The sequence below is a fragment of the Hibiscus syriacus genome, unplaced genomic scaffold, assembly GCF_006381635.1.
Source record: "Hibiscus syriacus cultivar Baekdansim isolate YM2019G1 unplaced genomic scaffold, ASM638163v2 tig00111402_pilon, whole genome shotgun sequence".
Lineage (NCBI taxonomy): Eukaryota > Viridiplantae > Streptophyta > Magnoliopsida > Malvales > Malvaceae > Hibiscus > Hibiscus syriacus.
The window spans coordinates 3,561,402-3,704,867 of record NW_024063082.1 but is presented as its reverse complement, the minus strand read 5'-3'; the positions used below and the strand labels follow the sequence as shown (position 1 = coordinate 3,704,867).

Sequence of the window (143,466 nt, the reverse complement as noted above, 5' to 3'; positions counted from 1 at the left end):
AAAAAAATTAATTCCTTAAACATTTTCCCCCTAAATAAAAATATCAATAAATTAAACTTAAATTATTCACTTTTTACTATTGATATATTACTGTATGTAAAAATTTTATATTAAATCCATAATTAAATTTTACACTCTCTTAACAATATTAGCTTTCAATCATTCCAAAATTAAATTATTAGTTCTTCATGTCAAGATTCAACTTTGTAGATATCAAAGTTAGGACCATTTTAGAGATTTTAATGGTCTTAGGACAAACATAAAATTAGATACCCAAAAAAATATTATAAATAAAATTGAATTATAGAATAAAAATAAAATAATTTACTTATAAATGAACTTTTACTATATTTAAAAAATATACAATAACTTCAAAATTCGAATAGAAAATATCAAAAAATTTATTGAACACTCAACTACTCACACAAAATAAGCATGATCCTATTTTAAGAGGTTATGGTTTGATTTCAATCACCTCAAATTTGTAAAAAGTAATAAAAAATTTTTGTTTAAATTGAATAAATAATTTAACAATACTACGTTAGTATTGTCGTTATTTTTTTAAGACATGTAATCAAAACATAAACAAAACCTAACATTATGTATAATTTTAAAAAATAATAATTCTATAAGTAAAACATAAATAAAGTAATGAATGAGTGTCTAAATAATCAATTTGCCATTTTAATTATATATGAACCTTCAAATTTTTGGACCTGTGTAAATGCTCTCCGATTCAAGTTGTTACTATTAATATATAATGTGATTTTAATAGTTAAAAAAGATTATTTTACTTTTTAGAGATAGTAAATTCAAATAATTATATTTATAGAACATATATATATATTATTAATAATTAAAATAAATCTAAATAAATAATATTTTATAATTGTCCCAAAATATTAAAAAAAGTTGTTACCGTTGATACATAATATGTCATGATCATTTAATAATAATTGTAATAGTACGTCGCAAACGACAAACTCAAAACACGTTCGATACGTCAAAAGGGTATTAAAGTAGTTTGATATGTGGACGCTGATAATCTTGAATAATGAAGAGATAATTAAAAGATTCTAGCGCCACTGACAAAGTGAACACTGAACTCATTGGCACTTATTTTGCCTACAAGTAGAAGCCAAACTCTTTCTCAAATTCAGAACAATCAAAGAATCGAAGGAGAAAAAGAAGAAGAAACAAGACCCAAAAATGTCGGGAATCATGCACAAGATCGGTGAAGCCCTTCACGTGGGAGGTGATCACAAGAAAGAGGAGGAGAAGCACAAGGGCGAGCACAAGGGCGAGCACAAGGGAGAGGCCGATCACGGCCACGACATGGGCGAGCACAAGGAAGGCATTGTTGATAAGATTAAGGACAAGATCCATGGCGATGGAAGTAAGGAACACGGTCACGATGGCGAGAAGAAGAAGAAGAAGGAGAAGGAGAAGAAGAAGCATGAAGATGGCCATGAAAGCAGCAGCAGCAGTGATAGTGATTAGATCTCCCACCATTATCGTCTCGGTATTCCCCTCCCTTATTTTTCCCTTTGAAAACGGATATATTTGATGTGTTGAAATCTTAATGGCCTTTGTATAAAATTAAATTTTAAATTACATGGTTGGATTTATTAAATTATGAGATTTTAATCATTTTATTTCAGTCAATTTATGTGGTACATTTTTAAGATCTAAAAAACCGATATAAATTTATTTATTGTGTGTTGCAGTTGCATGGGATGAAAGTGAAGGCTTGTCAAGATATTTGTATTTGCTATGCATTTGACTTTGTGAGGAAAAAAAAAGGAGAAAAATAAGTCTTATTTTATGCTTTATATTAAATTGGTATTGTGTGATGTATTTTGGCAGCCTGTGAATGAAATATGATATGAGAATGAAGTCCCTTTCTCTAAAGCTCCAAAAATTGTAAGCATGGTTTGGGCTTCACATGACGGCCCCGTTCATTTCTCATTTGACTTTCTATTATTGTCCATTTCCAGAAGGAGTTGGCCCAGCAACCTACTAAGGGAGTGAAGATGTGGTCCGACTCTAAGCCCAAAGCGTAATATGATATATGAACTTTTTTAGCTTATTAATAACGTATCATTCGAATTCAATTTTTTTAAAAAAATATTTTTTATCATTGAGGTTATTAAAGAGGTTAAAGTATAATTATAATTATAATTATAATAAGTACAATGATAAGATAATTAAAATTAAAATAATTTTTTAAAGCATGCTCAAATTGATAATCAATTTGTTGGGTGCAAAAATTATAATTTTGCTATAGAGATTGGAATAAAAGTAAAATTTTAAGGGGACCAGATGAACAATCTCTCTTTTTAAAAAGGATCTAAATAATAATAGACTCCAAATACATTTACTTAACAATTTTTAATATGAATGATTAACAATGACTTATTCGTATATGATAATTGTCAAATTTTATTTCATGAACCATTTTACCTAAAAAGTAACGTAATATACATTTGTATATATGAGATATTTAACGTATTGTTAAGGACATTTTGGAAGATCTATGAAATTAAGCAATGATGCTCAATAGTTCATTTTAATAGCTATATACGTGTTCCCCAGGAGAATATTATATATATACATATATATATATATTTGTAGTTTGTACTCTTATCAGCCTCGTAACGATTCCCTCTTTGTGATTTAATTGGAATTGATGCTCGCACACAATTTTGATTATAAAAGTAATTGAACGTTCATTATTAAATAAGTAAAAGTATTTAAAATAAATATTATTGTAATTACTTTTAGTTTACTTAAAAAATAATTTAACATTTAGCCCTTTGTTTTTATTCAAGATTAAAGGCATGATTAATAAAATTTTCAAATTTTTATTTAGAGAATATATATATTAAAAACTCCTCACATTCATTTCCTCTCGTTTACCCTAATTTGAGATAATTGAGAAATTAGAAAGAAATAAAGGGGATTAAGAACCTTTCCTTTATTTTATTTTTTTTGTAATTAATTTAAACCAAAATAAAAAAAAAAATTCAGGGATCTACACACGTAAGAATTCTATTGCCTATAAACATCGTGTAATCAAAATTAAATTTTTATTAATAGTATGAGGTTATTTGGGGAAATATTAGTTCAAAAAAACTTTTAGTCTATTAACAATGTGCACACATCTACAAACACAGTCGATTAAATTCAAATTTTGGAGAGAATAACATTGCTTTACACTGGAGTAACTCAATAAATTTAAAGTTAAATTTTGTAATTAATATATGTATTGTACGTAATTTAAGAATTTAGTGCCTATATTATATTTTGGAAATTTATATTCTTTATATATCTATATACTTAAAATTTTAATTTAAACTCAAATTGTATATGAAAATATGTACATTTTAATGGTTTATAATAGTAGAATAAAGAATTCAACAAAATCTATAATCTATAATTTATATATAATATATAAATATTAATAAAATTTGATTTAACAAAATTAATGAATATTATTTATGTCGATACCAAACTTTTAAAATTAAAATTATTTGAAAAATATATAAAAAATATATATGGATAAGGGACGGATACAGTTTAGGTACATACCGAGGAAGTCTCATGTTTAAGGGGTACAACTAAAATTAATTGTACACATAAGAGACTTTTGAGGACGTATCAAAGATTATATTTATGCGCGTACCAAGAGTTATTTTTAATATTTAAATAATAAAAAAAAAAAATATAGATGAATTAAAATATGATTTTATTTTTAAATTATGAAGTATTCTTCGTATCCGAAAATCTAATATACTAAATTTAGTGCCAAAACTCCATTGCTCTAATTTTGTTTTTAAAGTGCGTGTACAACCTATTTCGTCGTCGTGCATAGAAAGAAATTATAACACTTATTTCTTTATCCACTCATTTAGAAAAAATAAATTAAATTCAATTCATACTAAATATTTGGTTTACATCCACTATAATCTTCATCTCTTATGAAAGAATTCTAATCACCATAAATTTTTAATGAATATTTTTAATTTTTTATATATTTCAAAATTTATTTTATAACCATCATATACCTATCGCACATGCACTAAAATTTTAAAAAAGTGTCGTTTCTCGTCCGTATCCGTCTTAGTACCGTCACGGTAACATAGGATACACCCCCATAAAATATAGGGGAAGTAAAAGTGATACGCAGAAACGACAGTGAAATTTAACATTCTCCAACTGTGACTTGGGAGTTATACAACCAGAAGTGCCGAACAGAACCAAGTCTTCCATTGTTTTTAACACCCACCATTTGTCATTCTCTTATTAAAGCCGGCCATTCACGACCTTCCCTTTAAGTTCTTCGTTTCCTTTCTTAATGCTTCTTTCAGAGTTTTTCTCCATCCTCCTTCAAAACCCACCAACAAAACATCTTAACTTTTAATTTTAAGCATACAAGAAAGATCAAACAACCAAAATTGTTCATAAAAAAACATGGACAGGCTCATTAGTTTGGAACCTTCAAACCTTGTTGCAGTTCGTATTGAGCAAGGCCAGAAATGTTACGGCGAGCTTACTTTACGCAACGTTATGTACACCATGCCGGTGGCTTTCCGGTTACAGCCGGTGAACAAGGCCCGGTATACCGTCAAGCCTCAGTCGGGAATCATAGCGCCTCTTGGGACGTTAACACTGGAAATTGTTTATCACGTTCCTCCAGGTTCGTTTCTCCCGGATTCCTTCCCTTTCACCGACGATTCGTTCCTCCTCCACAGCGTGGTGGTTCCCGGTGCGGCGATCAAAGACTCTACGTCGGGTTCCGATACGGTTCCGAATGACTGGTTTACCACGAGGAAGAAGCAGGTGTTCATCGACAGTGGTATTAAGATCATGTTAGTTGGGTCCCCGGTTTTGGTTCAACTTGTGATGGATGGTTCCATGGATGAGCTTCGTGAGGTTTTTGAACGTAGCGACCCAACATGGAAGCCAGCTGATTCAGTTGACTCCCATGGTCAAAGCTTGCTTCATATTGCCATTGCTCAGAGTAGACCAGATATTGTTCAATTATTACTTGAGTTCGAGCCCGATATCGAGTTTCAAAGCCGGTCTGGTTCGACCCCACTTGAGGCTGCTTCGGGTTGCGGTGAAGAACTAATTGTTGAGCTTCTTTTGGCTCATAAGGCTAACCCGGACCGATCCGAGTCGTCGAGTCGGGGTCCGATTCATTTAGCCACCACTGGTGGATACTTTGAGGTTCTGAGGCTTCTTTTGCTCAAGGGGGCTAACGTTGATGCCCTCACAAAAGATGGTAACACCGCGTTGCACCTCGCGCTCAATAATAGAAGAAGAGATTGCACTCGTTTGCTATTGGCTAATGGTGCTGACACTGGTATTCGGAACACCCGAGACGGCGATACGGCGTTACACATCGCGGCCAGATTGGGGGACGAGCAGATGGTGAAGTTGTTACTTCAAAAGGGAGTGAACAAAGACATCCGGAACAAGACAGGGAAAACTGCGTACGATGTTGCTGCGGCACATGGTCACGTGAGACTGTTCGATGCACTTAAACTTGGTGACAACTTTTGTTTAGCTGCTCGAAAAGGTGAAGTGAGGGCCATCCAGAGGCTGATCGAGAACGGGGGCGGCGATTGACGGGAGAGATCAACATGGATGGACTGCGTTACATCGAGCATCGTTCAAAGGACGAACAGACGCCGTAAAGATACTAATCGAGAAAGGGATCGATATCGATTCGAGAGACGAAGATGGATACACGGCTTTGCATTGTGCGGTGGAATCAGGCCATGCTGAAGTGGTTGAATTGTTGGTAAAGAAAGGCGCGGATGTGGAATCAAGGACCAACAAAGGTGTTAAACCCCTGCAAATTGCGGATTCGTTACATTATGCAGGCATCAGCAGGATACTGATCCATGGCGGTGCAACGACAACCAGCAGCAAGCCACGAGTCGCCTCTATGCAGGTTTCGGCTCTGTTTGAAAATAGGAAAATCAGGAAAGAGATCGACAGTAAGTTGGCGCCGATGAAGCGGAGGCTATCAAAGGCGAGAGCCGTTCGCGGTAGCTTCGATAGATCATTGCCATTGGCAGTCATATAGGTAGTAGGGAGCTTAAATTGATTCATTTTGATGAAGAATTAAGTTTCAGAACTCATTACTCAGAAATATTCATTCCATAACCTGAATTTATACATAAAATCAATTTGAGTTTCCAAATGGAAATCGAGTGAAATTGTTGAGAATTTGCTTGTAAAATGCTCAGCAGTGGCATCTGAAATCTGTGTGCTGATCGAAAAAGGATTTCCTGATGTAAATTCAAGCAATAAAGTTGTATTTTTTTAAAGACCACAAAGGATTAAGGAATCAATGAAAGATTTATCTTTTATAAATCTCTCGCCAATGTGCACAAATATTGAAATTCTACGGGATATCTATTAGCTAATAGTATAATTATATATTTAAAAATATTTACTCAAAATCATATTATAATTATGATCGTATTTATATTCATGTATTTAAATTGTATTCATATTTTGTTGTATATAATATTCTATTTTAATTTTTGAAATTTCATATTCATCTTATGTAATTGTGTGATGCATAAATATTTATATATTTCTAGTGTTGACTGTGTTGTATTTAACAAACTTTCTTCAACTTATGTGATTGTTGATGCTCTTAGCTATAATCGCTAAAAATAACAAAAGGTACTGACAATTGGGTTAGTAAGATAGATTCGAAAACTTTCAACATCGACAATTTTTTTTCCAAATAAAATAATAATAGATTAATATAAAACATCTCGAAATTTATATAAAAATATACTATCATAATATAATGTACAAAATACAAATATAATAATTATTATGAAGTAACAGAACTATTGATAATTACCCATAAAGTTGTGCAACATGTGGAGTATCTTTTTTGTTTTTCCTTATAATGTTAAGTCGTTGTTGCTTGTGTAGGATCAACAAAGGATCCGAAGAGACGCCAAGCCTATTTGGAACTTGGATTTCTTTGGTTTTTTTGGTCAATTTGGATCTGTAGAAATGATATGTTATTTAGAAATTGTGGTGTTAGTGTGGATCGAATTTTTGACTATGCCATGCTCAGAACAGGTTCTTGGGTCAGGTTTAAATGGCCTCTGCTGTTTTCATCTGTCAATGATTTATTGAGATGTCCTAATCTTTTTGGTGGTGTTTTGATGAGGTAATAGTTGGATAGGGCTGGTTGGGTCGATCTTTAAGGCTGGGCGCTATTTTGCTTCATTTCCGTGTGCTAGCTTGCTGTTTAGGCGGCCTTCGGTGGTTGTGTTTGGGCTGCCTAGCTCCTGGAACCTGCTGCGTGCTTCTCTGATGTCTTTTGCCTGGTTTCTGTATGGTTTTCTGGAATTTAGTTGCTATTGAGCGCATTTGTTGTTGGAACTGGTGGGCTGGCTAGTCGGGTGTTGTATACCAGCTAATTTGTAATAGTATTATGTGGAATTCATTAACATGGTATAGAGAAGTTTTTTAATGAGGTCTATAGAATCTTATAAATATGTACAAAACTTCATTTAAAAAAAACAATTACCCATATTCCTAACCACAAGTTGAATGTTTTTCAATCTAAAGAAAGTAAAATTTAGGATAAACTACATGTTTAGTTTTTCAACCATCAATTCTATTTTATTTTGGTCATTTAATTATTTTTTAAATCATATTTAACGATACGTTTTGATTTTATTTTGGCTATCCACTGTTTAGAAAGTAATAAAACTTCCGAGTGACATTTTTTTGAAAATTTTCAAATGATGATGTAATATTATCTTATGAGATACATCACCATCACCGGTAATTTTTTAACGATGGGTGACTAACATAATATCAAAACTTAACATTTGATATGATTTTGAAACAAAAAAATACTTAGGAGACTAAAATAGAATAAAAGTGATAGTTGAGATACTACATGTATAATTTACCCTGAAATTAATGGGTAGGTGTTGGCAATTTACTTATACTCTAAACAAAAGAGAAATCAAAATCTGTTTTGTTGACATAATAACTATTGATTTTTAAAGTTTTAGAAATTATTATAAACAAAATTGGTTTTTAAAGTTTTAGAAATTATAAACAACTTAAATAATTATTAAATTTAATTATTAATTATTTTTATATGTTAAGATATATATTTTAATTTGATTATTTTATAAATTTATATTTTTACTAAAACAGTGATATTCCTCACTACAGTTGTAAAAAACATTGATACATGTATAACAAAAAAATATAAAAAGTATTTATAGAAATTTATCTTTTACTAAACAAATTGACATGAAATGTGATATTTAATTGTATTCAACAACTATTCTTTGTTTGATTTAGTCAATGACTTACCAACTAATACTGTTTTGGGTTATCATGCTATTTAGTTTGAAAAATTAATGTTGCGTATGAAAGTAGAGATGAAAAACAGTAGGTAGAATGATCTTTTCAGTCCCTTAATTTTTTTCAAGTCATTTTTGCCTTTAAATTTTTCTTTATTGTTTCGGTCTTCTAACTTTTATTTTTTATATCAAATTAACACAAATATAATGAAATAATAATTTTACTTTATTTTTATTAAAATTTTGACTATAATTATTTTTTTATTTTTATCACGCTACTAAAATATTATAAAAGGACAAAATATAAAAAAGAAGTTAATTTCAACATTTCAATAAAGATAAATTTACTATTTTTATAAATCTTTTAATGACATGATAAAAAAATGATAAAATTAACTTAAACGCATTACATAATGCTTCGTGATACAAAGTATCAAAATAAATATTAATGTTTTATTTTTTATAAAAAAAATGTATGCGATACTGTAATATAATTATATATATATATATATATAATTATATTTGATATTTTTAAAGATATTAACGGAAGAGATGGATTGAGCGAATGTTAGTATGTGGTCGCGCTTCTTGAAAATTTTAAATTCTTATGTAGTTTATATATATATATATATTATTGATGGTCTAATTTCATACTCATTGAAATTTGTAACTCTACATTCTCTAAATTTCTAATATAACTTCTTAAATTTATATCTTCTGACATAAATTCTTGCATTTGTCTTTGATTGACGGCAAATACCACTTTAGTATATAAGTAAAACTTTAGGTGACAAAATTGATATTTTTAAAGTTAAGTATCTCGTTAAAATTTTGTTATAACTCAAGGCCAAACCGCCAGATTATGTTATGAAATCTGTTAACGTAACAGTTGGAGGTTGGTGGTGACAGCATGACAGACGCCTAGGACTCCAACTATTTTGGTTGGGATTGTCTTATTAAGGCGACTAATATACGACTAATATATAACATTATCAGATACATTAAAAGATATTTAATAAATTTAGTTTATCGTTACCTATTATGTTGAATGACTAATAATGTTTTAGGTAGAAAACATGAAAAACTATTAAAAAAATTGGTAATCGATAACCTTTGATTATCGGTAAGTATCGATACATATATATAAGTGTACATACTTATTTCACTGTGGAAAATATTAATTTAATGTTATCTTTTGAGTGAGATTTAAGATATTAATTTAGTAATTATACGCGTCTAATGATTTATTTTTTATGTTACGGTTGTAGACACATAATTTCGTCTCCACACTTTTATAATATTTACATATTATATATATATATATATATATATTAGTATTAATTTTATTTATTGTTTGCATATTGCAGGACCAAAATCAGATTACAAGACCACTGCTGGCCCAACAGGGACCAAGCCCGGCAACAGTGACCCACGACCCATTGCAAACTAGTGTCTGTTTGGAAACCCTAGATACACACCTCGTTCCAGCGCCACTCCACACCAACCGTCGGATCAAGGGAGGATCCAAGGGCCCAGATTAACCCTAGTTGTTGCTTCCCTATCTCATCCAGCGCCGCTTGGTCAACTGCACGCCGCTTTTCACGGCCGTTCCTCGCACATTCAACAAACATAAAGGACGTGTGTTAGTAGGATTCCATCACGAACAAATCAGGTAGTGTTTTAGTCTATATAGGACTCAAGGATGTAATCTAAAAAGGGGTTTTTTTCAGTATAAATAGGTAATCGAATTCATTGTGAGGGAGGGATTTTTTACTACGAACACACACATAAAGTTACCATAGCAAGCACAGAGAAAGTCGGAACACTTGTACAACATTTCGAAACAAGAAATAAAAGCAAGGTATATTGTTGTTTACCTTTTCGTTCGCTTGATCCTTTGCATGTCAAGTTTATCGTCCATCGTGTTGTTTTGAGTCGAAAGTAAGCAAATAGAGAAGATTTTTGCCGATGAAAAGGCGTTTTCGTTCAAGATTATTTTTGTAGATCTACGAAAACCCGAGGCCTTTTTTGAAAAACCAACTTGATTTTCAAAACGAGGAGGAGAAAAGCTCCTGGAAAATAAAAAAATTTCGTGATTTTGTCGCCGATGAACGGCGGCCGTCGCCGTTCAACGACGGCGACGAGGCGGCTTGCGGCGGCTGATGGCCGGTTTCTGGAAACTCACGGCCTCTGTTCTTGGAGACCCAAGAACTTTACAGAGAAAATGGGAAAAGGAGATGGCTCTGGTTTTTTGAAATGAATCAAATGAAGTTTTTTTTAATTTTTTTAGCATATGTATCAGACCCGCGTGTTTTTAATAAAATAGGGTAAACTACCCTTTTGGTCCCTCGTAGCTTTTAAAGATTTATTTTGACCCCTGAATTGAATTTACGCCTTAATATTTCTTTGAATTTCGAACTCCAGTTTATGGTTCTTTTAATTTAGTCCCTGCACAGTTTAATTAATTCATTTTAATATTTTTTTCCTCACTTTTATATTATATTTTACTATATATACATATTTTTTATGTACATGTTAATATTTTTTTTTCCTTTTTTTTTTTTATTTATTACTACTTTTTTAATATTTTATTCTATTATCTCTATATATATATATTTCGTTCCTCGCTATTTTATATATATATATATTCATAATACTTAATGCTTCATCATTTTATGTACATATTTATTTATATATATCACTTTTTTATATCATCATTTCATATATATATATTATTTACTATTAGTTTCTCATACTTTATTTATTTATTTCATTTTTTGTTTTTTTTATATTTTTTATATTTTATTTACTTATTTTCTTTATTACGCTTTATTCATTGTTATTCTGTTTATTTTATTGTTTCTTTACCTTTTTATTTCATTTGTTTCTATTTTACTTCTTTCTATTACATTTTTGTATCTAATACGTTTCTCGGCTATTTAAAGACATTTTCAATTTTCTCAAAGGTAAGCAGTTCGGATCGTTGTTTTACCTTTTAATTTAACTTTCAATTTTCTTAATTTAAAGACAACTGGAAATTACACAGTACCGAAAGGGCAATTCAAGGGTACTAACCCTTCCTTGGTTGTAACCGACTCCCGAATCCGACACATCTTTGGTAAGACGCAGATCAGGTAAGAAATAAGGTATCCGATCAACCCATTTTTTTTAAAATAAATGGTCGGTGGCGACTCCCAATCCACATTTTTCAAGTCGAAGCCCGATTCCGGGGCCCAACCGAAAGATGGTTGCGACAGCTTGGCGACTCCGCTGGGGACACAGGTAAGCGAGTCAGGCTAAGGTAATTTCCAGTTGTCTTTTTTAACGAAAAGGGTAAGTTTGAATTTTAAGGCAACATTGCGATCCTTATTACTTACTTTTGGTTATATTTTTTTCGAGTAAATAGTTGGACTGACCGTTTTCTAATGATTTCAGCTTTCCAAACTTTTTCATCCAAAGGCTCTATACCCGAGCTCCGAACCCTTTAAGGGGGGTGAAAGCGACGCATTCGTGTGAATTTATTCACCGTATATGCCTAGCAAGTAGCCTTTGGGATTCATATACCTTATGTCTTCGTGTGAATTTATTCTCCGCATAGACATAAGGGAATGTGTCCCCTCGAATTTAACTTAGTCCACACAAGCCTGTGACGGGTTTAGGACTAAGGGTCTGGTAAGCCCAAGGGGGCACCGACAAGGAGGACTCGAGTACCGTTTTTAGAACCTAAACCGGGAGACTTTTGAAGAAATAGAGCCTACCCCAAAACCACATTCCAAAACCTAGGACATTGTTTACCTAACCATGTTTTTGTCCCTATGTTTTTTTCCCTTGCCATTTTTTTCTCTTTTTTCATTTATTTATTTATTTCTACTTTTACTAACTTTTTACCTTTGTGTTTGTTTTTTAGCATTTGCATCATAACAAGAGGCCATTGATCCCTAAAAAGACGTTCATTACACACAAAATAATCTGAATTAATGGATAAAGGTATTGTAATACAAGAGATTAAAAACCCCGAGGTACGACTATGGTCCGAGAAGACTCAGAAGGAAAAGGGAGACAGTCTTCAAGACAGCTATGTGTCAGAGTTGGTTAGCTACGCCTCGATCAGCCTAAAGCAAAATGACGTACAAGAGCTCCGGGACATCTGGGACAGTTGGAAGAATGAGGTGAAACAGAAGTTCAGCCAACGGTACGGTGATGTTGCACTTTTGCTTCATGTTAAGATTGATGAGCCCCTAATTAGAGCCTTGGTTCAATTCTGGAACCCGGGATACAGTTGCTTCACCTTTAACCGGGAAGACATGGTGCCCACCATAGAAGAGTACACTACATTGCTGCATTGTGAAAACATCAAACTCGAGCGGGCCTACCTTAAGCACATTAAAAGTCAACCTTTCAAAAATGCACTAGCTAAGGTTACCGGAGTTGATGAAAAATGGGTAACTGACCGAGCTCGATGTAAGGGTAGTGGAGAAGGAATCGCTTGGCTTCATATCAAACAACTAATGAAGCACCATCCCGATGAGTGGAAGACAATAGACCTGTTTGCATTAGGTTTGTATGGTCTAATTATATTCCCAAAGACCTTGGGATACATCGATGCCACCGTAGTGGAGCTATTCGAACAACTCTCAAGAAGAGTCAATCCAGCACCAGCCATCTTGGCTGAGACCTTTCGATCTCTCAATCATTGCCGAAGAACTGGCGGAGGAAGATTCACCGGGTGTATTCAGCTCCTTCAGGTCTGGATTCACAACCACTTCTGGAAGACTAACGGGGTAGCCTACCGCCGTTTCAGCACCACCTATTCACCCCTAGGTGAATTCATCACCTTGAAATGGCATGAAGGCGCTTCGAAGGAAAAATGGATGAAGGTCTTTACACATCTTCAGGACCGAGATATTGTCTGGAGAGCCCCTTGGTTATTCCTTAGTGATGTTCTTTTTCGATGTGGTGACTCCGACACTATGACCTTACTTGGACTTTGGGGAGCAGTCGGGTATACTCCGTTATTAGCACTTAGACAATATGGGGCACGTCAGTTTGTCCCAGCGACATATGGACTAGCTAGGTCAGAGTTTGAGTATCACGGTGACAGCTATAAGAAGATGATCAAGGAAGTAGCCGATTCATGGAGGAAAGTATTCCGGATGGATGTTGTAGCTGCCAGAAGTATGCTTACTCCTGATTATGTGGAGTGGCGAAGGTTAAGGAAAAATGACAATATTCTGGTACCAGACTATGAAGACACCCGTACCATGGAGGAACATTTCATGCATGTCCCTTCAGAACTCGAGATAGCCAAGACCGAGTTTGAAGCTGTGAATAATGAGCTAAAGCAGAGGATAAGAGAACTTGAAGCTGAACGTTATCAGTGGAAGCTTGATGCTGACTCTCAGAAAGATCGAGCAGATAAACTGGAAAGAGAACAGAAAAGGGCCCGCTTTGAGCTCGAAGACCTGAGAAAGGGGTATCAAGATAAGGTCAAGGATAACTCCAAGTTGAAGGTAACCTCTGAATACTGGAAAGACGAAGCTCATAGCCTGAAAAGGAAGTTCGAGGGGCCTGATGAGAGAGCTTGGAAAGAACAAACGAAGACTGCCCAAAGACGCTTGGCAGATAGTCAATATCAGAACCAGTGCTTGAGAGTTCGGGTAGCTGACTTAGAGAAACAGCATGAGAAAAATGGCAAGATGATAGCTGAGTTGGAAGCTGTTGTAGATGGGTTCAAGAGGCAAGCAAACGAGCTTCAGATAGTGCCTTTCGATGGAGGATTACAATGACGTTTCCGTTGGGAGCAAGCACAGCGAAGGGTGAGGGCCCAAGATGTAACCATCCGAGATTTCCTGGATCAAGTGCAAAAAGCAGCCCATCATCTTCACGGCCTAGCAAGGGAAGCTGGAGTGGTTCGGCAAGGCATTCAACCAGTAACAGATGAAGGCAGAAGACTCGTCAACCTACTAGAAGTCGTTCGGGGTCTAGAGGATTTAGTCCGAATGTACCTTTAATTTGTTTTTATGTCTCTAAAAAGATAAAACATTTTTGTCTGAATAATGATTATTTATAATAATGAACACTTTTATGGATCAATGTCTCCAATTGCATATATCATACATTGCATTTCTTGCATTTTATATTTGTTCATTTTATATTTTCCATGTTTTTACATTCGTATTAACTAACAGAACATGTCTCAGACACCGAGCTTACCACCGCAAGCATCAGATACACATCACCCGCACAATACTCGAGCAAAAAAGAGACAAATGGAAGCCAGAATGGAGAAGATCGAAGAGAACATGGCAAGACTTCAAAAGGAATTAGAAGATAAGATGGTTCAGAACAGTGAAAGTACTCTGGAGTCCATAAAGAAAAATCAGGAATCCTTGGTCGACCAAATCGTAGCCAAGTTGTCGGGTCTACAACAAGCTAGTGCAGCATGGGGCATTTCTTCTGAGGGGGTGGCCATACCACCAACCCCGCAAGTGGTTATCTCACCCGAAATATTACCCGGGGACGCATCTACTACTAAAGGGAAAGCAGCACTACCCGGGGACTCATTCGTTACCAAAGCAAAAGTTGCACTTGCTGTGAAGATACAAACTTCTACGATCATCCCTGACGATCATCCGGATGATTATCATGTCCCAGACTTTGATGAGGAAGATAAAGCCAAAAAGATGGAAGAAAAGATAAAAATATTAGAAGATCAAATAAAGATGGTCCAGGGAGACCATGATTATTATGGAGTGGACGCAATGGAGCTGAGCCTAGTTCCAGACTTGGTGCTTCCACCAAAGTTTAAAGTTCCTGAGTTTGAGAAGTTCGACGGGAACAATTGCCCTTCAGCCCATATCACTATGTTCTGTCGAAAGATGACAGGATATGGCGGGAATGACCAACTCCTGATCCATTGTTTTCAGTAGAGCATATCCGGTTCAGCTATTCGGTGGTACAATCAGCTTAGCCGAACTCATATCAAGACGTGGAAAGACTTAGCCAAGTCTTTCTTGGAGCAGTATAAACATATCAACGATATGAGACCAGACCGGGTCATGTTACAAAGCCTAGAGAAGAAACACAATGAGAGTTTCCGACAGTACGCACAGAGATGGAGGGATTTATCTGTGCAAGTTCATCCACCCTTGGATGAAAAGGAAACAAGAAAGCTGTTTGTACAGACCTTGAAGGCACCTTACTTCGGGCACTTGGTAGCAATCACGTCGGGAAGTTTCTCAGATTTAGTCATGGCCGGTGAAATGATCGAGTTGGTCATTAAACAAGGAAAGATTGAGGGAGGAGACTCCACTAAAAAACCTCCCATGAAGAACAAAGAGCGAGAGATCAACAATGTAAACACCTACAGCGTCAGCAAGGGGGTTACGATCTCAAGCTCAAATTCCACAGCAGCTGTACCATCCGGTACTTCTAGACAGAACCAGAGAGAACCAAGAAGAGAAAGGGAAAGGGAGCAGTTTGACCCCATTCCCATGACGTATAAAGAATTATACCAACAGCTCTTCGACACTCATGCAGTGTCGCCTTATCCTATGAATCCAATAAATCCCCCTTACCCGAAATAGTATGACGAGAGCGCTCACTGCGAATACCATGGCGGTGTACAGGGGCATTCGATTGAAAGTTGTCTCGCATTCAAGAGACTTGTGCAATGAATGCGAAAAAATAATTGGATCACTTTCAACTCCGGAGCACCAAACGTCGCCCAGAATCCCTTGCCCAATCATCAGGAGACAGGAATCAATGCCATTACTACTGAAGGGGGAAGGAGAATTAAATCAAGTGTTTCGGAAATTAAATCTCCTTTGGCTTGGGTATGGAGCCAAATGGTAAAGGCAGGATTTCTTGCACCATATCCAGATACGACAGAAAATGAAGATGGTAACCATTGTTGTTACCACAACAAAGAAGGGCATAAAGTGCAAGATTGCCCAGAGTTCAGATTGTTAGTCCAGCTCATGATGGATCGGAAGGAGCTGGAGTTTTACGAAGAAATGCAAGAGTCCTTGGAAGCAGATGTTTGTGCCACTGGAGAATCATCAGACAGAAGATTTGGTAGGGGTAGTCCTTTGATAATTACCCCTAAGGCAAGCATGACAGTAACAACACCAGCCAAGGTGGTAATCTCAGCACCTCGGCCTTTTCAATATAAGGACAATCGACAAGTGCCATGGAAGTACGAATGTCAGGTGAGTACTTCCGGAGGATGTAATAGCAAAGTGGGGCAAAGGCCACTTGAGCCGTTCAAAGAAGATGTGCTAGTTGTCAATGAACCTATAAAGGAGGAAGAAGCTAAAGAGTTCCTCAAGATCTTGAAGCACAGCGAGTACAACATTGTAGAACAGCTCCACAACTTACCTACACGTACTTCAATGCTAGCACTATTTTTAAGCTCGGAAGCACACCGAGAAGCACTGTTGAATGTCCTTAATCAAACGTTCGTGCCACAAGACATATCAGTCAGCAAGATAGATCGACTGGTGAACAATATTCAAGCTGATAATCTCATCTCGTTTTCAGATGATGAGATTCCATCCAGAGGAAGAGGCCGAACAAAGGCATTACACATTACTACCTACTGTAAGGGGCATGCTTTACCAAGTGTTTTAATTGATAATGGTTCGGCCCTGAACGTGATGCCTTCGATTACATTGAAGAGGCTACCAATAGATACCTCTCATATGAGAGCTTGTCAGAATGTGGTCCGAGCATTTGATGGGACCAAAAGAGAGGTAATCGGAAAGATCGAGGTACCATTGACCATCGGACCAGCCACCTATGATGTTGAGTTCCTTGTGATGGATATCATGTCGTCCTATAGCTGTCTTTTGGGAAGGCCGTGGATTCATCAAGCAGGTGCAGTACCCTCCACGTTGCACCAAAAAGTTAAATTTGTTATTGACGGGGCCTTAGTAATTATCAACGCTGAGGAAGATATCGTGGCAAGCGTGACCACGGAGGCTCCATACATCGAAGTAGACGAGGAAGCGGTAGAATGTTCGTTCCGCTCCTTGGAGTTTGTGAATGCCACATTCTTGGCGGAAGGAAAGAAGATTCCAAGACCCCGACTCTCCAAATGCACAAAGATGGAGATCAAGCAAACCTTGGGCCGAGGCGCCAGGACTGGAAGAGGTTTTGGGAAATATTTGCAAGGAATGATTAATCATGTCCTTCCGATTTCAAAATTAGACCAGTTTGGGCTCGGTTTCTAGCCCAGTTATCATGAAAAGAGAAAGGAGATCTAAAAGAACTGGGAGAGAAGATTAGCCAGATTGACTGGAAATGAACTCCAATGGAAGCCTATGACATTCCCGCCGCTTTTCAGAACATTCAAGTCAGGTGGTTATGTGTTTGAGACCACTATATCCGAGTTAGAAACAGCTCTGGAAGATCTGAACATTAATGCCGTGACCACAGAAGATGTTGACAACGGAGATAGATCCGGGATATGTCCTCTGCCACATGGGTTCGTGCCTAGCAGTTGGTCGGTGGAAGAACTATATGTGGTTTACAAGAATCTTTCAGAGTAATATTCGAACTATCCCTATTTGCCTATACCCGGGGCAATAGGTGATCTTTTGTAAGGGTAAATAAACATTTTGTTTAAGTTTAATAAAAGATGCATTTTTCTTTTCCATGGCAAACAAATTTTTCTTTTATTTTTGAATTCATTAGCTATCTCCTTCATTCCAGTACTTCATTTCCAGTTACTCTCAAAGTTAGTTCTTGACCATTCCGTGTGGGATATTATCCTCTCACACATGCACATCTTCCTCCTTTCAGGTTCCCAGATAACGATAATGTGGGCACTGATGATCCTGATTCGGAGGTGGATTTTGAATCAACCATTTGTCTTGGGGAATTTGATGAATGCGATAATGAAGAGGAGTACAACTTGCCTACCGAATTGTTGAGAATGATAGAAAGAGAAGAAAAACAAATACTGCCACATGAGGAGGCGATCGAAATCTTAAATTTGGGCACTGAGGAAGATCGAAAGGAGGTTAAAATCGGCACAACTCTTTCGACTGAAGCAAGAAAAAACCTGATAGTCGTACTTCAGGAGTACGGAGATGTGTTCGCTTGGTCGTATCAAGACATGCCGGGACTAGACACAGATATGGTAGTTCACGAACTGCCAATCAAACCAGAATTCAAACCTGTACAGCAAAAACTGAGAAGAATGCGACCAGAAATGCTCCTTAAGATCAAGGAAGAAGTCAAGAAACAATTTGATGCCGGTTTTCTCGAAGTAGCCAAATACCCGGAGTGGGTGGCCAACATAGTGCCTGTGCCGAAGAAGGACGGGAAAGTACGCATGTGTGTCGATTATCGGGACCTTAACAAGGCAAGTCCCAAGGACAACTTTCCCCTGCCACACATAGACACCCTGGTGGACAACACGGCCGGGAACACCTACTTTTCATTCATGGATGGATTTTCGGGGTACAATCAGATCAAAATGCATCCCGAAGACATGGAGAATACCACTTTCGTCACAATGTGGGGAACTTTCTGTTACAAAGTGATGCCTTTCAGATTAAAGAATGCTGGGGCAACATATCAAAGAGCTATGGTGACCTTGTTCCACGACATGATGCACCAAGAGATCGAGGTTTATGTCGACGACATGATTGTCAAGGCACAGACAGAGAATGAACATGTCGAGAATCTAAGAAAGCTCTTCCAGAGATTGAGGAAATTCCGGTTACGACTGAACCCTAGTAAGTGTACCTTCGGGCTGACATCCGGGAAACTATTAGGCTTTATAGTCAGCAGAAAAGGCATCGAGGTTGATCCTGATAAGGTTAAGACTATCCAGAGTCTACCTCCTCCACGAACACAAAAGGAGGTCCGAGGTTTTTTAGGAAGATTGAATTACATAGCCTGGTTTATATCTCAGTTAACTGACAAGTGTGATCCAATCTTTCGCCTTCTGAGAAAAAATAACCCTGGAACATGGGATGAAAACTGTCAGATTGCATTTGAGAAGGTAAAAGAGTACCTGTCCCACGCTCCTATCCTGATGTCCCCTATCCCAGGAAAACCTCTGTTCTTGTATCTCTCCATATTCGAGAGCTCCATGGGGTGTGTTCTGGGTCAACATGACGAGTCCGGGAAGAAGGAAAGAGCCATCTACTACTTAAGCAAGAAGTTCACCGATTGCGAGGTCCGATATCCTCCTATGGAGAAGGTTTGTTGTGCCCTGGTCTGGGCTACAAAAAGACTTCGACAATACATGTTGTATCACACCACTTGGCTGATTTCCAAGTTAGACCCACTAAAATACATGATGGGTGTACCTGCTCTATCCGGAAGGTTAGCCCGATGGCAGATGCTTTTGTCTGAATTTGACATCGAATACGTGAGCCAAAAAGCGGTAAAAGGCAGTGCCATATCCGATTTTTTGGCAAGCAGAACTGATGAGAGCTATGAGCCGCTGGACTTTGATTTCCCAGATGAAAACTTGATGGCCATATCTTTAGAAGAAACAGATACTTCAACAGACAGCTCCTGGAGAATGCATTTCGATGGAGCATCAAATGTCTTAGGACATGGCATCGGGGCAATCCTGATCTCTCCGGAAGGGAGTCATTACCCATTTACCAGCAGACTAAACTTTGATTGCACCAATAACATGGCTGAATATGAAGCATGCGTCTTGGGAATTCGGGCTGCATTGGGGCAAAATATAAAGACTTTGCGGGTGTATGGTGACTCAGCTTTAGTAATCTATCAGCTCCGAGGAGAATGGGAAACTAAGGATATAAAACTGTTAGAATACCGGAGACTAGTGCTGGATCTACTCGAAGAGTTCGACGAAGTCACCTTCCACTACGTGCCTAGAGAAGAAAATCAGATGGCTGACGCTTTAGCTACATTGGCAGCCGCATTCAGGGCTGGTGGGGAGTCTGAAATGATGCCAATTAACATGCAGTCGTATGAGTACCCAGCTCATTGTTACCAAATTGAAGAAGTGAAAGACACTAAGCCTTGGTACGACGACATTCTGCAGTCGTATGAGTACCTTTCTATTTTTTTATTTATTACTACTTTTTTTAATATTTTATTCTATTATCTATATATATATATATTTCGTTCCTCGCTATTTTATATATATATATATTCATAATACTTAATGCTTCATCATTTTTATGTACATATTTATTTATATATATCACTTTTTTATATCATCATTTCATATATATATATATTATTTACTATTAGTTTCTCATACTTTATTTATTTATTTCATTTTTCTTGTTTTTTTATATTTTATTTATTTTATTTACATATTTTCTTTATTACGCTTTATTCATTGTTATTCTGTTTATTTTATTGTTTCTTTACCTTTTTATTTCATTTGTTTCTATTTTACTTCTTTCTATTACATTTTTGTATCTAATACGTTTCTCGGCTATTTAAAGACATTTTCAATTTTCTCAAAGGTAAGCAGTTCGGATCGTTGTTTTACCTTTTAATTTAACTTTCAATTTTCTTAATTTAAAGACAACTGGAAATTACACAGTACCGAAAGGGCAATTCAAGGGTATTAACCCTTCCTTGGTTGTAACCGACTCCCGAATCCGACACATCTTTGGTAAGACGCAGATCAGGTAAGAAATAAGGTATCCGATCAACCCATTTTTTTTAAAAATAAATGGTCGGTGGCGACTCCCAATCCACATTTTTCAAGTCGAAGCCCGATTCCGGGGCCCAACCGAAAGACGGTTGCGACAACGGTATATATTATTATTAAATTTAAAACAAAAAACATAGATATTACATATTTATTATTATCTTTGGTTAAAATTGTTAAATTTAAATTCTAAATAATATTTTATAAAATATCAAAACAATCAAATTATTTTTTTGTTAAAATGAAATTATTAAATTAATATTGTAGGTGGAAAACATGAAATACTATTAAAAGTTTTTGAAACATAAATTACATAACTTTAAAAAAGTATCGATCTTTTTTTATAAAAAATATCTATACTTTCAACATATCAGGTAAAATTTACCGGTTTTGTCATAATGAAACTGGTTTTGTCATAATTTTACCTATTATATTGTAAAGTATCTATCTTTTTTATAAAATGATTTATACTTTCAACATATTAGGTAAATTTTACCGGTTTTGTCATAATGAAACTGGTTTTGTCATATTTTTACCTGTTATATTGTAAAATATCGATACATTTTTATAAAGTATCAATACTTTATAGGCGCTATTACTGCTTTTCTTTTAAATTCCAAAAATGTTGATGCTTATTTAAATGGAATCGATACTTTCAACATATCCGATAGGTAGTTTAATGTAATAGATATATATTTCACTGTGAAAAACATTAATTTAAGGTTATCTTTTGAGTGAGATTTAAGATATTAATTTAATAATTATACGCGTCTAATGATTTATTTTTTATATTACGGTATATATTATTATTAAATTAAAAACAATAAACATATATATTACATATTTATTATTATCTTTGGTTAAAATTGTTAAATTTAAATTCTAAATAATATTTTATAAAATATCAAAACAATCAAATAATTTTTTGTGTAAATAAAATTATTAAATTAATATTGTATGTGGAAAACATGAAACACTATTAAAATTTTTTGAAACATAAATTACATAACTTTCAAAAAAGTATCGATCATTTTTATAAAAAGTATCTATACTTTCAACATATTAGGTAAATTTTATCGATTTTGTCATAATGAAACTTATTTTGTCATATTTTTACATGTTATATTGTAAAGTATCTATCCTTTTTATAAAAGGATTTATACTTTCAACATATTAGGTAAATTTTATCGGTTTTGTCATAATGAAACTGGTTTTGTCATATTTTTTGCCTGTTATATTGTAAAGTATCTATCATTTTTATAAAAGGATCTATATTTTTTTTAAAGTTATGTAATTTATGTTTCAAAATTTTTTAATAGTTTTCATATTTTTCACCTACTATATTAATTTAATAATTTCATTTACACACAAAATTATTTGATTGTTTTGATATTTTATAAAATATTATTTAGAATTTAAATTTAACAATTTTAACAAAAGATAATAATTAATATGTAATATCTAGGTTTATTATTTTTAATTTAATAATAATATATACCGTAACATAAATGTTAATAAAATTTAAAATACCTATTATATTAAAATACCTACCGTTTTTTTTAAGGTTGTTAATAATATAAACGGTAAAAAAATAGGCGCTACCTATTACATTAAACTACCTACCGGATATGTTGAAAGTATCGATTCCATTTAAATAAGTATTGACACTTTTGAAATTTAAAAGAAAAACAATAATAGCGCCTATAAAGTATCGATACTTTATAAAAATGTATCGATACTTTATAAAAATGTAACGATATTTTACAAACGCTACCTAATATGTTATTGTGCTTGATAATGTTTCCAGTAATTAACCTATTTTATTATATAAGCGCTACCTATTACATTATATAAGCGCTACCTATTACGTTATATAAGCAGTACCTAATATGTTATTGTGATTGATAATGTTTCTAGTAATTAACCTATTTTATTATATAAGCGCTACCTATTACATTATATAAGCGATACCTAATATATTATTGTGCTTTATAATGTTTCCGGTTAAATAATATAACATAACCGATCTAAATTTTAACGGTCACACCATTTTTTAGCCTTTTTTAAACGCCGCACTGCAGAACTTCCCATTTTGGTTGGTTGTTATAGGTGAGATTATATTTATACAAGGATTATTATTTAATATATGAACTGTATTTATCAAAAAAAAATATGAATTGTATGAAATTATTTTATATATTTTATGTTTATTTTATTTTTAAATTTAAAATTTTAGAATATGATTTTAAAATTCATAATATTAGATTAAAATAAATAGATGGTGTAATATCAATAATATACACATATACATGTAATGTTTTTAATTTTTTATCTAAGTTGTGTAAATATTATTATACAGTGTGGGGTTTTTTATACTTTTATATAATATTTAAATTATTTTAATTTTTATAATTTTAAATAAAAGAACATTATGCATTTTAACATATTTAAATATATAATCTTTAGAGCTCGTTTCGGTGGTAAAATAGAATATTATTATCTCTAGAGATCTTGCATTTAAGCAGTTGCGTCTGCAAGATGTGTAAGTTATTAATGACTAAGAAATATCTTAAAGAAATATGATGTGATCACCTCATACTAATACCATGCTATTAGTATAATGTCAAAAATACATTTAACGTTTCGTAAAATAATTAGTTTAACTCCTATTATTTTGGGTAAAATACATATTAACATCAATGTTTCATTTTGGGTTAAAAGAATTCCTCAAATCGTTAGTAAATAAACTATCAATGTTCGAAAATTGATCCAACATAAACAATGGCCGCAGGATGTATGAGTAATCAATGACTAAGAAATATCTTAAAGAAATATGATGTGATCACCTCATACTAATACCATGCTATTAGTATAACGTCAAAAATACATTTAACGTTTCGTAAAATAATTAGTTTAACTCCTATTATTTTGGGTAAAAATACATATTAACATCATTGTTTCATTTTGGGTTAAAAGAATTCCTCAAATCGTTAGTAAATAAACTATCAATGTTCGAAAATTGATCCAACATAAACAATGGACAAAATTGCATACATGACATAAAATTATTAAAATAAATATATTTAATTAAGTTAATCAAAACCAAATAGTATGAAATAAAATGAAAATGCTTCTGAACAGGCTCAAACTTGTGCCTCTAAGCAAAATGATTGAGCAACAAGCCACTAGGCCAAACAATAAACTTAATAAATTTTTTAGAGTTAATTATATCATCTCTTAAAAGTATTATTTTACAATAAAAAATAATTATCTTAAACTCTAATTACCATAAACACTATATTCTTAGCTCATTATACAATTTCAAACATGCTTTTAATCACATTAGCACCATCAAAATACTTTACATCGATAAAAACCTGAAAAAACTGTAATTATTTCTTACAAGCAACATCGATGGAAATATCTCTCATCAACCTAAATTCTAAACCCTTTAAATATTATATTAATTTTAGGATAAATTACATCATTTCTCACTGAACTATACTCTCTCTCCTATTTTACTCATTGCACTTTTATTTTTTTCAATTTACTCATTATACTTTCGATTTGCTTTTGTTTTGATCACTCTGAATTATTTTATTATTATTTCTATATGACATGATATTTTTATTATTATTCAATTTAACATAATTGAAAATATAAAATAAAAACAGAAGGTGGTCGGACGCCACTGCCGACCACCGTTGACCGTCGTAGATGGTGGTCGTTCGGTCTCAAATTTCATGGGTCTTGTTCATCCTCGATATCCTGAGTCCGAATCTACCCTTAATTTTGTCGGAACTTACTTTGAAGTCCACGAATTGGAGATCGAAAGTGAGGAAGCCGAAACGTTTAAGTCGAGATCTATGAGTTTTGGGACATTTTCTAGCGAAACAATCATCAGAATCGAACTTTGGGGGTCGGACGAACAAGACCCATAAAATTTAAGACTGAACGGTGGCATCCGACCACCTTCTGTTTTTATTATATATTTTCAATTATTGTAAATTAAATAATAATAAAAAGGCACATCATACATAAATAATAATAAAATAATTCAGAGTGATCAAAACATGAATAATTCGAAAGTTCAGTGAATAAATTAAAAAAAATTGAAAGTACAATGAATAAAATAAGAGAAAAAGTATAATTTAATGACGAATATTATATTTTACCCTAATTTTTAATTTCGTAACAATCTTAGTAAGTCTTTAGAATCATGGTAATTTTATCAAAAGAGTTGTTAAAGCTTAAAGAAAACGAAGACGAATTCACAATTGAGAGTCAAATACTGTTTTTTCTTATTCCAAATATTAAGGGGCCGTGGAATCTCTAGTCCCTATTGCTGTCCCAACCGTTAGGGCAGAGAAATAGTGAGGAGGGAGTGGTGCACACGAGCGATTCGAAAAGCATGGGAATTGTGTGGTTTTGCCAGTTGTACGTTGAGAATTGAGATCCGTGGTACCACCGACACCCGTTAAATAACGAGCCACACACACATTATCCAGCGCACTTTCGCATTCAGGTAGTTCCAATTTTCAACCAAGTAATTTATGTACAATTCCTAAATAGTAGTAAATCATTTTATACATATGATTTGCAATGGGACTATTTGTTTGATTTGTTTACATATGATTTATCTGATATAAAGTTTAATTTTTGATTTACAAAGATTTAAGCTTGATTGTATGATTTATGTTCTCTGGTTACTGATTTTACTGAATTGATATATGTTTGAACTCTGATTTCCTGTTATCACTGGTAACTTTCTGAAAAATGTTTTCTTCGAGGTACTATGGGATCTAGTATGAAGTCTTTGCAGGTTCAACTTTGGTCAAACTGGTAATTCCTTATATAGGTTCAGATTGATCAAACTGATAATTCCTTATAGACTTAAGGTGACCCTCGGGTGGGCTCCTGGGCCCAATGGGCCTAGTGATAAGACCTTATGGACCCTAAGGTACTCCCTTAGGGTGGTACCTCTACTATGTGCATTGAGTAAGTCCTTATGGGCCTGAGGGCGCACCCTTCAGGTGGACACCTACGCTTCGACTATGGTAAGACCTTATGGACTCAAGGTGCTCCCTTAGGTTAGCACCTACGCCCTTTGGTCCTAGAGTAAGTCCTTATGGATGCAGTTATGAGGAATTGCATATTGTGTTCGATTGGAGGGCGATTATATATTTTAAGTTAAAAACACTATTGACGTTTTCATAACTTGGAACTAAAATGTTTTGGAAACCTATATGTATGTTTAATTTTTGCACTATTGGAACACACTGAGCTCCCTATCTCACTCCCCCAAACTTTTCTCTTTCAGATACTTTTGATAGGCGTCCCGAACTTGACACTTGGAGGATCGACACATTTGTACAATACCTTTTGTTGTAATGTATTTATCTTCGGAGTTGTATTTACTTTGGGTGACATGTGCCTATATTTTGGAAGTATTTGTTTTAAGACTTATACTGCATTTGATACTGATGATAGATTGGTTTCGAAACTGATTTCGGAATATTTTATTTTAATTAGTCTTTATGACGACTTTTAAAACTAGAATTGAACTTTAATATTATCAATTATATTCTTAAAGGATGTTTATTCGAAATATGAAGTTATTGAAAAATGTTTTGGAAAATTTTTATTGTAATTCACTAGATCTGGTCGTAACACATAGGCCGGGTCCAGGGGGTTACAATTGGTTGTTACTTACAACATGTTCTTTGTTTGTTAATTTTTGGATTATATCAATGAAATAATTGCCAGTGAACTTGTTGAGGAAAGAGGTAGACTAAAATTTCAATGGAGAAAAGAAAATTAGCAAAAACCAAAGAGTGATTGTTTAAGTGATTAAAGTGTATGAATGATTTCTCTAACTCACAGAGGTGTGTTAGAATCATTGTGCAAGTTTCCTGCTCGGGTGGGGCTGTTGTTGGCTTGTATTAGGACATAGCACATTTCTCCTTTGTTGTTCATGAAACGCCTTTTTTGTCATTTTGTGTTGTGTTTTGCGTGTGCAATGTTTATTCTTTATATATTCTTGAAGGATATGTGCCAACCATCAAACTCCTACTGCAAATTTTTGATCTCCACTATCGGTGTGTTAGATGACATATATTGGTTTTGTTTGTCGGCAAAAGTTGAAACCAAAGGGAGCTTGAAAGTTTTTGAAGAATTGATTAATGACTTTCAATGTGTGGTCTCTGGCATTTATTTAGTTTATTCCAACTTGGAAAATCCTTTGTTGATTGAATTTCGTATGACCTTCAGCAAATTTTATGGTTCAACCCTTGCCAGTATTCCCCTGAAAATGCGAGAAACCTGATAGTCGCCATCATTGTGTACCACTTGTTTATTATATTTCCATATTTTCTGAAGCGGTTATCGGAGTTTTTTAAAGCTTGTTAACTGTTGCATTGTGCTTTAGGGAATCTGTTCCAGAAGTTCTTCCTGGATTGCCGGATGATTTGGCTTTGAGATGTCTAGCCAGGTTTTCACATGGTTACCATGGAGTGCTTGAATCTGTGTCAAACAGGTGGAAAGATTTGGTTCGCAGTTCCAAGTATGCGAATTATAAAGCTAATCAAGGATGGTGTGGGGATTGGTTATTTGTTGTTACCGAACGTTCCAATAATCAGTGGATTGCCTATGATCGTGAAGCTAATAGATAGTGTTGACACTTGATATTTTCGTCCCGTTATTATTAAGTTATTATTATTATTATTTAAGATTACTAACATAATGTTTTTATTTACAGATTCAACCCAAATACCCCAAACCCAAATTACAGTCCAACAAACCTAAGGATGAAAACTCAATACCAACTAGGGTTTCATCATGTAGCTTCAGCCGCCACTTCATCTCAGCCGCACGATCAAGTTGGAGATGGACGGTCTAGATCAACCCTCAGTTAAGATTTCCCCCTTGGATGCTATCATCGCCTTGCAAGAGCCGTCCGATCTGGACCCATCCAATGGTCTAGATCAAGCCCAGGCCACCGAATCTGACACCATCACAGTCTTCTCCACCAATTGACAATCGGATTCACAAGTCAAACATCAAGACCAAGACAAACCCGTGATTTTAATCTATTTTTTGCTTCACTCATGATGTTTCAGAAAAAATAAGAAAAAAGAAAGTAAAAACCTATTGTAGAATCGGTTATATAACCTGAACGAAAAAATGTAAAGAGGGGGACTCCCATATTCGAAAAGCAATAAAAATAACAGAGTTATTTTCAAGGTATATTTTAGTTTCGAAAACATAGAAATGAACTCTTTGCATACAATATATATATATATATGCGAGTCTAAAAGAGGGTCGATCAGTAGCTTACTTGAGTCGAAGGGAGCCTTCACGGTGGTCGGAGTTTAAGGAAACGAATAGTTGGGGGTTAGATTTGTGGTTGTTTCGGTTTATTTATGGAGTTTTTAGGTTTAGTTTGGTGCATAGGGTAGTAGATCTAGGCGTTGGGTGAATTTTGGGGCTCCGGCCACCACACAAGGTGGCCGTAATGACGGCCGAACGACAAGTTGGGTTGGCCGGGGAGTGTCCGGCCAAAGATTGAGAGAACTTCTCTCATTTTTTTTAAAACCAAGTGAAAATGAAACAAAAAAAAAGATAAAATGGTGGTATATATAGGCTAATTTAATGGTATAATTGCATCTTAAATGACTCTAATTTTAGCGTGTTTTACAAAATAGTCACTAGTAGGGACCAATTTCATTATTTTTCCATTTTTCTCTATGTTTTATAATTTTTGATTTAATCATAGTTTAATCCCCTACATTCACCTCGTATTTGCACTTTGGTCATCGATTTTGTAGTTTTTATATTTAAGTTTCGGAATTGTTGTCCTGATTGTGTAATTTTTATTTTTATTTCATTAATATTGGTTGAGATAAATAATTGGTAAAATTTTATCTTTAATATTCAGCATCGGATCCCTTTAACTTTAGTGATAGAATTGCTTTTTAGATAGTATTGATCATTGTTCCCTATGATTAAAGTAATATTCTTTTAATTATGTGATATGTTTGTTTATTAACTCACATTGGTGGTGTCTTATATATATTTTATGTATGATTACTTTACATTTATATTATATATTAAAAGTTGGTAATTCTCATAATATATTTTATGCCATTTACTTTGTAGTTTGTAAACATATACGGTATATAACATATTTTTGTAAGCATATATATATATATATATTATATTATTTAAGTGTATTATATATATATAAATATAAATATAAATATATTATAGTATGTAGAATGTATATTTATTTTATTATCCATATTATGTAATATATATATTATAGCATATATAACATGCGTAACACTTATATGTATATATTATAATTATTTTTATTAATTTACATAAATATATATATATATATATATATATATAATTTATGCATATTATTTTTATTAAACATCAATCTATGAATATATATGTATATATATATATATATTTTAGTTGGTTGATAATTTAGTATTGGTACAAAATCACCACTTTTGTTTGTTTAAGATATAGTAGTTTATTTTTTTATTATAATATATATATAATTATTATAATATTTTTTCCTCACTTATTTCCTTAATTTAAGCTATAGTGGTTTAGTTTTTTATTGATTATAATAATATATGGAATCACTGTAATGTTTGTTTCTTCACTCTACTAATGTAAGCTACGTATGATGTTTAATTTCTTAATAATATATATGTAATCATTATACTATTTGTTTCCCACTAGTTTCCCTAATTTAAGCTTTGATTTGTTTGATTTAATATACTTTCTTATCATGATATTTTCTTTATTATAATTTATTGTCTATAATTTGTTTTAATTTAAGGGTCACATTTCTTTCATTTGTTTTTTTATGTTCACATGATGATTCCTTATTATGTTTTGATGCATGTGTCTTATTTTTATTTATCTTTAATTAAATATTTTTGATGTATTTTCATTTTCATTTAAATACATTTATGTGTACATATGTTTTGCTTGACATCTTAATTAATTTTACATGATAGCCTCATAAGCATCCCTTGACTCTAATCGAAATAAATTAACTAAGGGTGATATTCGATCATTTTAAAATTATCGAAAGAAATTTTCTAATATGTGGATATTTAATCCATTTTTAATGTATAGCATTAAACTTTAATACTAGAACTTACATTTTAAGATTTGAGCCCATAAGTTCCTTAATTTTCATAATTTGACACTTTAAGTTAGAATAAGCCTTAATTTACTTTTAGTTTAATTAGGACAAATAAAATTTTGTTTGATTGCATTGTTTTTTACAAATCTAAGGCACTATTCACTTATTAAGGAATTAATAGTATATCTCCCGCGATCGTGCTCAGGGGGTGACTACTGGTAATTCCTTGAATAAGTCGACATCCTTTTCAAAATCATATCATGTTTTCTAAAAATGAGGTAATATGCGGTTATTAGGCATAATAGTTGATCTCCCGCATTTATGCTCGGGGGTGAATGCTATCGGTCTCGATAAACGAATACCCTTTTCAACTTTGCATCCTTAATGATTTTTAAATTAAATAAAGATCGAACTCCAAATTTCTAATTTTAAATATAGGGTAATCAACTAGGTACCAATTTTTGGGCGCTTGTGGGGGTGTTAATCATTCCCCACGCGTAACCGACTCCCGAACCTAATTTTTGGATTTTCGCAGACCTCAAAACTCGGTATTTCGATAAAAACAAAATGTTTTATTAAAATCATCCAATTTTTATGGTGTTCCAATCGCACCTCAAATGATTGGTGGCGACTCCTCACCTTTCGAAATGATTTTCAAAGAGAAAACCCCAGTCGATATCGATTTTTCCCCGCCCGGGCGAAAAACGGTTACGACAGCTTGGTGACTCCGCTGGGGACCTTTGTTTTTCTTAAACAAGTTGAGAGTCTAGCCACAAGTTGGGTACCCTATATTTATGATTTTGAAAATTTTGAGTTCGATCTTATTTAATATATGGTTCATTATGGTCTTAAAAAAAGATTTTCTCTCCGGTTAATGCTTACACTTCTGTGAAATATTTAGGAGTGTTGCATATCATAAGCTCTAACCCGACCCTGATTTACCTAAGTAGAGAAAAACGTCACACCTCACGAGGAGCATTGGGCTTTCTTGTGTGGGTCTGACAAAGTATCTCTGGAAAGCACTCTAAGTTGCCTATCCGGATACCAGATCTGAGGTACGCTTTTAGTGGTGTAATCCCCTGAGCTGAACTCGATTCACAAATCTGTAATGGGTCAAAATCGGGGGGCAACCTTAGCATGTTGTAAAGATGGCTTGGGAACCATTTTCTAGAACCCAACCTCATATAAAGAATTTAGTAAGCCTACCTCGTTAAAGCCATGCGGGTAACTTAGAAGAACTAGATCACATGATGTTAGGATTTCTAAATTTCTTTGATTATTTCGCATTTGATACTTTAAATTTTTATTACTTTTTCTTTGATTTTTTGAATTATTCTAATATCACTAACTTATTGTTTTGTTTCCTGATTGCATGTATCATTATCATATCACATCATTTCATAAACGGTATTGATTCCTATATCACCTAGTTATTATAAAAAAAGCTTAAGGCATCAATGTCTTCCGACGGGACTGAGAATGCAACCAGTGTTCAGACCTGGTCTGAATATGGACAAACACGATTCGAGGACAACCTTGTCACTACCGAAGATTCAATTTTACCATAAAAGGTAACTATCCGAGTCAGACAGGCACACTGGGTTGAGTTATCAAGAATTTGGTCTACCTGGGATGATAATGAGAAGACACTATTCAGAGGGATATACGACGACATTATAGAGCTACTGAGAGTACCAATAGATTCGGTGGTGGTTCGAGCCCTTACCGAGTATTGGAATCCAGCTTAGAGGTGTTTCACTTTTGGTAAAGTAGACATGACCCCGACCTTGGAGAAGTATACAACTTTGCTGAACATCCCGAATGTTAGAAGATATTTCATTTACACCAAGGCAATTCGACCTAAGGGGTTCATAACCAAGATGATCACGCTGACAGGAAAGACCAAGGAGTGGGTCGAAGAGTACATTTGTGATGAGGGGATCTCTTAGGCTCAGCTGAAAAGTTTAATTTACGAGAAAACTCCATCGAAAAGAAGAAGAGATCACTTATATGGTTTGGTAATTTTTCCCAGAAATGAGGATCACTTCGACATCGCCTTAATCGATTTCGTCGAAGCTATTTCTAGAAAGAATCCTGCACCAGCCATCCTTGCGGAAATATTCTTGTCACTGAACCAGTGTAGACGATTGGGGGGGAGGTCAGTTAACCGGATGTGCCTTACTATTATTAGTTTGGTGGTGGAGCCACTCCTAGATAGTCGAGAAAGGTTGGGCTCGGAGACATCAATCAAATTTTTCGCCTCTAGTGGATTTCCTCAACAAATGCCAAATCCCCGAGCATCGTAAGAGGAAAGACTGGGTTGAAGCTCTCCGTAACATGAAAGATACTGAGATAGTATGGAAGGCTTACTGGTTACCCAAAGAGGACATACTTTTTAGGTGCGGTAACGATAGTTTTGTAATGCTGCATGGATTATGGGGAGCGATCGGGTATACTCCGCTAATTGTACTCAGACAGTTCAGTACCCGGCAGTTCGTACCAGCTACCCACAACCTGAAAGAGGTAGAGTTTTCTTTCTCTACTCCGGGTTACCGAGAGCGGATTTCAAAGATCTATGCGGCTTGACAGAAGCCTCAATGCATGAGCTTCAAGATGATAGAACATGTATTCACGTCGGCCTATGAGGTTTGGAGGTCGCAGAGAATTAACAACAACACACCTAAGCCAAATTTAGAGGACAAGTTGACTATGGAGGAGCGATTGAGGAGGCTCCTGACAGAAGCTGAGTTGTTAAAAGAGGAAATGCGTATGATGAATCTAGAGAGAGAAAAAGAACAGAGAAGCTTATCGAAAGAAAAGACAATATGGGAACTCGAAATGATTAAGAAGGATGGAGTGATAAAACAATTGGTCAAAGAGAAAGAGAAGGTCCAGGAGAATTTTGATACGCTAAACCAAGATTTTCGGGCCTTAGAGAAGAATATGAGAGCCCATGGTCTACATCATACTGCCAAAACCCTAAAGATAAAACTAGATAGGATAGAAAGAAGCGTTATAAAAGGCCAAGAAGAAAAGAAGCGAGCCATACAACATGCTCGAAAACTAAGAGAGCAAAGAGATGAGGCCAACCAGGAATTAGCACAAAGGCGAGCACAGATTGAATAGCTTGAGGCACAACTGCTTAGTATCGATGAGACTTTTTGGAACCCTTACAACAGTCTTCAAAAAGAAAATGAGATGTTAAAGAAGAAGATAACGGAGCTAGAAGGAGCAAGGTTGATCCACTCATCCGCACAAGAGGTAACCATGCAAGAAAACGAGGCCTTAAAAGCGAAGATTACTGAATTAGAAGTCATAGTGCATAGATGCCATCAACGAATCTAACAGCTAGAAGAGAGCCGACCATTAACTAATTCAAAGCTTGGAATTGCTCTACGACAGACTCAGGATATCATTCAAAGGCAACATGAAGCAATGGAGAGAGCAATGGATCTGGCTCGCAATGTAGCTCGCCAAGTCTACGAGTTATCTGATGAAGTGAAAACTTAAGAATTTTTGTGATTCCAAAAACAGAGGAAGAACGGCGCATCATGGGATTGATGATAGAGCTTGAAAGATTAGGAAATATGGCAAGATTCTACGTTTAGTATTTATGTCGATATAATCTCTTTGCCTAAGTGCTTAGATGTTGTGTGTTGTTGAGTACTTTTTATATAAACTAAGTTATTTTGGAATCAATATTGGGTTACATTTTCATTTGCATTTTCATATGTTTTTTTCTCTAAATTTTTAAAATCTTAATGATTACATTATAACAAGTCATTCATTAAAATTCACAAAATAATAAAATACAATTTTCAATCATTTGTAGTTATCCTATCATACACCTCACACCCATACGGTACTCGTCAGTCAACAAAGAAAATGGAAAACAAGATCGTCCAAATCGAAAAAACTCAGCTTGACATACAAGAGAGCTTTAAGAAAGTTCATGAGGAGATACATGAACAAATGATAACATCTCAGAATGATTTGATGGAGAAACTTGTGAGCATGTTACGAGGAAGAAATATTGAAAGATAAGATACCCCAGCTGTCAGTGCTACTATCGAAGAACCTTTGTATCCCCCAGGTTTTGTACCACAAGTGGATCGTGGAAAAGCTTCAAATATTGGTGTTACAACTCCAACTATTGGTATTACCTATGAAGAACCCCTATACCCCCATGCTTTACACCACCTCATGTTAAAGCACAACAAAGATCAACTACACAATCAGAAAGAATACAAGTAAACCTACCTGGCTCTTCTTTAAACCCACAACCAATTGAAGATGTCCCTGATTTGGATGAGGAAGACAAAAAAGAACATGATAAGGAGCTCAAGAAAGAATGGGAACAAATGAAACATGAATTTCGAGCTATGAAAGAAGATGTTAGCTTATATGGAATCGACGCCAGAGAGCTAAGCTTGGTCCCTGATTTAGTACTACCACCAAAGTTCAAAGTTCCAGATTTCGAGAAATTTGATGGCACCAGTTGTCCTTCTGCACATATTACCATGTTTTGCAGAAAAATGACAGGCTATGTGAGAGATGATCAGCTATTAATTCATTGTTTTCAAGAAAGCCTGACAGGCTCAGCAATCCGTTTGTACAATCAGCTAAGTCGGACTCAGATTAAATCATGGAAGGATTTGGCTAAGGCTTTTCTAGAGCAATATAAACACGTAAAAGATGTGAGGCCAAACCGAATTTTGTTACAGAGTATGGAAAAAAGATCTAACGAGAGCTTCAGGCAGTATGTCCAAAGGTAGAGAGATATAGATGTGCAAGTTCATCCACCATTAGAGGAGGAAGAAACTAATATGTTTTTTGTAAATACTCTGAGGGCCCCGTTCTTTGGAAATCTTATTGGAAATTCATCCAAGAATTTTGCTGATATAGTCAACGCAGGAGAAATGATTGAGATGACGATCAAAAGTGGGAAGCTAGACGGGGGAGAATCTAGTCGAAAACCTCCAGCAAGAAGGAATGATAATAAGGTTAATAATATGAAGAAATATGATTCTAATAACATTACAATATCCTGACCTCAAGCCACCACATCGTCTGCACTAAATCCTGTTAAACAAGGGGTGAAAGAACCAAGATAAGAAAGGGAAATGGTTCAATTTGACCCTATCCCTATGACCTATAAAGAACTATTCCAGATCCTGTACGACAAACATGTGGTGTCACCTTACCACACTTCTCCAATACAGTCTCCTTACCCAAAATGTTTTGACATCAATGCTCAATGTGAGTATCATGTGGGGGCATCAGAGCATTCAATTGAAAACTGTCTAGCCTTTAAAAAGTTAGTGCAAAGATTAAGGCAAAGAAATGTCATCAACTTCGGTGATAACGAGCAGTCTAATGTGGCTCAGAATTCACTACCGAACCATGTAGGGGCAGGGGTTAATGCTGTTATTGAAGAAAAAGGGAATGGAGTTATAACCAGAGTCAATGAAGTGAAGTCACCCATGCATTGGGTATGGGGGCAAATGGTCAAAGTAGGCTGGTTGACCTTTAATGATGTGGGGAATAAGCATGCTTGCCTCTACCACCGTTGCGAGGATCATGTTATTCAATATTGTGATGAGTTCAAGGCCTTGGTTCAAAGGCTGATGGATAGTAAAGACATGGAATTTTACAATGAAGCTAAGAAAGAGAAAGATGTAGAGATTTGCACTTCTGAAGGCACATCCAAGGGACTTTACAATACTAACTGCCCTTTAGTCATCACACCGAAAGCCCAGACTATGGAAAGGTTAATCCCTAAAGTGGTGATCACACTTCCATTGTCATTTCCTTATAAGGACAACAAGCAGGTCTCTTGGAGGTATGGATGCCAATTAGAGAATATTGAAAGTTCCGAGGCTGCTAAGGAAGAGGTGGATAAGGTAGGCCACTTTACCAAAAGTGGGAGATGTTATTCTCCCAACCAGACCAGAGAGCTTGAGAAAAGAGCGGCTGTTGATAAAGGGAAAAGGGTTGAGATATTGCTGAAAGATGATGAGCTAACAATTAAGGAACCAGTAACCGAGAACGAGGCTGTGGAGTTTTTAAAATTTTTGAAGCATAATGAGTACAACATCGTCGAACAACTACACAAGTTGCCAGCTCGTATCTCGATCCTGGCTCTACTATTAAGTTCTGAGGCACATCGAAATGCCTTGCTGAAAGTCTTGAATCAGACTTTCGTACCAAAAGATGTGCCAGTAGAAAAGATAGATCGACTTGTTACAAATATTCAGGCGTATAACTTCATCTCTTTCTCTGATGACGAGATCCCATCCGGAATGATGGGCAACCCCAAAGCCCTACATATTACCATCAGGTGCAAGGGACATGTGTTATCATGAGTATTGATCGACAACGGCTCTGCCCTAAATGTGATGCCATTAATAACCTTGAAGAAACTCCTGGTCGATAGTACACACATGAGAAATTGCCAAAGCATTGTTCGAGCTTCCGACGGAACAAAGAAGGAGGTACTGGGGAAGATCGATATTCCTTTAACCATAGGACCATCAACCTACGAGGTCAAATTTCTTGTAATGGATATAATACCCTCCTATAACTGCTTGTTAGGAAGGCCTTGGATCCACCAGGTAGGAGCCGTGCCATCCACTCTGCATCATAAACTCAAATTTATAATTGAGGGGAGACTGGTATGCCTTAATGCCGAGGAAGATATCATTGCTTCCATATCTACTACCGCCCCATATGTCGAAGTAAATGAAGATACAGTCGAGTGCTCTTTCAGAGCCTTGGAATTCGTTAATGCCACCTTTGTTGCTGAAAGAAAGAAAATTCCAAAGCTAAGGTTGTCCAACTGTACCAAAATGGAACTGAAAATGACTCTGGGAAGAGGAGCCAAGGTTGGGAGAGGGCTTGGAAGTCGCTTACAGGGAAATATTAGTCCAGTTTTTCCCAATATTAAGCGAGATCGTTTTGGTCTGGGATATCATCTGACCTTAAAAGAAAAGTTGAAAATGTTCAAAAGAGCCATGAAAGGAGAAAAACCAGGTTATCCGGGGAGGATATTAAGTGGGAGCCCATGATTTTCTCACCGCTGTGTAACACCTTCATATCTGGAGGCCACGTGTTTCAGGGGGCCCGATCATCTAAAGAGCCTGTTATTGAAAATGTCCTGAGGGATTTGGGTATAAATGTGATATCGGAGGAAGGAATCGAAGATGGAATGGCTATGGGCATCTACCCTACACCACCAAGCTTTGTGCTAAACAATTAGACTGCAGAAGAATTACCTGTAGTTTACAAAACTGTTTCAGAGTAATGCACAAAAACTTTCCCTATTGTCTAAACCCCGGGACAATAAGTGATCTTCTGTAAGGGGTTAATCTATCTGTTTTTATTTTAATAAATGATGCATTCCTGTTAATTCACGAAATGGCAAACATCATCCCTTGCATTTTTCTCGTTATTTATTTATTTATTATATATTATTATTTCATTATATTTTGATATGGATAGATCATCCTGTATTTGTATATATATATATATATCCTTTCGTTCGTTATTCTTTCAAGACCTTCGATATCAATAGTATGAATGCTGATGACTCTGACCTGAAGATAAATTTCGAGCTACCCATATGTCAAGGGGAAATTGAAGGTTATGATAGTGATGAGGTAAGCGACTTACCTTCTGAACTACTAAAAATGGTAGAGAGAGAAGATAAACAAATTATACCTCATGAAGAGCCCATTGAGATCTTGAATCTAGAATCAGAGGAAGATAAAAAGGAGATAAAAATTAGCACCATCATATCTGCTGAGGGACGACAAAGTCTGATTGAGCTACTTCGAGAGTACAGAGATGTGTTTGCTTGGTCGTATGAGGACATGCCAGGTTAAGATACTGAGTTAGTGGTACATAAGTTGCCAATAAAGCCCTTATGTAAACCGGCACAACAAAACCTCAGAAGAATGCGACCTGAAATGCTACTTAAAATTAAATAAGAAGTAAAGAAGCAATTTGATGCCGGGTTCCTGAAAGTAGCCAAGTATCCGGAATGGGTAGCAAACGTCATTCCAATACCAAAGAAAGATGGGAAAGTCCACATGTGCATCGACTACAGAGATCTTAATCGGGCCAGTCCGAAAGATAATTTTCCTCTGCCACACATAGATACCCTGGTGGATAATACGGCTGGAAACTTTCTATTTTCGTTTATGGATGGGTTTTTAGGTTACAATCAAATAAAGATGCATCCAGATGATATGGAAAAAACTATATTTGTCACTATGTGGGGCACGTTCTGTTACAAGGTGATGCCGTTTGGGCTTAAGAATACAAGAGCAACTTATCAAAGGGCCATGGTAATACTATTCCATAACATGATGCATAAGGAAATAGAGGTCTATGTCAATGATATGATTGTTAAAGCTAAAATGGAGGAAGAACACATCGAGAATCTGAGGAAACTCTTCCAAAGATTAAGGAAATGCCAGTTAAAACTCAATCCAAGCAAGTGTACCTTCGGGGTAACATCGGGAAAACTTTTGGGGTTTGTAGTAAGCAAAAAAGGGATTGAAGTAGATCCTGGCAAGGTCAAAGCTATACAGGATTTACCAACCCCACAAACACAAAAAGAAGTTCGAGGATTCCTGGGAAGATTAAACTATATTTCCCGATTTATTTCGTAATTAACTGAGAAGTGCGATCCCATTTTTCGCCTTCTCCGTAAAAATAACCCAGGGATGTGGAAAGATGATTGCCAAGGAGCTTTTGAAGCAATAAAAGAATATTTGTCGAATGTTCCAGTCTTAATGCCACCAATATCAGGCAAACCATTAATCCTCTACTTGTCAATCTTTGAGAATTCAATGGGGTACGTATTAGGGCAGCATGACCAAACTGAGAAAAGAGAAAGAGCAATCTACTACCTCAGTAAAAAGTTCACTGATTGCGAGACGAGGTACTCACCAATAAAAAAGTTGTGTTGTGCTTTAGATTGGACTACCCGAAGGCTCAGCCAGTATATGTTGTATCACACTACTTGGCTGATATCTAAACTTGATCCTCTGAAATATCTAATGGGTGTACTTGCTTTATCTGGAAGATTGGCTCGTTGACAAATCTAATTGTCTAAATTTGACATCCAATATGTAAGCCAAAAAGCAATTAAAGGAAGTGTTGTGTCCGATTTCATTGAAAGTAGGGCTTCTGAAGAGTATGAACCACTGAACTTCGATTTTTCGGACGAAGATTTAATGGTTATTTCAACTGAAGAGGAAGTTTCCTCTACTAATGAACAGTGGAAGATGAATATCGATGGTGCCTCAAATGCCTTGGGGCACGGAATTGGGGTAATTTTGGTCTCACCTGGTGGAAAACATTATCCTTTTACTAGCCGATTGAACTTTAATTGCACGAATAACATGGCTAAGTATGAAGCATGCATCTTGGGTCTTAGAGCTTCCATTGAGCGTAAAGTGAAAAAACTTAAAGCATACGGGGATTCAGCCTTGGTAATTTATCAACTCAGAGGTGAATGGGAAACAAAGGATGCGAAGTTAGTGGAATACCGTAAGTTGGTCATAGAGCTCATTAAACAATTTGAGAAAGTGACATTTCTTTATCTCCCCAGAGAAGATAATCAAATGGCGGATGCCCTACCCACTTTGGCAGCAGACTTTAAAGTCAATGAACATTCAAGCAGGATGCCTATTACGATGCAAGCTTATGGGTATCCAGCCCATTGCTATGGCATAGAAGAGGAAGATGATGGAAATCCTTGGTATTACGACATCTTACAATACATTAGAAATCAAAGTTATCCCGAGCAGGCCACTGAAAATGATAAAAGAATTATTCGAAGAATGGTCGTAGGATATGTGCTTGATGGCGAGATCCTGTATAAGAAAAGTCATGATCATGTCTTGCTACGATGTGTGGATGCCAAAGAAGCTAGAACGATCATTGAAGAAGCGCATGAAGGAGTATGTGGTACCCATGCTAATGGGCATGCAATGGCTAAACAAATAATGAGATTTGGGTATTATTGGTCAACCCTGGAAACTGATTGTATCAATTTCGCCAGAAAATGTCATAAATGCCAGATTTATGGAGATAAGCTCCATACCCCTCCTCATTCATTGCATGTAATGACTGCTTCATGGCCATTCTCTATGTGGGGCATGGATGTTATTGGGTAAATTTTACCCAAAGCTTCTAATGGCCATCGTTTCATATTCGTGGTAATAGACTACTTTACTAAATGGGTAGAAGCATCTTCCTATGAAAATGTTACTCATTCAACAGTTTGCAAGTTCTTGAAGAGAGAAATTATTTGTCGATATGGGCTACCAGAAAGGATCATCACTGACAATGCCTTGAATTTAAACAACAAGATGATGAAGTCAGCATGTAAACAGTTCTAGATTAAACATCATAATTCTACCACCTATCGCCCAAAGATGAATGAAGCGATAGAGGCAGCCAATAAGAACATCAAGAGGCTCATACAGAAAATGATTGAGACTTATAGAGACTGGCATGAGAAGCTACCATTCGCTTTGTTTTCCTATCGAACTTCAGTGAGGATGTCAACTAGGGCAACTCCGTTTTCTTTAGTTTATGGGATGGAGGCTGTGCTACCCATCGAGGTTGAGATTCCGTCACTACGAGTGCTGTCAGAGGTTAAGCTAGATGAAGCAGAATGGGTGCAAGCTAGGTATGATCAGTTGAATTTGATTGAGGAAAAAAGATTAAAAGCTATCTGTCATGGGCAAATGTACCAGAAACGTATGATAAGGGCACATAACAAAAAAGTTCGCCCACGAGAGTTTCAAGAAGGAGACCTGGTGCTAATAAAGATTTTGTCAATTTAGAAAGACTTTCGAGGTAAATGGATGCCAAATTAGGAAGGACCTTATGTGGTAAAGTAGATATTTTCTGGAGGAGCTTTGATCCTCACCGAGATAGATGGACCAGAATTACCTAACCCTGTGAATACTGACTCAATAAAGAAGTATTTTGCCTGAAAAAAATGAAAAAGATTAAAAATGAAAAAGAAAAGAAAAAAGGAAAGAAAAATGAGGAAAAAAGAAAAATAAAATAAAAGGAGGGTTCAAGATGAAAACCCGTAAAGGGCATCTTCAAACCAGAAAAGGTCTCAGGTTGAAAACCCGTAAAGGGCGGCTTGAGAATTGTGTAAATTCATAATTGGTGCATGAAAGAAATTCTAAATTAGTTTTGAATAATTGAAATGGTAGTCAAAGTCAGGGTTAGAAATCGCAAAGCTCGGGTAATAAGAAAGTAAACGAGATTCAAACACTGGCTTACGACATCCAAATGTCGGGAATTTGGCAGTACAGGGGAACTTTACACCCTTAAGCATTACCACAATCCTCAAGATCCCCTCTACAGAAGCTACACTCGGGTCTTCCTACGGTGTGTCAGTTCAAAAGCATTCGTACTATTGATATCTGATGACGCCTACTGTGTTTTATTTTGATTATTCTAGTTAAAAGTTTTCCATGTATTTACTTAAAAAAATCTTTATTTTTAAATAAAAAAGGTCTTTTTCCACATTGCAAGAATTCTAATTAAAAAATGAAAACATGTAGATTAGCTCGGGAAACATGAGATCATCGTGCATTATTGTAAAAAAGTTTTGAAAAAATACAGGTATTCTGAAGCTGAAAATGGCCTTAGTATGAGGTTTACGCGATGGTGGGCTACAAGAAATTAAGGTCTTATGATACATACAAAGGCTCACAATGTGGGATAATCCAAGAAATCTTGTCATTAATCAAATAGCTTGTCATGAAAAGCACATGGGTTTAAAGAGTAAAGAGAATCAGAGTTAGGTTCAACCAAAGAGTGTCAAACCAGAGTTGTCAATCGGGGAATTGTTGTTGATTTTTTCGTACCCAAATCAGACTGAAGTACAAAGTCCATCAATAAAAGAAATTTCTTGTTTGAAAAGAAAATACCCTCAAAATAATTGCTTCATTGCATGCATTTTAGGCATAAATAAGGTCATGACATGAAATGCATAATAATGGTAAATGCAAATTGAGTACTTGTAGGTTCTCTAAAAGGAAAAGATAGAGATGTAAGGACCCAACATAAAAATAACGAGTTCAGATTTCCATGTGTGGTGGTGGCAAGACGAACTCCCGCAAGAGAAATTGCTTCGAAAGAATATTTTTCCGAAACTTTCAGGTATGATGTTTTCGAATCCTCAAATACATACTAAACAAGGTTAATGTTTAATTTTTAGTTTTAATTTTCTTAAAGACGAGAAAAACAAATCGAATCCGATCCAATCTTCCCTGAGTGACAGCGGAACGGATCAACTCCTCCAGATCTGATATTCCCTTAGAAGAAGTGGAACAGATCACCATATTCCAAGATTTGATATTCCCTGAGTAACATCAGAACAAGTCTACCCTGATTCAATGGATTAACTCCTCCAGATCTGATATTCCCTTAGAAGAAGTGGAATAGATCACTATATTCCAAGATTTGATATTCTCTGAGTGACAGCGGAGCAAGTCTACCCCGATTCAATGGATCAACTCCTCCAGATCTGATATTCCTTAGAAGAAGTGGAACAGATCACCCTATTCCAAGATTTGATATTCCCTGAGTGACAGCGGAACAAGTCTACCCCAATTCAATGGATCAACTCCCCCAGATCTGATATTCCCTTTAGAAGAAGCGGAATAGATCCCTCTCATCCCCAGATTTGATATCCCTTGAGTGACAGTGGAACTGATCATTTATCTTATTTAGTTGACTGGACGAAAAATGCATTGTCTCTTCGTCTTTTCCCTATTCATGTTGACACAAGAATGAGCAAAGAGGGGCAGCTGTCGACACTCGATATTTTTGTCCCGTTATTATTAAGTTATTATTATTATTTAAGATTACTAACATAATTTTTTTATTTACAGATTCGGCCCAAATACCCCAAACCCAAATTACAGTCCAACAAACCTAAGGATGAAAACCCAATACCAACTAGGGTTTCATCATGTAGCTTCAGCCGCCACTTCATCTCAGTCGCACGATCAAGTTGGAGATGGACGATCTAGATCAACCCTCAGTTAAGATTTCCTCCTTGGATGTTGTTGTCGCCTTGCAAGAGCTGTCCGATCTGGACCCATCCAATGGTCCAGATCGAGCCCAGGCCACCGAATCTGGTACCATCACAGTCTTCTCCACCAACTGACAACTGGATTCACAAGTCAAACATCAAGACCAAGACAAACCCGTGATTTCAATCTATGTTTTACTTCACTCATGATGTTTCAGAAAAAACAAGAAAAAATAAAGTAAAAACCTATTGTAGAATCGGTTATATAACCTGAACGAAAAAATGTAAAGAGGGGGGACTCCCATATTCGAAAAGCAATAAAAATAACAGAGTTATTTTCAAGGTATATTTTAGTTTCGAAAACATAGAAATAAACTCTTTGCATACAATATATATATATGCGAGTCTAAAAGAGGGTCGATCAGTAGCTTACTTGAGTCGAATGGAGCCTTCACGGTGGTCGGAGTTTAAGGAAACCGAATAGTTGGGGTTAGATTTGTGGTTGTTTGGGTTTGTTTAGGGAGTTTTTAGGTTTAGTTTGGTGCTTAGGGTAGTAGATCTAGGCGTTGGGATCTTTTTGGGTGAATTTTAGGGCTCCGGCCACCACACAAGGTGGCCAGAATAACGACCAAACGACAAGTTGGGTTGGCCGGGGAGTGTCCGGCCGAAGATTGAGAGAACTTCTCTCATTTTCTTTAAAACCAAGTGAAAATGAAACAAAAAAAAAAGATAAAATGGTGGTATATATAGGCTAATTTAATGGTGCATCTTAAATAACTCTAATTTTAGCGTGTTTTACAAAATAGTCACTAGTAGGGACCAATTTCATTATTTTTCCATTTTTCTCTATGTTTTATAATTTTTGATTTAATCATAGTTTAATCCCCTACATTCACCTCGTATTTGCAATTTGGTCATCGATTTTGCAGTTTTTATATTTCAGTTTCGAAATTGTTGTCTTGATTGTGTAATTTTTATTCTTATTTCATTAATATTGGCTGAGATAAATAATTGGTAAAATTGTATCTTTAATATTCAGCATCGGATCCCTTTAACTTTAGTGATAGAATTGCTTTTTAGGTAGTATTGATAATTGTTCCCTATGATTAAAGTAATATTCTTTTAATTATGTGATATGTTTGTTTATTAACTCACGTTGGTGGTGTCTTATATATATATTATGTATGATTACTTTACCTTTATATTATATATTAAAAGTTGGTAATTCTCATAATATATTTTATGCCATTTACTTTGTAGTTTGTAAACATATACGGTATATAACATATTTTTGTAAGCATATATATATATATATTATATTATTTAAGTGTATTATATATATATATATATATATTATAGTATGTAGAATGTATATTTATTTTATTATCCATATTATGTAATATATATATTATAGCATATATAACATGCGTAACACTTATATGTATATATTATAATTATTTTTATTAATTTTCATATATATATATATATATATATATATAATTTATGCATATTATTTTTATTAAACATCAATCTATGAATATATATATATATATTAGTTGGTTGATAATTTAATATTGGTACAAAATCACCACTTTTGTTTGTTTAAGATATAGTAGTTTGTTTTTTTATTATAATATATATATAATTATTATAATATTTTTTCCCACTTATTTCCTTAATTTAAGCTATAATGATTTAGTTTTTTATTAATTATAATAATATAAGGAATCACTGTAATGTTTGTTTCTTCACTCTACTAATGTAAGCTACGTATGATGTTTAATTTCTTAATAATATATATGTAATCATTATACTATTTGTTTCTCACTAGTTTCCCTAATTTAAGCTTTGATTTGTTTGATTTAATATACTTTCTTATCATTATATTTTCTTTATTATAATTTATTGTCTATAATTTGTTTTAATTTAAGGGTCATGTTTCTTTCATTTGTTTTTTATGTTCACATGATGATTCCTTATTATGTTTTGATGCATGTGTCTTATTTTTATTTATCTTTAATTAAATATTTTTGATGTATTTTCATTTTCATTTAAATACATTTATGTGTACATATGTTTTGCATGACATCTTAATTAATTTTACATGATAGCCTCATAAGCATCCCTTGACTCTAATCGAAATAAATTAACTAAGGGTGATATTCGATCATTTTAAAATTATCGAAAGAAATTTTCTAATACGTGAATATTTAATCCATTTTAATGTATAGCATTAAACTTTAATACTAGAACTTACATTTTAAGATTTGAGCCCTTAAGTTCCTTAATTTTCATAATTTGACACTTTAAGTTAGAATAAGCCTTAATTTACTTTTAGTTTAATTAGGACAAGCAAAATTTTGTTTGATTGCATTGTTTTTTACAAATCTAAGGCACTGTTCACTTATTAAGGAATTAATAGTATATCTCCCGCGATCGTGCTCAGGGGGTGACTACTGGTAATTCCTTGAATAAGTCGACATCCTTTTCAAAATCATATCATGTTTTCTAAAAATGATGTAATATGTGGTTATTAGACACAATAGCTGATCTCCCGTATTTATGCTCGGGGGCGAATGCTATCGGTCTCGATAAACGAATACCCTTTTCAACTTTGCATCCTTAATGATTTTTAAATTAAATAAAGATCAAACTCCAAATTTCTGATTTTAAATATAGGGTAATCAACTAGGTACCAATTTTTGGGCGGTTGTGGGAGTGTTAATCCTTCCCCACGCGTAACCGACTCTCGAACCGAATTTCTGGATTTTCACAGATATCAAAACTCGATATTTTGATAAAAACAAAATGTTTTATTAAAATCATCTGGTTTTTATGGTGTTCCAATCGCACCTCAAATGATTGGTGACGACTCCTCACCTTTCGAAATGATTTTCAAAGAGAAAACCCCAATCGATATCGATTTTTCCCCGTCTGGGCGAAAAACGGTTACGACAGATGGCATCTTTTGCCAAAGATTCCAACTGACCATGATGGTTTGCAGCATTTTGGATTTTCATGGGTGTGTGTCTACAACCGGATTCTTGTGATTGGTGGCTCCCATGCACCACGTGATACTGCTTATCCGCGACAAACTCTTGTGATAACGAATGTTGTTATGCTTTTTGATCCTTATAGGAAAAGGTGGACCAGATTAACAAGTATGCGAACACCACGATCTCACTTTACATGCTCTGTTATGTTGGGGAAGTCTATGTTGCTGGAAGGCACAACTTATCTTATCCCTGAGGGTTTTCTCTTGCTGAGGTTTATGATCCGCTAAGTGATCGGTAAGCATTTATTCAAGGATTACATGTTTTTGTTTAATTTTAAGAGGGTTGGTAAAACAGCTATAGTACTATCACAACTCTCCACTATTTTCACTTGGTGCATCTTGCTGACATCCGTTGGATGTTTTAATTGTTTGAAAATGTGTTCCAATCATTTATTTCTTACCGTATCAATCTATGACATATGCATATTTTTCTTTTATTTGCAAAATTGCTTTCTCTTGGTTTATGACTTCAGAGGTAGTTACAGGTGGGAGGATGTGCCGGAAATGCCGAACCCACAAATGGACTGTCTAGGTATATCATATAAAGGCAAATTTCATGTTTTGAGTGACCAAGTAGGCTTGGCAGAGCAAAACCCATCTGAAATTTTTGATCCATCAAGTAAAACATGGTACATGGTCAATGATATTTAGCCTTTTTCGAGGGCAATGCAATTTGTTGTTCAGGTGATGGGGGATGATCAAGTTTATACTGTGGTGGATTGGGGTGAGAGCTTAGTTAAAACACGATATTGTTTAAGAGGAGAGTGGTACAATGTTGGTGTCGTTCCTCCGGTTCGCCTGCCTGATCACTCCCGAGAACTCGAGGCCTTTGGTTACGGTTTCATTGCACTAAGACATGAATTATATGTTCTTGGAGGGAAAGTTCTCAAGTGGGAAGATTCAGGAGCTGGGAGATTCGATGTGGTGAGGTTAGCTGGGGTGAGAGTTTGTGATCCTTTACGGAGGCCATTAAACTGGAGGGAAATCCGGCCTATGTGTAGTCTGGCAGGTGGATCCATCCTAGGCTGTGCCTCCATGGAAGAAGAATAAACTTTTGTTGCAATATATTGAAAAATAGTGTTGTAGTATTATAATCTAAAAATATATTTTCAATAATAAAGTTAAAAAAAAGTGAAATTAAAATAGAACCTGTAATCGGATGAAACTGAATAAATAGAAGAAGAGTTTTGTTGAGGCCTGAATGAACGATTTCCTTAAGACAGATTCGTCCTCTCCTTGGTGCTTTGAGTAACGTTGGACGTCGGTCTCTCAGGATACAACAACAAACGTTCACAACAGTAAGCACAACCGTAGTGAACAATCGAACACAATCTTTGTCTTTATCTATCACCGGAAAATGACTTTGGAAGAATCGAAGATTTGAAAGGAAAATACTTGAAAGAAATTAGTAAAAAAATTGTGTGTTGAGACGTGTCACAACTTAGACTTTATATAGGGAGAGGAATTTGTATTGAAAGGTTAAGACCTTTATTGAAAGGTTAAGACCTTTAAATGAAATGACTTAACCATTTGATTAAAAATCATAACCTTTTGATCAAAAGGTTAATATGAAAAGATATGACTTTTGGGGTGAAATGAAATAATTATTTTTCATGAAAGGACTTAATTATTTTTCATGAATAGTCATGATCAATTCATTTATATTTTTCCAACAATCCCCCACATGAATGAATTTGATTGTTTAAAACATTGACTCGATGTGGTGATAGATTCTACGTTCAATATTTGCATAGGATAGGTAGGCGTCCCCCTTTGAACCTTCCCTTGTGAAAATATGTTTACCTTACTGGTTGTCTAGTAGACGTGATGTCCTTGAACTGTCCCGCTGTTTGTGTAAGCAATGACATACCTCACACAAATATCTTACTGACAAGAGTTTGGTTCTCATGGTTATGTCCATATAGTCGTGGACATCTCCTGGTTCTATAAGAGCTTAGAGGACTATGCCCTAATAGTCTATTTGAAGCAGCTCCACTTCATTCTCACATAGGTGACTTAGGTTGTTCGGTTCAACGAAACACATATTGGTCATTAAAAGCATTGCTTAACCTTATCCATATTTTAGCCATTGTTTTCATCATAGGAATGAGCTTGGGATGAAAACCCCCCACAGTTACCTCACCAGGTTTATACAAGTAGGTTTTCCCATTGAACCTAGATCTTGGGATCTCCAGTCAACTAGGTTAGGTTTTTCTTCACATAGAGGCTTAACAATTCATAGGCTTTAGTCCCATTCCTCTTGATGTTTTATCAAATTGATCTCGATTCAACCCTTTGGTTAGCGGATCCGCAATGTTATCTTTTGATCTTACAAAATCAATAGAAATAACTCTAGTTGAGATCAATTGTCTAATGGTATTGTGTCGACGTCGCATGTGTCTCGACTTACCATTATACATTACATTTTGTTCTCTACCAATTGTTGCTTGGTTATCACAATATATACATATTTTGGGTATAGACTTTGGTCATTCAGGAATATCCTTCAAAAAATTTTGTAACCATTCTGCCTCTTCTCCAGTTTTGTCCAAGGCTACAAACTCAGATTCCATCGTGGATCTGGTTATAATTATTTGTCTTGAGGATTTCCATGACACAACTCCTCCTCCCAAAGTGAAAATATAACCACTTGTGCCTTTTGTATCTTGAATATCAGATATCCAACTGGCATTAGAGAATCCTTCTAACACAGAAGGATCTTTAGAATAATGCAATCCATAGTTTCGAGTATATCTGAGATATCTCAATACCCTTACAATTGTTTTCCAGTGTTTCTCCCTTGGATTGCTTGTAAATCTGCTTAAACTGCTTACAGTGAAAGCAATATCAGGTCTAGTGCAACTCATAAGGTACATTAGACTGCTTATGATCCTTGCATATTCCACTTGATTAACACTTTCACCTTTATTTTTGGATAGATGTTGACTTGTATCTATCGGAGTTTTGGCTACACCAAAATCATCCTTTCCAAATATTTCAAGAATCTTGTCTACATAGTGTGACTGAGTCAATATGAGACCTTCAGATGACCTTTTGATTTGGATGCCCAAAATCATGTCAGCAACCCCCATATCTTTCATGTCAAATTTTGAATTTAACATATTTTTGGTACTTTTATCATTTCATTGTTACTTCCAACGATGAGTATGTCGTCAACATATAGGCATAAGATTACATATCCATCAACAGTGATTTTGACATACACACATTTGTCACACCCATTTATTTTAAATCCATTTGATATCATAAAACTACCAAACTTTTCATGCCATTGCTTTGGTGCTTGCTTAAGTCTATATAATGACTTTACCAACTTACATACTTTTTTTTTCTTATCCTGGAGCTACATAACCCTCATGTTGTTCCATGTAAATTTCCTCATCAAGGTATCCATTAAGAAAAGCGGTTTTAACATCCATTTTGATGTACTTCTAAATTTTGTAAAGTGGCAATTGCAATAATCATTATAGAAGTTATTCTTGATACGGGTGAATATGTATCAAAGTAATCAAGACCTTCCTTTTGTCAGTACCCTTTAATAACCAATCTGGCCTTGTAATTATCAATTGTTCCATTTGCTTTCATTTTTCATTTGAAAATCCATTTAGAATTTAATGGTTTAATTCCATGAGGAAGATCCACTAATTCCCACGTATGATTTTTCATGATGGAATCAATTTCACTCTTGATGGCATCTTTCCAAAAATTACTTTCAGATGAACGTATAGCTTCGCTATAAGTTACAGGTTCAGTCTCTAGCATATAGGTTAGAAAATCTGATCCAAAGGATTTTTCTACCCGTGCCCTTTTACTTATTCTTGGCTCTATCTCGACTTTAACCTCTTGTTGGAAGTCTTGACTATTTTCATTAACAGTTTCTAAAGTTTGTTTCCTTGAACTTGAGTTACCTTCTCTAATTTTACAAGGAAATATATTTTCAAAGAATGAGGCATTTTTAGATTATAATATCGTATTATTGTGAATTTCTGGATTCTTTGATTCATGCACAAGAAATTGATATGCATTGTTGTGGTGAGCATAGCCAATGAAAATACAATCCGCTATTTTAGGACCTATTTTTATTTGCTTTGATAAAGGATCCATTACCTTTGCAAGACACCCCCACACTTTCAAGTAATTATAGGAAGGTTTTTTGCCTATCCACAACTCATATGGTGTCTTGTATTTTTTTCTTGTGGGCCACCTTATTTAAAAGGTAATTTGTTGATAAGACAACTTTCCCCCACATGTTCTGTGACAACCCATAACTTCCTAGCATAGCGTTCATCATTTCCTTTAATGTTCAATTTTTCCGCTCTGCTACTCCATTCAATTAAGGAGAGTATGGTGGTGTTACTTCATGAATAATACCATGTTGTGCACAATATTGACCAAATGGTTCAACATATTCACCACCACGATCACTTCTCACCCTCTTAATCCTTTTGTTAAGTTGGGTTTCAACTTCCTGCTTATAGAGAATAAATTTTACTATAACTTCATCTTTGCTTTTAAGCAAATATACATAGTAATATTTTGTGCTATCATCAATGAAGGTATAAAATATTTATTCCCTCCTCTAGTTTGAACAAATTTTAGGTCACAAACATCACTGTGTATTAGATCAAGAGGTTTTGTATTTCTTTCAACGGGATTAAATAAAGACCTTGTTAGTTTAGCTTCAACACATGTTTCACATTAATGATTATAATTAATGTGAAATGGGGGAATGTGTTCTAAGTTAATTAATCTTCATAAAGTATCATAATTAACACGTCCGAGTCTATCATGCCATAAATTTAATGACTCAATCATATTAACAGAAGAAGAAAAATCATTCTTATTTATATTTTTAGCTTTTACAGAGATATCATTGAGTTTCCACATATTGTTCAATACATATCTCATTCCCACAAATATTCCCCCTTTTGATAAAAACTAACTTATGGATTCAAATACCATCCTAAAGCCATGTATACTTAGGAGGGTCCCAGAGACAAGGTTCTTTTGTATGTCAGACACATACAACACGTTTTGAAGTTTCAACTCTTTTCTATAAGTCATCTTTAAAATTACAATGCCTTTCCCCTTGATCTTGGAAGTTGCATCATTGCCCATATATAACTTTTCTCCTTTCTCACAAGAAACCAACTCTGTAAAGGAGTCCTTGTCACAACAAATATGGCGTGTGGCACCAGTATCAAGCCATCATTCTCTTAGATTTAAATCAACCAAGTTAACTTCAGAGACCACAACACATAAGTCAAGTTCAGACACTTCCTTGGAAATTTCTGTCATAACATTAGCCTCTTTTGTTATGGACCTTTTTGGAAGCCTACATTCAGATGACATGTGTCCCGTCTTATTGCAATTAAAGCATTTCCCTTGGAATTTTTGCTTCTTAGAAACACCACCTTTTGGTCCTAGTTTAGACTCAATTTGAGCTTGCTTTCTTTTCTTGAAGTTCTTTTTGACTTCCAGCATATTTGCCTTGGCAGTGTTATGATTGGCTGTTTTGTTTAGCCTTTTAGTCGCACATCGATTGTCTTCTTCAATCCGACGTCTCACAATCAGATCTTCCACTGTCATTTCTTTTCTTTTATGCTTAAGGTAATTCTTAAAGTCATTCCAAGCAGGTGGAAGTTTTTCAATAATGGCCGCCACCTAAAAGGATTCACTTATAATCATCACTTCTGCAAGAATACCATGAACGATTAGTTGGAATTCTTGCACCTGATTCACAACAGTTTTAGAATCAACCATTACAAAGTTTAAGAATTCGGCAACTAAGAATTTCTTAGCACCATCATCTTCAGTTTTGTATTTATGATCCAATGATTCCCATAGTTCCTTATACGTTTTCTTTACGTTGTATATTTCATAAAGTGCATCAGATAAACCATTCAAGATGTAGTTACAACATAGGAAATCAGAGTGCTTCCATGCTTCGGTATTGTTGAATGCGGTTGCAGCATCTACTTCATCCTCTATAATAGTAGGATGATCATCCTTCAAAAATTTGTCCAGATTCAATGTTGTCAAATAAAACAACTTTTTTTGTTGCGATGTTTTGAAATTCTCTCCATTGAATTTCGCAGGCTTCTCATTATGACTCATGGTCATAGGTAACGTTTGGCTCGCAGCCTGAGTCTGTATAGCGAAAATCACATTAGACTGTGAATTGGATGAAGTATCAGACATTTTTCTGTAATCGGAATCAAAACCGAAATAATAAATATAATATGAAACGAAATATATATATTAACCTAAATATATTATCACGATAATCTTTTTGAGTTTAGATTGAACTACAACACAAGGAATTTGTCTTAAGATTGTTGCACTATATTGAAAAATAGTGGTGTAGTGTTATAATCTAAAATTTTCATTTCAATAATAAAGTTTAAAAAATGTGAAATTAAAATAGAATCTGTAATCATATGGAACTGAATAAATAGAAGAGTTTTGTTGAGGCCTGAATGAACACTTTTTTAAGACAGATTCGTCCTCTCCTCAGTGCTTTGAGTAACGTTGGACGTCGGTCTCCCAGGATACAACAACAAAAGTTCACAACAGTAAGCATAACCGTAGTGAACAATCGAACACAATCTTTGTCTTTATTTACCACCGGAAAATGACTTTGGAAGAATCGAAGAATTGAAAGGAAAGTACTTGAAAGAAATTAGTAAAAAAATTGTGTGTTGAGATATGTCACAACTTAGCCTTTATATAGGGAGAGGAATTTGTATTGAAAGGTTAAGACCTTTATTGAAAGGTTAAGACCTTTAAATGAAATGACTTAATCATTGATTAAAAATCAAAACCTTTTGATCAAAAGGTTAATATGAAAAGACACAACTTTTAGGGTGAAATGAAATAATTTTTTTTCATGAAATGACTTAATTATTTTTCATGGATAGTCATGATCAATTCATTCATGTTTTTCTAATAACTTTTTGATCTGGACAAAAGACAAATGGATTTTCTCATGTACTCACTAGAGCTAAGCACTCTTCACGGTATTGCAGGGAAACTGAAATACAAATATTTGTGCTAAAGCCAGACATATCCTGTAACAGCCTCAATACCGGGTTAGTGACTAAATTGTAAAACTTCAGAATTTGGTGACTAAAGTATAATAATTGAATAGTATTGTAATGGATATAGGGTTAAATTGCAAGAAAGAATGAATATAAGGGTAAAATGGTCATTTACATGGGAAATAATTAAAGAATGGATATATTTATTTTAACTACATGTGGAAGAAAGAAGAAAAACATAAGCTTTCAAAATTCTCTTCTTCTCTTCTTTCCTCCCAACGTGAAAACTCATAGCAAAGGTGAGATTTCTTATAAGTTGTTTGTTAGTTGAAATTTAAGTTTGATTTTGCTCCTTAGATACTAATTAAGCTTAAGGAAAGCTTAGGTTGTTGTAAAACAACAAGATGAAGGGTGTAGGAAGAATTAAAGATTATGAGTTCTTAAAGGGAATTTTGAAATAGAGTTAATATTTGAAATTGGAGGTTGAATTTGACTTGTCATCGACTTAATCAATGAATTTGAAGTGTTAGAAGTGTATTTAGAACATATTGAAATTTGGGTATGATTCTTGAATTATATATGAAGGTTATGATTTTGAGGTTAAAGATGATTTTCATGGATATAAGTTGGTTTAAGTAATGATGGTTGGGTTTAATGATATGATAGGGGTTTAAAATAGAGGAATTGAGTGAAGAATTGATGATTTTCGGGTTTAAAATGCAATTTCTGGGTTGTGTGCATCGATACACATTCAAAGTGTACCGACGAACTCTTAAATAATGAACAACGAATGTCATTAATGCATCGATGCATAAGGAGTGCATCGATGCACCCGTTTAAAATACAAACATCGAATGGGATTTATGCACCGATGCATAGGTAGTGCATCGATGCACCTGTCAAGGGATACATCGATACATGGTGTAGTGCATCGATGCATACCATCATTAAAAGTTGGAAATAGCTTTCTTTTTAGCCTAAGGAGTGATAGTTTAGAATATATTAATTAATATACTGATTAGTATCAATGTATTAATATGTAGATATAGAACATAATTTCGTTCCGGAACAAACAAAGGATTAGGATCAAGTCGAAACAAGCAAGGCCAAGGTGAGTGCATTTTATAGTTAAAGTGTATAGAGATAAGACTTATGATAAGTCTATCTCTGATAGTTGAATTCATGATTTCATATTCATGTACATGCATACATGTATTATTTCTAAAGTGATTTAATTCATAATTCATGATGCTTCAATATGATATTATGTGAACGAATGCCATTACAAGAGAAACAATTCAGATATATGGATTAATGGAAATGATTATATGTGTTTATATGAAAAGTGATGAAAGATATATGAAATGAAAAATGTATTCATATTTAAGCCCATGTTATATGATACGATAGCTATAGGTATAATTGGCATGCCAAGAGTCGATGGATTATCAGTGGTCCTTCGGGACATAGTGGTCCTTCGGGATAAATATTCAGTGCCCCTTGAGGGAATTATACGAGCTGTGGTGACAGAATAATGCACAACCTCTATGTACTCACATACCTTTGTTCTCAATAATGTACATGGGCAATCCAAAGATAAATTAAAGTGGAATTGGTATGAGAATGTATGTGTTATATGTACATGTTATCATCATATATATTATAGTGTAATCGATACATGAATATTGAAATATCATGATTTATGGTAAGAACGCATGTTCATAAATTCATGGTTATACATGTGAATACATACATTTATGTTATACCTCACTAAGTCTGTGACTTAGCGTGTAAGTGATTTACATGTAGGTACCAAGAATCAGGAAGTGCAGAAATAGGGTGGCAAGAACAGCAACACTGCTAGCGGATTAGATCAGAAGTAACTGACAAAGTATGTATTTTATCGTGTATAGTATGTTGACATGTAAGTAAAGTGTCAGTTATGAATGCTCTGATCGATTTTGGTTGTTTTGGTCAATCCATGTAAATAAATCGCTTTTATTTTAATGAAAGTTTTAAATTTCCCTGTTTTCTTTAAGTGTCAAAGTTGAAAAGTCAATGTGACACCTCAGACTTGTATTCGGGTCGAATACAGGTTGGATGTGTTACATTTAATGGTATCAGAGCTACGGTTTAATCGATTCTTGGCATAAACTGAAGTCTAGAGTGTCCTATAAAGTATACATGCAACCAAAATAGTGAAAACTTCTGATCTGATATAATAGTAAGTATGTTGTTTTGCTGATAGAATGATATGTGTATGTTTTTATAGATGTCCAGACATGGTAGCTCTAAAAGTGAAGCGGGAGATGATATGCCCGCTGAAAACAGTAATTCGCCTGCCCTGGCCAGGCAGAGTGAAGATCAGACACCCTCTGGAGTGCCTGTAAATGATCAAGATGTGTTCTTCAGAACACTGGACGTGGTATTGGCGCGTTTTCAACCTTCTGTTACTTCATCTCCAAGAATGAATGTTGCAAAGGAGTTGAAGGTTTTAGGAGCATAAAAGTTTAGAGGTGAAGCCGAAGAAGGTCATGTTGCTGCGGACCTTTGGCTTAATGATGTAAAAATCATGCTAGAGGGACTTCATTGTTCCGATCCAGAAAAGTTGGATGGAATAATCTTCTTGCTACGAGGGCAAGCAAGGATTTGGTGGACCAATATTACATTGTGAATGCATGGTGATCAAGTAACTTGGTCTTTGTTCTTAGAAGAGTTCAAACATAAATACATTGGAGATCAATTCATCCGATAAATGAAGCAAGAGTTCATGAACTTGAAGCAATGGAATCGTACAGTGTATGAATACGAATGTGAATTCAACAAGTTGAGCCGCTTCGCTGCTGAGTTAATTCCTACAGAAAATTATGTTTGTGATTGGTTCGTCAAAGGTTTACGTCTAAGACTGAAGGAAATGCTAATATGTTAAATCTATCCTCATTTCAAAAAGTGGTGAACCGTGCTAAAGCTCTAGAAAGAGCTCATAATGAAAGGTTCGGAGATTCGCGGGCTCAGACATAAAAAAGAACAGGTGCATCATCGAGTTTGACACTATCAAAAAGGGGCAGAGATGTTGGTCCTCAACCCCAAGCAAGATCAGAGTCACTTGCATCCTCTGCAAGGGGATCAAATCAGATGAGGGGTCGACAGACACAATCAATAGGATCTGGAGATGGGAAATCTAACCCGAGCCAAGTCCGATAATGTCCACATTGTGGAAGGAACCATTCAGGGATATGCATGATGATTTTTGGAGCCTGTTTTAAATGTGGGGACACTGGACATTTTGTTCGGGATTGTCTCATGTTAACAGGTGAATCTGCTCAGCCAGAGAGGTCTGCCTCGGCTGCACAGAGAGGTAGAGGTAGAGGCAGAGGAAGAAGTCAATCAGAGTCGTCAGCTCCGTAAGAAATACATTCTATAGCTCGTGTGTATAATCTCAGAACTAGCGAGGATAGAGATGACCCTGAGATCATAGCAGGTATTTTTCAGTTGTATGACAAGAATGTGTTTGTATTGATTGATACGGGGTCCACATATTCTTATATTTGTAGTAAGTTTGTGAAAGAATTGAATATTCTGTTAAAATCTACTAGCAATGAGGTAATAGTGACTAATCCGTTAGGACGTAGTGCTTGAGTTAATATGGTGTATCGCGGGTGTCCCATACGGATTCAGGGAATTAAATTCCTTGCTAATCTGGTAGAATTACCTTTTGACGAATTCGAGGTGATACTGGTAATGGATTGGTTGTATCATTACTATGCTAATGTTGACTGTAGACTAAAAAGAGTAACGTTGAGAAGTTTAGAAGGTATAAAGGTTATTGTATTTAGTGAATGATGGAACCTATTGGCTAATGTAATATCAGTGATATCGGTAAAGAAGTTATTGCTACATGGATGTCAAGGGTTTATTGCAAGTGTGCTGGAAGTGAGAGCAAAAGAGAAAGGGATAGAAGAAATTCCTACAGTCATAGAGTTTTCTGACATTTTTCCTGCAGAGTTACTGGGTTTGCCACCCGACAGAGAGATAGAATTTCATATTGAAGTTATGTCGGGAACTGCACCTATTGCCATGTCACCATACAGAATGGCCCCAAAAGAGTTACAAGAATTAAAGATTCAATTACAAGAATTATTGGACAAAGGGTTTATTAGACCGAGTGTCTCACCATGGGGAGCTCCAGTTTTGTTCGTCAAAAAGAAGGATGGATCCATGCGTCTTTGCATTGATTATAGGCAACTCAATAAAGTGACCATCAAGAACAAGTATCTACTCCCCCGAATTGATAATTTATTTGATCAGTTAAAGGAAGCTTTAGTGTTTTCGAATATTGATTTACGTTCTGGTTATCATCAATTGAAGATTCAAGATAAAGATATTTCAAAGACGACATTCAGAATGAGGTATGGTCATTATGAGTTTATTGTGATGTCGTTTGGAGTTACGAATGCCCCGACTGCTTTCATGGATCTTATGAACTGAATATTTAAACCTTATTTGGATCGGTTTGCTGTGGTATTCATTGACGATATATTAGTGTATTTGAAGTCAGAAGAAAAGCATCGTTCGTATTTGAAGATAGTTCTACAGACTTTGAGAGAAAAGAAGCTTTATGCCAAGCTCTCCAAATGTGAATTTTGGTTGAAGGAAGTGACATTCCTTGGACATGTGATTTATGCTGAAGGAATTCGAGTGGATCCTAAAAAGATTAAAGCTATTTTAGAGTGGGAAATTCCAAAGAATGTGTCAAAAGTCTGGAGTTTTCTGGGGTTAACTGGTTATTATCGAAGGTTTGTTAAAAACTTTTCGATAATAGCATTACCCCTAACTAAATTATTGAGGAAAGAGGTAAAATTTGTATGGACTCTGGAGTGTCAAGAAAGTTTGGATAGACTGAAAAAGGTTTTAACAGAAGCTCCAGTGTTGATTCAACCCGAGTCTGACAAGAACTTTGTAGTGTACAGTGATGCGTCTCATAACGGATTAGGATGTGTGCTAATGCAAGAAGGCAAAGTGGTAGCGTATGCATCGAGGTAACTAAAACCGCATGAGAAGAATTATCCAACGCACGATCTAGAAATGGTTGCAGTAGTGTTCGCTCTTAAGATCTGGCGTCACTACTTGTATGGCGAACGATGCTACTTGTATACGGACCATAAGAGTTTAAAGTATTTGATGACTCAAAAAGAATTGAATTTAAGACAGAGAAGATATGTGGAATTCTTAAAGGATTATGATGTAGTGATTGATTTTCATCCGGGGAAAGCGAATGTGGTAGCGGTGCCTTAAGTCGAAAAACGTTTGCAGCCTTAAGAGCTTTGGATGCCAGACTATCATTAAGAGGAGATGGCGCCATATGTGCGGAATTGACTCTCAAGCCATTATGGCTAGACCGAATTAAATAATTGCAAGCGGGAGATGAAAAGTGTTTAAAGAAGTTACAACAGATAAGGAATGGAGAGACCACGGATTATGTAATGAAAGCTGATGGTAACTTATATTATCAAGGGAGGTTGGTAATTACAGATGATAATGAATTAAAGAAAGACTTGTTAACGGAAGCTCATTGCAGTCCATTGACTATGCATCCGGGAGGAAACAAAATGTATATGGATCTGATCCAGAGTCAATATTGGTGGCCTGGAATGAAGAGAGACATTACGGAATTTGTATCCAAATGTTTGATGTGTCAGCAAGTTAAAGTTGAACATCAAGTTCTGTCAGGACTATTGCAACATATGTCTATTCCTCAGTGGAAATGGGAGAATGTAACAATGGATTTGGTAACAGGGTTGCCTTTGACTCCGAATAAAAGAGATTCGATATGGGTTATTGTAGACAGATTGACTAAGTCATCTCATTTTATTCCAGTACGAGTTAACTTTTTCATGGATAAGTATGCTGAGTTATATATCAAGGAGATTATACGTCTACATGGTGTACCTGTTTCTATTGTTTCAGATCGAGATCCTAAATTTACTTCACGATTTTGGAAATCATTACATGGAGCGTTGGGAACTCGGTTAAACTTTAGTACAGCGTTTCATCCACAAACTGATAGGCAATCTGAGAGAACAATTCAAATTTTGGAGGATATGTTGAGAGCTTGTGTTATTGAATTCAAAGGATCATGGGAAAGGTACTTGCCACTTGCTAAATTTGTGTACAACAATAGTTATCAATCAAACATCAAAATGGATCCTTATGAAGATCTTTATGGAAGAAGATGTTGTACGCCTCTTAATTGGTTCGAACTTAAAGACAAAGAAATTATTGGTCCGGAGTTGATTAAAGAAGTGGAAGAAAAGGTTCAAGTAATTCAAAGTAATCTCAAAGCAGCAGCTGATAGACAAAAATCATACGCGGATCTAAAGAGAAAAGAGGTCGAATATCAAATTGGAGATAAAGTATTTCTCAAAGTGTCTCCTTGGAAGAAGGTTATAAGGTTTGGTCGAAGAGGAAAGTTGAGTCCTCGGTTCATTAGACCTTATGAGATCGTAAAGAGAGTTGGACCAGTAGCATATCAACTGACGTTGCCACTTGAAATAGAGAAAATTCACAATGTCTTTCATGTCTCAATGCTTCGGAAGTATCGATCTGATCCTTCCCACATCGTGACTTCAGAAGAGGTTGAGGTCCAACCGGATTTGACTTATGAAGAGGAACCAATTAAAATCTTAGCTTACGAGGTTAGGCAATTAAGAAACAAGACCATTCCATTAGTTAAAGTATTATGGAGGAATCACAAGATAGAGGAAGCAACATGGGAACGTGAAGAGGACATGAGGATTCAATACCCCCCATCTCTTCGCATAATGAAAATTCGAGGATGAATTTTTCTTAAGGGGGAGATTTGTAACAGCCTCAATACCGGGTTAGTGACTAAATTGTAAAATTTCATAATTTGGTGACTAAAGCATAATAATTGAATAGTATTGTAATGGATATATGGTTAAATTGCAAGGAAGAAGGAATATAAAGGTAAAATGGTCATTTGCATGGGAAATAATTAAAGAATAGATATATTTATTTTAGCTACACGTGGAAGAAGGAATAAAAACATAAGCTTCCATAATTCTCTTCTTCTCTTCTTTCCTCCCAACGTGAAAACTCATAGCAAAGGTGAGATTTCTTATAAGTTGTTTGTTAGTTGAAATTTAAGTTTGGTTTTGCTCCTTAGATACTAATTAAGCTTAAAGAAAGCTTAGGTTGTTGTAAACCAACAAGATGAAGGATGTAGGAAGAATTAAAGATTATGAATTCTTAAAGGGAATTTTGAAATAAAGTTAATATTTGAAATTGGAGGTTGAATTTGACTTGTCATCGACTTAATCAAGGAATTTGAAGTGTTAGAAGTGTATTTAGAACATATTGAAATTTGGGTATGATTCTTGAATTATATATGAAGGTTATGATTTTGAGGTTAAAGATGATTTTCATGGATATAAGTTGGTTTAAGTAATGATGGTTGGGTTTAATGACATGATAGGGGTTTAAAATAGAGGAATTGAGTGAAGAATTGATGATTTTTGGGTTTAAAATACAATTTCTGGGTTGTGTGCATCGAAGCACATTCAATGTGTACCGATGCACTCTTAAATAATGAACAGCGAATACCATTAATGCATCGATGCATAAGGAGTGCATCGATGCATAAGGAGTGCATCGATGCATAAGGAGTGCATCGATGCACTCGTTTAAAATACAAACATCGAATGGGATTTATGCATCGATGCACCTGTCAAGGGATGCATCGATACATGGTGTAGTGCATCGATGCATACCATCATTAAAAGTTGGAAATAACTTTCTTTTTAGCCTAAGGAGTGATAGTTTAGAATATATTAATTAATATACTGATTAGTATCAATGTATTAATATGCAGATATAGAACATAATTTCGTTCCGGAACAAACAAAGGATTAGGATCAAGTTGAAACAAGCAAGGCCAAGGTGAGTGCATTTTATAGTTAAAGTGTATAAAGATAAGACTTGTGATAAGTCTATCTCTGATAGTTGAATTCATGATTTCATATTCATGTACATGCATACATGTATTATTTATAAAGTGATTTAATGCATAATTCATGATGCTTCAATATGATATTATGTGAACGAATGTCATTACAAGAGAAACAATTCAGGGACATAGTGGTTCTTCGGAACAATTAGTGGTCCTTCGAGACATAGTGGTCCTTCGAGACAAATATTCAGTGCCCCTTGAGGGAATTATACGAGCTGTGGTGACAGCATAGTTCACAACCTCTATGTACTCACATACCTTTGTTCTCAATAATGTACATGGGCAATCCAAAGATAAATTAAAGTGGAATTGGCATGAGAATGTATGTGTTATATGTACATGTTATCATCATATATGTTATAGTGTAATCGATACATGAACATTGAAATGTCTTGATTCATGGTAAGAACGCATGTTCATAAATTCATGGTTATACATGTGAATACATACATTTATGTTATGCCTCACTAAGTCTGTGACTTAGTGTATAAGTGATTTACACGTAGGTACCAAGAATCAGGAAGTGCGAAAATATGGTGGCAAGAACAGCAGCACTGCTAGCGGATCAGATCAGAATTAACTGATAAAGTATGTATTTTGTCGTGTATAGTATGTTGGCATGTAAGTAAAGTGTCAGTTATGAATGCTCTGACCGATTTTGATTGTTTTGGTCAATCCATGTAAATAAATCGCTTTTATTTTAATGAAAGTTTTAAATTTCCCTGTTTTCTTTAAGTGTCAAAGTTGAAAAGTCAATGTGACACCTCAGACTTGTATTCGGGTCGAATACGGGTTGGGAGTGTTATATATCCCTCAATGGAAAACCTCGAATTACATTATTCCCTGAGCTCTTTAGAACACACAGATCCATGTCTCGAGTAACTGATAACCATCCCAGTACATATAGAGTAGAAATTTCTCTATGGTTGTTTATGTTATTAGTTGGATTGGATACGCTATTTCTAGAGCCATGGGAATTTATTTTGTTCTTCATATATGTAATGATCATCTTTGTATTTCTAGAATTTATAATCATGTTATTCATATCCCCCAACCTTATAACGCAGGTAATGTTGCTCTAATCCGGACTCGAGACGAGTGTTGGATATGGCTTGCCGAACTTAGTGAGCCAGTTATTTATTGCCCCAAAAGCATGTGTTCTGGTTTGCAATGAACAGCTAATACAGGTAATGACTGTTGTAATCTGGACTCAGGATTAGTGTTGCATACGGATATGTCCAATACGTATATCCTCAAATATTTAATTTTTCTCTATTTGGAGGATCATATCTTATGTTCGTTAGTCAGACTGAGCATTTGCATAATAACAATTGTAAAATATTTCAACTTCAAAACCTTATTAATATCTTGTTCAAGTAATTTTCGACTACTACGAATCCTTTCCTGCAATTTTGTTGCTCTTTTTTCACATCGATGCATATTATATATATGGATTCATCACTATATGTTTTTGTGAAGAAAAATCGAAATGCAAAAATGTCTAGCATATTGGTATCCTGGAGCCGGAGTGTATCTGTACTTAGGGTGCGGTTTCAGTGACCTCTGAAGAAGCAGCTTCGTTGATCTGCTTCTCGACTGCAACTGCAGCTTCACGGGTAACTGTGGCTTCACTTATCTGTTGCTCCTCTGCTTCTTTAATCATCCTTTCGATGTAGGCCTTTCTTGCGATAAGGGCTTCTATTCTGTTATTAGCTCTCTCTAGTATTCGTTTTAGCTTGATAGGGTCTTTGCATTTATTCTTCCCCTCACCTTTGTCTTCTTTATGATCTTTATCCTTTTTCTTCTTCTTCTTCTCGTTGTCTTTCTTCCCTTCTTTCTCTTCTTTCGTGTCGTGATCCTTCACTTTTTTCTTCTTCTTCCTCTCTTTCTTTTTCTTTCTTGAATCTGAATCCGAATCAGAAGAAGATGAAGTTGATGATGATGCTGAAGGCGATGTAGAAGAATCTGAGGAAGATGAGGAAGACGAATGAGAATTCTTCCTCGTTTTCTTTTTCTTTTTCTCTTCGGTTTTTCTTGCTTCACCTTCTAACTCTTTATCCTTCTTTTTCTTTTCTTTCCCTTCTTTATCCTTCTTCTTTCTCTGTCTCCCTCGACATCTTTATCTTTGTCTCTATGTTTCTCCTCTTTTTCCTCAGGCTTGATGGGGTCTTTACATTTTTTATTTCTCTCGCCTTCTTTGCCGTCTTCTTCATCATCTTCATCCTTCTTTTTCTCTTTCTCTTCGCCTCCCTTCACATCTCTATCTGTTTTTTGAAGAATCTCAACATCTTTATCTTCATGTTTCTTCTCTTTTTCCTCATGCTTCAGTTCTTCTGTCTCTATCGCCAGCTCCAATTCTACCTCAGCCTTCTCTTTATTCTAGTTGGTTGGCTCCATATTGTCTCGACGTTGAAATTCAGTACTTCTTGAAACTTCTGGAATTAGGCCGTTGGCTACAAACTCGAACTCAAATGTAATCTTTCCTGCTTTTTCTTCAAATTCCCAAAAAAAGGAATTCAACAAAAAGTGAACAAAAACTTATGATACTAAAAGCATGATGGTTCAAATTTGAATAGAGAGTAATGTAACAGTGGCATCCAGCATTTGGAAAACCCAGAGAATACACAATGAGGTATGTAATGAGCTCGTGTGATTCGAAGCTTGGGATTTTGAATACTTCAACTGCCTAATAACTTGAATATGGTGACTTGTAAGAAAGAAGCCAAGAAAATTAACCATAAGAATGAGATCATTAACTTTTAATTAAAAACTTTGTGCAATTTTCTTCTTCCTCAAAATCCAAAAATGAAAAAGAGCACATCATGAAACGCAGATCGGAACACCAAGAATCAACAATAATAAAACGTTAACAAAGAAATCGTGTACCTTAAACTCACAGGTATGTATTACACTTTGCTGAAATAGACGGATGCAAGATCTGTTTTTGAAGACAGAAATGGTCTAAGACGGTGTCTATTAAAAGGAAAAAGAAATTGGAAAAAAGTTGGCCAAGCGAACAACATGGAGGGGTGAGTTTGAATGTCTTTAAATGTCTTCCCCCTCTCTTTTGTCGGGTCGCTTTTTTAGGTGATTTTATTTCTATTTTGGGTTTAAATAGTCAATAAGATTCATAATTTCCATTTAATTATACGTAATTTTTATTTCAACATATTATATTATATATGATTATTTTTTATGTGAATATTTTTTATGATATTTTATTGATGATTTTTATAATAATGACATTTAGTTTATAGACCCGTTATTCCCGTATCTTTTTATTATTGCTATGTATGTGTTGTCTAAGCTTCTAGACTTGGCTACTAAGCGTGGAATTTTCAAGTATCACCCGAAATGTAAAAAGATAGGGCTCACTCATCTTTATTTTGCCGATGATTGCTTTTCCCCCCCTAAAGGGAATCTTGATTCATTGTGTGGGATTAAAGGTGTCATTGACAAGTTTTATGAAATTTATGGACTTAGATTGAATGCGACCAAGAGTGAGGTTTTCACTCCGAGTGTCTCGGCTGGGGTGGTTGCTACTATTCTGGATTGCATAGGTTTTAAGATTGGTAGCCTCCCTGTTCGATATTTAGATGTTCCCTTGGTCACTAGGTGTTTATCGGAGAAGGATTGTCATGCACTTTTGGAGAAAATTCATGACAAGTTGGGGCATTGGGCTAATAAACGCATTAGCTTCGGGAGACTTCAACTAATTCATTCTGTCTTGTTCAACGTGGCCAACTATTGGTGTAGGCAGCTTATCCTCCCTAATAGTGTGGTTCAAAAAGTTGATCAATTATGTGCTCGGTTCTTCTGGAGGAGTCAAGATTCTCTCGCTTCGGGTGCGAAGGTTGCTTGGCAGGATATCTACTCTCTTAAGAGCGAAGGGAGTTTGGGCCTCAAGAGCCTTGCTTGTTGGAACAAGTTGTGCGTGGTTCAACTTTTGAGGAAGATCTTACCAAACAAGGGATCGCTTTGGGTTGCTTGGGTCAGGGCTTTATGTAATGGGTAGTGCAGATGTTTGGAGTTTTGAGACTAATAAATACGAGCTGGGGTTCGAGGAGAATTCTTGCTTTGCGATGGGAAGTATATAGCTTCTTTGTTGCAACTCTTGATGTTAGGAGGCTTAACTCTAATATGCTTTGGGAAGAGCCTAGGCCTAAGAAGGATCGGGTGGTTTGACAGAGTTTGATTTGGTTCCCCTTGTATGTGCCTAGATATGCGATCATAGCTTGGTTTGTTGTTTTGGGGAGACTGTCAACCAATGATAGACTCATTCGAATGGTGATCGATGTGGATAGCCGTTACGTTCTTTCTGGTAATGCGACGGAGTCAAGAGAACATCTTTTCTTTAAATGCCCCTTATCTGTGGATGTTTGGAGAGGAGCTCTTCAGTTTTGCAGCCTTTGTCATGTGATTTGGTCGTGAGAGTAAGAAGCTGCTTGGGTTGTTACTCGTTTGAAGGGTAAGTCGTTACTTGCATCTTAAAATTAGCTTGGAGTGCATTTCTATATATGGTGCGGGTAGGGAAAAACAATAAAACTTTGCGAATAAAACTAGACCGAGTACTGTTGTTTTTAATTCCATTAGGGAAGTGGTTAAAGCTTTATGGAAAGTATATTGACAGGTCTATAGTTTAGGGTATGCTCTACTCGGTCGAGCAGCCCATTTTCTGTGGTTGCTGATCTTTGGTTGTAACAGCTTTTGATGTTTCTTTGGATTTAATACATACAGAATTAATCAAAAGAAATATTTAGTTAATAATTTATAATTATTTGTCCAATTAAGCACATTGAAAAAAAAACAAATAATTCAAATTAGCCATATATATATAACTGAAGTCTCTTCATCAGTGCTACCTTTGGAAATGATCGAATTTGCTCAAATTGGTTAAACTTTTATGAGGGAAAGAAGTGTTGTATGGCATATGTATCTAATAAATTGCAGCGTAAAGAGCAAAGTAAACAAACAAACAAACCAATAACGTGATAAAAGAATTCTCTCTACAAAACTGTCATTGGAATCCTTTCTCTATGCGAATTTACACTCATTCAGAAGCACCGAGTAAGAAGCAGCATTTTTATGCCAACGGCTGTATTTCTTCCAACCATGACGGTATAAAGCCAATATAAAAATAACACTTTGGTTTTCTTTGTCACTGCCAATAAAGACGAAAGTCCTTAACTACTTGTTTATCTGAAACTCCCAAGTGAAGGAAAAAGAATTTCATTCCAGAACAACTCACCCAAAATCGAATTTGCTTGAGAGTAGATTGTATCATCTGTTAGTCATTAGGATCCCATTCTTCGTCATGATCAATCAGCGACGTTAAGCTACTTGTGACATCAGTTACATCGGATTCTAGCTGTTCGACTGCATCATCATAATCTTCTGCTAATTCCTTGTCAACGTCTGTAGCGCCTCTGGCCCTAGCCGAATGCATCCATTTGGGACACTCTTCTTCGCCTCCATATAGAATTCTGCCATCTTTGCCTTTTATTTGTTTTGGAATTTCAACGGATGGGATCCTACAAGAGCATTCGGGAAGTGGATGTGATAGAAAATATTTTGGCTTCGACAACAGTGATTGCCTGATGAGGCCGTCTTCACTCAAACTTCTGTTGAGATGTTCCTTAACAGACAGCGTCCAATTACGCTTCGGATGGTACATATCGTCACGCGTAATGTTGAAAAGTGCAGCAATTTTTTTCCTGTTTGAAGAAATAAAACAAAACACAATTATAGAGAAAGTTGAATAGCTCATGAAATGTATATAAAAAGAACAGCAATTTCTGCATACAAACCTGTCTGGTCGGTAAGTCCTAGAAGAAGCTCTCTCGTATAACCTCTGTCCTATAACCAAGCCTGAGAAATCTGGCCATCCACTACCATCATTGCTAAAACCAGGAACAAATGCATCTGCTTCCACAGAGACAATATAATCGAGAGCATCCCAAATTAACCTGTGAGCTTGCTTCCTAAGATCCATAGGTGAAGGGTCAGGTTCTTTGTCGGTCTCCGTAATCCAGGCATACCAACCTTCTTTCTCATGTTGGTATATGGGCCTATCAGGAGGTGGAGGAAGAGGACGGGGCCGTGGACCAGCCTTTTTCCACTCATCAATAACTTGCTGTTCACTGTTTTGAAGAGGTGGTCGAAAAATATCAGCAGGAAGAGGGGCTTCAGGACCGACTAAGTCAAACAACTCTGTCTTGCTGCACAACGTAGTGCGATCTACTAGGTTTGGAAACAAAGCACGTAGAGGGATCAGAAGACGTTGACCGCCAAAAGTTTCTGATCCTGCCAGGTATATAATTGTTTGAGAAGGATAGGCCATCGCACGAAGAAGAAGCCCAACCTACAAAATTGGGGAATAAACTAATAATATAAGAGAAGCACACCAAGTCCAGTACTGTAGTCATTAAAACATCCTTTGTCTTCTTGAAGGAGGATTAAGTGCTTATTAGGTCATATTTAAAAGGGCTAGATTGGATTTCACATTTACATTAAGGTAATACATTATTTAACCACAAGTACTCTACTTTAATGTTACAACGGCACTGGATCAGTGGATTCGACAACAAAGAACTCTATTTGTAACATACCTCTTCAGGCATAAGAGGGCATGAACCATTTTCTCTTCGCATGTGTGACTCGACTCTTAGTTCATCATTAATGATCCCTTGCTTGATCAACTGTGCCCGTCGGTATTGTATAAGTTCTGTATGAACATCCTACAATGAGCATCAAATAGATGAAGTAAAGGAAATTACACAGAACTGACAACGATGGAAGTCCTTTTATTTTTCTTTAGTTAAATTTGCAAAATACTTCAAAAGAATGTCTAATGTTGAATTTGTCAGACTTTAGGGGAGAAATGATAAGCGGTAGTAAAAAAAGATGCAAATTAGGGTAGACAAGACTGTTGGAAAGAAAAGACATAAAGTGCTGACCTGGTAAAGTTCAGCACAACCATGATATGCCAATGTGTCTCTTACTAAACCTGGATGATACGCTATGAAAGGTTGTCCCGATGCCCGTAGCCTAAAGGAATATTAGAAAGCTCCGGTTCATCAAGTGTAGGCATATCAAATGATACTCATGTAAAGTATAATTGCGGATGCATTAACAAGGGGAAGATATGTAGCACAAAGAAATGGATAAATCTTGATAGAGCATTGCATTACTTTCATTTACTGGGAAAGGCAAATGGAAATTATACCTCTCCAAAATCCGGAGGCCAAGGATCTGAATTTCAGGTCGAAACTGGAGTGCATGAAATCCAACCCTGCATCTAAGCCTCTGAAACTCGGACATACTAGGTGGAAGAATAGACTGAAAGACATATGGTTATTGCTTTAATATTTGATCTTATAGTTTTGTCTTCAATTTAGAAAGTACACGATCACAAGAAACAGTAAATATTTTTCACCAAGGCTCGGTTTAATTCACCAAAAGCAACCCCCAGAAATTATAAAAATTCCAGAAAGACATTTTAAAGGGGAAAATAAACATTTTCCATAGTTTGGAAGGTTTTAGAGAAAATAAGTTCCCGGTGTTGCAGTGATTGAGAGACTATCACCTCTAAGACTCTTAAGCACAGAAATCACTCTATACAAGCATAAAATTTATTATCAGTTTGTTTTTAAAAACGATATACTGCAACAGCAAGCTACCACCCGACATTAACAGGCAGCTTTCCAACCAAAATTACCTTAAAAATATCAGAGGAAAGACAAGTCAATCTTCTTTCCCCTAGAAACAAATATGATTTCATAAAATAATGATACAATGGAGATTTTTTAACATGCATGTATGGTTTAGAGATGGGTATAAACTAATGAGTAAAAAGAGAAACAAATAGGTTCATCTGAACAAGACATGCAGTTCTGAAAGCATTTTTTAGCAGTTAGAGAAAGTATATAGATAAATCTTGGAAAAAGACTTGAACTTCGTCAAACTCTTTTTTGTTTTCGGTGCAGCTTTGATAAATTTATTATGTACAATTACAAGACTATGAACTACCTGCAGGCACCCTCCATCTGTGATAATCAAGCCGACAACCTTGTCTTTCTTCAATTTTGACAAAACTTCTTTGACATAAAAATTTGGCGAAGCAGAATTTCGAGGCTTGAAAATAGGGAACTTTCTCCTCTTCCTTGCATGCTTCAAATGCTCTGGCAGGGTTTTTACAATATTCACATCATTTTTAAGTGATAGAATGAACTCCTCCTCGTCATAAATATAGGTAAAACTCTTGAATTTGTAACTGTGCAACAATGAAACCGGTGAGAATATATTATTTAAGGCTTGAAAACAAATTTATAACAAATACATTAAGAAACTATACCTGATGCCTTTTGAACGGGTACTTTGTTGTATCTCAGGAATTACAAGAGTAGCATTTAGAAGCCTGGATATGGTGACAAGATCACTGATCTAGAAATTTAACAAAAATGTTATGAACAGCCAATAAGGAATAGTAAAAAGACACTTAATGCATCTAACAGGTCATACCGAAGATCTTATCTTCTCGAATCCACCAAATATTTTTGCATATATGAAACTGTCGCTATTTTCATCCGGAGCTGTTACAAGAGAGATGATTATTTACTAATTAAGCAACTAAAAGAATTATTCTGAAGCTAGTCAATTTTCAAACAAGGACAAGGTCAAACACGCAGTGATTTTGTTCAAACGGAAAGTAAACAGAATACTGCTGTTCAGATAAGATCAAGAACACACTTGACTTTTTCCCGGATAGTTCTCTACAGACTGCATTACAGGTATCATAGAGATATCAACCATTCTTTTTTGCTCTTCTAGAAAACCTATTAAGAGTTATCCACACGAGATTAGGCATTGGAATCCATTGATTCTATTTCAAAAATTAATGGTGCTGTAAATTTTTTGAAACTGCACAGATAATCAACTTTCCATATTCTTTTGATTACAAATTTTTATTCCGGTATTTAATACGGGTAATATGATAGCTAAGAAAGCTTAAAATATTAACAGGATTCAATTCAAAAAATGGTGTGAGTTCAAATTGGACTGTTATGATCACCTATAGAATAAGACATTCATTATTACTTTGGCATAAAAATCATATCAATTCAATAACCTTCTAAATATAATACATAGACACATTAAGTGTATGCTGCTCTGGCTCTGCATTTTTCATTACATCTATTTTTCTGATGTATGACAACCATCTCCAACATATTTTCGGATATGGCACCGGGATATGACCCTTCAAGGAGTCTCCAAATACATGAAAAAATGTGGAAAATCAATCGTAGGCATCTCGAAAGTTTTTTGGCAGTATAGAAGCATACATACATAATTAAGTAGTTTAAGCAAAATCCTTTACCAGGATAGCTGCTTCTGGGGTTTGCATATGGCTGCAAAGACTCCAGAGACCTCAATTCACCCCATAGCCTCTTATTTCTTTTAACCTCCAACTTAAAAGAACACATAAACATCATCAAAACAGAAAATTACACATGCAAACAGATGACGATAAAGCATTTTCTATCAGAATCTGGAAAACAAAAATTAAAACTTACTGGTGATCCAATATTAGGAATAGCATGGATTAAAGCTTCGTTTGCGTTATACTGGGCTAAATTCACACTTGAAAACTTTGTCATTGAAAGATGGGCAACCAACGATACCAAAGATAAAGCCAATACAAATAATGCAACCCATTTTAGCTTAGAATTGACCGCCATCTTAGCTCATTAAAATAGTTAGTTTCTTGGAACTTGAATTCAACACCCAATTCTCCCTACAGTCCAAAAAACAATATATATCAAAATTCCAATAATCACATTAAAACAAATCAATGTAAAATAAACACAATGAAAAAGAAAGAGTTTATTTTTCCTTCTTTTTTTTTACCTGGAAAGTTGCAGCAAGCCTCCAGTGAAGAGAACCCAGACCTAGGAAACCAGTCAAAAACATAAAGAACCCAGATTTGAATCAAAGATTCAAATCCTTCTTTTTCTTTTTTCCTTTGATTTATGTGGCTGGAAAACAGGGAGATGAGAAGTGGGTAGAGTTCAAATCTGGATTGAAAGCAAAGGATTCAACACAAAACTTTATAAACGCCCTCTGATGCAACCACAAAACGAAAAGAATCACAGAAAACACAAAACAGAGAAATATGCAAGGAATTTTATCAGATAATAAAGGAGGAGGAGAATGAAAGAAGGGTTAAGAGAAAACAGATTAACTGTTTCAAAGGAAATGGAGAACATTCATTGTAAATCCATGCATTCGTGGGTGACCGACTAAAATATCACACCTTCACACTTAGCTAACACTCAATTGACGTTTACACAGCTAATACCGTTAACAGTTTGCTCAAAATATTGGGCTGGGCCAAGTAGATTAAGTCTCTATGGACCGGGACGGACTAAAATCGGATCCGCCTTTAGAATAACTTTTTTTCTTCTCTTTTTACAACAAGCTAAGTTTTCATTAAATAAATTTAAGGTACAAAAGCAAAAGGCCCTAACGTAAAATTTTAGAGGGAGTAAATTAAAATAAAACTAAAAGCTTCCCTTAAATATATATTTTATCTTTTAATAGAAATGAATCTAGATGTAATATATAAGCGTAAAAATTAAAAAAATTAATATGATATATTATTTCACGAATGATTTTAAATACATTAATAAACTGCCACAAAAAAAATTAATTGTACAAGACCGTCGATTGATACACCATGCAACATAAAATATCAAATCATCATAAAAATAGACAAAATTTTGTATAAAAGTAGATGCACAACAGTATCATAAAGAATAATATACAAAAAGAAATAAATTAAAACGGAGAATATGTTTGTTTAGATCTACGTCAAAAAAAATAAAAAAATCACCTTATAGAAAAGATTAGGGTCGAAAGATACGAATAACTTTACAATAATATTTTTAAAATAACTTTTCATCGATGATGCTTTATTGATTAAAATTATTTTAAGGGAAAAAAATACAATTCCAGATTGATAAGCTCAAAAAAGAAAAAGAGTTACATAAATTCCACGGAAGGGGTTAACCTAACCCTCACAACGCTACGACGTTTCCATAACTCATACATGGACATATGGAATGCATCAAAATCAATGGGCGGAACATTCCATTGGAAATGTTTCCGAACTCTCAACACATTGCTTCGCAACATGCTATACTCTTCATTGCTTATTCCTTGAAGTATTTTCTTCATCACCGGAATATCGACGTGGTGAACGACGACAGAAAAACTTTTCCAGTTCAATATATCGGTGAACGGAAGGTCGTAATGGTTGGCTAAGATTATAGGGATGCAACCGTAGTATAGTGCGTCTGCGACCCGTGCCGTGTTTACTTCGAAGCCTTTGACATGGATGCAAAACTTGCTTCCGAGGAGTTGATCGGAGTAGGGTGTTTGGAGGCGGCCGAAGTGCACGAAGATTTCAGTGTCGTTGCCCCACACCTTGAGAAGAGCTATACGTACAGGAGAGTTCACAGCTCCGGCGAAGAATGCAAGCCTCTTCCTGAAAATATAGTTTTAGTTTGTTTTCCCCTAACTTCGTAATTTTAACTCATGATTTTAATCTAGAACAAACTGAATTGAATGAATCGAATTTAATTGGTATAGTTAATAAACAACATTTTACTAATCGTACTTACCTTTGAGACGTAACAAGGTTAGGAGGGTCTCCTTCTCGAGGCCAAACTTGAGGCATAGAAGCATCCTTGTGAGGAAGATAAGACGAAGGAAAATAGGTAGAAGAGCAAACGAGTTGAATAACATTGAGTCTAGCTACAAACGCTTTATCAAACGCAATTTTCCCGATGGAATGACAAGCGACATAGAAATGATCGGCTCCGCCGGTTCGATTCCAATAAGGATACTTCTGAGTAATATTGGAGATATAATTCTTCACGAAATCCGGGATCCCGTGAACGTCGATCCGGGGGTCGGTCCTCATCGGAGAAATCGAGAAAGGCATGTAGAAGAGATGAGCCTCATTGGGATCTTTGGTGACGAAATGGGATTTCATCAAAGCTTTCTTGAACATGAGTTCGCTTGCATAGTTTCCTTTGGTATCAGAATCAGGAGGCAACAACACATTTGCAAAAGGATCGTCTTTACTGTGAGGATAGACAAAAATCTTCAAGCTTTTGTTCATTTGTTTGTAGTCTTGTAAGAAGAGATCACCATCATGGTACGCTTCTTTGTTATTTGTGTAATTTCCATTACTTAAGCCGAAAAGGTTCCCCAGAAGCCATTGATTAGCCCTGGAGAGACGATCAATTCGGGAAGGATCAGCAAACAGATTATCATTGTCGTTCTCATTATCTCCAAACGGAACCACCGGGAGATTACCGGTTTGATCGATACTCAGTGAAGAAGTGGAAGAAGGCAAAGTTTGAAGGTAAAGAGTGGCTTGGGCATGATTTTTAGTGACACTTGCAGTAGTGGAAATGTAAATGAAAATGAGAAGAAGTGTGGTTAAGGCTAAGCTTATTGGTAAAAAATAGAAGAAACCTTTAAATGTTGCTGGGAATCGGTGCTGGAAGATCTGGTAAACCAATGAAGATGATTTCTTCCCCATTGAGATAAAAAGAGAATGAATATTTTTTGAATGAATGAATTTGATTATTTATAACTTCTTTTGATGATTTAGTTTAGGTTAATTGATAGATAGCTACATTCGTTCAAAGGAGAAGAATGTGGGTTATGTCTTTATGACTATGCTTTCAACCACTCTCCCCCCCCCCCAATTAATTTATGAACAAGTTTCATGTCCGGGGACCAACTTGGCTAATGTACATTTTCATTTCATTAAATAGTATTTAAAATTATACAATTAATTTATTATTATTATAATTATCAACAGCCATCATTTTCCAGAAAAAGAAGGAATACTTGAATTCCAAGATCAAATCCATTTCAATACCATTTTTGTTTAATTTATTTCTCTGTCTAACTTTTGTTTTCAATCCATTCGCGTCGAAGCATTATGAAAATATGCTCAACAATGTCCGATGTTATCAAATCATATATGGTTTTTTTTTTATTCCTTACGCTCTGTGATGTGAATGTTGGATCATGGATGTGCTAAAAGAGTCCACGAATGTGCAAACCCATGACCCAATATTTTTTCCCAAATGAAAAATATACTGTCCAAGTCCAAATCAATTCGGGCAAGTCCATTGGTAATTAAATTTTTGAAAAAGTTTACGTATCACAAAAAAAATTGGCAAATACAATCAATCAGTCATTTATTTATTCGAATAGAACTTCGTCTGAGCCACAGCTCATACATCACCATAAAAAATGCATCAAAATCAGTAGGATGAACATGCCACTGGAAATGTTTACGTACCTTCAACACATTGCGTCGTAATGCCGAGTACTCGTCGGAACTTATTCCCTGAAGGATTTTCTTAAGGGACGGGATATCGGAAGTTACGACAGCAATCGAGAAGCTCTTCCAGTTCAGTACATCAGCAAATGGGAGATCATAGTAGTTGGCGATTATGATCGGGACACAACCATAATATAAAGAATCCGCTATTCGAGCTGTGTTCACTTCAAAGCCTTTTACATGGAAACAGAACTTGCTGCCACGCAGCTCGTCGGCATACGGTGTTTTAAGCCGACCGTAATGAGCAAATATCACCGAATCATTTCTCCAGAACTCCAGAAGCTTTTCACGCACCGGGGAGTTGATCGATCCAGCGAAAAACGCAAGTTTGTTCCTGTAAAACACGGTTAAGTACCTTTAGCAACAATACCAATAACTTCAACAGCTATAAACTATGATGTTTTACAAGTCTAAACATATCAAGGAAGGGAGTGTTTTGACCTTTTGCATGTGGCGATATTAGAAGGATTTCCGGTTCTCGGCCATACTTGAGGTATAGATGCATCCTTGTGAGCAACGTATCTGGAAATGAAATAGCTCGAAGAACACACAATCTGTATGGCATTAAGTTTTACTTCCACGGCTTTTGCCATGGCCGATCGTCCGATGGAGTGACAAGCAACATAAAAATGATCGGCTCCACCGGTGCGATTCCAATAAGGGTATTTTCTACTAATGTTTGAGATGTAATCTCGGATAAAATTTTGAATACCTCCCGTACCAACTCTACGATCATGCCTCAACCTTGCGATCGAGAAAGGCAAAAAGAAAAGATCCGCCTTCCTCGGATCTTTGGTTACGAAATGGCTCTTCATTAGAGCCTTTTTGAAGTAGCTTTCACTGGCGTAATTGCCCTCTGGTTCGAAATCCACAGGCAAGAATACATGAGCAAAGGAATCTTTTCGACTGTGAGGATAGACATATATCTTGAAGCTCCGCTTCATCTCTCGATAATCCTCCAGAAAGATATCTCCGTCATGGAAGACATCGATGTTGATTCCTGAACCATAAAAACCATGAATCCGCAGTTCTAGCAGCAAAACATTGAAGTTTCTAGATTAAGCTGGTTGACTAATCAATCCAATACTTACCTAAGATAGGTAAAATTACTTATATACACAAGACTTACAGTTTTACGCTCAAGAATAATTTTTTTTTTAAGACTTCTAATTTACCTTGTAGACATTGAAAGCCAAATAAATTTAAACAAAATTCATGCCTAATGTTGACAACAAGTTTATGTTATTATCTTTAACAGTTCATCTCTTCTGACTTGAATAGAATTATAAAGAATTATAATTAGTAAGAAAATAATCTTTAGTCCGTATTTAAATAAACAAGAAAACAAATTATCATAAAAATGAAGATAGAAATTGGGATATGAAATATCAAAGGTTCTAACTTTTTTTCATTCTTATTGAGATATTTTAGTGATATTTAATGTTTGTGTTAGTCGAAAGATCATTATAACTATTTTTAATTTACTGTTTAAATGGATTCACTCATCAAATTTTGAATTTCGTTCTAATCAATCTTAAATTTTATCCATATATTATAATTGACTAAAAAAACTTGTATCGATGGACTTAGGCTTATTGGAGGTTCCTAATCAATGGAGGAGCATGTTTAAAGACTTTAGCTGACAGAAGACAGTTTTAATAAGTCCGGTCTGACAGAGATTAGAATGTTTTTGGAGGGGGTATACCACCTAAAAATGAATTAATTTCTTTGAAGTTCATCAATGAACCGATAGCATATTCACAAACACTAGGTGAAAACTCGAACAAAACTCAAACTCATACAGAGATCACAATTCAAAAGTTGAAGCTCAAATGAAAAACCAGAGAAGAAACAAAAGGAAGAAGCAACAGATACCCATTATGAAATATCTCAAAATTAACATACCCTTTGGTCCAAAATGAGATATTGAAGACACTCGATTCACAGTCCCATCTTCATTACCACCGCCGCCGCCAAAAGCATTGGATGGAGACTTTGCTGACAAGTGAAAGCTCCCATTTTTAAAACCATTTGAGGGGAGATTGGGAGTCGATGGTGAAGGTTGTAAAGATATATATGTTGGTTTTAAGCGAAGCTTGTGTTGGTGTTGATGGGAAATGAAGAGAGTTGAAGTTGTGAATATGTAAAAAAGAATGGAAAGTGTGGAAACGAGAGCTAAAGCTGCAGGTACAAAGAAGGTCTTTGAAGGAAGTGAGGCGAGACGCCTATGGAGGATTGAAGAACGCGCCATTTGCTTTGCTTGATTTTGCGGAGAACGTTTGACTTTTGGAAGTTGAAAATCGGATCTTAAAACACGGATGAAATAAACCAACTTTATGTTTCTAGTTGAGTCCCTGAGAAAATGCAAATAGAACAGAGTGAATAAATACCCCACTTTATTGTTTCTATTTGAGTTTAATCCCAGATGTTACATATAATATTCACATGAGATTTTGATTTCAGTAATAAGTTCTTTTATTATATTATAGATTTTGTATAAATATAGTCTCACTAACAATAAATAGATCAATTAAATCCTTTTAATATACAGAGCAGTTCAAATTGATCCCTCTAAAAGTACAATCGCAAAGGACTTTTTTCAAAATCTCAAATTGACTGTAATTCCCTTCCTTTAAAAATTCAATACCATTTTCAATGGCGAGTAAGAAGCATTATTTGTTGCGTGTTGTGGTGCCAATTTTCGGTCTTCTTTTTTCAGTTTCTTAAAAGTCACGTCTTTTTTAAAATAGAATTTAAGAATCATAAAATGCCTTTCAACTCTATTTTAATTTGGTAATAAGTAATGATCAAATTTATTTACTTTTCTTCAAATTAAGATATGATTTTAAATGGAATGGAGAAAAAGGAAATAAAGAAGCAAATAATGAAAAAACACATGGTTAAACGACAGGGGATAAATCAAAAGAGGATGTCGTTTTCGTACTGCCCATTACCTAAGCAAAATTGATTGAAAGCATTGTAAATAAATACAATTCATTAATACAAATAACTCCTACTACACAGTAATTTTAAGATCAGTCCAACGTTTCATATGATAGAAGTTTAGGAACATTAAATATACACGAGACTACTTGATAAATCTGCTTAAACAAAGAAAATTAATTTGTTACCTGGTTTTTTATGCCCTGACATGCATTGGAGATAAAATATCAGGACTAAATATAAATAATAATAAAATCTAAATAAATTATCATAATATTGTGTTTCGATGAATTTTAGTTTTTTATTATCAATAATCATCGCAATCCATTACATTATCTCATGATAAATATAATGCGATTAAAACCGTCATTTAATCGTGACTACAAGGCTAGTGTAGATACTAACAAGGCATAGGTAATTGCCTTGTAAGTAACTGAAGCTGGCATTCTACCCTTATCTTTACGGAAAAACAGTGCTTTGTATACAGGCCAGTTGAGACCAACCAAAAGTAAACACAAAACAATCTGCAATCCAAATCGATCAGAAAACTCATCGTGATCGGCATCGAAGGCCAGCTTCTTGATCACCCCAAAGATACCAAACAGATTCAACATTGCAAGCGACGCTAAAACATCGAACATGGGAGATGAATCACCAAATTCCATCAACTCTTGCTTGTATCTTCTTGAGACATCTCCATCCGCAACCTTCGGTGTGATGACAAAGGCTGATTTCGAGCACCCTAGTAGCTTCAAGACGGTGTCAAAGAAGGCGAAAAAGTAGGAAGTGGTTCTCTTGAACAGCCATATCCTTTGATCGTTGCACCAAGCTTGGAATGTGCCCCCGCACCACATGAATTCCCCAAGACAATATGTTCGGTGTGCAATGGAAACATACGCAAATGGGAGGACCCATGGGCTTGATATCTGATTCCCAAACACAAGCTCGAATAACTCGAATTAAGCTTGATTATACCCGTAATCTGGATAACACAGATGAGCAGTTTGGATGTTCATACATACCTCGGGAAACAATGGGATGTCTCTAAGAAGGCAAATGCAAGGGACAAGGACATAGTACAACGTTGGCAAAGAATTTGCAGCCCATAAATTGGCGGAACAGTAACAGAGTTGAAGTGTTAGAGGGATCCTGTTATGTCCGTATAACAAGGGACAATATCTTGACAAGAAAATCTGAAAATGACCTTCGGCCCATCTCTTATGTTGCACCAGCATCGTCAACAGTGAAATCGGAGCAATGCCTAAGAAACTCTCTCTTTCAGAGTCCAAAAAGATGGATTTCCAGCCTCTGCATTGTATGCTCAAACCTGTAATTATATCCTCTGCTGGGCACCCATATTTCAACCCCATCTGTAAAGAAAGAAAAACAGAACTGATTCATAGACAAATTTGTTGTATTCATGGACAAATGCATGTGTAAGGGAACTTAGCAAACCTCTTTTCCCCACGGTGAGTTTTGTTCAAAGCTACAACTTGCAAGAACTTTACATGTTTCTTCAACAACAATTGTACTTTCTTCAACCCTTGTATGATTTAGTCGCTTCCAATCAACTTTGCAGGTTTCGTCGTATTTCTTCCCGGATAGAGCCTCTCGTCGGTGAAAGCATCCGGTCCCGATATAGCATGGCCCTCCATTTGCGTCTAATCCTGGAAACTCCACCTTCATTGTTCATACCCCCATCAAAAAAAAAACCTCAACAAAGCATTTCAAATTGATAAAACTGAATTACCTTTCGTGCAACTCGAAGTGAATTACCATAAATGTCATTGTTGGTGAGATTGTGGAAGGTTTGAGGATGTTGTACGAAGGCGATCTCATGTCCCTTCTCTTCGTCCATGAAAAAGCATAAAGAGTCTTTAATGGATTCCGAATTATTTGAGTACATATCGCAATCTACGTTCAAAATAATCGGACTATTGCTTATCCTTGCTGATACTCTAATCTGATATATTTCACCATAAAAGTCATTCATTAATAACATACAAATTAAATTTTAGAAAATAAGATAGCAGGAGGGACATTAATATAATATGAAACCAATTAATGTTTATATTCTATTCATGTAAATTAGATCCATCCGGATGATCTAGCATTATTTTTTTTAATATTTATAAACTTTAAATGTACGGCGAATTTGATTATACTGTAACATTTACACTAATTATATGAAATTTAAATAGAATTAATTTATTTTATACTAACATAAATAGATATCTCCTCTTGAGTCTTGAGCTGTATATACATATAATATATGTAATGTAAAGAAAATTATACTTACAAGAGCATTCATGGCTCCAGCTTTGAAATGGTGGTGATATTGAGGTCTTTTTTCACGTGCCAAATACACAAGGGTAGGAAGGACGTTTTCTTCAATATCCACAGCATCGGGGTCTCTTCCATCAATTAAGATCTAAGAAATTAATAAGTAACTAATTAATCAAGTTTTTTAAGCTTACTTAAGTAATAAATTGAGGAGTTAATGAAATAATTTACTTGAAGAATGGTTTGATGATCATTCCTGCTTGTAACAAAGTCCCATTCACGAAATCCTTTGTGCTGTTTACGAATGTCTTCTGGGATTTTATTCTTCTTCCTCGTGGTTTTGATCCTCATATTTGCCTCATCATATAGTTTCTGTGTTAATCGGGGGGGGGGGGGGAAATAATGTAAGGAAATTAGGGTAATATTATTTTTGACAGATGTTTCTCGAATGTAAAAGGGACAGAATGTATTAAAAAAATTACCTTCACTGAAAGCCAGTGTTTGAGCTCGACAGGATCATGGTTGTCTGGTTCAATGGCTGTCTGAAAGTAAGCCTCGGGAGATCTGGGTTCCACCTTGAACTTCTTGCAGAACGGCAGCCATTGCTTTGAGAAACTTGAAGCTTCCAACATTGCATAAAACGTTAAATCCGACGCTCCATCGTCGGACAAATAGATGTTTAACTTCTCCGGTGGATAGTCATAAGCCAACAATGATAAAACTGTGTTCATCACCATGACTGGTGGCTCCGCCGACGGGTCCGCCGTGCATACAAATATGTCTACGCCCGGTAATGTTTCTTTCACGTATCTTTGGGAGAGCCTGTTTTTGTGAAGAAAACGGTAGACAGGGTTCCATCGACAAATTAGGGTGATGAACCAATAAAAACTGAACCAGAGCTCGCAAAGAAACAATCCAATCCAAGCACATCGCTCACGTTTTCCCGATGCCACCGGAAAAAACCGTAGTCTGTAAGCACAAATGAAGCCGATACCGACAGTCACTGAAATTATGAATAACTTGAAAACGAACCGTCCCTTAACCGGCCTTGTTTCAAAGAGCGGGCTATTTTCATTTTCTGCCATTTTCTTTTCTTTTATTTTTTTCTCTCGAGCTATAATAATACTGTTGATGGAGCTAAGGTTGAAGTTGACTGACAAACACTGGTGACAGCGACGAGGAAACTTGGGAACTGTAAACCACGAGGTCACAAGCCAATAAGAGTACGGATAATAATAAAATAAAGTTTGAGTTAAATGGTTAATTCGTTCATTTAAAATTTTATAAATGAAAAAAAATTAGTCTCTTAAATGACGGGTGTATATATCGGTTTAGGTAGTTTAAAAAATGTTGGGTTTTGAAAAGATAGCCATGTGCTTGAATTCCTTATTAGTCGTTTTAATTAGGTAAGTTTAAATATTTATAATTGTGTCTGTTTTTTAATCTCAATTCTAATTGGATTTGAAAATCAATTACGTGTGAGATATCTAAATTAAATACATGTTATCTCGTTTTTTAATAAACACAAAATGAAATGTTAATATAACATATATGATTAATAATAATTAACAATTATAAATAATATGTATAAATATAAATATATAATGTCTAAAAGTATTCGAATAAATAAATTAATTTACATATTAGAACTATATTAAAAAATATATAACTTATCGTTGCCAAAATGGCAATTAACCTGTAGAACATGATTAGAAGGAAATCAGAAATTAAAATGGTAAAAAATAACAATTAGTAAAAATATAAAGACTAAATCAAAACATGTTAAAAAATAGAGGGATTGAGATAATAATTTATCCAAAAATAGAGAATGAGACGGATCGAGTCAATCGCGCATACCATGGGTCGAATATCTCCAAAACGACGCAATTTGAAAGTGTAAACAGGTTTCCGAAGAGAACACCATTATAGAAGGTTTTATAATCTCTAAAATATCTTATCGTCATCAGTGGACCACCATCATCAACTATACTGCCTTTACCCTTTAATAATCCTATATAATAAAATGCGAGATTCATCTCTCAAGAGAAACACCAAACCTGTTTTTCCTTTTATATATATATATATATATATATTGCCCAATAGCTCAACGATGTCGCTGAAAACTAAAACTCACCTATTTATCAAGTTGAGTTATATTTTTAATTTTATATGTAATCCTTTAGCATGCAATAACTTGTTCTCTAAAAAGATTCCAAAATTAAATAAACTCACCTTTGGGTTCACTATATTTCGGTATTAGTGCTGCTGATCTCAGATATTCCTTTCTTATTCCATGTAATGGAAAACGATTAAACTTAATTTCTTTTTTTAAATGAAAAATAATTTAATTCAACAGCATTGCGATTTTATCTTCTTTCTTATTTTTGTTTGTCTTATTAATAGAATAATGATATAGCTATAAATACAGTTTGTATGCTTCGCTTGTCTTGTAATTGCTCTTATTATGCCTACAAAGAATACAACGGATAACAATGAAGGACTCTCATTCATCACTTGATATATTAATACTCGTGAAATTTTATATTAAATAAATTTTAATTGAGAGGGCGTTTTAAGGAGTTACAAAACGAGCCTCAAATGAGGAGGATCATGGATGTGTTGAGTGATCAGAGGTAGCACGGATTCATATACTGTCGTGGAAAAACACGTATCTATCAGCCAGCTTCGTCATTACATCTGCAGCTGTGTTTGCTTTCCGTGGAATCCATCGAATGGAAGTTTCGCAGTTTTCAGATCGTAACCTGTGAATTTCTCATACAGGCCGGTAATAGACTTTACATCATTAAGACGGTCCGATTGACTTTTCAAATTCCGAATGCCTCTTAACTCGTGCCATGTGTAAGGCAATAAGGATGCTCCACAACTCAGCTCGGAGAACATTTGATCACCATCATGGTTTTCAGAACCGGACCGGTTAACGAACCGGTCATACTATCGGTTCACTGGTTCAATCGGTCGAATCGGTCCGACCGGTCGAAAGAACCAGACGACATTATAATTATTTAAAAAATTAAATAAAAATACCAAAAATATTTAATAAAAATTAATCTTTTATATCACAAGTCATATTCAAAGCAAATCATAACATATATAAGTTAAAAACCATAAAATCAAGTGAAACAAAATAATTTAAATTAACTACAATATAATATTTAAGGTAAAACATATTAAATAATAAATATAGTTATATAACTATAATTAAAAAATAAATTTAGGGTTAAAAAAATCATAATAAAATGATATTGTTTGGTTTAATTTTTTTTTTAAAAACAATCTCACATGGCTAAGAAACATAGAAGAGCATCCCAAAAGTCTAAAGAGTAAAAATATGAGAACAAAACAATCTCACATTGCTAAGAAACATAAAAGAGCATCACAACTAACTTCTATAAATAATAGAGGTAATTTGATATTTAAAATCATGGAGCCTTTTGGTGAGCATTGAGTGAACTATTCTTTCACTTCAATCAATCTCGAATTTTAGGCTTCAATCGAGCTTCTAAATTTTTTTTAGTTCAAGCCTTTTTGAGTTCAAGTTTCAATATTATATTTCGAGTTTGAGTTAAACTTGATAATTTTTAGCTTGTGAGTTTGAGTCGAGTTGAGCTTACTTTTAAAGTTTTCAAGTTCGAGTCGAGCTCAGCAATACTCGAGTTCGACTTGGCTCGTTTAACAAATGACGTTATTTGGTTTAATTTTTTTTAAAAAAAAACAAAATTTCCGATTTTTTCGGTTTTTTTTTCGGTTTTCAGTCGATCCGGTTCAAATGGTTCAGTGGTTCTAGCCGGTTCACTAATAACGGTTCAACCAATTTAAATTAAACCGGACTAACACACGATTCCTGGTTGAACCGACCAATCCAGTCCGATTTTCAAAACCATGATCACCGTTCATTCAATCTGATATTTATTCAAACTAATAATACTTAATTTTTAAGGGTTGAAATTGAACACGATTTTTTTCATTTTGATTGTTAATAATTGATGTCGTAACTGAAACTTTTGTACCACAAGACAGTTTTATCTTTGATTTATCGCATCATCAGACAATTTTAGTAAAATCATCAACATCTTAAGATAATTTTGACAATTATTATAGAAAATATTTACTTTCCTAAGTAAATTTTAGAAGACCCCATTTTTTAGGATAAACTATATATTTAGTCATCCAATTATTTTTGTGATTTCGTTTTAATCATTTAATTTTTTTTCAAAATCCCATATTATCATAAAGTAATGCCACATCATCATTAAAAAAAATAAACATTTGCCACATCAACAGTTCTACTTCTTTAAACAACAGGTTACCAAAATAAAACCAAATGTAATTTTAGGTATAATTTAAAAAAATAATTAGGTGACCAAAACAAAATCACAAGAATAATTGGATTACTAAAAACGCAGTTTACCTTTTTTTCTTATTGAATACTATTCCACTAGACAAGCTAATGGGCTATTATTCTTTTGCGACACACTATAAATTCCAGTTGATCAGTTTGTTAAGCCCTTGAATATAATAAATCATAAAACCTCCTAATACAAGGAAAAAACATAAAATAATCCATCCATACTTGTATTGGACATACCCTTATCCAAAAGTCGGACCCTAATCAGAGTAACATACAGTTTCAATGGCAAAGAGGTTCTGACAGAATATTCAACCACAACCAGATAGCTTCGAAAAGTACTGGCTTGCAAATTGCTATATCCTAATGATCCATGATAAAACCATTTAACAGGGTAGCTTATTGAAGTTCAACAGCATCCATACATACAATTGGAAAAGAGATCATTAATTTTAAAAGACCATGCCTTGAATTAGCGATACGAAGGGACTGATTACTCTCAGCGATAAGCCAAGATGCACCACCAAATGAATACCGGGATGAAACTGATGTAGAAGTAGCTGCAGGCTTAACATCTCGATGACGATGCATCTGACTATGATGTACTAAAGCGTCAAAAGGATGTGTGGAGTATAACCTATCTGCTTGGTTGCTTTCTCTCCTCCTCAAAAGATCGGTCTCCATCAGGTGTGCCTCTCTCGGAGGTGGTAGATAAGCATCCACCAATGCATCACCAGAATAACGGCCATAATATGGATCTGTAATATAAGAGTCCAAGATAGAAGCACCAGCTACAGATGTGTTTGCAGTTGCTGCAGAAACTGTTGGATGTATTACTCGTGTAGCACCCAAATCATAAGTCCGATATTCTCTTTCAGTCAAGATCAGGCACATGTTCCCTGTATACTGTATCTGGTTGTCGCAAAGGTGGCTCTCTGTGATCTCCCAGGTAAGATGTTAATGTAGGAGCCGGACTCAAATTTCTTCTCTCCCCCAGAAGACCATAAGCCCTGTATTCCTTCTCACTAAAGTATAAATCGCGATGACCATCCCCCCTCTTAGTAGATGCCAACTCTCGATGTGCAATTCGCTGATCCTTTTCACGAGATGCATAAGTAGCTCTAAGAGAAGCTTCCCTGTGTGACAGGGGCCTTGCTTCCCTTGGTCGATCATGAGCTTCCCTTTTTTCAGGGCGCTCGATTATGCAAGCTGTTACCCTTGATGGGGAGTGAAAAGGTTGTGCAGTTGATTGAACTGGAACTGGCCGAAAAAGTTCTGTGAGCTTCCGAACCTGAAAGAAATATCAGACGCCTTTAATGCTAAAATATGCCAGAAACTATAAACGTCAAATTAACAGGTAAGGAAACTATTCCTTACTTGTCTAGCAGTAAGTTCAGTTTTGAATTTGTTCTTTTCATCATAATTTTCCTTGATTGCTTTCTTGAAAATGCTTTCTGGCAGAGAAAAACAATCAACATGTACACTGAAACGCACCTGAAACAGAAGTCATTGGTACACAAATCCCCTTAAAGTAATGAATATGAAGAATAGTTGTAAGTAAAGACGGCTAAAATAAAACTGTACCTGAGCAGGGAAAGCCCCACCAAAAGCCTTCGGCTCAAGTTTCATGCCACCATACGAGGCTGCTTTATAAACCCCGTATAATAGCTTGAGATCATAGTCATATAGAAAAAGCTTAACCCCCGGCCTAATACCCAGAACAAGATCCTTTTTGCCACCTGATACCCCCATTACATGATATTGGAAACAATCTGGCTTGGTCTTTGCATTGCACATAAATATTAGACCATCAATATTTTCTTTCTTTTAGGTTCTTGATCCGTTCCCTTACCATCTCGCTTTTCATCACTTGTGTTATTCTTCACTGACAAACTGTCTTTTTCCTTTTGTTCATTTTGTTTCCCTCCTTTATTACCCTCCCACTTTTCTTCATTCTTCGATTTTTTGTTTGAAAGGCCAGGTTCCTTGCCACTTCTTCGTTTATTGGGATTGTATTTTGATTTTGTAATCTTTTCCTTGTTATCTGATGCACTTGTATTTTCTTCATTCTTTTGGATCTCCTGATTCTTTTCTACGTGCTCCACACTCGTCGTAGCATCCTTTTGCTGGTTTTCTTCCATTGAATTTAACTTCATAACATCAATTTTTATTGCTTTACTGTCTTCTGCTTTGCTCGCGCCTTTCTTCTTTTGCCTTTTCCTCTGGACCTCAGAAGTATTATTTTCTTTTCTTGTCTTCAGGAACTTCTTCGCCACTGACTTTGCAATATCGGATTTGGCCTTCAATAAATTTGAGATTTTCTTATCAGATGATTCTGATTTTGCCAACTCTACTGTAGTGTCAGCTTCATTTTTGTTTTTCTTGCTCCATAGCTGACAGAAGCAAAGAATGTTAAAAGCCAATTGTATTCCTGGTCAAATTAGGAGGCAAGAAGATAAAATTCTAAAACAAGACAGGAATGTGTTAGTTAGAGAGTGGAGCTTTGGGCAAGCCTAAATCCAGCTAAAGTAAACTTCATGAAAAATAAGTGCACACAGAATAAACCAAACTTATTTTTTTTAACAACAGTAATTCTTTCTTAATCAAATGTATATTTAATGTTTTACATCATTATTGAGGTAAATATGGAAACTAGAATTATTCATGCAAGAAATATTGCAGTCTCTCTTGCCAGTGGAGTGTGATTTATAAAATAGGCTCCAAAACAGACATAACAATACAATGTCCCAGATATGTCTATATACAGATTCCCGCCTTAAATTTTTATGTTTGCATTGCGACTCAATGATAAACGTGGCTGCGGATATCTGATATCGACATATTCCAACTGTCTTGGAATATCACATTAACACCGTCTTTAAATTTTATGTCCGCAGTGTGACTTGAATTAAACCAATATTGATTGGCTATAACTACTTCAGTCATGCATTACAATCTATTAAACCGTCGTCTTACATTTGAACAGTTGAAAACCCTAATTATCAATTTGAAAGCAAAGCAACATAAATATGTAAAGTTATATGTTGGACACCGAACCGGATGAAGTAAATATCACAGGGAACGAGAGAATTCTCCCATCTTTTCTCCTACTTAAAACAAAGAACAAACTCAAATGGAAGAAATAGGTATTTCTTAGCTTCCTCTCCCCCCTCACATCCAGGAGACAGGAAAGACAGAACAACAACACAATAAAATGCCATCATATTTAACAATTATTTTCCCTTCCATCAGTTTCAGGTATCTATTAAACAAGTTCAATTTCATTTCCAAGTAAGTCATGATTCTCTCATTCTGAATGGTTTCTTCAATATTCCCGAAGAGGTATAGCACACAGTCAATGTACATGTATCTAAATAGATTGCAATCATTGTCTAGGTTGTGATAAATTCTCAAAAGACAACACCTGAAAATGCATAAAAATCTAAGCCAGTTCCAACTATACTAGTAAAGATCTTTAAAAAGGTCAAACGGTGAAAAACAAACCACACGCATATCCGAATAAACAAAAAGTAAAACACGCAAAAGTAAATTCAAATCGGTTCGATCATGGATATAATCATTCAACAATTTTCACTTATTTGAAAGCTTTTGCAAACCTCTAGAAAGTAAACCAAATTCCAACTTACACAAGTAAACCAATGCCAAAAAATAACTCATGAAAACGAAGTAGAACCATCAATCAAATGTAACCGCTTCCATAATTCTAAAAAACTTGAGAAAAAAAAGTTCAAATTTTCTTTACCTTGCCTTTTTTTCCCGGCAGACAAACAATGACAAAAACAAATTACACTCCGGATATTACTGATACAGAATCCGATCACACAAACATATTAGGGTTTTGAATCCGCGAAAGTGGATGTTTAGAGAAATGAAAAATGACAGATATCAGAACGAAAAATAAACATTTCTTGAAATAAAAATTTGAACGAACGGCCGAACGAGCTGCGTTTAGATATCAGAGCTATGAATGCCGAAAAGCTAGTGAGATTACTATAGTGCCACTATTTTTAAAGTTATATACCAATATACCACTTCGTTTTCAAAAAACATATTAATCTTTAAACTGGGCTTAAAATATTTATTGTTTATTATATCTAGGATGTAATTGAACCAGAATCGTAACGAATAAAGTTAAATTTTTATTATTTTATTTATTTTGAGAGTGTTTAGGTTCAGGTCATGTTTATTTAAATTATTGGTGTTTTAATATGTTTATTTATTTATTTTTGAATATATTCGTGTTTGTTTGTTTAGCGTTTACGAATATATTCATTTAATTTTTCAAAGGCTAAAATTCTCTTTTTACTCATTTATTTGTAAGTTTAGAAAATAAAAATTTAATAAACGAATACACCTTAATAAACATTAAAATTGTAGGTTCATTTTAATCCATACATTCATTAATATTTAAAATTTAAAATAATAGAAAGAAAATGAGAACTTAATAAACGAGTTTGTTCATAAATAAATATTAACCGAACACACATTTATTTTTGTTCATTTATTTATTAAATGAACATCAAATTTTGTTCACATTCATTTGTTTATCTTAATAAAAATACATATATAAATGTTATATGTATGACTCATAAATAGTTCATTGAATACTCTGCTCATTTATACTCCTAATTATATAATAAGATATCACAAATTACTTTTTATTAATATGTATATTTTATAATTATTTTATTATTTATATAATGTATCAAGTCGAGCTTATTTATATAACTAGAAATTATTCTATATTTGACTTAATTTAGATTAAATTAGGTGAAAAAATTACGCACACAAGTTTTACTATGAAAATATGATAATAAAGAAAATGTTGAAGACATAATAATTATTAAACTTTACCTTGTAATTACTAAAATAAATAAATTTTTTGAACAAAACTTTAATGAAAATAGCTTTTTAATGCACACGATCTCAATGATAAAAGAATTGTTGTTATTTTTTTAGTGTTGGGTTGAGTACCAAAAATGTTAGGGATTTGATGTTCAATACTAAAATATTGAGATTATTCTTTGAACAAATAATACCTTATATTTGCTAAGATTAATAAAAAAAACTCCCTAATAATAAATAAATAAATAAAATTTCATTTTAATTGTGTTGTAGATTTGATATTGAAATTTTTTAGGACAACAGTTTATGATAAATTTTAAAATAGAGATAATATGTTTAGAGTTTTAATTTCATCAAGTAGTTTTTAAAAAGAAATATTGATCTTTTAGAGATAATAAGTTAGAATAATGATTTGTGTTGTGTGCATTGATAATAGGTTGAAGAAATTTTGAACAAATGTTACCTTATAAATACTCCAAATTATTCGGGAAAAAATGTTTAAAATTTTCTTAAATTATTTTAAATTATTTAGTTCAGAATAATTATAAGATAATATATATAAAAAAAATTAATTGATTGATAATATATATTGTTCGAACTCGGATTTGTAGAGAAAAATTATATTTTTTATTATTAAACTCACTTAATATGTTATAATTTTTTATATATTTTATGAAAAATATTAAATGATATGAATTTAGATATTTATGGAATTTTTTTACTGAACGAATATATAGGTATTACAAAATATGATATGCGAAAGAAGCGTTCACAAAACATGGACCGCAGTTTGTGGATATGAATGAAATGTGCCCAATTTCAATAACCATAGAAGCTACAAGGTGGGCTAAATCCTTCACTTTCTTCTTTGGCCCATTAGATATCTGGAAATTGATATAAATATGTTTATGGAAATAAAGCACCACATTGCTAGGCACTTTACTGTAAAGGCACCTTTAATCAAAAATAAAATAAAATAAAAATAAAAATACTGTAATAAGGGATAGATGTAAGATTTTATGTTAAGAGGGATGAATTTATAAATTTTTAAATAGGGGTGAACTTACAAAACTTTAAGGGGCCGAAAATATATTTTCAATAGAAAATACAAAGAAAATATATAAAATATATAAAAATTTGAAAATTTTAAGGGACGACTACCTCACCCGCCCCTGGTAGGAAAAAAATGCATACTTGGAATTATTTTAATCAAAATTTGACCCATCGATTTGTTGTAAAACATCTATAATATTATTATTATTAACAGATAAATTTGTTTAACTTTAAAATTGAGAATAAATTAAATAATCTTTACAGTAAAAGAAACATTGTGAAATAAACGTCGTCATAATGCACTAATTTTCTTTTTCTCAATCCCAATTTCACTATTGACAAAGTCACCATTTTGTGGGAACGTTTGCTTCTTGACGTTAAATTACCCCTTTACTGGATATGTGATCGTTTATATTATTCTATTTCATATTAATATATTAATACTTTTATTATTTTATATCATTTCTATATTCGTATTGCTTTCTAGCTAGGTTGTGGAAGGAGTTGTAAAGGTGTTCCAACAAAATTTTCAATTTATTGTCATGTCGATGAATGATGTACTTAAAATCTCAATTATATAAGATAATATAAACATTTTTAATCAATCAATTAATAATGAATAGAATTTGAATTATCCAAATTCTGAATAAATTTACTGTGTAGTACACGCTCTAGTCTTTTTCCCTTGTGTGTTTGTTTTTATATTTCTAGAAAAAGAAGCTTTGGAATCTTTTCTCTGATTGTCTTCTGTCACTTTCACTTCGCTTCTTCAGCCTTTTTATTTGTCTCTGTTTCCATCTCTTCCACCACCAAAATCCGATCGCAACATTCTCTCTCTCTCTCTCTCTCTCAGTCTCTGACCGGAGATTCTTTCGTTAAACCAGGTAAGCTTTCGCTCTCCTGTTTCTCACTTTCCCACTGAATTTCATGCTCAGTGCAACTGGAGACCCGAAAAACGGTGTCGTTTTGACTCATTCTTTCTCGAGTTCCGATCTCGTGATCCCTTTCAAAGATGGCAATACAATGCTGCCGTTTCTCTTGAGTTGAAGCTCGACTCTGTTCCGAGTTTGTTTGAGCTCAAAATGATCCGAGTTGGAAGCCGAGTCATTATCTGGTTTTCTGCTTTAAAGATTTTCAAACATCTTCTTGTTTTTTGTTCATTTGATTTCAATATATATATCCTCGCCTCAGTTTCAACGAACTGAAATCGTTGCTTAATCGTTGTTTGGAATTCAAACAGGGTTGCTTCAACTCTGATCTGAGTCAAAGCACGTCAAACTCAATTTTCGTTCGACTTTTTATGGAAAAAATATTTTTATCAATATCTATCATTCAAAATTGGATTAGCTTACCGTTTTTGCTAATTAGTATGATAGTAATTATTATATGCAGATTACGTTTTGTATTCTAATTGAAGAAGGAAAATGAATACACAACTTTTGGAGATTGAGCCAAAGGAGCTTGAATTCATATGAGTACATAATTACTTGATTGCCAGTTCATTTTTATCACATAGAACTATTTTTAATAGTAATCGGTTAAGACACAATTTAGTCGGTTTTTTTTTTCAATTATTAGGAGAAATGATCAATCTTATTTTATCGCCAAATTTTCCTTTAAACCTGTTTCTTTATCTCTTAATTCATTTTTATAGAAAACAGAGTAGAGATTAAGTTTTTTTTTTGCAGCAATTATATATATTTTGTTCTGTATTTTCTGTGAAAGAATTGAAGGGCTAAATAATTTAAAATATATGATTTTTAGTTTAGCTTTGACATTAATTTATATAATTGTTTATTTCTCATTTAAGTTTTTTTTATTAGTTATATTGAAGAAGCAATGCTAGTGCTCCGTTAGACTCACAAATAACACTGACCAATGCCTTGCTTTCAAGGTCTGATCTTTGAACCTTCGCTTTCGCCATTCTTTTCATTTTATTTTTTTTCTTTTAACAGAGTCTATGGCCTTTGTTCTGGAATTTTTAAAAGTTCACAGTACTGGACTCCAATGTAATTTTAGCAATGGTATTTTGCAGGTTAAAACTACATCTCCCAAGAAAACTGCGTGGGCCCAAATGTTGGCATTATTATGCCCGGATCAAAATGTGATTTTTACAGGTAAGGAGCTTTTGTACGGGATTGTATATTTCAATGTTTGTGAGTGTAACGAACGAATTACAGTGAAGTTAAATGAACGACTCTAATCGAATTGAGTTGAGCTCAAGCAGCAAGAAGCTCAAGTTTTGAGCATGACCAAGTTTTACTTTTGACGCTTCAGCTTGATTCGAGATACAAGCAAACTGTCTCTAGCTCACTTGATTGGTTTCATTGAAAGCTCATTTACATATTAAAAATATAAGTTTTGATATCCGTACTCGACTTCAAATTTGGTTATTTGTGCTTGTGTTCATTAGGCGTCAAAGCTAATTGTGTAAAACATTAGAATACTTGAATCTGGCATTCTGAGCTACATGAGCTCGAGCTTAACTCAATTGAGTCAAATGTGATCCTAAGATTGGTGACGTGCAATTACAGATGCCTAGCTAAGTTGCCTTTAATTTTATAATGGCTCATAACTAAGGTGTTAGTAGATATATGTTCACCTGGCTAAGGGAGCCTACAGGTTTCAATGATTTTGCCATCTAGGAAAGTTTAAGGACTGGGATAAGCCGATAAGAGAAACTTTTGTAGTAGTTTAGGTGCTTCAAATGCAGTGCATGTCTCTGTAGTTGGCTATTAGCTGGTTTCTATCCTATTTGATAATTCATGATAAATTTATTGTGAATGCAAATATATTGAGCAAACAAAAATTAAATGCTTGACTAACAACAATCTTGATACTTAGAACAATCTGCCATTGTGCTGCCTCATCAGTGGCAGAACAAGTGAATCAAAACTAATGATGAATCTTGTAAATGAAAGATAGTACTGAAATTTCTCATTCGTTTTCTTTATCCTTACTTTTTTACTCCCCTGTGCCATATTATATGTTCTCACCCTCTTTTATTTATTTTTTATTTAGTTACCATGCAAGCTCAGTTTGAAGCACCACCTGATATGATATGCAGAGATAAGTTCTTAATCCAAAGCACAGTTGTCCCTGTTGGAACAATTGACGCAGACATTACATCTGCCACAGTAAGTGATTTTATGGTCTGCTTGTGCTTTATTTGATAATAATAAGTTTACTTCCGCTCATCGTTTTGTTTGATAGTTTGTCAAGGACAGTGGAAGGTATATTGAAGAGCACAAGCTTAAAGTTGCTCTTGTCAGCCCGCATCATTTGCCAGTATCATCAACAAGTAATGGGACAACGAATCAGGGAACACATCACGATGCTTAAATACCAAAAGAGCACAAATTCAGTAGAGTTGGGATCCATGTGCCATTGCATACAGTTAGATATACATTATTAGTTCTTTTAGCCCTAACAGTAAAGACACTTCGGTTCTGACGTGCTTACATCTTTGTATACACACATTACTTGTATGTGTGATTGCATTATCTTTTAAAGGAACATATATATTCTTTTAATGTGAACGTGAACTTGAATGGAACTTTTGTTCAAATGTGAGACTAAGCTTATACCTAACAGTAGCACTTTTATCGATGTTCTCTTCTCTGCAACAGGTCGCCAAGATTGAGGAATCAAAGATGATAAATTTGGAAGATTTAAAGCCAACAAAGGATGTGGAGTGGAAGCCAAGGAAAGATATGTTCTGTGCAGAGGATTTAAAGCTGAACCCAAAGAATGATGTTAATGACGAGGCCTTAAAATTTACGAAAAGACTCCGAGCTGAAACCAAAGAATAATTTCAATAGCAAGGAGTTAAGCCAGTGAAAGACGTGGACTCAAAGCCAAGGGAGAATGGTCTTGATACTGAGGAATTTAATTCTGTGAAGGACAAAGAGTCCAATCCATTGAAGGATGGTGAAGGGAAAACTTTGAAGACAGGGAAGGAGCTAAAGTTTGCAAAAGATGTGGAAGAAATGAAATCAAACGTGGACAACCTTGAATCTAAGCTAGGCGAGGTACGTCTAAGGCAATTTGTTACTAACCTTGGAAGCACAATTTTCTATAAAGTAAGCTTCGATCTATAAGAACTTATTCAATTAATTAGTAGCCAAAATTACTAGTTGCCACAGTTGAAAATAACGTTTGAATATTTTTGCCATCATTTATTTGCATATGTTGTCTTTTCTTGTCTTATGTTGTTGCTTTAGGCTCCTCATTTTGCTTGAAATATCCGTATAAAAATATTAGTAACACTAATGGTCATCCTTTTCAGGCTGAAGCTACCATTTTAAAACTGACAGAAGAAAACAGGTTAAGCGCTCAAGAAAGAAAGATCTTAGAAGACGAGCTAGTAAGTTTTCTATCTGTGCTTTCATATTCGAGTCCGGATAACATAATCATTATCATTTAGTAAAGTGAAAATTCTAGATTATAAATTATGAATCAGCCACCATATACTAATAATTCTATAGATTTTCATTAGATTAAATCAAAATGATACATGTTTTAGTTTTTTGTTTTGTTTTTTAGGGTTAATGTATGTTTTTTTATATAATCATTGATATTTAACCTATTAATCGATTAATCAGGATCAAGTACCACAGAAGTCTATTATAGGCGAGGGTAAATGTATGCTTTAGTTATTACGTAAAACCCATTTAAATTTATTAACATAAACTTGTATGTGAATATTATGCAGGCGCTATTGAGGAAAAAGGCGAAGTTAAAAGAAGTTAAAGTGGGATTCCCTCTTTTATTTGTTTGTATGGTAGCAGTCATCAGCATCTACATGGGATACTTTTTGGCACCATTGATAAAGAACAAGACTTCCATGTCAGATCTTTACCAGCAATAATCAGTATGAGATTAATCCGTTTGATTAGGTAACTTTTCTTTTTTGTTCATAATAACAATCATAATATAATTATTTTTGGTTGTCTTGGTATTGGCATTCTTATCAAACTTTTTGTCCAGCAAGTGCCAGTATGACACTGGTTATTGGACAATCGTATTGCAATTTCATGAAAGGAATTATTTTAATCAATTCACCCTTTTCAAGATTTTATTGATAAAATAATTAATGAATATACAACCGCAGCAAAAAGACCAGCTACATACAACAAATTATGCAGCAGAGATTTCTGATAAGGCCTGAAAAAATAGTTCATAATATCATCTGAAAAAGAATGAAACAAATGTTTATCAATTATCATCTGTCTGAGCTCCACTTGAGCTTCCAGGCATGGCTTCCAATGAAGCAATTGAAGAAGAAGAAGAACCGGTTTGAGAAGAACCCGATAAAGTCACTAAACCCTCAGAAGGCCATGGAATCGGTATCCAGTACCTCCTTCGGTTTCCCGCCCTGCCACCACCCCGGCTTCCATTTCCGGTTCTATTCCCTTCGATCTTTTCGTCATCCGAAGGAAGCAGGAACCGGCAAACAGGGCAAGAGCTATGAAGCTCCAACCACGGAATAATGCATTCACCATGGAACTTATGTTTGCATGGCATCTCTTTTGCTTGACTCCCCATCTCAATATCTTCTAAGCATACACAACATTCTACATTGTCATCAATGGTAACATTCGGCATTGCTTCAACTGCTTCTTTCTTTGCCGGTGGGCTTCCATGGTGACTTGGGTCATTTTCGGACAAATTCTGCAACAGAAGATCCCAACCATGTCCCAGTAAGTAATCGCTAAAGGAAACAACTGACCTTGGATTGGAGCTTTGTCCATTGTTGAAACCAAACGAACCCTGAACGATCAAGGCCTCATCGTTGAACAGATCGAACAAGATCATTCGACCACCCCTAGTACGGTCGGAACTACCGTTTCCGGGATTCTGCGATTCAGTACTCGTGTCTTGAAGCATCCGAATACCTGAACCTAAGCCTCTTCTTCTTCCCCTCCTAACCAAGGATTCGAACTATCTTCCGTGTTCGTCATCCGTGGAATCATTGGCATCGTTGGTTTGGGCCCTGCCCGTCAGGCGTAACTGGGAAGAGCCTAAACCACCAATCAAACCAAGCAAGATTGGACCCCAAAGGGAAACAGTGCTCATTGATCCCGAATCATTTCCGCCATTGTTGTGGGAGTGATGTCTGATGCTGGTGATTTCTTCAAGGAATCCAGATTCACAAAATGGACATTTGATTGCAGCCTCCATTGTTGGATTCACCATTTGAGAACATATGTAACACCAGTATCTACCTACCACCATCCTCTCCCCCATCTTTCACTTCTAATCTACCCCAAATTTACAAACCAAAATAATAAGAATAATCATACGTAAATGTGTTACATACGAACATGAATTTAACACAGATATGCTTAATCATTTATTAAAAATTGAAAGGCAATTAAAACCAATAATTATATTGCAATTTAAATACAAAAATACATGAATGCCTTCGCACTTAAAACCAAAAATTATATTGCAGCTTCATGCATTAATCAAGAAAAGCAACGCGAAGAGAAGAAAATTATTCACACAATTAAGAAACTACAAAAATTTTAGAATATGTCAAAAGGAAAGATGGTATACTATGAACAAGATTAAACTTGAATTGTTCGATGTGAAGAACATGAAGAAGCACAATACAATCAAAATCCTTACATACTTGCACATTGTAAAGAGCAACAAGACAAATAACTCAGATATCAATAAAAACACGATTAAAACGAACAGAAACATGCTTTTTTCTTTGTACCTGTCAGACAGAGGAAGGGGAAATGGTACGAATAACATCGTGAAATGAGTTTTTGGGGTTAAAAAAGGTTAAACAAAAACAATAGTGTCCTCTCTATCTCTCTCTTTTCAAAAACAATTTTTTAGGTTCATAGTGATTTTACCAATCAATTTTGGGTTAGAAAACAGTTAGTTTTTAAATATAGAGTTTCTTACATTGAAAAAATTGGTGGGTAAGTTTCGGCATTTTGAAATATTATCTAAATTAAAAACACTTATTTTGAATTTAATTAAAATGTAAATCACCTCTTAATATTGCTCTAACCTAGAGTTTAAATACAAATATATGTAATTATATTTTTTAAAAATACTAGTAGTTAATCAAAATATATATCCTACCAAATTACTCTAAATAGTAAATACCTTTTGTACCCAAAATACCCAACCACTTCATGCCGTAAATTGACCAAGGAATATAGCTTGATTAGATGCTAAAAGATAGTCTAAGCAGAGATGGATTAGGAATTCACATGATCATTAAAAGGTTTGTAATATGATTAATTATTATAACCGACTTCCCTTAATCAAGACCCTAATTACGAGTTTAGAAAATAAGGAGAGATGTGATGGTCAGTTGTAACATATTTATGAAAAGAGGGATTAGGACTTTAACAGGCCGCACCATTAATCCTACGGTTGGTTGTCAGTCAGATATATTATTTATTTTATTTTTGTGGGATACACATCAAATATTTTTAATAGTTAAAAGAATTATTGTTTTTTATAAAAGAATATTTCTATAATATACATGTACATTATTAATAATTAAAAATATTTTAAATAAATACTATAATATAATTATCACAAACTATCAGAAAAAGAAAATACAAAACAAAACTTGTAACCAAATGCAACAATCAGGAAGCAACGGGTGTGAGATTATTTAATTGCGTGGTTGTTTGTAATTACCCTGAAGACGGAGTTATTTTGATACCCAAAATTTATGAGTTGGAATATGAGTTGATTATTTTGACATCCAGTTTAAATATTTAATATTTCGAATATTTGAATACGTAGGTATTCAATAGTGAAATCTCTTATTTCTTACTAATTAAACCATTGATTTTTCCCATGAAAATTCTCGTTTAAACAAAATTATCCCTTTCACAATTTTTAAAAAATACCCCTTAATTCACAATTTTAAATTTCTCCTTCTTTTGAATAAATGATGTATTATTTATCCAAAGTAACCACCTTTATACAAAATAATTACAACCAAAGAAATAAAGAGCAACACAATTAGGAACAAATCCCCACATGGAAGATGGAACATGAGAATAAGCAAACAAAAATAAAAATATATAGTAAACCCTATTCTGCAACAAGAACAGAGGCAGTAAAAAACAATCTTTGTACATTCTTGCAACTTCAACCTAACATCGCCTTTAATATAAAGAGCAACACCCTTAACTTGTTGAGGGGCCACACCATGCAATATGTTATTTTTCTCATGTCAAATATAGTAAAAATAACAACATGACTACCCAAACGATAGTAGCCTTCAAAGACTTCTCCCTACCATGATCCTTCACCCAATTCATCATATCCAACCAATAATTTAAAAGTCTATTATCATAACAAACATGCAGAACTTCCATCCAAATTTGCCTAGAGAAATCACAAGCAACAAAAAGAGAAGATGATCCCTTGTTTCAACTTCAGAATCACAAAAAATATAAGTTGAGTCAGTCTGACCACCCCTATACAACATATGAGCCTTTGGTGACAAACGGTCAAGGAGCATAAGCCAATATACAAATGAGTAACGAGGTATAGACAAATCCCCTATAAGAACTTTAAACCAAGGTATTTTATCTTGTTTATGCCTAAGCGCTTGCCAAACCTTCAAAGTTTGGAAACCCAATCTAAATTATCAACAAGAGCATACTCATCCCACAATTTAAGAGTCTTCTTCTAGACTCAACTATCGCTATTCCCAGAGGTGTTTTCCAAAGAGAACACTCCTTCAAAATATATTTCTCAATCCAAGCCACCCAAAGTGAAACAGATTAGGCGAGAAGAAGCCACAATCATCTCATCATACAAGCTCTATCCCATACTAAAATATTCATTATCCTAAGATTACCTTGACATTTGGGATAGCACATTCTTTACCAACTAACTCAAGCATCCCTAATGAACCATCCGAACCATTCTAAAGAAAATAATTACACTATGTTTTAATTTGCTTAAACAATTTTGAAGGTAACATAAAATCTCTTCTCCAAAAATTTGAATGCTAAAAATAACAGCTTGAATAAGTTGAAATCTTCCTGCAAATGATAAACACTTAGATGGTCAGGTCTGAATCCTCCTTACAATTTTATCAATCAAGCTCTCACAATCCAAGTATGAAAGGCTCTTAGAAACTAAATGGACTCCCAGATATCTCAATAGAAGAGTGCTAATAAGAAATCCAGTATGCTCGAACATATTTAGCATCGGAGAAGGCCCAATTCCAACATAATATAGCTCACTTTTTGAAGCATTCAACTGCAAACCCGACATCTTATAAAAAACTTCCATAATCCTCTTTACTACCAACAGAGCCTCAACATTTTCTTTAGTAAACACTAAGAGATTATCCGCAAAACAGATATGTGTCAGCCCAATTATTTTACACTTTGAACGAAAATCCAACACACAATATTGACCTGCCAAATTCAATAACCTAGACAAGACATTCATAACTAAAATGAATATGTATGGCGACAAGGAATCTCCTTACCTGACTCCATTTTCCCTAAAAAGAAACCTATAAGACCTCCATTTATCCAATAAAGAATTTGGAGAGAGTTATGTAAGCATGAATCCATCCCCATACGAGAAACAAGAGGGGAGGAGGTGCAGGGCGGGGCGATGGATGTAGACACCAGACTAGGCGGCAGTATGTTGGTTAGCGGAAACTTGCTGTGCACATGGTCATTTTTCGATATGCGGCAGTATTTTATATGGACCAAACCATAAAAATTAATGAATCATTAATTAAAGTAGGTAAATTGGCGTGAATCATAGCCTGCCTCTGGTGTGTTTGATTTTGGTAAAGAGATATAATTTAAAAACAAAAACAAAAATAATAAAGAACATAATATTTGATTGAAATTTTTTAAAAAAATATGTTGAAATTAGAATAAAATCTGTTTTATGAAGAAAGTTGAACACAAGAATAACACATGTTATGAGTTATCTCTATGTCAAGATTTATGATTAATGATTGTGGTAAATCATTTGGGCTTTGTTGCAATAGGAGAGCATATTTAGTGTGTGAATTTATCACACTCAAATTGAAGTAAATAACGAAGGAGATGAATCACGACAAAATGCAATGATAGTGTAACTCGAAGGGTTCCCTTAAATTAGTACTGCCACTAGAACCCATAGTTTAAGTTGTCCAACACTATTAAAGCCTCTTGAAATACCAGTAACTAAGAGAATATAACATCATTTTATTTATGAAGAATATTCACACTTCCATTCAATACACTATCGTTGGTTTATATACAAGCCATGCATGCAAAGCTGCAGTCAATACAATCTGTTGTAAATTTAACAGACTGTCTAACGACCTAACAACTTTAACCACCATACATTGACATGTGTACCTACTGCTAACATACTAGTAGTGTTAACAAAGCCGAATAAAATATTAAATTGACTAGAATGGTTACCATTGCTCACGCGCGATACTGGAGGTCTCTTTCGACCTCAGCAGGATTATCGCAAGTATACAAACCGACTCTTTCGTTTGCCATTGGTCCCACAGCTAAACCAAACACATATATATACGTTCACATTCGAAATGAAATCACAGTTAAACATCTTTCAGCATCCCCTTGTCTTCCTTTCATACTCTATGGTTGGATTTTTATTTCTGCTATTTCGGTTTTCTTTCCTGTTTTTATTGGTTTTGAACAATAATCATGCATTACATTCTGTTAATGTATATAGTTTTCTTTTCTTTTTTGAACCAAACAGGATCTCCAAGATATCATTATTGCTATGTCTGCTTTGGGAAGGAAGAGAAAGGAGAAAACACGGATGAAAAAGTTCCTGAGGGATCGTCAAGCGGCGCTTCGAAACAAAGCTATGGAATGCGAAATGCTTAAGAGAAAGAAGCAGAGCATGCTTGCTAAGCAAGCCGCCAACCAAAAACTGGTTGATGATTTCATGCTATTCATTGACACAAACGGCGATGTGAAGGATGCTCATAATTTTGATGAAAAGGCAATGATGAGTACTATTCTCACCAGGATGAACGGTGGCGGAGGTAACATCGGCAATAATGGCGGATTTGCTACTGATGACGGTAAAAAAGAAGCATGAAAACAAGTACTGAAAATGGTGTTTTATGTAGTTTTATTTAAGTTCATTCAATAACATGTTCAAGTTGATGACTGGAACATGTTTGGTTGTTGCCGCCGCTTATGTCTTCTGGCTTTGTTTTTAAATCTTTGTTGTGTTGTAGTTTTCGGGAGGAAAAAAGCGCAATAAAATACCCTTACCAAATCTTTACCCTTATTTTTTGTTTTCGTTTTATCTTAGTTTAACATGCAAAGCAAAGGGCTTTTGTAATCAATTTAGAGTTCGAGCAGGAGACAATGGTGGAAAAAGAAAACAGCTTGGTGAAGATGGTAATGGGGCAAAACGGCAAAAATGCTTAGGTAAGGTACCGGGGAAAAAAATTCCCCAATTAAAGCACCACCCATATTATTTTTCTCAGATAGGGCGTTTTGAATAGTGTTTTTGGAAAGACATCGGGAACAGATGGTATATTCAGGAAAATTGCCGGAGCACACGGCATCTTCAAGCTCCGGCCGAACCCTCATGGCTAGCCTCTCTTTCTACTGCAGTTCTTCTCCCTCTCTGCTGCTATCTTTAAAGCAACACCTCATTCTCTGTTGCAGTCTTCAAGTTTAATGCAACGGCGGTCGCTGGAGCTAAAGAATCTAAAGGAGTCGTGTTTTGACCGACTTTTCGAAGACGTCATGTGCTTCGAGCGTCCGATGACACTGTTCGTTTAATCCTACCTTTAAAAAAAAAATTCACTGTCCCATACCAACCATTTTTTTCCTCCAAAGCTTAACCTGGGCAAAATAGAAGGTCTCATGGCGAAGGCCAAAAAGAGGTGAAGCTATACAATCATTGGGTATACGTTGATTAATATTTGAAATAAAAGAGAAATAATAATTGTTGTTGAGGATTGGTTACGCACCTTGGACAGCCGAAATAAGAGACCCCTTTAAAGCCACTTGGGTTTAGTTACGCACCAAGGCTGTTGACCTTTGTTGATGCTATATATTGGCATATGTTTCATTTCTATATAAATAATTTAGTGTTGTATCAACAAATAAATTAATATTTTAAAAATTATAATATACATAGTTATTTTGTTTGAAATTCTTGGAGATATATGCTTTCCCTTTCGTCTTGGATAGAGTATATGCATTATCTTTCAACACAAGAAAGAAAAGGAAATACTAGAGAAAGAATAAAAAAGTAGGACGTTTCTAACATCTGGATATCAAACTAAAATAATGCTTCACGTAAAAAATGATGCTTTTGGATTTGATTTAAAACTAATTTAGGAATTTTAAAATCGGAAAGAAAATTTATGAAAGTAAGAGATAATGGTATATTCGGTTTGATTTTTTTTATATAAAATATGAGCTGAATCATTTTATGCAATTCTTTTAAAAATAAAATAGAAATGAAATGTCACAAAAATCGTAATATTAATTTTGGTTCAATTCATTTGATTTTATAGTTTTTAAACATTTACTGTTTTTCAAATTTAACATCTAAAGAAAAGTTAACTTCAAGTTTAAATTGAAGGCAAACCTACAAGGTCTAAATTCATAAAAATAATAATATAATTTTTAAAACTTTACCTTATAACAAATTTAAAATAGATTTGAATCATATAATACGGTTTTGATCAATTTTTCGATCTTCTCACTCAGCCCTATTAAGAAAAGTAGTTGATTTCTGTTGCTTTATAGTCGGTCCTTGCGTGGGACCTACATATGCAACATGGCCGACTATGTAACTGACCGTCCATTAGCAATGGAGGCCGAACACGTTTCGCAACGGCCGATCTCCCAATCAGTCGCCACACCAAAAATCTTTGGTACGAGACTAATATATCATATGATATGAAAGAAGTTTTGACACATGAATTGGTTATTAAAGTTTTTTATTTTTACACTTTGATTTTAGGGTTCGATTTCCATTTCTGTTGCTTCAGTTTTCTTTTACAGTGACAACAACATTATTTATTGTTAGTGAGGCCTCAGATTATGTTAATGAATAATAAAATTTTAATTTAATGATTTTTGTAGTCTTTGAACTTTTGAAAAAGAATAATTCAATCTTTCAAAAAATTTATATTTAATTAAATTTTAAAATTTAGAAAATTAATTAACATAATCGTATAATCTATGAAAATCATCATTGATTGTTATTATACTAATATAATGATCTAAATGTGAATGATGATATAATAAAATATTTAATTATTTTTTAAAAATAAAAAAATAAATATTTTTTATAAAATTTGAAAAATCTATATAAATACATATAATTGTATAAGCTTTTAGCGAGTTATAAATTGTGAATCAAATAATGACAAAAAGAAATATCTGAGAGAAAGAGAAAAAAAGGGCAACTGATGCTCTAGAATGTATGTAATTTAAAATAAAAAAGAAAAATTGTGAGTTTGTCAAAAAAGTTTAAATTACAAAAATAGCCATTAATATTTGAATAATATTTCGTTTTTCCCATTAAAGTTTTATAAACAACAAATTAATCACTAACATTATCAATTTATTACAAATTAATCATTCAATGTTAACAACCATTGGTCATGACGAAAATCACAGTTAGATAGTTAATTGTTTACCTGGCAACGTTGACCGCCACCTTGGAAAGTGAAAACACTATCCCCATTGACCGATCACCTCTCAACGACGCCAACTTCCGATCCAAAGTGAATTGTTTCCTCGCTTCTCCACTAACGTGCATTGTAGTTGTTGCAACTTTTAACTTCAGCACTGTTTGAGAAATATACAGGTCATCCTTTTAAAATCCACCCTCTCTTTTCTCCTTCTTCCTTATTTACTTCCCAATATTCTTCTTTTTCTTCTTATTTTCTGGGTTTTTCCTTTGTCTTCTCTTTGTTTAACAATCTTGAGAATGACTACTCAAGCTCAGTTCCATGCCCTTGTTGTTGATGATAGACTCATCGATAGAAAAATTATTGAAAGGCTTCTCCATACCTCTTCTTATCAAGGTTATATTTTCCTGTAAAAACAATTCTTTAATTGCTCCATTGAGACACACAACATGGGTTGAATTTGATATTTATGTTTTATAGTTACTGCGGCAGATTCTAGAAGTAGGACTTTGGAGTTTCTAGAAGTAGGAATTCGAGTGTTGCGTCAGTTTATTCTAATGATCAACAATTGAGAGTGAATTTGATCATCACGGATTATTGAATGCATGAAATGATGGGCTATTATCTCCTGAGAAAAATCAAACAATCTTCATCATTTAAAGACATACCAGTTGTTATCATATTTTCTAAGAATATCCATCAAGAACCAACAGGTTTATAGTTTGCATAATATCTTTTTACATTTAATCGTTTAATTTTTTTTTCATTGTTTGATTAGTAATAGATAAGAAACTCATCTACGTGGTGACGATAGTTGATCGAGTGTTGGCAACTGGAGCGACACCCATGTTGGTGATGGCATTATTGTTGTTTTCACCAGATGTCGTCTTGGTGTTGTTGGGCAAGGCATTGGGAGGCGTCGATTAGGGAGATATTGTTGGACTATGGCTAGAACCGACGTCCTTCGATTTCTTCATTACGCTCTTCAATTTCGACAGTTGAGATTGCTCCGCCCTCGCCGTTTTATGTCTGGAGAAGTGAACAAAGTTATGGATCCTCTTCGCTGACTCTAACTCGTTCCTCCTTGAAGGCGACATCGACAGCTAGAAGCTGACGACGCGGCCAGACCAGGAACTTGATTTACTTTTCCGAGCCAAGGAACATAGGCCGCAACAGAAGGATAGAGGATATCAACGCTGAAAATCGCGGTCAAAGTTGGTGTAGTTGACAGGTGACTAGTTAACAGGGATTGAATTTCCAGCGTGGCAGTCGGTGTTGCCAAGTAAGCTTTCCGCCACCTACGCCACCAACGGTGAACGTCGAGTGACCGATTTGTAATGAAGTGATAACGTTAGTGACCAATTTGTCACTTTTGAAATTTTATAGACAAAATGAAAAAATACTCGAACATTAGTTGCCATTTATGTAGTTTACCAAAAGAAAGAAACCGAGTCGGTTTCGCTGCTTATTATTAAAATTAGGTAGAAAGATTTGATTTAAAGTAATAAAAGTAAACAAAAAATCTATTTGATTAATAACACTTGTTTGGTTGATTGAAAGTGTTTAGTTGGGGTTAGGCGTTCCTCTCGACCATCTGCAACACCCAATAACCATTTATTGAATATTCCGTTTGGATTATTAATATCACCGTCGTCCGTCAATGTTCAGCCTAAGGATTGGACTGCTCTTCAAAAAATAATGAAAATTTTCTGCATTTTAAAATTACATATCGGAATTAATTTTTACATGGACACAACTTGTTAGGATTATATCCAGAGGGTGTATGTAGTTGTAGAAAACAAATGTTAATTTCGTTCTTTATCTTCTTTAAAAATGGAAAGCAACGAAGTAGAAAATTTTACTATAATTTTGGAAGAGGAAAGGGCTTAATCACAATGATTTCGAACCTCAGTGGTTTAAACTGAAACTAACCCATCAAAGTTGAGACGTAAAGATATACAATAACCGGCTCTTACCTTTGGGTAGTTTCACAGGTGAAAACAGATAATTCTTGATTCCAATTGTTGTGGAACTGAAAGCAGGAGATGCTGAATCTGTTTGCTGATTGGTGTTGAGTTACTCCATTTTCTTGGATCAAATATATAAATCGTATTATTGTCGTTGCTTAATGATGAAAGTAACAAAGGTGGGGCTCAATTGAATTGTTTCTCGGTAGAATTTTTAAAATTGGGACACCTCACATTCTCATTGATAAAAGGGCACCGAATTCTGTGTCCCAATATTAAATTAAAATAAAAAATGGTTAAATCACACATTTAGTCACTGTACACTTTAGAGTATTTATAAGATTAGTCATAAGTTTCAACTATAAATACCCTAGCCCATTTAGCTTCAAAATCATCCCAAAACATTTCTTTCTTCCTATACTAGAGAGCTTTCTTGTGAGTAGTGAGTGTTTTATAAACACCTGTAAATTTTCTCTCTTAGTAAAAGATCTGCAGCAGCCCGGAGACGTAAGCACAATTGGCTGAACTCCATTATCAATTTTCGGGTATTATTTTTCCGCTTTTATTTCGTATTCTCACAAATCTGGTTATAGGGAAATTACTTGTACTCGATTTATTTCCTAACAACTGTATCAGAGCTTTTGGTTGTGAATTTTGTCAATTTTTCTGCGAGGTTACTATTCATTACTATTCATGTGAATAATGATTTTCGTGAATAGTGAAATTCGGTCGGCGATACGAGTTTGTCGACGGAGGTGTTCTAATACACGGCGGTTCGCAGAAATTGTCAGAAACGATCCAAACGAAGCCATATTCGAGTGGGAGCGATGGCTGCAGACGAAGGGAATGTGAAAATTGAAAAGTTCGATGGTGCGGACTTTGGTTTTTGGAAGATGCAAATTGAAGATTTTCTGTACCAGAAAAATCTATATCAACCCCTCTCAGGAAAACAACCAGAGGGCAAGAAGAATGAAGACTGAGCTCTTCTCAACAGACAAGCCCTCGGAGTTATCCGACTGACGTTATCCCGCAATGTTGCTTTCAACATAGCAAAGGAAAAGACCACGGCGGGTCTTATGGCAGCTCTCTCCAGTATGTATGAGAAGCCATCGGCCTCAAACAAAGTTCATTTGATGAGGCGATTATTCAATTTGCGGATGGCGGAAGGGGCATCAGTGGCTCAACACCTGAATGAACTCAACACAATCACAACCCAGTTGAGTTCCGTGGAAATTGAGTTCGATGATGAAGTTCGAGCTTTAATTCTCTTATCATCTCTACCAGACAGTTGGAATGCTACTGTTACAGCAGTAAGCAGCTCGTCGGGAAATAGCAAATTAAAATTCGACGATGTTCGGGATCTGGTATTGAGTGAAGAAATTCGACGAAGAGAAGCGGGTGAAGCATCAACCTCCTCAGCCTTGCACACGGAGTCTAGAGGGAGAACTTCAGAAAGAAATTCAAATCGTGGCAGATCCAAATCCAGACGGGGAAAATCAAGAACATGTAATAAAGATTTTACCTGTTATAATTGCGGCAAGAAGGGTCACTTCAAAAGAGATTGCCGAGCACCGAAGAAAAATACCGGCGCACAGGAATCTGCCAACATGACAGAGGAGACAGGTGATGCCATGATTCTAAGCGTCAACAGTCCGATTGAATCATGGATCTTGGATTCAGGGGCATCTTTCCACTCCACCCCATGCCGAGAAATCATGGAGAACTATGTCAGTGGTGATTTTGGGAAGGTTCATTTAGCTGATGATGAAACCTTGAAGATCGTCGGAAAAGGAGACATCCGACTAAAGCTGCCAAATCAGACCACCTGGAAGCTGACAGGAGTGAGACATATTCATGGCCTCAAAAGAAATCTGATTTCTGTTGGACAGCTTGATGAAGAAGGTTATAGTACAACCTTTTCAGGCTGTGAATGGAAGATTACCAAAGGAGCACTCGTCATTGCTCGTGGTAAGAAGACTGGTACTCTCTATGTAACCTCGAATTTAGAGAATATCATTGCAGTAGCAGATGCTGACGGAAAATCAAACCTATGGCACCAAAGGCTTGGCCATATGAGCGAGAAAGGGATGAATACCCTTTTGTCAAAAAGGAAGCTGCCGGATCTAAAGAATGTAGATGTCGGACTATGCGAGGATTGCATCTTTGGCAAACAAAAGAAAGTCAGCTTTACAAAGATTGGCAAGACTCCAAAGGCAGAAAGGTTAGAATTGGTTCATACTGATATATGGGGACCATCCCCAGTTCCATCTCTTGCAGGCTCACTATATATGTCACCTTCATCGATGATTCAACAAGGAAGGTGTGTGTTTATTTTCTGAAGAAGAAATCAGAAGTCTTTGATACCTTCAGAAAATGGAAGGCCATGGTGGAAAATGAGACTGGTTTGAAAGTCAAGCGGTTGAGGTCTGACAATGGAGGAGAGTACAGAGACAGTAGATTCAGAGATTTCTGCGCAAACAATGGGATCAAGATGGAGACAATAGTTCCCATAACACCGTAACAGAATGGCGTAGCAGAGCGCATGAACAGAACTCTGAATGAACGTGCCAGAAGCATGAGGATACATGCCGGATTGCCCAAATTTCTATGGGCTGAAGCTATCAACACTGCAGCTTACCTGATCAACCGTGGGCCCTCAGTTCCTTTGGATGGCGGAATACCAGAGGAAGCTTGGAGCAAGAAAGAAATAAACCTTTCACACTTAAGAGTGTTTGGTTGTATTTCTTATGTACACATAAACTCTGTTGAAAGAAGTAAACTTGATGCCAAGTCCAACAAATGCGTCTTTGTTGGTTACGGTGGTGATGAGTTCGGTTACCGGTTTTGGGACTACAAAAATTGAAAGATCATCAGAAGCAGAGACGTCATTTTCAATGAAAATGTGATGTACAAAGACAGGTCAACCACAGAATCAAGTAATACCGAAGCTAAAACAAAGGAATTTGCTGAGTTCGTGGAGATTTCTGGAAATGATGTTCAGATCAGTCCTGAAGCAGTTCAAGAGGAAGAACCAGGCACACCAGAACTGAGACGCTCCTCCAGAATTCCTAAACCAACCCAACGGTATTCGCCTTCTTTGCACTACTTGTTGCTGACTGATAATGGTGAACAGAGTGCTATGATGAAGCGATGCAGGTGGATGATTCAGTCAAGTGGGAGTCTTCCATGAAAGATGAGATGGACTCGCTTATGTCAAATCAGACGTGGGAATTAGCTGAATTACCACCAGGCAAGAAAGCGCTCCACAACAAGTGGATTTACAGGATCAAAGAAGAGCACGATGGGAGCAAACGCTACAAAGCAAGATTGGTAGTCAAAGGTTTTCAGCAAAAAGAAGGTATTGACTATAATGAAATTTTCTCTCCAGTAGTAAAACTGTCTACAATCAGACTGGTGTTGAAAATTGTAGCTGCAGAGAATTTACATCTTGAGCAGTTAGATGTAAAGACAGCTTTTCTTCATGGTGATTTGGAGGAAGAAATCTATATGAGGTAGCCAGAAGGCTTCATAGAGGCAGACAAGAAAAACCTGGTATGCAGGTTGAAGAAGAGCTTGTATGGTTTAAAACAAGCTCCTAGACAGTGGTACAAGAAGTTCGATAGTTTCATAGGTAGCAGTGGTTTTACCAGATGCCAAGCAGATCATTGTTGCTACATCAAGAGGTTCGACAATAGCTTCATTATTTTATTGTTGTACGTTGATGACATGCTCGTTGTAGGCTCAAACATGCAAGAGATTATACACTTGAAGCAAAAATTGTCGAAGCAGTTTACTATGAAGGATTTGGGCGCTGCAAAGCAGATTCTTGGGATGAGGATCAAAAGAGACACAAAGTCGGGGACTTTGATGTTATCACAGGCTGAGTACATCAACAAAGTACTTTCCAGGTTCAACATGCAAGATGCTAAACCAGTAAGTACACCTTTAGGTGTTCATTTCAGACTCTCCAAAGACCAATCACCAAAGACGGAGGAAGAACGTGCACACATGGTGAAGGTACCGTATGCCTCAGCAATTTGAAGTCTGATGTATGCCATGGTTTGTACCAGACCAGATATTGCTCATGCAGTGGGAGCTGTTAGCAGGTACATGAATAATCCAGGCAAGATACACTGGGAAGCAGTCAAATGGATCCTCAGATATCTGCGGGGTACCACAAACAAAGCACTTTGTTTCAAAGGTGGAGATACGATGCTGACAGGCTATGTAGATGCTGACTTAGCCGGAAATGTTGACATCAGAAGGAGCACTACATGGTATGTCTATACTCTAGGAGGTACTGCAGTGAGTTGGGTTTCTCAACTACAGAAGATAGTTGCTCTCTCCACAACTGAAGCAGAATATGTCGCTGTTACGGAAGCCAGCAAGGAGATGGTTTGGCTCCAAAGTTTCTTGGAAGAGTTAGGCAAGAAACAAGAAAACAATGTCTTGTGTTGCGACAGTCAAAGTTCTATCCATCTAGCAAAGAATCCGTCTTTTCATTCCAGGACGAAGCACATACAATTGAGATATCATTTTATCAGGTCTCTTCTGGAAGATGGGATTTTGAAACTTGAAAAGATCAGTGGAGCTCAAAATCCGGCAGACATATTGACAAAGACGGTGACTACAGACAAACTGAAGTTGTGTTCAGCTTCAGTTGGCATGCTAGAATAAAAGAACAGAAATACTGCTGCATCGATCGAGGTGTGAAGACAGATTAAAATCAGTCTTCAAGTGGGAGATTGTTGAAAGTAATCAAAGGTGAGGCCCAGCTGAATTGTTTCTCAGCAGAATTTTCAAAATTGGGGGGGGGCACCGCATATTTTCATTGATAAAAGGGGCACCGAATTCGGTGCCCCAATATTAAATTAAAATAAAAAATGGTTAAATCACACATTTAGCCACTGCACACTTTAGGGTATTTACAAGATTAGTTCTAAGTTTCAACTATAAATACCCTAGCCCATTTAGCTTCAAAATCATCCCAAAACATTTATTTCTTCCTATACTAGAGAGATTTCTTGTGAGTAGTGAGTGTTTTGTAAACACCTGTAAATTTTCTCTCTTAGTAAAAGATCTGCAGCATCCCGGAGACGTAAGCACAATTGGCTGAACTCCGTTATCAATTTTCGGGTATTATTTTTCCGCTTTTATTTCGCATTCTCACAAATCTGGTTATAGGGAAATTACTTGTACTCGATTTATATCCTAACACTTAAAGGTTCAACCGACAAGAGAGGGGAGGAGGTGGAGATTGGGGCGGAAAGTGGAAAGAGAGGCGGTGGTTGGAGACGCCAGACTAGGCCGCTGTATGTTGGCTAGCGGAGACTTGCTAGGGCCATGTCATAATTTTTGATCGATGGCAGTATTTTATATGGACCAAACCATAAGTCGATAATCAATGTAGGTAAATTGGCAAGAATCATGACATTTTCGATTAGAATTAACTAGACTAATATTCTCCACCAGATATTAAATATGATATTTAGGAGATATAGATTCTAAGAGTGGTATGCTATTCGAGAAAAATCACAAAATTCAACATTGGTCGTGTACTGAAAAAAATTGTTCAACAACTCATCGCTTATAACTCACGCCGCTTATAACTGATCAAGTCGGTATATATACAGACAAAAAAAAATGTAAAACACATTGTTCTTCAACTCATTGCTTATAACTCACACCGCAATGCTTGCAGTTTCCCTCGTCGGCTCTGCTCGGCCCATTTCTTTTCCCGAGTCTTTCTTCTATGGTTCGATTTCCGTATCTGTTATTTCAGTTTCCTTACAACAACAACATTTATGGGTAGTGAGACTTTAGATTCTTGTTAAAGGTTTTTTCCCCTTATATATATAAAACACTAAACACAGAGAAAAAGGCTTTCATTTTATATAACCATATGCTATAAGTGTATATGATAATGTGGATTTTATGTTTTACATTAACTCAACATATTCACAGCTACTTGCTCTTCAATCACCCTTGAACCGAAGCAGGCTAGGATCCAAAAAGATAAATCCAAAAGCCTACAACTCTATGGAGAAGACAAGTTGCCTCTAATGGCATTTCAACCTATGTTGTCCATTTCTAACATGAATGTTAGAATTCAAGAGATGAACATGGAACTGCACTACAATGGCAACTGTGGGGGCAGCGCATTTGAGGCCTGCCAAAATGAAAACCCAACATCATCCCCCAGCACCAACCAAGCTTTTCTCCTCACTCTCTTTAGGGTTCAACTGTTTAAGCATGTTTTCAATACCGGGGTATCTTCCTTTTCAGGAACAGGATTCGGATCGAGTTAGACTGGTTTTGGTTTGTAGGTAAAGGAAAGGTCTTTGTTGGCTGCTAATGCCGATAACTCCTTCTCATCGAGACCTTTTGCTGGCCCAAGGCTGCATCCGTCTGTGGCGTACTTGGCCAATGCATCCTTGAAATTTTTGATCTGCGGAATCATACGATAAACATGGTGAAAAATTCGACAAACATGTGTTATGCCAATGTCAAATAAGATGCAAAACCGGTAGCATCAGCTCTGCACCAATCTATACAGTCCTGAAAATTTAGTGAAAGCAACATAAGCAGCTTCGGCTCTCACAACAAGCCAATTCGCAACTATTATGCACCATGCACATTTCATGAATGTGACTCGTGCAAAAAGTAATGGACTTTCAACACTGGACTTCAACTCCCATATATTAGATTGAGCATATCTGATGAAATTCGCATCAGAAGGGACGGAGAACGAGACTAACCGTAGCGTTGGTGCAGCTAAACTGGCATACACGCCTCTGAGCTCCTCTGTAGAATCGGAAGAGAGGCAGCACATGGACATTAAGGGTATAACACATGGATTTGTGCTCCTCAGAATTCACCAGAAGAAACTGCAAATCTGGGTTCATCTTTTCCAATTGACAAATCTACCAGATCCCAACATCAGAAGTCACACAAATAATCCAAATACTTGCTGCACCACAATCAAGTCAAATACAAGCAAAACAATAAGCATACATGGAGATGAGCAAATATGCAAAACAAAGTATATAAAACTACAAGTCTACATTATTGGAAACGCCAGACTAGGTGGCAGTTAGTTAGCGTAAATTTGCGGTGCAAGTGGTCATATTTTTCGTTCTGCGGCGGGGTTTTATATGGATCACCAAACCATGGGATTTAATGAATCGTTAATCAAACCAGGATTTTCGTTCTGTGCACATGGTCATATTGTCGTGAACCGTGACATTTCCTATTATAATTAACTAGAATAATATATTTCGGAAATAAGATTAAGATTTTAATTATCAGCATCAAAATTTGTCCGAATTAACAAAAATCTGTTGGGACCCGAAAAAAACCTAATCATTTATCCAAACCCAAATTTTTATGCGCATGGGTCTGAATCCCATATTAAATCAATCTAAACTTAGTTAATCCATAATATATCCAAACTAACCTGAACTCAGGTCGATCCAAGAAATTTTATATTAAAATTTTTCAATTACGTTCGGTCTCCCACTTTTTAATATAAAATTTCTTTTGTCATTCATTTTTTTTTCTAAAAAATGTATATTAAAAAGTATTATTTCTTAAATTATTCTTTGAAATCTTTTTATTGTCAAGCCTTAGCTTTAAAAATAATTTAATTTTTAAATTATCTTTTAAAATATATTTATTATCAGCCATTAATTATTAAAAGTAAAATGTTCTAAAAGTGAAAGTGAACAACATGATTGATTAAAGACAATTTCATTTATGATTATAGATATAAATTAAACTCATATAATTATCCTTACAATTTTATTTTATGAGATTTAGTAGGTCTCATCATTCTTAAATTACTTTTAAAACTTTAGTAAAGATTCTAAGACTGCTATGTTAGTAGAGAAAAATCGTAGATTGTCCTAAGCAAAGCTATGAAACCGGGGACATGAAAGAAAAAAAAAACGATACCAAAGTCGGTGGAAATAAAATGTAAAATGCAATATACATTTAATTAAGGAAGGGGAGGTGGGTATGAAAAAAAGAGACCATAGGAAAATCGGTGGAAATATCTTGCCGGATGCGTTCATGAAATCAGTGCCGCTTTTGGAGGAGTCATGACCTATTCTCTTTTCGGTTTTCGGGTTAAGGGTTAATTTGAGTTGCCTGGTGACAAAGAGGCGAAGCTTTCTTGCCGACGTCGTGTGTTTCTAGACTTTTTTGAATGAATGATTACATCATCAACACCCTCACCTTGAAAACAACGAAACTATGCTCTCTCTATATATACCATCAACTTAACGCTCAGACCTCACACCACAGTTCTTGCAGTTTCCCTCGTCAGCTCTGCTCGGTCATTTTCTTTCCCCCACTCATTGTCTCCTATGGTGCGATTTCCATTTCTGTTATGTCAGTTTCCTTACAACAACATTTATTGTTAGTGAGACCTTAGATTCTGTTAATGAATAATAAAGTTGTTTTTTTTGGGTGTGATAAAACAGGATCCCCAGGATGTCATAATTGCTTTGGCTCTGGAAGCAGCGGTGGAAAGGATGAGAGAGGAGACGCGGCAGATGAAAGAGTTGCTGAGGGATCGCCAAGTAGAGCTTCAAGAGAAGGCCAAGGAGTGTGAAATTCTTAAGAGAAAGAATCAGAGCATGCTTGCTGAGCAAGCCGCCAAGCAAATGCTGGCTGATCATTGCATGCTCTTCTTTGAAGCAATTGACATAAACGGCGATGCGGAGATTGCCCACAATTTTGATGAAAAAGAGATGATGGATGCGATTCTCAATATGATGAACGGCGAGGGAGGTCACAGAGGCAATAATGGCGGATTTTCTGCTGATGATGGAAAAAAAGAAGGCTGAAAACAATTACTATCGAAATAAAAGATTTAAAACTAGGAATAATAATGTTGGTTGCTGTTGTTGCAGACAAAACCCATGGCTTATGTTTTATGTGGGTTTTCCCCCATGTCGTAACATTTTCAAGTTAATGTTTGGTTGCTGCTGCTGCTTGCTTGCTTTGTTTTTAAATCTATGTTGTGTTGTAGTTTTCGAAACGAAAAAGCGAAATAAAATAACGTTACCAAAACGTACCCTTATTTTCTTATTTTAATAGACGAGACAATTTTTTGGGGGTAATAATTTGACTTTAACCAAGGAATGCATAAGAGAGAATGGTGAAGAATGAAGATGGTTATTGGGAAAATAGAAGGTTTCTTGGTCTGTATTGAAAGTCAAAAGGAGAGGTGAAGTTATGCAAGCATTGGGTATAGGTAGGTTAGATTAATAAAGAGATATCATACTTGTTGTTGAGGATTGCCACTGATATCCCTTTGAAATCAAAGAGGCCAATGGGCAAACCAAATAAAATAAGGGACACTTTACACATCCATTGGATGCCGCTTTCGTTTTGCAATTTCCAATCTGTCAATCAATAGGTGGGTAGCATATGCCTTGATTTCTTAAATATATTATTTTTATATTTTAATCTTTTTGTTTTTTTATAATCTATATTTTAATCTTATATAACCGCTTATAAGTAGTGTATCGAATTATGACATAAAATTAATTTTCTTTAAATTAATTATATAATTTTAACAATAAAGAAAAAAATACCTATAAAAGAAAGAGCGAAAGAAAATATAAAAAAAACGTATGACATTCTAGAAATATATGAAAAATTAATATAAATAATTAAAAATTAAAAAAATTATCAAAAAGTCTTATTTATTCTCCGTTATAATAATTGTTTCTGTAGAGTATGTGTTGCTAATAATTAATAAAAATTTTAGATAGATATTATTTTATAATCATCTTAAATTATTTTAAAAAGTGAAAGAAAAACTTAAAGAGCTCGTCCAAACGAAAAAAATTAAGAAATCGACTCGATTTTGCTGCTTATTAAAATTGTAACAGAAACAAATTTGTTAAAATTAGGTAGAAAGATTTGAAGTAATAAATTACTCTGGTTGATTGAAAGTGTTCAGACTTAGGACTGGACTGTCCTTTTCAAAAAAAAAAAAATATATTTGAAATTAACTATTACAAGAACGCAGCTTTGACTAAAATATATCCATAAATGGTGTAAATATGTTTGATTCAAATTTTTGGAAATAATTTTGTAAAATAAAAACAAGGATTTTTATTTAATAAATTGATTAAGATTTAAATTTAAATTTATATATATATATTAACAATTTTAAAAATATTGAATCTTAAATTTTGATTCAAGTTATTAAAAATTGTTTAATTTTAAATAAATAAATAAGTATTAAAAATAATTAAATTATAAAAAATAAGGATTAATATTTTCAATTTATGGAGGAGTAAGGACTTGATTAAAGTAATTTCATGATATTGAACAATATAACTGGTTAAAGACAACTTTATTTATAATTATAGATATATATTAAATTTATACAATTATCTTTATAATTATAATTCATGATATTTAGTAGGTATCATCATACTTATACTTTAGGAGATTACTTTTGAATCATAGCAGAGAAAAAACTCACAAATTCAACATTGGTTGTGTACTAAGCAAAGCGATGAAAGGGATCAAGTATACAGACAAATTAAATGTAAAACATAATGTTCATCAACTCATCGCTTATACCTCACACCACAGTGCTTACAGTTTCCCTCGTCGGCTCTGCTCGGTCCATTTCTTTTCTCGAGTGTGTCTCCTATAGTTCAATTTCCGTATCTGTTATTTCATCTTCCTTACAACAACAACATTTATGGTTAGTGAGGCTTTAGATTCTGTTAAAGAAATAAAGTTTTTTTTTTCTTTTTGTTGATAAAACACTAAACACAAAGAAAAAGGCTTTCATTTTATATAACCATATGCTATAAGTGTATATGATAATGTGGATTTTATTTTTTACATTAATTCAACATATTCACAGCTACTTGCTCTTCAATCACCCTTAAACCGAAGCAGGCTAGGATCCAAAAAAATAAATCCAAAAGCCTACAACTCTATGGAGGAGACAAGTTGCCTTTAAGGGCATTTCAACCCCTACTATGTTGTCCATTTCTAACATGAGATGTTAGCATTCAAAGGATGAAGATGGAACTGTACTACAACGGAAACTGTGGGGGGCAGGGCATTTGAGGTCTGCCAAAATGAAAACCTAACATCATCCCCTAGCACCAACCAAGCTTTTCTCCTCACTCTCTTTAGAGTTTAAGCATGTTTTCAATACCGGGGTATCTTCCTTTTCAGGAACAGGATTCGGATCGGGTTGGACTGGTTTTGGTTTGTAGGTAAAGGAAAGGTCTTTGTTGGCTGCCAATGCCAATAGCTCCTTCTCATCGAGTCCTTTTGCCGGCCCAAGGCTGCATCCGTCTGTTGCGTACTTGGCCAAGGCATCCTTGAACTTTTTGATCTGCGGAATAATTCGATAAACATGGTGAAAAAATTCGACAAACATATGTTATGGCAATGTCAAATATGCAAAACCTGTTGCATCAGCTCTGCAGCAATCTATAGAATCTTGAAAATTTAGTGAAAACAACATAATCGGCTTTGGTTCTCATAACAAGCCAATTCACAACTATTATGCACCATGAAAATCTCATCAATGTGACTCTTCCGAGGAGTAATGCATTTTCACCACTGGAATTCAAGTACCATATATTTGGTTGAACATATCTGATAAAATTTGCATCAGAAGGGACGGAGAACAGACTAACCGTTGCATTGGTGCAGCTAAATTGGCATACACGGCCCCGAGATCCTCTATAGAATCGGAAGAAAGGCAGCACATGGACATTAAGGGTATAACACATGGATTTGTGCTCCTCATAGTTCACCTGAAGAAACTGCAAATCTGGGTTCATCTTTGCCAATTGACAAATCTACCAGATCCCAGCATCAGAAGTCACAAATAATCCATATATGAGCAGCACAACAATTAAGTCAAATACAAGCAAAACAATAAGAATCCATGGAGATGAACAAATATGAAATACAAAGTATGTAAAACTATGAGTCTACAATATTGTAAACATGGCAAAAAATTAGCCCTGCAATCACCACAATTAATCCAAATAGATGCAGAAACGAAGGATTTACACTATCACAACCTTGGGAAAAAGAGTCTTGCAGCCACCACAGGAAGGGGAGTAGAAATCTACTATAACAAGTTTATCACCAGCATTCAACAGAGAGTCTACAAGGTCTTGTGCTGATGTCACTTCTTTCATATTTGGTTGCAGCCCAGTCTCCCACCACTTTGGAGTTTTACCAATAAGGCCATTTTGTATCTGATTCCACTAAACAATACCAGAAGAAAAAGATAAACCAATAAGTTAAAGTTTTGTATCATTTATTTAAGAGCAAATTCCAAAACTTCTATATAAATGTTCAAGGTTTGATCTTTGGCATGTGAAAACTAAGCTAAGAACTAACTGATAGAAGGTTAATAAGAGAGAATGCTAATTACCAAGAAAATCAAGATTTTCAACAACAACAAAAATCATAAAATAAATTAAGAAGCAATATTCACCAATGATATGCTTTCTCTTTCAAAAAAGAAAAACAAATAAATACTTTTCCCAGAAAAGAATGATCCAAGATTTGGAAAAGAACAATAAAGTTAATTAAACCAACCTGTGCTTTAATGGGAACCAAATGAAACCTTCTCTTGCTCAAAATTTCCCTCTCCAAATAGACCATTCTTTGCGCATTAAAATCACACCTCAAGGCCATCATCTTCAAGGAAGTAAATCTATTTCTGCTGCAACAAAACCCAGGAATTCTCTTAGAATACAAAGGACCTCCACCTTCTTGATTCTTCTTCTGGCTATAGTCACAAGCTGAAAAAAGATATGATTTCCCTAAAACCATTGCCATTGTTGAATTTTTCTATTGTTTTCCCTTTCTTCCCTACAACCAAAACCCAGATTGAGAATTGAACCCTGCCCCTTCAACTACACAAGAAAATTAAAATTAGATATAAAAAAAAAAGAAGAGTTTTTGCTGTGTCTACGTATGTTTTATTCGTTAAAAGTGGTTGCCTTTTTCTTTGATTATATTGGCTTTGTCAATTCTGTTTTTTCCCACAATCCACAACACTTTGCCAGTTTTTTTTCTTGGTTATTTTAAGCTCCAACGGTTGACTTTAACCGTTCATCTGTTTTATCCTGAGTTGAATCTAACCGTTTATTTTGTTTTTGTTATTGAAGTGTTGGCCGGTTTTCATGCTGGACTGGAGATGCATGTAATTAGCCAATTTTTCACACGTGGTATCATTCCGCTCCATGAAACAATATTCCTATCAGGCATCTGTTCGAACAAAAAACGTGCGAACTCAATCTCTCATTGCTTAGCCAAGCCAGTGATCATCACATTCCAAGTAACATGATTCTTCTCAGGCATTTCATCTAACACTTTCTCACACTCAACCAAAATCCCAAACCAACACAGTTAGCACATAGAGATGAGACTCAAAACCCATTTTTATTTCAACCCCGTGAATTTTTTTTGCCTAAAGCAAAGTTACTTAAACTAGCACAAGCTTTGATAAGAAAAGCATAAGTAAAGCTATCAAATTTGAAGAAAAGGTAGAAACTTTGGACTTGTTGGTGAAGAAAGATGGCATCTTTGGGATTTTCACTTGCAGAATAGCATCAAAGTAAGGCATTGAAGAGCCTAATAGAGTGGGAAAATGAGGCAGTTGTGACCAAGTAAGAGTGAACCTGCTTTGGGACTCTTTGATTTGTTGGGTTTTCGTTTAAAAATGAGAAAAGAAGAATTTATGATAGTTCTGTTTACATCGATGTGAAAGCAAAGAAGTAAAAGAACGAAGGAACCATAGAGAGAATTTAATTTTGGATGGAGATAGAGGTTTTGACGACTTCAACATGGTTTAGAGACAACATAACCAATGAAAACGTTTTGGTTTCCGATCATTTAAATCGAAAATTTCAGTAAAAAGTTGTTAAAACTCTGTTTATTGTGTTGGGCTTTGAACAATACATTTCCGAGTAAAGTTTAACTCGGATTTTCTACAAAATTTTTGTTACATTCTCAAATATAATTCAAAATTTTCAATTTTTTCCAACACAAAAATTACACATGTTTAATCATTAGCATTTATTTTCTATCCTTGGAATTGAAAATGATGATTTAGAAGTAAACTATCGTTGAAAAATGACTGGTTCAGTAAGTTGTATTGAGTCACATCACACGTGTGACTGCAAGAAGTGATATGTTCCTTTGATGGCTCCAATTAATCCTCATCAATGCTTGAATATTAGCGCTTGTGTTTGTTTTCCATGTTTGGGACCGAAGAGTTCAACCTGCTGCTGACCGGTAGCTGTCCGATGTTCCCAAAGCCGAACGAAGAAGATTCATGTCCAGTTGTGTTGCACTTGTTATCTGCAAGGAAACTACTAAGCATCGAGTAGTCCGTGGCATCTAACAAATTGGAGAAAGATAACCCCTAATTTATTTAATATTTAAATTTACAGTGGTCTAAATTATTATTAGATCAAAAAATTTAAGAACACGAGGTTATCATTATTTAGTTAGGTCTTTAATTGATTAAATATTTAATAAATTTTTATATTTTTAATTTAAATATTTATCTTTGCATGAACTAAAATACTATTAATTCAAAATTATATTAAATATATAAATATTAACAACATCTGAATCCTTTGAGTCATCACTGAGTTCCACTCTTATTTAAAACTTCAATGAATAACAACAATTATTATATATGATTGAGAATTTTGAAGATGATTGGTTATGGTCTTGACGTAAGATTTGATTTGATTTTATTATGTGTTTGTGCTTCTCCTACGTATTGGGAAAGGTAATACATCATTTCATTTTTGTCTTTCTGTTAAATCCTATTCCTTGCCACGTTTCTTCCCTTTCCTTTGTTTGGGATTTATCTGCTGCCTAATTAACTCTTAAAACATTATTATTTTTAATTAATTAATCATTGAGTATCTATTTTGAATGAATCAATACATTATCATCGAATCGCAAAACTAGACTTATTTCACTAAAACCCAGAGAATGAAATTCCATGCTCCTATCCCAAGATTCTTTATTCACGATTTGAATTCCATTTTGGTAATCATTGTTTATTATTTTTCTTCCAAAAGTTGTTTTTAGTTTAATTAATTGATTGAATTATTTATTTATAAATAAATAAACAAGTATTAATTATATAAAATCTAAAAATATCAATAGAATGTATCAAATAATTTTCTTAAATAATAAAAAATATTAATTAACTATTCCATGTACTTCATTTGTGGGATGCAATAAATAAATGTTTACCCTAGAATCCCACCATTATTCACTGTTTTTTTTCTTTTGATTTTTTAATTACATAATTGGAAGTTCTACAGTGCGTCATCCTTAATATACAATTAAAAAAAGATATTATTAGTTTTGTTATTATTTAAATAATAAAATCGGTAAAAATTACCTAAAAAAATATTATTTCTACTTAAAATATCAATATTTTTTAACATTTATGGTAAAGTATCCAACAATAACAAAATCGGTAGAAAAAATAACAAAACCGGTAAAACACCCAATAATAGAAATAATAATGTTTCCAGTAAATTTTTACCGGTTTTTTATTTAAATAATTACAAAATCGATAGCAACTTTTTTTAACTGTATATTAAGGCTGCCGCACATGATTATTTCCTCCATAATCTTATACCAAATCTAAAGTTAATTATTTTTTCTTACTGACATAGTGACATGTCAGCATGATCCTGAGCAAGCTTATAGCCTTCAATTAGTTTTTAATCACAAAATCTTATACCCTTTTTTGTACAGTATGAAAATATGTATTTTTTATAATTAATTAAATGTAAACCCACTAAAATAAAATTAACGATGACTTGGGGGAAAATGAGAGCATCAATTGTTGACTTTAGAAAAATGGTTTAATCTGGATTTTTATTAGTTCAATTTTTAATTTTTTTTGTTATGTGTTGATTTAAAAGAATTATTAATTTTTTATTCAATTGATCAATCTGATTTAAAATTTCAACGCAAAAAAAAAACAAATTTGAAAAAAAATGAATAAAGACAAAAGAGACTGATACTTATCCGTCAAAAATGCTTTTGTTTGGCTGAATATGAGTGTTTTTCTTTTCTTTCAGCTTGTTCTAAAATGCAAAGTACCTGGGAATTCAAGCTTTCTTGTCCTCAACCTCCATTACTTTCCATGTACTCACTATATATATATAATTAAAAAATCGAACATATTCATATGCAATACATGCTCGTATATGATATTCATCCCTAAATTCGAAGTAATGGTTTTTGTAAAGTTGCCATTATCCCAGCTTGCATGAAAGAGAAAAGTGGAAAACATTAAGCGAAGCCAATACGAGAAAGAGAAGGTGTAATACATCAATTGTTGATAAAATACCTAGAAAAAGCATCTCTTTACTTGGTTGTGAGAACCTTGACTTTTGATTTTACCAGTGGGGGGGGGGGAGAGAGAGAGAGAGAAAAGTTAAGACCAACCAAATGATAGGGGGAAAAGAAGATGAACATTGACCAATCAAATGCAATCTTTTCCTTTTCAAAGTTCACCATGTTATTGACTACAACCTAAACGCTTCGGATTGTTCAAGAAAAATAAAGAATCAGAATAATGGAATCAGTACTTTACATCGATGGGATGATCATTCAAGTAAAGACTGGTCAAAGACAGATGGATGGCATGTAAGAATACGCATCAGCTAAGTTCCAATTATGGGAAAAGTCATGAAAATGACCCCATGTAGTTTCCCACGTGTAGTTCACCTAATCTAGAGGTAGTGGTCATCTCATGTCAAATGGCATTGCACCAGCTTTTTCCCATAAGAGGCACCCCACCAGATAACGAGCTAAGCCTAACTTGGAACTATATCTCGAGTGATATACAAATCATTTTGAGACTTTTCATTTTTCTCGAAGCATCTAGATTCATTATTTGTATTTGGATATGAAGATATAATACTCGGTCCCTCTAAATTCTAATATAGGAAACAACTTGTAACAAAACATCTACATATAATCGAATATTTACATGTGTCTAAATAATATCATCATTTCATGTCTCTAAACCATTAGTACTTCAAAAAGAAGCTTTGAGTAATATGGAGATATCATAAATGTGTCCGATTACGTGATTCAATTTGAAAATATCATAAATATGTTTGATTATGTGATTCAATTTCTTTCGAAGTTTTCCTTTAAAAGTTCTCCAAACATCATATTTCGCATCCATATAATATATAACATACTCAAATGTCAAATTCAAATATTTTAAAAATATATGAATCGGAACAACAGAGTGATGTGTGCTGCTTCATCCACACTCCTGTTCACATTCACATGTAAATTTATGGGATATTGGGATTGAGAAGGGAAAGAATGAAGGAGAAGTTTTACTTGATTTGAAATGAAAGAATGTGGGGGCAACTAGACATTGAGAACTTAATTGCACTACCAAACTAAAAAGCTAGTGATTATTATACCAACTGGATCTTAATAGGCAGCATGAGATAGTGATTTCAAATCAAATCTCAACATCTGTACTTTTAATCCATCAATCGTCACCCAGATTTGCAGGAAACTCTCCCAATTACAGAAGGAGGATTGCTCAGCTCAGCTCAGCTTAGAACGTAACATATGACGTATTAAACAGTATTTAGCTTTGACTATGTCTTGCTGGATGGAAGGCCTTTCAAACTGAGACATAGAAATGGCTTGGAGCCTGCAAGTCAGTGGCTAATAGTATAAGAATGTTCATAGTCAATAAACAACAGACCCATAAAATGCATGATATAGTCATCCAACCCCATGTTCAATCATCTCATTCCACAACTTGAAGACATTAGCAAACTGGCACCATTCACTAAACTTTCTTATCAGCACGATATGGGTATCACTGGCTGGTTGACAGCTCATTTTTCTCATTTTCTTCCAAGAGCTCAAACACTTCTTCCCCAGTTCTTAGAATACGAAAGAAAGCATGGTAAGTCTGAATTGTAGGAGTGAGGTCCTTCTGCAACTTCTCATCAAAGACTTGTCTAGCCTCATCTGTCTTTCGCGCTTTGCATAGCGGCTTTATCAGTGAATTATAAGTAACAACATCTTGAGCAATACCATTCTCTTCCATAACTTCTAGAAGATTGATGGCCTCTTTTACATGCTTAGCCTTTGCAAGAGCATAGATTATATTGATAATTTCTTTTACATCTTAAGTAATACCATGGCTTAATCTCAATCCACAAAAAATTCTTAATTTTTCTTAATCAATTGATAATAAACACACAAATTCTATAAAAACAACGTTCGAATCTGAGACCTCTAAAAAGAACACTTCCTTTTACTAATGAAATCACTCAAAAAAAAAATTCTACTTTTGTCGCTTTGAATCAAGCTTTATTGTGTTTTATTCTAATCCTGCCACTTTCTTCTGCTTTGTACTAGTTCTCACGTGAGGACTCGGAGCAGAGAGAATTTCATTCTCCCAAACAGTTCGCACCTCTGATTCTCGCACGTCGATTCAAACAATCAATATATATAACCTCTTTTTTGAAAGACGATTGATCTAGCTTTAGTTTTATCTCTATTCACTTTCTTTGCCCTTTAAATGGAATTATTAAGCAAAATGATAAAGTTGTTAGGAAAACAAATCTAATTCATAAGCGTTTTACTTTTTTTCTTTCACAAATATTATACTAAAGTTATATCATACTCACCCCGGGAGTGAATAAATAATTTTTTGATTAATATAATTTACTTAAAATGGTAATATCATAAAAATCCTTATTAACCTCCTATTTGCTTATTGAACGCTTAATTGTAGATATAATTGTAGGTAAAATACTCGCGATATAAGCCACGTTGTAAGAAATTAGCTTCTAAATAATTTAATTTACAAAATACAAATTCAAATATCTAATTAAATTGTTTACTTCCTTTCAAAAAAAAAAAATTGTTTACTTTCTAAAGAATAACTTAAAAAGAAAAGGTTATGTAATGCAAGAGGAAAATGTGTGTTTTAACAACTTGTTAACTAACAACAATATTAGAAATAGTTGGTAATCTGTTACAAGCTAAATGAACTAATTCAATTAAATCTCACAAAAATTATAAAAATCAGGAAAACTAATAAAAATGTATATTACCAATGAAGAAGATTAAATGAAACTTTTCCCTTCCTATTATTCCCCACCAAAAAATCCGATCTACAATATGAACGTTCAATGGTTCTTCGTTCTGCATATCTATCGACAGTGAATTCGATTAGGAAATGTCGATGCTTAAGAATCCAAAGTCATCGAAATTTCTAGCGAGTAATTTAAAAGCTTATGATGCTAACCTGGAATTTTTACTTCATGATGATACAGCTTCAATGGCACTACCTAGGGGCCAAGCAGCTTCAACGAAGGAATTCCGGTATTTCACTTTCTTCACCAATGTAATATATTGGTAGGGATCAAGTCCTGTCCAAGAAAAAAAGATAGGATGGGTTAATGAGAATCCTAAGATACCTATGAAGTACGAAGTTCATAACTTGAATTCGATGCCAAAATTATAGGCTTACCAAATCCATCAACAAGTAGAGTGTACTCGTACACCAGATCCATGCATATATACGGCAGGTTATTCTCGCCCAAATCTTTATATGTTGTTTTAGCATCTGCATATTTGGTTTGACAAGCACGTTTAGCGGCATCTACAAACGAACGAGGCTGAACTTTTGCAACAGGATCACTTGCTTTAATAAAACCGGCCTGTATTCATAAACAAATTAGTTAGAATGGCTAATCCGTTTGTTCTGTAGTTTGTTTCAAGCAATACAATTCTCAATCATGCAAATACCTCAGCAGCTCTATCAAAGAAAAATGAAGCAACAAACAGATTCTTCTGTCCATCTCCACCTCCGCCGTTCCATATGCCACCAAATGTGCACTTCATATGCGTGCACGAATCATTTACTTTAAGGGCCTTGAGAGTCAACCTTCTGCATTCTTCCATACTTGAACCAGATGACAGTGCGGATGCTTTATATTCTTCTCCTCCATATTGATAAGTACCTTAGAAAGATGAAATGCCCAATATGTTAAGTACTGAAATGGCAAATATTCTACCCAAGGAAAGAAGGATGTTATAACTCCTTGGACTATTTCATTATTTAAAGCATTCAAAGTTTTTTGGAATAAAGAGATGAACTACAATTTTGAGTAAAGAGTTCATTGTCTGGTTAATTGCCGAAGATTACATTTTCACTGATCAAAGCACTAAACTTTGTAGAGTTCATTGAATCCGTATATCATGCTTGCCGTATGCAGCCCAAATAATTAAAAGAATGCTCTTTGTAGAGTTATAGTTGTGACCAAACAAATTCAAACATACCATCAAAATCCTCCAAGATACAAGGGTTCCCAGACTCTTCAGATACCTTCAAAATTTCTGCTCGAGCTGCCAATAAGCCATGGTGCAAATAGCTGCTCACGAAAAAGCCAGAAGTATACAAGTAAATCATATAATTAGAAATCTCAATATAAATATGTTCTCATGGCTCATGAGACTACATAATCATATGACTGAATGGAGACACGAATAATAAAATTGACAACTAAAGGAAACACAATCCATCATTTCAAATCACTAATAGAATCCTAATTTGTCAAAATAAGGGCACCTGTGAACATAAAGGTGATACTTTGATCCCTTCAGATACATTTCATTTACATAACTGTCCTGGCCAGCTGGTAAACTTGGAGCCCTTGAAGCAGCATTCTCAGAGATGGCATATGCCATTTGAACAGATCCACCACCAAGATCAACTATGCCAACAGTGTCCCGATATGTCCTCCCCAAATTTCCTAAAAGGTAATTTATAGTCACCTACAAAAGAAGGCAGTTAAGAAAGTCAAAATTTGGTCCATTGGCCCAATCAGTAGGAAAAATTCCAAAGGTTCCTGATTCCCTATGTAAATACTTTATTCTAGTTTCCCTTTGTTCCCCCTCAGGCTCGAGCACTTATCATAAAATCATCTTGATAAGACCAATCATGTTGATCAGAAATAAGGTTAAAATATCAAGCAGTCCTTGTACTATACCCAAAAGTTCAGTTTAATCTATATACTATAGATCTGAGCACTTCAATCTCTTATATGTTCGATACTGGAGAAAATAAGTAAATTCAGTAACAATGTTAATGGAAAACCATCTGAAAGCTATAAGTTCTGTCAGATTTCAACTAATGTACTTTATAAGATTTCAAAATTTTAAATGGTTTCCATTAATATTGTTACCAATTCTACTTGTTTGCATCTATATCAAACATTTAAGGATTAAATTGCCAGTTATAAAATACAAGGACTGAATAGCACTTTTGACTATAATTTAGAGATTGCCAATATGCTTTAACCCCGGTTATAGTAATAAAAATAAAAGCAAACTATAGAAGTACAACAAAATTTAGCATATCATACCCACTCATAAGAACCTTCTTGAGAGCCGTCCAAAATTTTGACCCCATTTTCCTCAGATTTAAGGGTGCTTCGACTTTTCAAAAGTTCCCTAACCTAAATATATATTTTTAAGATAGCATTAGCTTGGGGAAATGGCAAAGTAAATGCTATCAACAAGCATCTGGAAAAACAATTACTGATTGCAAAATTTTATCAGATGCGTCGCCTCCTAATGCCCTCAGACCAGCAGTTGCCTACACAAATTTGAATTCCCAGTTTTTCAGCAAATTATGAGACTTAAAATGCAAAAAATAAGAATGCAGAATACATTTAAGTGGTACCTACCCCAACTCTGACAGGAGTCTTTGATCGCAGATCCATTGGCACAACACTTTCTGCCTTGTCAAGAAGAGAACTTAATGAATTTGCTGCAGTCTGTGGATCATTTGCATAGTAGCTCAAACCTGGTTTGAGCTAGAGCAAAACAAACAACATAAAACTAATCAATACTTGGAAAACTGCATAAAATTCAAGAAAATGTTTCTTCCACGACCACGGCACATAAATAAAACGGCAAGTTGAAAAAGACCATACAATTGATGTTTGAAACTTCTCTTTAAGTTAGAACCTTACTTTAAATATGGGCCAAATTATGTCATAATTCACAAATATCAAATAAACCACCCTGTTAATTTTGCGGTTCTCATCCAAATTTCAGATTTAAATCCACAACTACATCAACGACAAAGCTAAATTCCAAGTAAACATAACTCGATCTAAAAATTTACTAGGTAGGGAAAAAGAAATTACCTGCTCAAAAAGCTCTAAATCAGAACCAATTGGAACAAGATCCAAATTATGATCAAAACAATAAACATGAACCCGACTTCCGGAACTCCCCGCATCAAAAATCACAGCATAATTCCTATTCCCTCTGGAATTCGCCCCTACTCTCCTGCTATTTAACTCGATCTCCTCCAGCACGGCCGCATCAGACGCCGATTTACCCGGCAATACGTATAAGAAGAAGATTATAAGCACAATAGGGATGGAGATAACCAGCAAAACGCCTCGGTACTTATGGATCTTGTCGGAGATGGACTCATGCTTGGCCATTGAACGCTTGATCATCTTTTCGGAGTGATCGTCGGAGCCGTTTCCGTTCGGAGATAATAAGGCTCCGTTCGACCCGGACTCGAGGAGTTCGGCTGAGGATGGTGTTCGGTACCGAATCTGGAAGTTGCCGGTTGGAGCCGGTAATGGCTCCAGATCTTCCAGGTTTCTGAACTTCGGTATTTTCGAATTTATATGAAATTTAACCTTGAATCAGAATACCAAAAAAATGTAAAAAGAAAATGTGATGTGATTTTCAAAGGATTAGGATTGAAAAAGAAAATGAGAAGAGAAAGAGCAAATGTAGTGGGAGCGATTTGGGGAGGAAAGCAAGGGATGGGATGGGATGGGATGGGATGGGAAATTGATCGATATTTTTTCTTCTATCTTATAATTTTACATAAAGTAGAGGAATTTTAAGTTTTTAACGTATTAATTAATTTTTATTTTTGAGAAATAGAAATTAAAAAGTATATATATATATATATATATATATATATATATATATTTGTATAAATCCTAATCATCGTGAAGTTGCACAAATCAATTTCTATTAATGTTTAAAGAAATTGTTATTGTATCTAGAAGTTACAAATTTAAGTATCAATGACTAATAATTGAATATTTATTATTAAATAATTAATAATACTTATAACATATATTACTTTATAATCACTTTATTTTAATAAAAAAATCATCTTCAAGTTATTGTGTCTCTTTTCTTACTTTGGTATATTAAACTATTTTATAAAAATCATCATTAATAATTAACAAAATTAATTCAGGTGAAAAATAACTTGATATTGTTTAAATAGATTTTGAATTCGAAGTCTTATGTATGTAGAAAAACTTTTATTGTAGACTCACTCATCAAAACTAATTGTGCGATATGAATTAATCCTAATTAGTCATAACAAAAACTCTAAAATCAAGAGAGGAAAAAAAAGGAATCATCATTAATATTTATTTTTTTTCATTTTTAAGTCATAACAATTTAATGACGAATTTATATTATATATATATATATATATATATATATATTTGATGGAAAAAATATTTCGTTCTTAATCATTTAAAGAGATTTATACTTAATAAAAAAAAGAATTTTGTAGCTTCATAATATATCAAATTTGTATGTCAATATAACATTTATTATTATTAATTTTTTGAACAATTTTTACCTAGAGAGAGGGAAGGTAAATTTTATTTATATTGAACTCACAATCTAGACGAAAGAGAATGTGTAAACTTAAAACTTTTAACTATATGTTCTCGTTATCTGAGAGGTAATATGACAACCAAAGGATCGAGGAGGCCTTGGCATAATCTATACTCACGAGTAGGGGAGTTCAATCTGTTAGTTCAACTAACCGATTGAACCGAACTTCTAAAATTTCATTAACTGATTTTTTTTTTCTTTAACTTTTAATCGAACCGATTTTTTTTTTGAAAATAATTAACTAAACCAAACAAAGTCCAGTTAATCATTATGTTAGCCGAATTATCTGAATTTTATAAATAAGATATAATATATATTTTTTGGTTAATTTGGTTGGTTATTTCGATTAAAATCGAAGTTTAAACACTCTAATATATTAATAATATATATAATATATTAAATTTTTAATAATAATTTTGGTTAATACAGTTAACTCGGTTAATTGAACGATTTTGAACCGAATTAACAGATAACTAAAGTTTGAAAAAATATTAACCGTTAACCGAACGAACCTAAAATCAACTGATCGATTAACCAAAAAAACTTCGGTTCGATCGGTTAAATCGATTATAACCAAAATTTGAACACCCCTACTCACGAGCATAATATGACGTTCATGATGAAAATTGGTTATGCACTCCTTACCAAACCATATGAGTACTGGACTCGGATCTTACGCCACAAATGTGATTGAAGCTTGTCCCCGCTCGAATTATCGTGTGACTTGTTCACCTTTATGGTGTGATTGTTGCGGAAGACGGCTATCAGATAGAGCAAAATCGCAACTGATAATTTGAGAAAATAAAAATAAAGATAAAGAAGACACACAATTTACGTGAAAAACCCCTAAATAATATAGGGTAAAAACCACGGGCAACGGTAGAAGAATTTCACTATGAGAAAATAAGAATTACAACCTCTCTCGATCTACCAAGGAAAAAACAATGATAATTTTCTCTTGATAAAAAGGAGAAAATAACTCTCAAGAAAACTCTCTAAATTCTTTAGTATTGGGAGAAAGCTAGAATGATTTGGGATGGTTTTGAAGCTAAATGAGCTAGGGAATTTATAGTTGAAACTTAAGGACTAATTTATAAATCCCCTAAATTATAATGACTAAAATTATGATTTTTCCATTTTCCAAATTCAACTAATTTAGTTGCAATTTTTAACAATTGCACCGAAAGCATTCGGTGCATTAAAACACCGATTTGTTTTCTTTATTTTTCAACAATCTCTCACTTGAAGATTTGATTGGAACAATCATATCTTCACACTATTTTTCTACCTTGTACCTTCATGTTGCTTACGTCTCTGACAGGCCACACGATGATCGACACAAAGTAAATTTATCAGCATTGGTTGCCTTCGTCATGAAATCTGCTATGTTGTCTTTGGTATGGATCTTATGCATATCTACAGACACTTCTTCCACTTTTTCACGAATGAAATGATACTGAACTCGTATGTGCTTTGTCCTTAAATGAAATGTTGGATTCCTTGCTAGATGCAAGGTGCTTTGACTGTCACAAAATAGAGAGACATACTCTTGATTGTGCCCAAGCTCCTCCAATAGCATCTTCAACCAAATAGCTTCTTTACTGACTTGTGTAGCTGCTACATATTCTGCCTCTGTTGTGGATGTAGCCACAACTGGCTGCAACTTAAAAACCCAGCTTACAGCTCTATCATCAACTTTGAACACATATTCTGTTGTAGATGTGCTTTTATCCAAATCTCCTGCATAGTCAGAATCGACATACCCATTGATAAGTAAGTTTGATCCTCCGTAACATAATGCAACATTTGAGGTCCCTTTGATGTATCTCAGGATCCTCTTTACTGTGTTCCAATGCTCTTTGACTGGATTCGCCATGTACCGACTAACCACTCCCGCTGCTTGTGCAATGTCTAGTCTTGTACATATCATAGCGAACATTAAACTTTCCACTGCTGATGCATACGGTACTCGAGACATCTCCATCCTCTCTTCTTCACTACTAGGACTCATACTGGAGGATAATTTGAAGTTAATAGGAAGAGGGGTAGAAATTGGCTTACAATCGGCTTACAATCTTGCATGCTAAATCGTGACAAGATCTTCTTCAAATAATTCTTTTGTCAAATCCAAATCTTCCTATTACTTCTGTCTCGGTGAATTTACATCCCTAAAATCTTGTTTGTTGATCCCAAGTCCTTCATTTCAAATTCCCTAGCCAGTTGTGCCTTCAATTCGCCAATATGATCTTTTTTGGGTCATGCAACCAACATGTCATCCACATACAACAACAATATAACAAAATCGTTATCACCGGACCTCTTAAAATAAGCACAAGGGTTTACATTAAGTCTGTTGTATCCAAGACACATAATGAAGGAATCAAATCTCTTATACCAACACCTCGGCGCCTGCTTTAGACCGTACAGAGATTTGTTCAACCTGCAAACCAAGTTCTTCTTTTCTTTTTCTTCGAAACCTTCAGGCTGGAGTATATAAATCTCTTATTCAAGATTTCCATGAAGAAAAGTTGTTTTAACATCTAGCTGCTCTAGATGTAAGTTCAATGTAGCACACATTACCAAAACTACTCGAATTGTTGTTAGTCGAACCACAGGAGAAAATATTTCATTGAAATTAATACCTTCTTTTTGAGCATATCCTTTGACCACCAGTCTTGTACGATATCTTTCAACTTGATCATCACCATTTCGCTTGATTTTGAAGACCCATTTGTTACCAATTGGCTTCCTTCCTTGTGGTAGTGACACAAGGTCCCATGTATTATTTTTATGAAGGGCTTCGATTTATTCTTGCATTGCCATTATCCACAGTGAAACATCTGAGTTGTTTATTGCCTCCTGGTATGTTGATGGCTCACCGTCCTATGTTAAAAGGCAGTATGCAATATTACATTCTATAACATAATCTTAGTGCCAATTGGGACGTCTTCTCACACGATCTGATTGGTGAGTTATTGGAGCTTCAGAACTCTCTGGTTCTTGTTCATCATGTGCTGGTTCTGCTTCAAAAGAATCTCCTTGTTCAACCTCATTTTCCACATGTATCTGTGTAGTCTCTATTTTTTAGTGCTATCATCGTCTTCTTTTCTTTGTAGCTTATCTTCTACAAAGATAACATCCATGCTGATGATTACTTTGCGGGCAGTGGGATCCCACAAACGATACCCCTTGACTCCATCAGGATACCCCAAGAATTTGCATTTCCTGGATTTTGGATCCAACTTTGAGATTTCTTGGGAGTTGTACATCACGTACACAATACTTCCAAATACATGGAGGTTTGAATAATCAGTTGGTTTACCAGTCCACATCTCCATTGGTGTCTTCAGCTCTATTGCAGTTGATGGAGCTCGATTCACCAAATAACAGGCGGTATTGACTGCTTCTGCCCAAAATGATTTTTCTAGGCCTGCATCCCTCAACATCGCTCTTATTCTTTCTAACAAGGTTTTGTTCATCCGCTATGCCACTCCATTTTGTTGAGGAGTGTTCGCCACTGTGAACTGTCTTTTGATGCCTTCTTTCCTGCAAAAGTCATCGAATTCTTCGCTTGTGTATTCTCCTCCATTATCTGTTCTGAAACACTTGATCTTATTTTCAGAATCAAGTTTCACCCGCGCTTTGAAGTTTTTGAAAGTTGAAAACACATCTGACTTCTTCTTAATAGGGTACACCCAACATCTCCTGTAATAGTCATCAATAAATGAGATAAAGTATTTTACTCCACCTAGGGATGTAACTGGTGCTTGCCATACGTCAGAGTGAACCAATTCTAGAACACTTTTGCCTTTAGAATTTGACGTGTTGAATTTCAACCGGTGTTGCTTATTTATTATGCAATGCTCACACAAAGGAAGTGTTACCTTTGTTAAGCCTGGAAGTAGCTTTTGCTCCACAAGGACTTTCATTCCTTGTTCTGACATGTGTTCAAGTTTCTAATGGCATATCATTGCAGAATCTGAACTACATGAGGTAACAGAGGCTTCTACTTCTAGAAAAGTCTCTCCCTTCAGCATATACAAGTTTGCAACTATCTTTTCGCCTTTCAGCACCACAAGCGCTCCGCGGAACACCTTCATGATTCCTTTTCGTGTTTCAATCTTGCTTGCATTATTATCCAACAATCCGTAAGATAATAAATTTTTCTTCATGCCTTTCACGTGCCGCACATCTCGAACAACTTTAATTGTTCCATCATACATCTTTAATTTGATGGTTCCCACGCCAACGATCTCTAAGGCATGATCATTACAACTATACACAAATCCTCCTGAGACAGGTTCATAATGATGTAACCATTCTCTTCTTGAGGTCATGTGATATGTTGCTCCCGAATCAATGAGCCATATATCTGCATATCTCTTTCTACCTTCCACGGTGGTTTACGCTTCACAGCATAGAGCATCTCCATCATCTGAAGTGTTTGCGGTATTGCCTTGTGGATTAGAGTTTTTATTTAGACTCCTACAATCATTCTTCAAGTGACCATTCTTTCCACAGTGATAGTATTTTAAATTCTTTTTGCTTCTAGACTTCGATCTACTATGTTTGTGACTACTACTTTGGCCACGTTCTGTTGATCTCCTTTCATCGTTGTCAACGCTTCTGCTTGTTGCAGATTTACTTATCTGTCTTCCTTGTTCTTGCGCCGATTTTCTTCTTGTAGAACAACAGCTGCAATATCATCGAAGACTAGACTGGTGACATTACTGTTTGTCAAGTTGATGATGAGTTGATCATACGAATCCGATAGACTTTGAAGTAGAAGTTCAGCACATTCTTGTTCTCCTATTTTTGCAGCTTAATGATGTAAGCTGAGAAAATAAAGTGTTCAGTGTATTTAAGTGCTCCGTCACTGAAGTAGACTCTGGCATACGTAGAGTGTATAATTTTCTCTTAAGGAAAATTTTATTGTGCAACGATGTGGCCTCATACAATTTGGTGAGATGATCTCATATCTCCTTAGCTGTCTTCTTCTCCTCTATGCTTGACAATACTTCATCTGCTAATGCTAGATGAAAGTTTGTCATAGCATTCCCGTCCATTTCGATCCATTTATTGTCATCTGTGAAATCCACCAGCCTTTCACTAATAGCTACTAGACAATCGTGTTTCCTCAGGATGGCCTTCATCTTCAATTTCCACAATGAGAAATTTCTCCTATTGAATTTTTCAATATCAAATTTCGTTGCAATAGCTTCTATTACGGATAACTCTCACTATTTCACTAGCGTGAATAGTTCTCTGGAACCTTCAAAGAATGGGTAATACCTTCTTACTTTCTTATGTTAGATGATCTACCTTTTGGTGGCAACCACAAAGACAATAAGTAGATATTACACACTATAATCTGGCTCGGATACCAATTGTTGCGGAAGACGGCTATCGGATAGAGCAAAATCGCAACTGATAATTTGAGAAAATAAAAATAAAGATAAAGAAGACATAAAATTTACGTGGAAAACCCCTAAATAATATAGGGTAAAAATCACGGGCTACGGTAGAAGAATTTCACTATGAGAAAATAAGAATTACAACTTTTCTCGATCTACCAAGGAGAAAACAATGATAATTCTCGCTTGATAAAAAGGAGAAAACAACTCTAAAAAAAACTCTCTAAATTCTTTAGTATTTGGAGAAAGTTAGAATGATTTGGTATGGTTTTGAAGGTAAATGAGCTAGGGTATTTATAGTTGAAACTTAAGAACTAATTTGTAAATACCCTAAATTACAATGAATAAAATTATGATTTTTCCATTTTTCAAATTCAACTAATTTAGTTGCAATTTTTGACAATTGCACCGAAAGCATTCGGTGCATTAAAGCACCGATTTGTTTTCTTTACTTTTCAACAGTGGTCTCTCGAATGCGTGGAGTTCATTTTTGCCATGTCTTAATTGGTCTGTTGAAAACGGTACGAAAGTCAGATTCTGGGATGATATTTAAATCCCCTCCATAAGTATTTTCCGTCCACATGCAATTGACTCTGGAATTATTGATGATGAGGTTCAATTAGCCTCCTTAACTCATCCGAATGGTTCTTGGAATGAACAGGCTCTCTCCTCATTGGTCACTTCATTTGCAGTTAGCCATATTCTGAGCAATAAACTTTTTGACAACAATGACATTGATGATATCTTTGCTTGGCGCTGGTCAAATAACCACAATTTTAACCACAAATCTGCTTATTCTAATATATGCGATGAGAATTGGAGAGAGGTGAATACTGTTTGGAATTTTATTTGGTCTCTCTCTGTTCCTTAACGCCTGAGAGTTTTTCTTTGGTTATGTGTTCATCGGAAAATAATGACAAATTCTGAACGTGTTCGACATTGTCTCTCAAATGATGCCTTTTGTCCCTTGTGTGGTGCCGCACAAGAAATCATCATCCTTGTGTTGCGAGATTGTCTGCGTGTGAGCACTATGTGACAATCAATCTTGCCTTCATCGATGCTTCCCAACTTCTTCCATAATGATTTCGATTCTTGGGCTCTAACCAACCTGAAGAATACTTCTCTGATGTAAGGCTTTGATTCATCATGGTCTACATTTTTCGCGTCTCTTATCTGGCAAATCTGGAAATGTTGTAATGACATGCTTTTCAAAGGAGTTTCTTAGCCTTTAGATACTATCCTAGAATGTGCACAGTTGGGCAAGTACTCTGGCCTGGGTGGAATAAATTGCCTTTGGGTTGGGTGTGCCTTAACTCGGATGGTGGTATAAAAACGTCTAGTGGCCTTGGATCCTCGAGTGGTGTCATTAGGGAAGCTGATTGGTACTTGGTTGTGTGGTTTCAGTATTGCAAAATTCGATATTACAAGCTTAGCTCTGGGTATCTATGATGGATTACGTATCACATGGAGCCATGATATTGAGTGCCTGGAAATTCAAACTGACAGCCTGCGAACGGTCAAATTGCTCGAAGACAAAATGGCAAGTAATAGTCCAATCTCGCTAGTTCGTTCAATCGTTGCACTACGTCTTCGTGCATGGGAAACTCAATTACGTTGAATTCCTCGATCAGCCAACAGAGTTGCTGATAAACGCACCAAAATGGCGCGGTCCACTGTGTCCAGGATAACTCTCCATGCAACACCAATTTAAAACACCTTTTGACAAACGATGTGAGAGGAGCCACCTCCTCAATGCAGCTTTCAACTTAGATTAGCCTATTCCTGGCTTTCTTTCAATTCAATATATATATTACTACGTATTCATCCTATGGATAAACGAACTTCTTGTCGAAATTGATCCATGAACATCAATTCTCTGCCCAATAAAGGTTTGAAATTTGCTTTGACAGACACCAAAAAATGAAAAATTGGAAATTTAATCCAATTTGAAACGGAGAAAGAGAAAGGGGAAATTTAAAACAACGGCCACTAAAATATAGCCGTTGGAACATCGGAGCATAGATCTAAAATATAGCCGTTGGAATATCGGAGCTTAAGAGATTCAAAGGTTAGTGCACTTTAAGTGCTATCTGTCAGCATTCCAACTCAACCTGCTAAGATCTCAGATTTTATTTCCATTTTTCATCTTCATTTTCTTTCCAATCCAAACACCTAATTCCAAAGATATAGCAAGCACAGCTGCAGAATTCAAGGTATGGAAAACACCCATTTCATCCGTTCATAATTTTTTTGTTTGTAAAGAATTTAGTTAATTAGAATCTGACCCTTTTTGGTTTTCTTGATTTTGGGAAAACCCATTTCATCAGTACATTTATATTTTAAAAGAATTTAGTAAATGAGAAGCTGATCCTTTTTTGTTCTGTTGATTTTGAAGAAACCCAAGTCATCAAATTTTGAAACTTGTTTTTGTATGATGCTAACTATCAATATCTAGAGCTTTTAGTTAAATAGTTAATTAATCGAGAAGTCTTTCATCTATGCAGTAAGTATGGGATTTTGGGATCATTTTCATGAGGCTAATCTCATGTATTTATCTGATTAGTTTTATTGAGAATTTCAGAGAGCAAAGATGAATGATCTGATGACCAAATCGTTTATGAGCTACGTAGACCTCAAGAAAGAGGCAATGAAGGATCTCGAAGCTGGACCTGACAATGATCTCGAAATGTCTTCCAACGCAAACACCATGGACCAAAACCTTGGCCTATTCCTTGAAGAAGCAGAGAAAGTGAAGCAAGAAATGGCAGTTATCCGTGAACTGTTAGGCAAGCTCCAAGAATCCAACGAAGAGAGCAAATCGCTTCACAAACAGGAGTCTTTAAAGGCCTTGCGGAACAAAATCAACGACGATATCGTCACCGTGCAAAAGAAAGCCAGGACTATCAAGGCACAACTTGAAGAAATGGACCGTGCCAATTCATCGAACAAGCGCCTCTTGGGTTGCAAAGAAGGCGCGTTAGCTTACAGAACTAGGATTGCGGTAACCAATGGGTTGCGCAATAAGTTGAAAGAACTGATGATGGATTTCCAAGGTTTGAGGCAGAAGATGATGACTGAGTATAAGGAAACAGTTGGGAGAAGGTATTTTACCGTGACCTGTGAAAACCCGGATGAGGAAATCATCGAGAAGATAATTTCCGATGGCAATGGCGGCGAGGGGTTCTTAACACGAGCGATACAAGAGCATGGTCAAGGGAAAGTGTTGGAGACTGTGGTCGAGATTCAGGACAGGCACGATGCGGCCAAAGAGATTGAGAAGAGTTTGCTGGAACTGCACCAGGTGTTTTTGGATATGGCAGTGATGGTTGAGGCCCAAGGGGAACAAATGGACGACATTGAGCATCATGTGATTAATGGTAGTCATTATGTGAAGGATGGTTCCAAAGAGCTCAACACTGCAAAACAGTATCAAAGGAGCAGCAGGAAGTGTATGTGCGTTGGGATAATTCTTTTGTTGCTGATTCTTTTTGTGGTTGTCGTCCCAATTACTACTAGCTTTAGCAGTTCTTGTTTTGGATGTTTTTACAAAGGAGTTAATGTCCAGTTATTCCTTCATTCCTTGTGCTTTATTTTACTTTGAGAAAAGATTTTTTTTTACATGGAAGATCATACTTAGCAAAGTAAATAAATAAATGAATTGGAAAAATACCAGTTTTCATTTCAGATTCCGTTGGAGTCACTTCCAATCCATAAAGTGCCAGCATCCCATTGTTTAATTAGCTTTAATTGACCCAATTCTGCCGGAGCCAAGTTTCAAGATAACAAGTTCAAGAAAGTAAAGGACGAATATCTCATATCTGAAACATAAAACAATTCTCTTTTGTTTCGATAAGTCCTGATAAGGAAGATGGATTATGCTATTCATTATTTCATGCAGGCCTTTTGATTAATAATTCACTGTGTAATTAAAAAATTGTTTATTTTGTTTCGGTATGTACTATCAGCTATGGTATAAATCAAAAGACAATATGCTAAAACTATGGACTAATTCAATGGCTTCAACCTATAAAAGGCCATTCTTTTATGCAAAGTTTCTCATACCTACTGAAGAAATACAAACCCACCATATATACTAAAATGAAAACCCTCCAGATCATCCTAACCATTTTCATCTTGACTTTGGCTTCGTCTTTGGCCTTTGCCTCTGATCCTAGCTCTCTTCAGGACTTCTGTGTAGCTGACCCCAAGGGCTCTGGTATGTTCTCTCTATGTTCAACACATTTGCTGAACACATATCGATATTCGACACTCACACTTGAGTTAACACGTAAGTTTCATGCTTTCATGCAGTTTCTGTCGATGGGAGTGTCTGCAAAGGCGCAAAACTTGCCAAAGCAGATGACTTCTTCTTTTCAGGGCTCCATATCCGCAAAAACACATCGAATTCTGTTGGATCAGCTGTGACACCAGTTAACATTGCACAAATACCAGGACTTCACACATTAGGGATATCTATGGCTCGAATCGACTATGCACCTAACGGTGGCCTCAACCCTCCTCACACTCACCCTCGTGCCACAGAGATTCTAGTGGTTATCGAAGGCACACTCCATGTCGGTTTCATTACATCGAACCCGGATAACCGTCTGATAACTAAAGTCCTATGCCCTGGAGATGTCTTTGTATTCCCCGAGGGTCTCATTCACTTCCAGTACAATATTGGGAACACCTATGCCGTGGCCTTTGCTGGTCTTAACAGCCAAAACCCAGGGGTGATCACCATTGCTAATGCAGTCTTCAGCTCAAAGCCTTCCATTAGTGCTGATACTCTTGCCAAGGCTTTTAATCTGGACGCCAAAATGGTTAATGATATTCGATCCAGTTTCTGATAGGACAGCAATCGGAGAAATGCCTGAGTGATGGATGGTTGAAGTTGGAGATTTATAGTGACATTAATTTTTAAGAAATGTGAAAAATAAAAGAGGTTCTTACTTTGTAGGGGACCTTAGCTTATGTATACTTGTTTCTTTTGATTTTATTAAAATGTGTTTCCAGTTTGAACCTACAATCTCGACGCCACCGGCGGAGCCAGCCTATTATTTGACACCCTAAACATTTTTGAAAAATAATTTTTTTTTATAAATTTAATATAGAAATATCTAAAAATAAAATATAATTAATATATTTAAAAAAAATTGATACCTTTAAACATAAATTGACACCCATTATTTATTTTCATTCACCTAAAGAAATTCTTTATACAATTTCTAATTTTGACACCCAAAATAAAATTTCTCTAAATTTGACACTCCAAATTTTTTTTCTAGCTCCGCCCTTGCTCGACGCATTTTAAGTCCTCAAAATCTCGCGAATAACGTGTCTCTTCAAATTTTGAGTTCGAGCACGACATCTATAAGGTGTTTGAATATTCATTGTCAAATGATTGAGAGTGTTTCGAATATATACTATCTTATAATCACTCAAGATTAATAAAAAAAACCCTTTTTAAAATCTTTATAATTCTTATAATTTAAGTTCTTGAATTATTTAAATTATCGTAAATTATGTAAAATTTACACATTAGTGATTTGTTTTATTTTAAATCTAATACGTTTGCTTATTTTTGTTGTTTTGACGTTTTAATAAAAATGGTTATTTAGTCTGATCGTTCCAAATTAGTCAAAGTAAATTATTGAGAAATCAGGGACAATAAATAAATATTATTTTGTACTTATTTTTAAAGTTTAGTGATAATTTTTTTTTATATTTATATATAATCAACAGATTATTTAAATATTTTACTCTTTATTATAAATTTATAAAAAATAAATAAATACGGCGTCGATTAAACTATTTGTTGTAACGTAGATGGGGATGCAATGTATGCAATTTTTTTTTTCTTGATACAACATACAATATATTGTTAACTTGATAATACGTAGACACAATCCATGTCTCACAAAGGCTAATTTCATTACAAAATCATCCTTATTGTTTAAAATCATATTATTTTTTAATTAGTTAAATGACATAAGTTGTAAAAGAAAATATTATTCATTTTAGAGAATTTAGGTTACATGGTGTATTTTATAAAAAAAAATTAAAAAAATCTAAATAAATATCCTCGATCAGGATAAACATGCCCTTGATGCTGACTACTGTAGCCAAGGAACGTGCATGACTAGACCGAAAATCCAATTTATGAGCGTGAGAGACACTCTATGCAAGACCCTCGTGGGCAGCCGATTGATTAAATGGACTGCAGTCACCAACTCATATGACCAATATTTAAATGGTAGAAATGCTTGGGACAACAGGGTGAGAGCCATTTCTACAAGATGTCGATGTTTTCTCTCGATAATACCATTATGTTCTGACGTATGAGGACACGTCAGCCTTTGATGTATACCAGCCGCTTGAAGCACACTCGTAAGCTTGCGATACTCACATCCCTGGTCGCTATAAACTTCTTTAATCTCAGCACCAAACTGAGTTTGCACTTAACACTGAAATAACGAAAAAGCATGAATCGCGTGAGCCTTATCTTTAAACAAATACAACAAATGTGATGAGTATAGGCATTAACGAACGATACACAATACTGAAAACCATTCGACACCATATGAGCAGGCACTCATAAATTTATAAACACCATTTAAAATGGTGCATCATACTAAATTTGAGAAAGAGCAAAAAGTAATTTATGACTTTTCCCTAATTGACAAGCATCACAAACTGTTTTATTAAATTCTTTGGAAACAACAACATTACATTCACGACATACAAGAAGTAAAGATTCATGAGAATGATGGCGTGGCCTGCCACAAGCCATAAGCAAAACTAGAAGTACTAGTCACATTTGCCTCAGCTTTAATAACACCATTATTCAACAAGCTGGTGTCAAACTCATAGAGACCCCCTGCCTGCTTTCCTTCCAGCAAAACTGCTTTGTTACTTCATCACGAACTAAGTATCGATGTGCATGAAACTCAATGAGGACTTGGATGTCTCTAGCAAGCTTCGAAACTGAAACCAAGTTTTTAGAAATATGAGGCACATGCAATAAATTTCTAAGATTTAACGTACGAGAGGATGTAACTAAGGCAGAGTGACAAATCCTAGCAATATGTAATTTTTTACCATTACCAATAACAACCTTACAAGCTCCGGTGTAATCAACACTATCTAGCACTTCAGCACCATCCGAGGTCATTTGATGAGTAAACAAGAAAATGGAAAATAACTGGAACAAAAACTTTCATTCATCTCAACGTATCACTCTCAATAATTGAGAGATGTGTTTATACAATTGGCTAACACAAATCAAGAAGATTAAAAGCTCAAAAATACCTCAACTAACCCTTAACATCCTAACAACATTTAACAGCCTAACAACACGTGGAGGATTAGTTAAAACTAACTCATCTCTAGCTCATGCACCAACATTCCCCTTACTTTACTACTGGCTTTCCTCAAGTTCTTTCACGGCACGTGAAAGATTAGTTAAACCAACCCATCTCCAGCTCATGCACCAATATTCCCTCTACTTTGCTACTGGTTTTCCTTAAGCTATTTAAAACACATGCAAGATATGCAGAAACAAACATCAACATTCCCCTTACAGCAGACTCTTCTATTACTTTCACCCTTCACTCGTCATACTCCTCAATTGTTGAAGCCACATATTTGCCTTGGATATGTGAGACAAGTAAACGCTCCTATGTTTAAGAAACGCTGGAGCAGATAGCGGTTTAGTTAGGACATCAACAACTTGTTCAAAAGCAGGTACCTCCTTAACTGATAGCTTGCCAGCAGCGACCATTTCCCTAATAAAGAACATATCAAGTTCAACATGTTTGAACTTGGAATACAATATCGGATTCGCACAGACAACAACATCACTGGAATTGTCGCACCACAAGATAGGTTTCCCATGAATGGGCACCCGCATCTCACTCAGCAGTGATTCAAGCCATACCACCTCCGCCGCAGCACAAGAAACACTTCGATACTCAGCCTCTGTCGTAGAACGAGCAACGACCTGTTGTTTCCGATAGCTCCAGGAAATCATAGTGAAGTCAATAGAGTCTAAGGACAAAAGCGTAAGTGAGAATAGCCAAAATGAAGAGCATTTTCTTAAATACAAAGCTCAAATACGACAGTTACAGAGCGATAATGACATTCAGAACAAAGATTTGGAAGCCATGAAAGATAGTTTTCAAAGAATCAGTCAAATCTTCTAAAGTATTTTAGGGATTACCCCGGAAGAGTGGGTAAAAGAGGCCTCTAAATTGAAAGATGATGTTGAGCGATGGAAAAAG

General features: G+C 35.0%; 16 protein-coding genes, 1 long non-coding RNA gene and 3 pseudogenes across 19 annotated transcripts; 9 read left to right on the top strand and 11 right to left on the bottom strand.

Moving 5' to 3' along the window:
- Window positions 1-1,131: 1,131 nt before the first annotated feature.
- On the top strand, window positions 1,132-1,886 carry LOC120161784 (protein SRC1). Its single transcript, XM_039171995.1, has 2 exons — window positions 1,132-1,522; window positions 1,728-1,886. Exon 1 carries the CDS (start codon window positions 1,210-1,212, stop codon window positions 1,498-1,500), a length of 291 nt encoding a protein of 96 aa, XP_039027926.1. The 5' UTR covers window positions 1,132-1,209; the 3' UTR covers window positions 1,501-1,522; window positions 1,728-1,886.
- A 2,563-nt stretch (window positions 1,887-4,449) lies between these two features.
- On the top strand, window positions 4,450-6,097 carry LOC120161900 (annotated as a pseudogene).
- Window positions 6,098-35,025: 28,928 nt separating this feature from the next.
- On the top strand, window positions 35,026-36,564 carry LOC120162476. The gene is made up of 2 exons (XM_039172619.1): window positions 35,026-35,202; window positions 35,371-36,564. Exons 1-2 carry the CDS (start codon window positions 35,026-35,028, stop codon window positions 36,562-36,564), a joined length of 1,371 nt encoding a protein of 456 aa, XP_039028550.1.
- A 9,675-nt stretch (window positions 36,565-46,239) lies between these two features.
- Window positions 46,240-47,386, top strand: LOC120161858 (F-box/kelch-repeat protein At1g16250-like). Its single transcript, XM_039172068.1, has 2 exons — window positions 46,240-46,567; window positions 46,818-47,386. Exon 2 carries the CDS (start codon window positions 46,999-47,001, stop codon window positions 47,380-47,382), a length of 384 nt encoding a protein of 127 aa, XP_039027999.1. The 5' UTR covers window positions 46,240-46,567; window positions 46,818-46,998; the 3' UTR covers window positions 47,383-47,386.
- Window positions 47,387-62,962: 15,576 nt separating this feature from the next.
- LOC120162472 (putative uncharacterized protein DDB_G0292636) lies at window positions 62,963-64,026 on the bottom strand. The gene is made up of 3 exons (XM_039172616.1): window positions 64,012-64,026; window positions 63,474-63,801; window positions 62,963-63,306 (listed from the first exon to the last, which is right to left on the bottom strand). The coding sequence occupies exons 1-3, from the start codon at window positions 64,024-64,026 to the stop codon at window positions 62,963-62,965; spliced, it is 687 nt and encodes a 228-aa protein (XP_039028547.1).
- A 2,462-nt stretch (window positions 64,027-66,488) lies between these two features.
- Window positions 66,489-71,631, bottom strand: LOC120162495 (protein EMBRYO SAC DEVELOPMENT ARREST 30-like). The gene is made up of 11 exons (XM_039172634.1): window positions 71,329-71,631; window positions 70,995-71,215; window positions 70,799-70,889; window positions 69,943-70,013; window positions 69,776-69,864; window positions 69,451-69,694; window positions 68,648-68,760; window positions 68,379-68,469; window positions 68,031-68,159; window positions 67,230-67,783; window positions 66,489-67,136 (listed from the first exon to the last, which is right to left on the bottom strand). The coding sequence occupies exons 2-11, from the start codon at window positions 71,157-71,159 to the stop codon at window positions 66,710-66,712; spliced, it is 1,974 nt and encodes a 657-aa protein (XP_039028565.1). The 5' UTR covers window positions 71,160-71,215; window positions 71,329-71,631; the 3' UTR covers window positions 66,489-66,709.
- Window positions 71,632-72,433: 802 nt separating this feature from the next.
- On the bottom strand, window positions 72,434-74,035 carry LOC120161952 (probable glycosyltransferase At5g03795). The gene is made up of 2 exons (XM_039172149.1): window positions 73,104-74,035; window positions 72,434-72,967 (listed from the first exon to the last, which is right to left on the bottom strand). The coding sequence occupies exons 1-2, from the start codon at window positions 74,030-74,032 to the stop codon at window positions 72,463-72,465; spliced, it is 1,434 nt and encodes a 477-aa protein (XP_039028080.1). The 5' UTR covers window positions 74,033-74,035; the 3' UTR covers window positions 72,434-72,462.
- Window positions 74,036-74,676: 641 nt separating this feature from the next.
- LOC120161882 (probable glycosyltransferase At5g03795) lies at window positions 74,677-77,141 on the bottom strand. The gene is made up of 3 exons (XM_039172093.1): window positions 76,754-77,141; window positions 75,290-75,848; window positions 74,677-75,182 (listed from the first exon to the last, which is right to left on the bottom strand). The coding sequence occupies exons 1-3, from the start codon at window positions 77,097-77,099 to the stop codon at window positions 74,699-74,701; spliced, it is 1,389 nt and encodes a 462-aa protein (XP_039028024.1). The 5' UTR covers window positions 77,100-77,141; the 3' UTR covers window positions 74,677-74,698.
- A 1,030-nt stretch (window positions 77,142-78,171) lies between these two features.
- LOC120162101 (cellulose synthase-like protein E6) lies at window positions 78,172-81,159 on the bottom strand. The gene is made up of 7 exons (XM_039172279.1): window positions 80,557-81,159; window positions 80,306-80,446; window positions 80,091-80,222; window positions 79,542-79,754; window positions 79,247-79,471; window positions 78,814-79,161; window positions 78,172-78,717 (listed from the first exon to the last, which is right to left on the bottom strand). Exons 1-7 carry the CDS (start codon window positions 81,157-81,159, stop codon window positions 78,172-78,174), a joined length of 2,208 nt encoding a protein of 735 aa, XP_039028210.1.
- A 3,568-nt stretch (window positions 81,160-84,727) lies between these two features.
- LOC120161613 lies at window positions 84,728-86,833 on the bottom strand. The gene is made up of 3 exons (XM_039171834.1): window positions 86,025-86,833; window positions 85,818-85,934; window positions 84,728-85,731 (listed from the first exon to the last, which is right to left on the bottom strand). The coding sequence occupies exons 1-3, from the start codon at window positions 86,235-86,237 to the stop codon at window positions 85,315-85,317; spliced, it is 747 nt and encodes a 248-aa protein (XP_039027765.1). The 5' UTR covers window positions 86,238-86,833; the 3' UTR covers window positions 84,728-85,314.
- On the bottom strand, window positions 86,243-87,281 carry LOC120162470. The gene is made up of 2 exons (XM_039172615.1): window positions 87,255-87,281; window positions 86,243-86,833 (listed from the first exon to the last, which is right to left on the bottom strand). Exons 1-2 carry the CDS (start codon window positions 87,279-87,281, stop codon window positions 86,243-86,245), a joined length of 618 nt encoding a protein of 205 aa, XP_039028546.1.
- Window positions 87,282-91,104: 3,823 nt separating this feature from the next.
- LOC120161931 lies at window positions 91,105-95,288 on the top strand (annotated as a pseudogene).
- Window positions 95,289-95,472: 184 nt separating this feature from the next.
- Window positions 95,473-96,650, bottom strand: LOC120161932 (annotated as a pseudogene).
- Window positions 96,651-100,946: 4,296 nt separating this feature from the next.
- On the top strand, window positions 100,947-101,461 carry LOC120161901. The gene is made up of 2 exons (XM_039172109.1): window positions 100,947-100,980; window positions 101,100-101,461. Exons 1-2 carry the CDS (start codon window positions 100,978-100,980, stop codon window positions 101,445-101,447), a joined length of 351 nt encoding a protein of 116 aa, XP_039028040.1. The 5' UTR covers window positions 100,947-100,977; the 3' UTR covers window positions 101,448-101,461.
- Window positions 101,462-112,287: 10,826 nt separating this feature from the next.
- Window positions 112,288-112,903, bottom strand: LOC120162462 (thioredoxin-like 1-1, chloroplastic; the record flags this gene model as incomplete). Its single annotated transcript, XM_039172607.1, has 2 exons — window positions 112,288-112,431; window positions 112,742-112,903. Coding segments are annotated over 2 exons (306 nt in total), but the record flags the coding sequence as incomplete, so codon positions are not given.
- Window positions 112,904-112,957: 54 nt separating this feature from the next.
- On the top strand, window positions 112,958-118,150 carry LOC120161939. The gene is made up of 3 exons (XR_005519515.1): window positions 112,958-113,025; window positions 116,528-116,534; window positions 118,046-118,150. It is a non-coding gene; the product is annotated as an uncharacterized LOC120161939 (long non-coding RNA).
- LOC120161938 (thioredoxin-like 1-1, chloroplastic) lies at window positions 116,833-119,031 on the bottom strand. Of its 2 annotated transcripts, none has more exons than XM_039172133.1 (4): window positions 118,590-119,031; window positions 118,064-118,252; window positions 117,671-117,835; window positions 116,833-117,363 (listed from the first exon to the last, which is right to left on the bottom strand). In XM_039172133.1, the coding sequence occupies exons 1-4, from the start codon at window positions 118,830-118,832 to the stop codon at window positions 117,115-117,117; spliced, it is 846 nt and encodes a 281-aa protein (XP_039028064.1). In that variant the 5' UTR covers window positions 118,833-119,031; the 3' UTR covers window positions 116,833-117,114. The 2 variants fall into 2 exon arrangements, with proteins under 2 accessions (XP_039028064.1, XP_039028065.1); XM_039172134.1 differs by having other exon boundaries at window positions 118,064-118,243.
- A 6,032-nt stretch (window positions 119,032-125,063) lies between these two features.
- On the bottom strand, window positions 125,064-128,882 carry LOC120161703 (apyrase 2-like). 2 transcript variants are annotated; one of them, XM_039171916.1, is made up of 10 exons: window positions 128,249-128,882; window positions 127,784-127,912; window positions 127,636-127,692; window positions 127,460-127,552; window positions 126,664-126,869; window positions 126,375-126,466; window positions 125,841-126,055; window positions 125,563-125,752; window positions 125,338-125,461; window positions 125,064-125,242 (listed from the first exon to the last, which is right to left on the bottom strand). In XM_039171916.1, exons 1-9 carry the CDS (start codon window positions 128,567-128,569, stop codon window positions 125,352-125,354), a joined length of 1,413 nt encoding a protein of 470 aa, XP_039027847.1. In that variant the 5' UTR covers window positions 128,570-128,882; the 3' UTR covers window positions 125,064-125,242; window positions 125,338-125,351. The 2 variants fall into 2 exon arrangements, with proteins under 2 accessions (XP_039027847.1, XP_039027846.1); XM_039171915.1 differs by having other exon boundaries at window positions 125,064-125,234.
- Window positions 128,883-137,284: 8,402 nt separating this feature from the next.
- On the top strand, window positions 137,285-138,801 carry LOC120161968 (syntaxin-related protein KNOLLE-like). The gene is made up of 2 exons (XM_039172168.1): window positions 137,285-137,397; window positions 137,766-138,801. The coding sequence occupies exon 2, from the start codon at window positions 137,775-137,777 to the stop codon at window positions 138,783-138,785; it is 1,011 nt and encodes a 336-aa protein (XP_039028099.1). The 5' UTR covers window positions 137,285-137,397; window positions 137,766-137,774; the 3' UTR covers window positions 138,786-138,801.
- A 481-nt stretch (window positions 138,802-139,282) lies between these two features.
- On the top strand, window positions 139,283-140,034 carry LOC120162461 (putative germin-like protein 2-1). Its single transcript, XM_039172606.1, has 2 exons — window positions 139,283-139,400; window positions 139,496-140,034. The coding sequence occupies exons 1-2, from the start codon at window positions 139,283-139,285 to the stop codon at window positions 140,032-140,034; spliced, it is 657 nt and encodes a 218-aa protein (XP_039028537.1).
- Window positions 140,035-143,466: the final 3,432 nt, after the last annotated feature.

Excerpts from the sequence above, each read along its gene's own strand:
- LOC120161784 (XM_039171995.1), top strand. The coding sequence starts at position 1,210 with ATGTCGGGAATCATGCACAAGATCGGTGAAGCCCTTCACGTGGGAGGT.
- LOC120162476 (XM_039172619.1), top strand. The coding sequence starts at position 35,026 with ATGTTTTTTGTAAATACTCTGAGGGCCCCGTTCTTTGGAAATCTTATT. Across the intron at positions 35,203-35,370 it reads CAAGAAGGAATGATAATAAG|ATCCTGTACGACAAACATGT; the intron begins GTTAATAATATG and ends GAACTATTCCAG.
- LOC120161858 (XM_039172068.1), top strand. The coding sequence starts at position 46,999 with ATGCAATTTGTTGTTCAGGTGATGGGGGATGATCAAGTTTATACTGTG.
- LOC120162472 (XM_039172616.1), bottom strand. Across the intron at positions 63,307-63,473 it reads AAGAAAAAGAAGGATAAAGA|AGAGGAAGAAGAAGAAAAAA; the intron begins GTTAGAAGGTGA and ends AGAAAAAGAAAG.
- LOC120162495 (XM_039172634.1), bottom strand. The coding sequence starts at position 71,159 with ATGGCGGTCAATTCTAAGCTAAAATGGGTTGCATTATTTGTATTGGCT. Across the intron at positions 68,761-69,450 it reads CAGATGGAGGGTGCCTGCAG|TCTATTCTTCCACCTAGTAT; the intron begins GTAGTTCATAGT and ends TATGTCTTTCAG. Across the intron at positions 68,160-68,378 it reads GTTGTGCTGAACTTTACCAG|GATGTTCATACAGAACTTAT; the intron begins GTCAGCACTTTA and ends TGCTCATTGTAG.
- LOC120161952 (XM_039172149.1), bottom strand. The coding sequence starts at position 74,032 with ATGGGGAAGAAATCATCTTCATTGGTTTACCAGATCTTCCAGCACCGA. Across the intron at positions 72,968-73,103 it reads AACCTTGTTACGTCTCAAAG|GAAGAGGCTTGCATTCTTCG; the intron begins GTAAGTACGATT and ends CTATATTTTCAG.
- LOC120161882 (XM_039172093.1), bottom strand. The coding sequence starts at position 77,099 with ATGGCGCGTTCTTCAATCCTCCATAGGCGTCTCGCCTCACTTCCTTCA. Across the intron at positions 75,849-76,753 it reads ATCTCATTTTGGACCAAAGG|GAATCAACATCGATGTCTTC; the intron begins GTATGTTAATTT and ends TTTATGGTTCAG. Across the intron at positions 75,183-75,289 it reads AATATCGCCACATGCAAAAG|GAACAAACTTGCGTTTTTCG; the intron begins GTCAAAACACTC and ends CGTGTTTTACAG.
- LOC120162101 (XM_039172279.1), bottom strand. The coding sequence starts at position 81,159 with ATGGCAGAAAATGAAAATAGCCCGCTCTTTGAAACAAGGCCGGTTAAG. Across the intron at positions 80,223-80,305 it reads ATCATCAAACCATTCTTCAA|ATCTTAATTGATGGAAGAGA; the intron begins GTAAATTATTTC and ends TTAATTTCTTAG. Across the intron at positions 79,162-79,246 it reads ACTCACCGTGGGGAAAAGAG|ATGGGGTTGAAATATGGGTG; the intron begins GTTTGCTAAGTT and ends CTTTCTTTACAG.
- LOC120161613 (XM_039171834.1), bottom strand. The coding sequence starts at position 86,237 with ATGTGCAATGCAAAGACCAAGCCAGATTGTTTCCAATATCATGTAATG. Across the intron at positions 85,935-86,024 it reads GTGGGGCTTTCCCTGCTCAG|GTGCGTTTCAGTGTACATGT; the intron begins GTACAGTTTTAT and ends CTTCTGTTTCAG. Across the intron at positions 85,732-85,817 it reads CTGAACTTACTGCTAGACAA|GTTCGGAAGCTCACAGAACT; the intron begins GTAAGGAATAGT and ends TATTTCTTTCAG.
- LOC120162470 (XM_039172615.1), bottom strand. The coding sequence starts at position 87,281 with ATGTCGATATCAGATATCCGCAGCCAC. Across the intron at positions 86,834-87,254 it reads TATCAGATATCCGCAGCCAC|CTATGGAGCAAGAAAAACAA; the intron begins GTTTATCATTGA and ends TGCTTCTGTCAG.
- LOC120161938 (XM_039172133.1), bottom strand. The coding sequence starts at position 118,832 with ATGGCAATGGTTTTAGGGAAATCATATCTTTTTTCAGCTTGTGACTAT. Across the intron at positions 118,253-118,589 it reads TGGTTCCCATTAAAGCACAG|TGGAATCAGATACAAAATGG; the intron begins GTTGGTTTAATT and ends GGTATTGTTTAG. Across the intron at positions 117,364-117,670 it reads TTAGCTGCACCAATGCAACG|ATCAAAAAGTTCAAGGATGC; the intron begins GTTAGTCTGTTC and ends ATTATTCCGCAG.
- LOC120161703 (XM_039171916.1), bottom strand. The coding sequence starts at position 128,569 with ATGATCAAGCGTTCAATGGCCAAGCATGAGTCCATCTCCGACAAGATC. Across the intron at positions 127,913-128,248 it reads ATTTAGAGCTTTTTGAGCAG|CTCAAACCAGGTTTGAGCTA; the intron begins GTAATTTCTTTT and ends GTTTTGCTCTAG. Across the intron at positions 125,753-125,840 it reads TCTTTGATAGAGCTGCTGAG|GCCGGTTTTATTAAAGCAAG; the intron begins GTATTTGCATGA and ends TTATGAATACAG.
- LOC120161968 (XM_039172168.1), top strand. The coding sequence starts at position 137,775 with ATGAATGATCTGATGACCAAATCGTTTATGAGCTACGTAGACCTCAAG.
- LOC120162461 (XM_039172606.1), top strand. The coding sequence starts at position 139,283 with ATGAAAACCCTCCAGATCATCCTAACCATTTTCATCTTGACTTTGGCT. Across the intron at positions 139,401-139,495 it reads AGCTGACCCCAAGGGCTCTG|TTTCTGTCGATGGGAGTGTC; the intron begins GTATGTTCTCTC and ends GCTTTCATGCAG.